General features: G+C 45.5%; 1 protein-coding gene across 1 annotated transcript; it reads left to right on the plus strand.

Moving 5' to 3' along the window:
• Positions 1 to 8016: 8016 nt before the first annotated feature.
• On the plus strand, positions 8017 to 62828 carry WNT9A (Wnt family member 9A; the record flags this gene model as incomplete). The annotated part of the gene is made up of 4 exons (XM_082306902.1): positions 8017 to 8111; positions 45399 to 45658; positions 49646 to 49908; positions 62355 to 62828. 4 exons carry the CDS (start codon positions 8017 to 8019, stop codon positions 62826 to 62828), a joined length of 1092 nt encoding a protein of 363 aa, XP_082163028.1.
• Between the last annotated feature and the right edge of the window lie 81351 nt (positions 62829 to 144179).

The following is a 144179-nucleotide window of genomic DNA, read 5'->3' on the forward strand; positions in this document are numbered from 1 at the left end:
GAATTTGCAGGGATCTAAAGAGGTTTCCGTGTACCTCTCTCCAAGGGGACAGCAGTGACTGCAGCCAGGGACCCAGAAACAGGGGCCAGCTGGACTCCAGAAATGCAGCCTCTACTCTCCACTCTCCCTTTTTTGTCTTTTTTCTCCTTTCCACTATCGTATATCTGCTTGTCCCTCTCAGGGACCATGCATGTCCTTCAGTTAACTGGTTTAATATATGTTCAAGGTCAAACACCCTTGCCTTGAGCATATCCCTGGTCATTGCCATCAGTCCCTAAGATACAGAGGCAAGGTGGGTGACCTTAAAGATAGAGGAATAGGTTACCCCAGGGCATCTGTCACCCTAAGGATGAGATAAACAAGAGGTCCTACAGGAGCAGAGCTAATGAGATCTCCTATAGATCTGCAGACGGCATCCCGACATCTACCCTTGCAGTAACCCTTGCTTCACCTTCAGCTCCCCTAATGCCTACCTCCGCACATGCAAAACCTCTGTTTCCTAATTTCCCTCCTCCGGTTGCTCCCTTACCACCTCCAGTATCTCCCCAGTCAGGCCGCAAGCAGCACGGCTGGGGACTGCTTCAGGGCTGTCACCATGTTAGTGGTGTTAATCAGCTCAAAGGAGCTGCTGAGCTCACACACGGGCCTCTCCCTCCACCGTGCACCAATTCAGGTCTCTCTCTTCTATCTGATTTTTCTGAGGAAGCAAACTGTCACCAAAAGCCCTCAAATAATGGCCGGTAAATCGCTGTGTTTTACAGCGTGGGCTCAGGCAGAACGTGAAAAGAGTCCCTGCTTGCTTGGCACTATTTCTTCAGACCTAAAAAATACCTCCTGCAGCTCTGTCTAACAAAAACACATTCATTCCTAGCATGCCTGATTGTCATAAAGACAATAAGGACCTTATTTTGCTCTGGGACTAATTGCATTAAAAATCACTCTGGCCCAGACTATAAAGTCCCCAATTCTCCATGAAATCACCAGGAGAAAGGTGTCCATGTAAAGGACAACCTGTCTGGGTTTACTCAGAGGGGCTATTTTGATAGTACTCATGTACTTAAGAAGAAAAACCTTTGCAAGAGCAGAGCACAACTCAGGAAAGATATGCAAGGGAGCAGGAGGCAAAATATCCATTTTTAGGTCATTTTAAAATAATTTTGCCAGCTCTTAGCAACATCAGTGAAGAGAGATGTCCTTTGCTGCCAGAGAGAAATGATTGGACGTTAAGAGAAACATTTACTGGGCTTTCCATCAGTGGGAGATATTTTACAACTTCAATTTTTTAACGACGGAGAGCAATTAAAAAGTAAAAAGTTTGAAAACATTTTGCTTCACACACACACATGTATAATATCAGCAAGCCCTGAGGTGTGGGGGACCCCTGATGGTGCTTTCCTGTGGTTCAGGCCCATCAAAGCCATTTGGGGAAGTCCCTCTGAGTCACCCTCCACTCTCCACCTCACTGCAAGGCCCCATTGCCTGAAGGGCAGCATCCCTGCCTGCCCCTGGGCATGATTTTCTCATGGGTTCACCTCATCGATGGATGCAGAGCTCTACAAAGGCACCATTCTTCACCACCACGGGGACCTTATAGTCCAGGAGTCCAGAAAGCCCCTCCTAAATGGGAGACACAACTGCTGCTGGAGCCTTTTGGTTGGACTGCCCCAATTTGGATCTGCAAGCCTATGCAGATGCTGGGTTATCACTGCCATTGCACATCACTCCAAAGACCAAGAGCAAATGTAACAGAGCATCAGCAGCCCCTGTGGGTCAAGGTCTGTGCAGTGTGCCTTGGGAGGTAGGAGTCCTTGCAAAGGACGCACAAGGGTGGACCAGCTGCAAGCGTCTCCACCTGCGTACGATGCTTGTATGCCTCCTGGGGAAAGTCTGTGCAGCCACCTTGACCTCACTTGATACAAATAGGTGATGAATGTGGTTCTTCCTTCAGCTTAACTTGCAAACTTAACTTGCAAGCTTAACTTCCCTCTTAAATTAAAGGGAAAGATGTGAGCGCTCCTAAAGATCACCCCTTGCTCTTGTTGCACCAGATATAATTCATGGAGGGGCCTTAGGAAAGCTGAAAAGTTTCCTCTCTCTTTTCTCTCAGTGGCGTAACAGGTGAGCAGAATGCCTACTGATCACTCTTAAAAAAAAATAAATAAAGGAACTGCTCCTGCCGTGGAGTGGGGGCTGGACTAGATGACCTCCTGAGGCCCCTTGTAAACATATTTTATGAGATTGCCTGATTATACCGAGAGCTGGCAATGCTCAGAAAGGATCTGCATGAGCCTGTTACCGTGGGCCAGGAGTAAGGTGCTTGCTAATGCTTAATAAGATTTAGCTGCTGTGTAACAGATGCCTACTGGGACCTGTTGGTTAAGTCTCTTTCAAAGTATTTTAATATGGGTCCTGTAATCAGTTAAGAGAGGGGATCTCTGATGGGAGTGAGGTTTAGGGAAACCTATGGCTCGTTGAGATTTGGTGCGAGGGGCCCTGCTAGGGGACAGTCCCATGGCAGTTTGGGGCCCTGGCCTGATTCTGATTCTGTTTCCACCACACTGCCTCATTTTGGGGTGCACTTACAGAGGAACAAGCAAAAAACTCAACACGTGTAGCCCAATGAGCTATGGCTTTGAGTCCAGCATGGTCCCCACAGATCTCAGGACAAAGCTGGTGGCCCCCCACCTTCTGCAGCTGGGGACACACACAGCTTGTAAGGCATCCCCATGTCCCTGCATCCAGCTTTGCCCTGGATGGAAAGGGGGGCTCCACGATGGAGAACTGCTTGCAGATCATCACGGAATGACAGGCTCTCATTCACTTTTTGCCTTCAATAACACTGAAGTAATGGACTGCAGCTGGCTTCAGTGCCTTTTCTTCATTTAGAAAGGTGAGGAGACACAGGGCAGGAGGGGACATGGGGGTGATCAGGACCATACTGCTCCTTATTTGCAGTGATTTGCACTATCCAGAGCCCTGGGGAAGCAGAGATGCTCTCAGCCTGGCTCTCAGCAGTCCAGCTGAAAGCAACAGGCATATTTTGACCACATCTCTACCCCTCAAAATCATTGACCCTGGTCAGAGGGCTGGGTGCTGGCAGGATGGAGGGAAGGGGTGGAGGTATAACACAACACCATGTTGCCTGAAGCTCAGAGCGGTCCCCGGGGTGACTCTAACTACATTCAAGCCTGATGGAAAAGAAGCGAGAATCTGGCTTTGAGCCCACGTGTGATCACTCGGAGGGAGGAAACACCCTGGAAGTCCACGTGACGGCGAAAAAAGAGTAACTGGAAATGCAGGCGGTGGCGGCAGGGTGGACTTGCACGGCGTGATCCCTGAGATGGTGGAATAAACGACGTCCCGTGGGCAGGCGGTGATCCCGGGTCTTGTCTGTTATTTCAGACTGTATCCGGAGGGTAGATAAATGCCAGGCCCACTTCTAATTAAGGAAACTGAGGAAGGGAAATGTGAGTGGCTCGTCTCGGAGGTGATTTGTCGGGAGGAAATGCAGCTGAAGGTTTCTCAGCTATCCCGGGCACAGCCTCGGATACCCAGCCCAGACCGAGCTTGGTGAGGTCCCCACCTCTTGTTGCCTTGCTTGAGTTACTCCGACATGGGAGCGAGTGCCAAGTATCTGGTGGGGAACCCATGCAGGACTGGAAGCGAGGGATGAATGAGATGACCTCATGGGTATTTTCCTTCCCTCTCGCACTGCTATGACTCAACCGCCCCACTGAGCTGGAGTTGCTGCCCTGGAGAGGTTGGGTTCATGCAGCAAGACCTCGGTGAGCTGGTCAAAGTCCTGGCCTCTCTAACGGGAGCTGCTTGGAGGGTAGACAGAACCCAGCTCCGTGCTGCAGAGAACAGCACCTGGAACAAAGCCATAGGGAGCGAAGGGGAGCCCCAAGCGAAACAGGCACTGGATTTCCTGCAAAAAACATAACAGGGATGGTGGTGAGGGCTCCTCTGGGGTGGGGAAGCCTCTGGAGCGATGCAAGCAGGCTGAGCCCCGGGAGCCGCTCAAGAGCTGAGTCATGGAGAAGGAAAACTTGAAGTCACCCTCCAGATCCTCCTGTGGTCTAACGTGCCCGGGAAGAGCCTGATGGGGCGGCCGCAGCAGCCTTGTGCGGTCTGAGGATGTCCCATTGACTATGATCGCTGGCTGTCAGGGGTCAGTGTCACCATGGGGCTGGGAGGCAGGGCTCGCCCCAGCAGCAGGCGCAGGATGCCAGGACCCTTTGCGGGTTGCCAGACCCGTCGCTGGGATCCTCGCAGGTCGCTCCCCCAGCCGCCTGGCACGCAGGAGCACGTTACAGAAGCACAACGGTGGGTTGGGGGTTAGGGGGAGGATGCAGGTTCTTCCGCTGATACCAAAGCAGAGGGAGGTCCAGTGGCAACTGCTCTGGGGCTACTTGCCCAGCATTAGCATTGCACCCGGGTGTCTTCTTTTGATCCTAAAGACGACAGTATGGTGCTGGCAACGGCACCATTCCCTGCTGCGGTTACGGCCCTTTGAAATTGTCACTTGAAACGCCAGACTCCTTGGCCACTTGGCTGCTTCGCTCTGGCTGTGGTGTGTCCCCTTCGTCCTGGATATAAAGCACCCTGCTGAAAAATGCCCGCTTAAGAAGCCAAGCAGCCGCCAGCATGTCCACGCTGCCCAGGACAGCTCAGCACTGCGCCTGTGTGGCACTGCCCTCTGCTGTCAGTGGCTATGGGGACACCGGCCAAGGCCACCACCGCTGAGTAGAAACACCCAGCTTTTGTGTCACCCTGAGGACAGCTGAAGGACCTGGAAAGTCACAAAGCTGCCCCAGGAGGATGCTGCACCCAGGACTGGTGCATGGTTCCCCGGGCACGACAAGCAGGATCCGCGGGCAGCAAAGCCCTGGAGGAGTCAGCGCTTGCTTGGGCTTCCCCTTTCCCCCAGCTGAAAGCAGAAGTGGTGACTATTTTTGGTGCTGTCTCACTTCGGAAAGAGTCGTGCATACCCTAGAGCATCACCCTAGCTATGGCACCTTGCTCTGGGCAGAGGAAATGAGTAACAGCGAGGGTCGCGCCGCCTTTCCATGACCCGGCCCCAGCTGCGTGCCCTGGAGCTCTGCCTCGGGGCTGCCCGGCATAACCGGAGTTTCCTTTCACGTGCTGGCCACGCCAGCTTCTTGGGGACGTGCATGAAGAATGACTCTTAAACTGTCTTTTCCAGCAGAGAAACACTCAGGCAAAGCCTCCCAATGATACACATATATAACCGTGCTTGTCCTCCTCTCCCTCCGCAGTCCTTTGTTGCCTTTTCTTAAGCTGGAAGAGCTTGGGTGGGAGGATAAGGACACCCAACATGACCCCAGAGCTGGTCCTCATCTCCCAAACTCTCCTTAATGAAAGGCCTCTAGATGGGGCTTTAAGGCAATATTGCTGCCGGCCTCTGCCGGGCTGGGATCGCCCGCAGAGCCCCAGGGCCGCTCACCTTCCAGCACCCGCGGGGGCACACTGGGTGGTGGCACGACGCCACTTCGCCCCGACCATCGGGATAAGGGAACTGAGATATTCCCAGACCCTGGTGAATCACACGGATTTGAGGAAGCCATTTGCTGGATTGGATCTGACACTCCCCCCCCCTCCCAGGAGGTTTCAGCCCCCAGCCCAAGGGGTGCTGAGGCTTGCGATGCGGAGCTGCAGTGGGAGCCCCCAAACCCCACGCACGGCCACGTGCTCGTGGATGTGCAAAGGTTTGCGTGATGCAAAGCTGGTGCTTTTCCACAAGTCTGTTTTGCAAAGGTTCAGTCAGGGACTGGGCTGGGCTGTTTTACACATTAAAAATTAAAGCAGCTTTCCTTCCCCCTCCATGCTTTTATTCTGAAAATAAGCAGAATCCAAATAGTTTGCACAGTGCTGGGAAGGCTGGAAATGCCCGAGTGCATGGCCAGCGGTGAGAATAAATTCACCGAGCTCCCAGTGCCGCTCAGGGCGCTATTCCAGGACAAAAGGTTCATCCCCATTAACCCATCCCTGCGTGGTTCCTGAATCAGTTTGTCCGCAAACTATCAGGGTCAGACAGACAGCCAAACCCCTCCATGGTTATCCGAGGGTCTCGCTGTCTGGTCACACCCCCAATTGTCACCTGCTGGGCACAGCTCTGCGGAGCTGAACACCTTAAACCCCTGGGGACAGTGGCTTTTGAGATGAGAGTCCAGTGCCAAGTACCTGCGCGTCCTCCTGTCTCTGTCCCCGCGGGGACACGGGGCAGTTCAGCAGCGTGACACACATGCACGCTCAGGAGGGAAACCTTTTTGTTCTTGGGTGGCAGCGGGTGTAGAAATTTGCTCGAGGATGACGGCGAGAGTGACGTCGACCGGACCTGGAACGACGCTGCCACCGAGCAGCGGCCCCGAGCGCTGACATTTGGGGCATTAACTACTTCCCAGCCGGGGTGCTCATCGTCCTGTCCATGCACCCGGGGTCTCTGGGCTTCCCTTCGCTGCACCAGCGATCCCTGGGGTGCATCGCTCTTGCACAGGGCTGGGACTGTGTGCACAGGAGTGTGGGATGCCTGTGCCTTTCCACGTCCAGCCTTTGCACCACTGATCAGCTCTTGCACGCACGATCAGCCCTTGCCCATCTTGCCTTTTCATGCCTGCTTAGCCCTTGAAATATCGAGCGGCATGTTTAACCCTTGGACAACTGTCCAGCCCTTGCACAACTGCCCAGTTCTTGCACGATGGATCAGTGCTTGCACCTGCAGCCCTTGCGTGACCTCCCAGCCGTTGCACGCTTAGCGTTAGCATGACTGATTGGCCCTTGCATGCCTGGTCCGTGCATAGCTGATCAACCCTTGCACGTCTGACCCCTGCATGCTCAGTGCTGGCACGGCAGTCCAGCCTTTGCACGCCTGACTCTTGCACAACTGCCCATCCCTCGCACATCCAGCCCTTGCACACCCGGTCCTTACGCAACTGCCTGACCCTTGCAGCCCTTGCATGACTGCCCTGCCCTTGCACATCTGTCCAGATGTTCCATATCCACCCCCTGCACATCTGGCCCTTGCGCAACTGCCCATCCCTTGCACACCTGGCCCTTGCACAACTGCCTGGCCCTTGCACATCTGTCCAGATGTGCCATAACCACCCCTTGCACACCTGGCCCTTGCACAACTGCCTGACCCTTGCACAGCTGTCCAGATGTGCCATAACCACCCCTTGCACACCTGGCCCTTGCATGATGGCCCATCCCTGGCACATTCAGTCTTTGCATGACTGCCTGTTCCTGTCGCATCCAGCCCTTGCACAACTGCCACGCCCTTGCACAGCTGTCCAGATGTGACATAGCCACCCCTGGCACACCTGGCCCTTGCACGGCTGCCCATCCCTGGCACGTCCAGCCCTTGCACGACTGCCACGCCCTTGCACAGCTGTCCAGATGTGCCATAGCCACCCCTGGCACACCTGGCCTTTGCACGGCTGCCCATCCCTGGCACGTCCAGCCCTTGCACGACTGCCACGCCCTTGCACAGCTGTCCAGATGTGCCATAGCCACCCCGGCACACCTGGCCCTTGCACGGCTGCCCATCCCTGGCACGTCCAGCCCTTGCACGACTGCCACGCCCTTGCACAGCTGTCCAGATGTGCCATAGCCACCCCGGCACACCTGGCCCTTGCACGGCTGCCCAGCCCTTGCACACCCAGCCCTTGCACACCCAGCCCTTCCCTTCCCGCCCGTGTCCCCCCCCCCCCATTGCACACCCCTCCCCGTCCCGTCCCGCCCCGCTCCCTCCTCCCCTCCGCGCCGCTCCCCCCCCGCCTCCCGCCGCCGCCGTTTCCCGCCTCCCGGGGGCGTGTCCCCGCCTCCCGCCCCGCCCCTCCGCCGCAGCCCCGCCCCGCCCCGCCGGCCCCGCCCCGGCCCCGCCCCGCCGCCGGCCGGGCGCTCGCCGCCGGCCGCGCTATAAGAAGCGGAGCGGGCGGCGGGGCCGCAGCGGGCGCGGCGGGGGAACGAGATGAGCAGCGCCGGCGCCGCTGCAAGATGCTGGATGGACACGTCCTGCTGGGATGGCTCTCCTCCTGCGCGCTCCTAGGGCTGCTCGCCTGCGCCCCGCGGCCCTCCGCCGCCTACTTCGGGTAGGTGCCCAGCGCGGAGGCGCCCGCACCCCCGCTCCTCTTTTTTTTTTTTTTTTTTCTTTAACTTTCATTTATTTTCTTTTTGCACTTTATCCGTCCCGCCCGAGGTGGGGATGCTGCTGTGCGCCTGCCGGCAGCCTCCTTCTCTCGGTGGGTGCGGGCATCCCTGCCGCCGGCGCTGACAGCCGGTACGGGGAGGGACGGCCCCGGGTCTCTCCCCCGTCCCTGCGCTCGGAGCCGGGCGACCCTCAATCCCCTCGCCGCGCTGCCCGGCGGGGCCGGGCTCGCCGGGAGCTGCAGGGTGCTGCCTGCCGGGAGCTGCAGTGCTTTTCCCAGGGGCCGCAGGCAGAAACTTTGCGGGCGAGGGAGCCCCTCGTCCTGCCCTTCCCCGACGGGGTGGGCAGCAGTGCCTGGGTGGCTCGGCTCCAGGTGCTGTAACCCCCACCAGCATGGGACAGCCCCAAAAACCTCTATTTCCCCCCCAGTTTAAGCGCATGCTTCAGCACCAGGTGCTGGCAAGCGGCTCCCGGCATCACCCCGGCGGCGTTGTTGCTTTTTTTGGGGGGAGGGTGCATGCTGCAGCACCAGCCCGGGACGCTGCAAAGCTTATTCCCGGCGGAGGTGCGGGTCCCCCCCCTCCCCGGGGCTTGAGGCGCGGAGCCACCGCATCCCGCCGCGCTCACCTGCGCGCGGGGCGGGGCGGCGGCCGGCAGGGGGCGCTACCGGCCCGGCCCGCGCCGCGCAGGTGGATCCCGCTCCCTCCCCGAGCCCCCCGTCCCCCCATCCCCCTTCATCCCCCTTCCTTGGGCCGGGAAGGAGCCAAATAATCCCCCCTCACCCCCTCTTTAAAGCCCTCCCGCAACCGCAGCCGCGTAGCGAGGCTTCATCCCGCAGCGCCGGATCCGCTGGCTCTCCCTCTGCGCAGCCCCCTCTTCGCTTTCTGGGCTGTCAACGGAGCTGCCTCTTGTCTGTCTTTTTAAAAATCTTGTCCCAAAATGGGGTCGGTTTGCGAGGGGGAGTGGGATGCGAGCACCTGATGAAGAGGTTTCGGTGTAAGTTTACTCAAGAGCGATGGTTCTTGCTTCTTTTCGGGATGTTGTGTTGTGGCCGCTGGTAGGAGCCACTGGACCGGCCCTGGAGAATGTTTTAGCAGATTTGAGGTTTTCCCCCGCCTCTTTCCAGTAAAACAAATCCTGGTGTTGAGGCTTGTCCATTGCTTGTGGTCTGGCAAAGTTTGCCAAACAGTGCTACTTACATCTTCTGTTTCCAACTCGAGAACCGTTTAACTTCCTGCTGCTGGGGCTGTTTTTGTGAGGAAACAGCCTGCCCTGTGTGCGTAGGGCTTTAGGAAAAGCCATCTTCTCCCCCAGCAGCACACAGAGGGCCGTACCGAGCCCGTTAGCTCGTGTGTCTGCCGAAGACCACCGGCACCGTGCAGTTGTAGTGTGCCTCAGGGACTGACAGGGCTCGTAAGGAGTTTGGCTGTAACTCTCCCGTTAATCCACGCGGTGCTGGTATCTGCTGTTGTGTAGCAGGTAACTCATTCCAGTCGCTTGCTTCTGGGATTTCTCTTCTGGCCTCGTGCGGCTGGTGTAGATTTTAACTTCAGTGTGAACACGTTGAGCCGAGGGAAGTGTGCTGCTAGGTCTGTCCTGGCTGCTTTGGGTTATTCTCTGTCTCAGTACGGCTGCTGTTTCTGATTTGAGACTCCCTCTCTGGGAGTAAGGAAGGGAGAGGAGATGCTGCCAGATGTGCACCCAGCCAGATGTGCGCTCCGGAGCTGTTGCGGTGTGCAGTGAAGTTTGCTTATGCAAAGCATCCCGCTCTCTGGCTAGAGCCCCGGCGAAGGAGCAGCATCTGCTGCTAATCTCCTCTTTGCTCTTCCAAGAGGCCTCAAGCAGAGATTGCACTTGCTGAGCTGCTGGGGATACGGGGGAATAGTCAGTGCCGAGGTCCAGGGTCCCTGCTAATCCCCAGCGATATGTGATCTAATAAGTGTGTGTGGAAGAGCTGAGCCCTCCTTGCTGCGGACTTCCATATATTGATACGGAAAGAAATCTTACCTGGTAAAAGCTGTGTGTTTCTGCAGAGCTCTCGGTGCTTCTGCAAGTGCCCTGCGAAGGCTGGTATTAGCCCTTCTTGCTATGCCTAGAAAGGCAGCCACGTGCATGAAGGAACTGCTCTAGGTGAGGAAGCACATCTATATTCTAATATAAATCTTCTCTAAAAACCTGGATGCATCACCCTTTGTTCAGGGGCTGAGCTGAAATGAAGGGAGCTCAGTTAATGCAACACCCTTTCTAGGCAGGGGCAGGGACACTCCTTCCCAGTCCAAGGCATCATCAAAGCCACCGTGACACCTTTTGGTGCTAACGCCGGGTGCTAACATCCCCGCCGGAGGTGGTGGTGGGCCACAGAGCGCGGCAGGCGGCTGTGTTAAACAGATGTCACGCTGGAGCTGCAGCTTAGCTGCTCCGTTCCGCAGCCTGGTGGGGGACAGGGACAGCTGTGGATGATCCCTTCCACCCCATCCCCAATGTCTTATTTCAGGGAAAGAATTCAGTGTCTCCAAATGCGTGGCCTGGCGGGGAATTAGTGCATGGGGACAGAAATCGGGCATGGTTACATGATAACAAGATTGTGTCAGCATGTAGTTATGTCTGTGCCTGCCCGCAGGGGCAGCTAGCGACTGGGAGGGGATGCTGGGGTGGGAAGGCCGGGGCTGGAGGCCGCTGCTCCTCTGTATGTCTGGCTCCGGTGTCTTAGAGGGCCGCACAAGCAGCCAAAAATGATAAATGCTCTCTGGAAGTGGAGCTTGGTGTATGTGAGATAAAGCGTTGGTGCAGATGGGGCCCTTGCTGCTGTCTTGCTCCATCCCCAAGCTGCCTGCTTAGGACATGTGCTGAAGGTAGGGAGGGACAGGCTTGTCCCTTGCCTAGGGTTACGCTGGCAGCCTCAGGGCTGCTCCCTGGGTGTTGCTGACCGCCCTGGTGCAGGAGAGAAGGTGTTGGCTTGACCTGGAGCTGGTACACAGCAAAGGCAGGACCTGAAGGATGCTGGTGTGCAGCTGTGAGCAGAGCTGAGTCCCTATAGGCACCTGCTCGGGAGGGGTGTGTTAGCCCTAATTACTGGAAAGCAGCTGGAAGAGGCTGGCTTCAGGGATGTGGTGATGCTACAGCTCCTAAGCCTTGTCCGATATGAGACTTCTTGATGCTAGAGGGGAAGAAGCATGCCTGCAAAACTGAGCAGGACCTGATGGCTTGTGGTAGGTTTAGAGCTGCCCATCAGGATACCCGATGATGAAGGGTGCATTGTAGGGTAGCAGCATGTATGGGAGACTGTTACTGGCTGAGTTGCTACCAAAGGGGGAAGCATTGCCTTGAGATAAGCGTCAGCTGAGACCGGCTTGTTGAGATGCCCTGGCTGTTGTAAAAGGGAGCCTGCTTTTATGTTCAGCCGTCTCCTCTGCAGCTGGGCTGTCTGAAAACTAATTTAATGCACTGTATTACAACTGGCTGATGGGGGTAGCTTGGAGCAGCCCCAGACTGCCGGGATCCCTGAGAAAGCATTGCATTTCAGATTCCTCCCCGCTCTGCTGTTCTTGTGCCTTACAAGCTTTGGGTGTGGGTACCTCCCCTCCCTCCCCTTCCCCTCTCAAATGGGGCTAGGGGGTGGTGAAAATGCCATAGCGGCATCTGGGGATTGCGTTGGGTCTTGCACTACTGGGTTTTGGAAGTGGCAGATGACAAGATTAGCCCTGCTGGGGTGACAGGGGGGCTGATTAACTTCAGCCCTGCTGTGCCCCGGGGCTAGCGGATGGCAAACTGGCCTGTAGGAGCTTGCTGCTTTCCTGAGCTGCCTGGTCTGTGGCTCTGAGGTTGCAACCTGCCCAGGCCATAAATCAAACCCCCTCTATTTCGTTCTGGGTGTTCTGATTTATAGTCTGACTCGGTTTTGATGCACCCCCTCCTTTTTTTCTTGCTGGAAGAAGTGTTGGTTTCTGTAGCTTGGCGTTTGCTCTGCTTTCCCCCAGCAGCAGCGGGAGCCGAGCAGCTCTGCCCCCTCTGCAAACACTTGTCAGGACAGTAGTAATGTTACAAGTGGCTCATGCTTACATAGTGTTTATATTGACAGATTGCAATGTTCTTCATAAATGTAACTGATCTGTACACTGCACGCAGGCAACAGGAACCCTTAAATGCTTGCGTGGGGGAGAGGGAGGGAGGGGAAGCATAGCTTGCCCTAATTTACCAACACATCGCCAGGGAGAGCAGGTTCCTTACTGCATGGTGGGGTTTTTTTGGTGTGGGAAGCGCAATATATTTTTATTCCCATTGGCAGGCGTAGAATAGGTACCCCGGTATGCTTTAGGTGCTGCTGGGGTAGAAATATTACATGCCCTGCAATTCAGGCTGTGATTCTGTTAAAATTACTTAGAAAAGATCTGAGTACTGGACTTGAAGGGGTGTTCAGGGGTTGTGACCACTGGGGGGGTGGGCTCTGAAGGGGGCTGAGAGTTAGCATGAGTTTCTGAACTCTGTTGCTGCGAGCGTGTGGCATCAGCTTGAATGTCATCTCCAAGAAAAGCAAGCCCACTGGTGCCTGCAGGCTTCGCTGCCTGTTTTTTCCAGCCTGCGGGATATGCTAGGTGCTAACGTGGCTGTTGCCTATCAAGAATTTCCGTACCTGTCACTTGATGGTAGTGTGGGGCCACACGCTCACGTTTGCAGCTTCGGCCGAAGGCGTGTGAACTTCTCGGGAAGCTGTTGTGTAGCCAGGCCACAGCATGTTGGCTTTCCAGACGCGCCGCTCGTCTCTGGCATGTGTGAGATGGAGCAGCTGGTTCTCAGCACAACCCAAAAAAACAAAACCTGGACTCGGGCGGTGAGGGAGGAATGCGGCACGCAGGCAAACACAGCTGGAGCGTAAGGAGGCAGCTCCTGGGGCTGGGAGGGCGGCTTTGCCATCCCACCCTGTGGCGTTCTGCTTTTTCTAGGTGGCGATGCTGGTTTTAAGGTGTTGGATTTCTGGTTTTCCTTGCAATAGGAAGGGTGTGCCTGGCTGGTTTTTTTTTCCTGCTCCTTTTAAGCTGGGTGAATTGTCACGTAGAGACTGATCTGTCTGGGTCCAGACTGGCTTCTCCCTCGAAGTTGGCCCCTCTGGGTCAATTAAAAGCAGCGTTTAACCTCCATTCCTTTATGAAGGGGGATCTCCGTGCCCAGAAGAAGCATTTGCTTTGTAGATGCTTGAAGGCGGCACTGGAAATGATGAAGTGCCATAAGGGTAGTGACAAACCCAGGAGCACTTGGAAAAATAACTGTGCACGCAGCTAAGGTCCAGCAGACCTGCATCTTCAGCCCTGGGGACCCAGATCTGTCCCAAACTATGTTGGGAGGTATCTGAAAGCTTCCTCCATCTGCAGCGTGCTCAGAGGATGGACCAAACTTTATTCAGACATGGATTAGTATGTCTTAGACTCATGGACTGGATTGACCATGGTGCTTGAGACTTGGGAACCAGTACCTCGTGCCTCAGTTTCCCTTACTTTGAAAGGCATTGGGGCCATCTTTCTCTGAATGCAACTTGTCAATGGACACAGGGGCTGCATACAATGCTCACCAAATACTGCATGTTTTATTGGCAGGGGTCACCAGCGCTACAGATGACTCCCTGTGGGGAGAAGATGGCTTGTTAGGAGAATATTAAGTGATCCTTGGCAAAGCAGGAGGAGGCCAGTGACTTTTAGTGTGACTGGTGATGCAGAACTAGAGACCGGGAATACATAGGACTCTGGTCTCCTGGTGAAAGGCCTGGTCAATGATTAACTTGCTTTCTGGAAGCTGTGAACAACAATAAAAGGGAGTCCAGCCCCACAACCCCAACACAAAAAGCCCATGAGTGTTTAATAATTAAAGGCCTTGTGCTTTATCGCAGGGTAATGAGAATCGCCTTAAGGCTTATTCAGTGGTAGGTAATTGAATTAGGCTGCGGGATTGGGAAGGGGGAGGGTGAAGTGGAAGGTCTGGAAGACTGCATGGAGAAGCTGATGTGATGCTTCTTAGTTTGAATCTTTCTGACCAGCCTGGGTTTTGTCAGTCTTTGCTGCTTTCTTCATTTTTCTGTCTGCTTAATCCACTGTGCTTACAGACTTGGTGTGATTGCCTCCCAGAGGAGATGTTCCTGTCCCAGGGATGCTCTGTTCCATTCCCTTCACTTAGGGAGATGCTGACAGTGTTTTTATTCCTGTTTTATTCCTTGGTGAAATGTTGATATTAAAGGCTCCTTGAGATTTTTTTGGTGGAAAAGCCAAGCCAGAAGACACTGCTGAACTAAGCTATCTGTATTCTTGGAGGAGTCTCTGGGAGGTCCCAGAGGAGGTACTGAACCAGTGAGCATCACCAGTGCTTCCACTGCATGAGGCAGTTTCTGATGTAGAGCTGACCAGAGCTGCACAGGGGTGGTGGGACCTAGGAAGCTCAGCTCACGAGAGCTGGAGGCCAAACTTGCCTGCCCCGTCTCCCTCTTATGTCTCTGTGCATAGCTGCTCTCTAAGAAGAGACACTTAGGTTGGATAGGGATTTTGAAGCTTTTTTGGAGACCGCTGAGGAGATGCTACATTGGAATATCCCCATGGGGGAGACTGTCTTGAACATGGTCTCCTAGGTCAGGCCACCAGAGGTGGAAGGACTTCAGCTGCCAGAGCTTCATATCGATCCTCTGTTCCAGTTACATGGAGCAATGTGGCAACTTCAGGGCTTGGGTTCTCTGATCGCTTGAGTTCTGTAGAGTACAAATGGGACAGCTCTTATCCTAATGTTTGCTGTCTGAGGCATTTGAGAGGAGAGGGCTCAATGCATTACAACTGTCTTGACCTGCTGTGTGTAAAGGCCCCCTCTGCCTAACCGTGCAGCTACAGCTACCTCCGGGAGGAAGCACTCTTGGGTGGGATAGCACTTGCTTAGTTCATACTAAAAGCCTATGTTAGACACAAACTTCTTTACCCTAAGTTCTCTGACTGTCCAGGTAGCAACCTGACAGCTTCCCAGTGCTTCTCTGAGGGTATGTGTTGAAGCAATCCAAGAAGTCTCATGTACCTGGCTTTCCAGACTGCAAACACGCTGGGCCTCTGGCTTCTGTCCATAACGAAGCAGCCTTTCTCTCTGCAGCCAAAAAAGCTCTCCAGTGGCTTGTAGCATGTTAATGCAATTGGTTTCTCAATCTGAGCAGCCGGCAAGCAGAGGGCCTGTTGCTTGCGCTGTTAAAGGCTGATGGGAGGCTACCGCTCCTCCTGCAGCATGCAGCTGCAGGGAGACTGGTGCTGCAGGTCCTGGACCAGCACATGGCAGGACAAGTAGGATATGTTTTCCTGACCTACTGGACCCAGAGCTGGGGAGCTACCTCAGGCCAAGTTGAGTAGGAGCTAGAAATTATGATGCTGGGTGGAAAGGGTTAACCCTTCAGAAGCTGGTTTTTTTTTTTTACATCTTGTTGCAAGTTTTTCTTCTGTTTTTAACTGTGCTTTTTAAGGTTCCTTCAGATCATGGCTGTAAGTGCTAATGAGTCTTATCTCTTGAGATACTGTCATAAAATACACTCATGAAGTTTATCAGCCCAGTAAGCTTTACATTTTATTGTAATGCATGTTTGCACTGTGCTAAGTGGAACAGGGAGTATTTTGACTACATGGATAAACATAGCAGTTATTTGGATTTGCTCTCGCTGATCGGAAAAAAAGTCAGAACAGATTTTTCTCTTAGCTGTTGCAGAGAACTTTCAAATGGATCAAGCAGCTCCTGCATGTGCTATGTGGTCTTCCAGTCTGCTTGTGACCTTAAATCATTCTTCTCTAAGGTGTGGGGAGTATTTTGTTAATTCAGTTGCTGAAGGATTTCTTTTGGGGAAAGGGGAAATGATAGGTTAAAAAAACTTGAACTCTTCCTTTGGAAAGAACACAGAGCAAAACAGCTCTTCTATACATCCACTGTAGAACATGCAAACTCAACAGTATCTGACATTAATGCTGAGTCTGTGCTGGCTGGGAAGGTAGCATGGAGTGTGCAGTTCATGTTGATGGGATGTCATGCTGTACGGGAGCTGGCATGAATTTTATGAGCATTTTCATTTGGCCTAGCTCATTAAAATAGCATTAATTGGATAGCCAGATGCTTATGCAGTTTGGGGAAACACTAGCTTGCTCTGACTTCGGCATTTGCTGTGCACTGGATGGACAAGTTTCACAATTGTAGCAAAAGTTTCCTTTCTTGGAAAAACTGTCCTGAGTCTTCCAGAGACTGAAGCAGCACAATTGGCCATTTACTGTGCATAGCAGGAGGTAGCTTTTTGTGCTGTGGAGCAACATGTGATTTCCCCTAGATGTAAATGAAGTACTGAGGTGCCCACAGAAATATCTGAGCTTTGCTTAAAAACCTGTCAAATGGCCCTGTCTGGCGAAGGCAGTCCTGGGAGGAATGGGCAGAAGTTTAGCCAGAACCTTGGTCTGCTGTTGAACTTCTCTGAAGTCAAATTGTAGAGCAGCCTCCCAAAGCAAGTAGGGTCAGGCAACTGTTTCTTTCAAGACCAAGTCCTTTTGGAAGAGGTCTGCTGATGAGCAGAAGAATCAGCTTCCATCTGTTCTTGGTCTACTTAATTTTTTCTCCATTGTTAGAGTCCAGCAAAATTAAGTTTCCTTTGAGATATGTGAGGCTGTGTCTAGAGTCTGACCTCTGGGTGATGCCTTCATGTGTAACATACAGGTAGGTGAGACAGGCTGCCGAGATGAATTACTTTGATGTGCAGAGCCCATGGCTTGACACTGGGTTTCCTGCTTCTGTATCTTAAGCACCTCTTTTTTCCCAAAAGGAGCTGGTCATGATTCTGCTCCAAAAGCATCAGTACGGCCAGGTGAGCATCTACTGAGGTAGGCTCACCCATGTCTTCAAGAATACCTGTCCTAACTTCGAGTCAGAGCAAGTTATTACCCTTTAAATTCCACCTCCACAAAGTGCCTTGTGTTCCCTGCTGTCATCAATCAGCTGTATGTGACAGCTTCCCCAGCCCTGCGTGTGGGAGTGTGCTGTGTGTTGCTACGGCGTGCGCAGGAGCACGCCGGTGCTAGCTGACCCCTCCGTAGGCTTGGCTGGAGGGGCCGTTGGTGGGGGGCTGCAGGATCACCAAGTGCTCGTGTTACAGAGGAGTGCCCATCTGCTGAGCTCTGGCATGCACAAGCCTGGCAGGTTGCTCTCATGACTTGCTTGCTGTGATCTTTGTAGGCTTCCTCACCTGATTGCTTAAAAGAAACTGCACAGAGGCATTGCTATGCCCTACTCCTCATGATTTGCCTACGGCTAATTCCCAGCATAGATCTTGCTGTGTGAACCCCTGCTGAGTTGGGTGCATTGGCTGGCTTTCACTATTATGGTGAGCTCAGACCTTTAGATATCCTCGTTGTAATGTCTTCTCTGTGGGTTGATTATTCTTTTTAAAGACTGGTGATCTCATGCTTGGTATTGCAACAAAACAAAGCCAGGCAGCCCTGGGGGGCATAACTGCACTTCTGTTAGAGATTGCAACTGAAGATTGTAGGTAAAGCTGGTTTTGCATGTTGAAGAGGACCTCTTGTGGGGCTTTCTAGCTCTGTCTTCGAGGATTACTGTTAGTAAGCACCTTGCTCTCTGAAGTTGTCAAGGTGAGGTGTTTGATCTTCTGGATGTTGAGGTCGTGCTGCTTGGCTATGCCTGAAGCTGAGCTTATAGGGGCTTCATTTTACCCTGATGACCAATACAATGCCTCACTTTGAATCAGTGCTACGATCTCTGGTAGCTGGCTGCTGGTAGGGTGTTTTGGTGGGGATTTACCCTCCTTAGCCTTAACACCGAAGTCCCTTGCTCTGCCTGCAGGAAGGGTAGCTGTCTTACCTGCGGGAGGTCTGCCAGATCCTTTCCCAGATGGCTTGCTTCCCCCAAGTCTTGCTTTGACTTTCAATGTCTCCTGATTCCCATGGAAAAAGCCAGCCTTGTCTCCTGTGGGTGCAGAGGCTTTTCTAAGGCAGTGCCTTTCAGCATTGGGGAGTGGGGGTGAGGGCACATCAGACAAAGCATTGCAAAATGCTCAGGCAAGCAAAGGAAATGTTTCCACCTGAGTTTAGCCTAGGAAGGCCACTGTGTATTTTGGTGTTTCTCAGCTTCTTTACATCCGACTGCTCCCTAGCCTCAAGCACAAGCATCCCAACCCACCCAGGTCCGAGGAGGCCTGGATACCTCCTTCAGTAGTCTCAAAGGACACTTCTAGCATCCCCCCCCTCAGGTATGGGAGCATCTGTACCCCAGTGACCTGGGGCATGTCACAGCACTACACACCCCTGCCTCTTGCTGTGGCACTGCTTGTAGAGCTGAGCTTCTCCACTGTATGGAGCCAACTTTGGTTTTGCTCAGATGAGAGTCATGATGTGAATGAATGAGCTATGACATGTGCTATGACATCAGTGTCTGGGAGCCATGTTCAGCTCAAGGTAGGGTTTTCACCTGGAAGCCAGGGTGGGACTGGGTACCTGGGAAACAGCTGAGTGTGATTGCACTTAGGATGAGGATCCAACCTGGGCAAATCCTTTTGGGCTGGCTCCATTGCTGCTGGTTACAGGATCTCCCCCAGAGCAATCAGTGACTTCAGTGGATCTTGCCCAGCTCAGTGACACAGAGTTCAGCTTACTGCTCTGCTGCAAGCCCTGCTGAGCTACAGCTCTCCAGGGCTGCCCATCTCCCCTGACAAGGAACCCTATCCTGGAGCCCAAACCCCACTGGGGACAGTTCACCAGAACTGATACGTTCTTTAAAAGAACTGACTTGTTTTGCTTGATCTTAACAAAATTCTTTTCTAGCCCTAATCCTCTTCTAGTGTAAGGTGAGATCTTGAAATACCTGGCAAACTTATAGCATAGCTCTCTTTCTGCATCTCTGGGCCTCTCTGTAATCAAAGGTGAGGGGGGTAGGGATGTTTTCAGCCCTTGCCAAAGATAAATCTCCTGCTGGGAGCTAGCAGGGAGCTATTTCCCAGTCTGTGGTTAGCAAGCTGATCTGACAGGCCAGAGGTGAAACAGCCACTTGAGCTGAATTACAGAGTCTAACCAAAGATCCAACACTTCCTTTGGCTCATTAGCACGGCTGTGTTGCATCCCTGGTGACTATTTCTATCTTCTGGCTTGTCCCATGTTGACTCTGGAAATCCAGAGGCTTAACATGAGTTTGAAGAGAGGACTGAAGCTGAAGAGCTGCTCTTGGGAGAGTGTGAACTGGACTAAAGGCTTTGAGCAGCCCTGCGGTCAGTGTTACATGGCTCTTCTTTGTTTTGCCTGAGTGAAGCCATAATCTCCATGCTGGTTTTTGTAGCTGATGAAAATGTGTTTCTAGGCAGACACCTGTCTCTGCAAAGTGCAGGGCAGATGCTGGACCAAAAGACAGCATTTAGAGGGGAGTAGGACCAGGCACAATCCTAATTTGTCTCCTGAGGTTGCGGAGGGATCAACAGCCACGCGGAAACAAATCTCATTTGATGTAGTGGAGATGCCTTAAATCTAACTACAGTTTGTCTCTGGGGAGCTTGCGGTCCCAGTCTTCCCCAGTGCATGGACTGGGTTCCCTGTGGGCTGTCCCAGACACTGCCTTGCAGGAGGTACCAGGGTAAGAGAAGGGCATCCTCCCTCAGCACGGCATCCCTTGAGACGCTTGCTTGGGCTGCTGCAAGGCCCATGGAAAATCTGAGAGCTGGAGCTGGCACTGGGAGGGGGGAGGTGAGCTTGAAGGCTTGGCCTTTTCTGACTCACTGGAGTTTGGGACTGCACCAGGCTCGATGACCCTGTTACGTGGTGACACCGGCCATATTTTTACCATGTCCCCTAGCAGCTGGCTGGGGTTGGATGCTATCCCTTGCAGCCTGTGCTGTAGGCAGGAGGGCAGCTCGTGGTGTGGAGGTGGGTGGTGACCCCATCTGCTCCCAGAGGCTGACTGCTCCAGCACCGAGTGTGGTATGAGGCTGGGGAGCCGCTCTCGGGGATGCTGTACTTCAGTTGCTGTTGGACAGATCAGCAGCACGGGGTCAGAGGCAGGGGCAGTTGGGTAGCCTTGTTCAAACAGATGCTCTTGCCTGCTTGCGTGGGGCTGTTTACTCTGTTACCAGAGCTCTTTGGAGCACTCCTCTCAAGAGCTTTCAATTGAAGTGACTCCAGAGCTGGTGTCTGATCTGTCTGGATGTGTTCAGAGGCTGGGGTAAGTTTTACCTTGTTGCTACATAGAGGTGAAGGGAGCAGAGAGATTGCCAGGCATCTGCATGGCTTTGGGCACATCCATTAACCTCAGGGTACTTCAGCTTGTAACACAGGGCTGTTTTCAGGGGGAGCAGGCTGTGAGCTGAGTCAGGGACTTGGTGCACATCCCTTGACTCTTCTCAGGACCCCCGAGGGCTGTTAATTATAGACCAGGTCTGAAAGTGTCTTCTATAGGTGCCTGATGAAGCAGAGCCCTCTGGGATTGGAGTTACCGCTCCTGTTGCAAAAATAAAGGGGGTTCAAAGACAAATGTATGGGGGAATCTACTGATGGCTTAGTGAGCTCTGAAATGCTAATAAGCAGGAAACCCTTAGCTTCAGCCTGTGAGGTCTGGATTCAAAACAAGCCGTGTAGCTGAGCCTTCATTTTAGGGGTGCAGAGTTGCACCCACTATCCTTTTCCAGAGCCTTGCTGGGAGATGCACGGCTGGATTTTCAGTGCAGCTGCTGCCCTTGCATAAAGCCCTAGCCACGCATTGCTCTTGCTACTGTCAGCTGCCTGAGCGCCTCTGTTTATGTATCTAAAACTTGAAGGCTGGAGAAGGAAGAAATCTGACCAGTGCAATGGAAACCTTCAATTCCCTGCGGTCCCAGGAGGAGAAGAGCAGCTTCAGGCCGGAGCTAGGAATGAACTTCATTTGTACACTGCCTCGCCTCTCCAGGAGGATCAGCCAGGAAAAATATCAACAGTTCCATTAAAAAGTCTGCTGGTTTGCTAAAGTAGTGGAATAAACATACCTGTAGGCCTAACGGCCTGAACCGCACAGGAAACATTAACTAGAATGAACACACGCAGACTTGCTCCCTCTCCCCCTGTATATCTACCAGATAAAAAACACTGCGCGTCCATGGTAATGTGTAAATCAAACAGCAGCTGGGGGGATTATTCTTAGCTGGGGAAGAACTGGCTTGGATCAAACAGAGGGGCTCGGTGCTTTCCTAGAAAGGCAAAACCTGTGCTGAGCCTGCTCTGTGCTGCTGCCTGGTCTGGGGGGGACCTGCAGTGGAAACTGGGCCAGGATGGGGTTTGGGGAGGTTGTTAGCCCTCTCTCTGATTTTTTTTTTTTCCTTGCCTCTCCTTAGCTTCCCTTTCCCTGTTTCTGTGGGAAGTGTGTGGGGCTGAACTGTTTTTGCTCTAACCAGTTGAGTCCAGTTGAAAAGCTAGTGTGAAACCCAGTGGGAAGTGGGTAATGCCCTGGGAGCTGGCAGAAGAGTGGGGTGGATGTGAGAATTAAATGGGGAAACCAACCACCCCCAGCCATTACTGTATGGTGGAGGTGGTCCCTCCAGTCCTCCACTGAGCCCAAAATACATCTCCTGGCATCTCTGGGACAGGGGGAGTGGAGACCTGTGAACTTGTATTACACATTTCAGTGAGGGGATGTGAGCTTCAAGCATGGCTTGAATGAGAGATGCTGCCAGCACTTTTTGGACCAGTAACCTGGTCCCTGAGCTGCCCATAAAAACAGCTTCCCCCTTGGCCATACCCAGCATATATGGTATGTACAGAAAATACATGTGGAAAATGCCTTCAGTTGCAACCAGATGGCACCTGTCAAGCACGAGTAGACATTTCTATTAGTGTTCTTATTTGAGTGTCTTGGACCACTCCCAGCCTCCGGATAGCAAAATAGCCCTGCTGTAGCTGTCCTCCCAGAGCAGCCCCAGAGGCAGATTGATGTGATTATTGCATGCTAGGGACAGTCCCTGTGCTCCCAGGCCTCATCTGCACAGCCACTTAGCACAACTAATCTGAACTGACTTTTAAAGTGGATTAGTTCAATTACTCTTAACTAGCCCCGGTGGTAACACTCTCCTTTGGGAATTAAAGATCCTTAATTCACTTTAACATACTTGCTTTCAATGCAAATCAGGCTAAACTGAATTAAGGGTACTTTAGAGCCTTGTGTGGAGGCACTCCTTCAAAATTGATGTGGTTTAACCACCCCACTTTGCATTCCTGTGCTGAATTCATTCCAGTTAGCATTGCTGAAGTGTCCCCTTACAGATGACTAATATAGGCAGCCTCTCAGATATAAAGCTGCAAACACATTACCTAGGCTAATGTGTGAACCAGCTCCTGTGAAGAGCTCCTGCATCTGCTGATTCAGTGCTTAAAATTACCCAGCCGGGGTGTTTTAGAGGTGTTTGCTCTCTTGTTTTTTCACTTTTTTTTTTTCCTTTTCCACTTCTTGCTTTTTTAATTCTTCAAACCAAGCTCTTTGCTTTTTCACTTAAAAATGCAGGGCAGTGAGTCACACACCATTTTTTCTCTGCTGTCCTTAACTCACTGGATAAAATGGGAGCACTTCACCAGTGCACTCACCCTCTTAGCTCAGTAATTTAACTCTCCAGCTGAAGATGAGCTGTGGTTGTGAAAGAGATTGGCCACTGTTTCCCTGAAGCTGGAGTGAAAACACAGTCATTACATCTGTGATGCCCTGGGCAAGTGGGCAGGATAATTCATGCTTTGGAGAGAGTTGGGCAGGCCAGGGGTTTTCTTCTGTGTTTTAAGTGTCAGATGATGTGTTTTTTGAAGAGGGGAATCCTTCCAGCACCAAGTGTGGGGAAGATCCATGAGCAGGGGGGGAAAATTATCGCAACATTTTTTTTTTTTCCTTCATATAGACCCTAAACATTTTGGCTCTGCTTTCCGAAGGGGTGAGGAGGTAGTACTGACCCCTCTGCAGATGAGGCTCTCCATCCCCTTGCCTGTATCCCTGCAGACCATAACTGTTTCAATACCATCCTGGCCCCTTGGGCTTCACCTGAGACCCCTGTTTTGCTGCTCTGGGCTTAAATTTAATCCCTGCTGAGTGGCTGCCAGCAGACTGGGGAGGGGATGGCTATTTGGCACAGCTTTGCCATCTTTCACAGGAGTGGTGGCTGAGGAAAGGAAGGGTTAAACCCGATGACCGAAACGAGTGTCGACATTGCTCTTGGTACTGCTTCTTCAGCCTGCCAGAGTGAAGGTTTATTTTGCTAATAGCCCTCTAACTTCACTCTCCAGTCTTTGTGTCTCCCCCTGCTTATGATATTTCAGCTCCTCTTAGTTTAGCATCACTGAAGAAATGGGTGAGCAGTTTGGGTGGTCACAGGAGCAGCTGGCAGCTATATGAGTGGGGGTTTTTTGAGGGGGGGAAACAAACTTTTAGTTTCTTTAGCTTGGGTTTTTCATGGCTCACATGAAAAGTCCCCTGTGCCCTGCAGGCTGTGGAGAAGGGAACAGGCATTGCACACAAACGGGACAGGGATGCCGCTGCCCTGCTGTGCAGGGGTTGTGAGACCGCTCTGTGCTTTGATGCTGCAGCTCTGAAATCCCTCAAAGGCCCCACTGTGCTGCTGTGCAAAGCCTGCATCCCGCTTGCGGCCATGGAGATGGTGGAGGAGAGGCATGCCCAAAGCTGCCAGCGGTCCCTTTCTCGCCAGGCATTTGGAGATGTTCCGGATCTGTTGGGTTTTATTTCAGGGAGCAGAAGTGGAAGGACATAGCAGCCCACCACAGCTGGATTATAAAATGGATCTGGAAAGGCCCCTATTTGCAAGTGTCTGAACAACGGCTGGCAGACACTTTCCCACACTAGCCCTTCAAATGCTCCATGAAAGATGCTCTGCTGTGAGCCTGGCCACTTTCATCAGTGCTTTGCTTCCTAGTAATAAAGGTTTTCCTCTAACAGGTGCTGGAAATTTCGCTGGCTGAACCATTAGCCCTCTTTATCTTATTTTCTTACCACTAAGGAACTCCTCCTTCCCTCTCTGTAGCAGCTTGTGCATGGCTGAAGAACATCACTGTGTTGTTCTTCAGCCCCTGGCCTTCTTCAGGCTTGGTTATGAGGTGGGCACAAACAACGACGACATGGATGTTTGCTGACATAGTTATGCATTGAATCTGGTTTCTCTGAAGTTTCCTGGAGCAGTAATGTAAATCAGTGACCAGGTCCTGGGAGGGTTTTTTCTCTTGCTCAAAGAATACCCTTGAAAAGGAATACTCGGAGTATTCTCTACCAGTATGGGGAAAAAACCAGTCCTGGGAGTTTATTGTATCCTTAGGTTTTTAATTACCTGAGCCAAGACCTCCGTCTCTCTAGGTTTTGGTGGCAAGCCCTAATGAGTTTAGCACCATGAGGTGTTGGTGTTTTCCTCCTTTAAGACATAAGGCCATTAACCTCATCTTTAGCATCTCTTAAGATTTTCTGGGGGCTATTGCTCTAAGCAGACCTGAAAAGAATGAGTACTGAGCACACATCACTTCTTGTATAAGCAGCAAACTTACAACTTCACTCCTGAGAAAACACCAAGATCTTACAGAAAGGAGATGTTTCACCTAGGTGCAAATTTTTACTTGGGGATGATGCTGTCTTTCAACCTCAGGACCTATGAAAAGGTGCATTAATACATCCTGCCAAGCTGTGACATCTGCAAAACCTCCTCCTCTCCTGGGGATGCCTGGGCAAGCCTGGGGGACCTTTCCAGGATAGCTCCTTGAAGGCCTCTCTGTTGAGGCCATGCTTGTATGAAGTAGGCTTTTCAGTAGAAGACAACAAATAGGGTTGCAGGTGCTGGGAGAAAAGGTACCCCAATAGAAAAAAAGAGGCCAGCTCCCCTGAGGAATTGCCATCCCTCTGTGCAGCCAGTTGGAGGTGGGGATCTGCTTTAGCTAATTATTCTCCTGCCTCTGTCGTGGGGGTGTCACCCTTACCCAAAGCCTGTGGCCAAAAGACATCAGACTTCAGTGGCTGAAGGCAGCTGGCATTTGATTGAGTTTGTAACTGTCATCTAAAGGAGGGAGGCTAACAAGCTGCCTTTGTGAAGTGGGAATTGCTCACATGAAAGAGCAACCCAGAGCGTAGCTTTCCAAGCCTTGGGGCTTCCCAGGGTGGGGTGGTGGCAGGGAGCTCCAGGGCTACTCTTGTAACTAGTCAGGAGTGCTGGGAACCTAAATGCAAGACCTGCAAGCTGCATTTTGGGCCCAAAGGAAATGTTTCCGCTTGAGATGTGACTTCTTCCATTGTGCATTGCTATGACCATTGGGCAGAATGGTAAAGGAGCTGCTGGAGTGGCCCTTCAAATGGGTTTTTGGTAGGTGAAAGAAACCTGGCAACATCTGAACTGAATTCTCCTTCCTGTGAGCTTGCAGTCTGAGAGATGCTGGCGGGTCGCATTCATGGGGTCTGTGGGGTTTCCTTGCTTTGTTTTCAGGCTGCATAAATTGACCCCTTTCTACTCCTGCAACCTGTCCATAGGGTTGGAAAGTATCTGCTGTAGGTGATGCCTGACGTCCATCTACAAAAATGAACTAAGCAGTGTCAAAATTGGATTAATGGATCAAGTTAGATATTGGTGTAAGGCTTTTATGGCTTTTTGTGATTTCAGGTTGGTAAGTACAAACCTCAGAAGTTGAATTGCTGCTGTAATCAAGTGATGACTAGGAGGAGGGCTGGGTGGAGGAGCTGAACAGAACTAAATCTGGAGTAGTATCTAGGCTGCCACCAAGTCCTGTCTCTGTGGCTATGAGGACTGGTTTACAGGATACCCAAAGGATAGATTTCTTTGCAGACTAAGCTCTTGTCCGGTTAGATGATGAGGCCAACAGCCTCTCCGATACTTATAAATGTACCTTTAACAGAGCAATGGTGTTCTCTTAAAATCACTGAAAACTCTTGAAATCAATAAAAATCCCTGTTGTGGGTTTTTTATATGTCCTGCTCAATGGGTTCAGACTGGAACTATTTCTTGATCTCTTGCTGCCCTGTTTTCAGCAGCCTCTGGACACCCTGTGGACCATTGCATTTAGACGCCTGTATAATTTGGTAAGGATTTGTCCTTTTTAATGGCTTCTTTCCCACTTCACTTTTTAAAGCTGCTCTAATTCCATATTGCCCTAATTGTGATATGCAAATTTTAAAAGGAAAATCACAGCCAGTGTACTTTAAGATTCTTATGGGCAAGCAGCCCCATGCTTAACGTGATAAATTTGGACAGCTTTTCTCACTAAGGAAAATAAAAAGCCTTCCAAATCAAGATAATTATGTAAGCAAATCCAGTGAATGTGCTCTAAAATTAAACCAGCCTCATAAGCTCTGGGGCCTTCAGTGTGAAACCAATGAAGACTATTTTGGGGAGACTGTAAAGACTTGCCCAGGGGGTGTCCAGTGGTGTCCCGAAATTCTCTCCCTCCATTGATCAACTCGCCCATTTGATGTGACCGAACGTGTAGGAACATAAAACTGTCAGGGATTCTCCTTGCCCAGGACCAATTCCCCAACATCCTAAATGAGCCACAATAAATGTTTAGCCCAGAAACTTCACAGAATCACTGGATGACTTGTCCCCTACCCTCATGCAACTCCCGCCATGCAGCATCCTACTCAAAGGCATGACTCTGTAGGACAGTTATAGCTTGGTGTGGCTTTGCTGTGGTGGAGCAAAGTGTTGTATCATCATCTGTGACCAAAGATGTCTGGTGTGAGCTTCCTAAGCCTGGAGTTTGCAGGCTGTGTTACACGTACTCTGCAAATGATAGTTATTCTAGGTGGCAAACTGAGTTACAAAGGCTTTTACTTGTCGTCTTGCCATAAACCCCTGTCTTCCTTGCTCCATGTGCACTATGAGGATCCCTCTTGTCTTACTGCTGTGTCTTCATCCTCCCTTCTGTTTTGTTACCTAAACTATTCTCCACTTTGCAGTCAAATAAAGCGTGTTTTTCTGTGGTACGTGGCCAAAGCTGCTTTGGAGACCTCTGTTCCCATGCTGTGAGCTTATCCTCCAGAGATTTGAGTGTCTCCATGAGGTTTCCCCGTGGGGACTCCGGTGCCAAACTCCCTACCAGTTTAGGATGGGAGAAGGGAAGACCCTTCTCTCTGCATGCTGTCGTTAGCGCAGTATCTCTAGCCACAGCAGGATTTAATTGACCTCCTTCTTAACCTTTGTGCTGAGACAGCTTTGGGCTGTTGATAGGTTGGGGTGATCTTATGGGGTTCATGGCACTTCTCCTGGCTGAAGCCAGATATAAACACCTGGAAAGTCTTAGCAGGGAGCACCTCTCACATTATGCTCTTAGTTCTCCTTATGGCCAATAGATCTGTCAACTCAGCCGCACAAGGTATTTCCATCTGGGGAAAAATCTCCCCTAATTTTGTTTTACTCTTTTATTTGCAGACTGACGACAGGTTTCTAGCAAACATACAAAGCATTTGTTAGCGTTGCTATCCTTTCCCTCTGCCTGAGTCGTTCTTTCTTTCTTGGCCCTTGGTCCTCCTGAGCTCTTGCAGCCAGGAGACACTGAAATCAAAAATGTGCAAAATACAAGATGGATAAACATCTTAATCTCATGGATACTTCAATCTAAATGTTTTCTGAGGCCCTCCTTTGAGAAGGATTAGCCGGTAACAGTGTCTGAAAGGTCGTAGCCTTGCTTTGACTTGCTCTGCTGCTCAAGATGCTAAACGTGTGTGAAAGCTTCAGCAAAAGGCCTGAGATGCCATCACTGTTCTCTAAGGCTCCAGGGAGCATCTGCGTATCCTCTTGGGCTTTGGATATTCATCTTGGAGCTCTGCCTGCCTGTATTAGCCATTGTGATAGCGTTGCCTAGAGCGCCCAAATGTGACATGTATCAACTGGCATTTTGGCTGCACTAAGTGTAAGATTTTTCCAGTGTAGGTTTATATCTGTTTTTTTTTTCTCTCAAGTGTGTGCATATTACTGTTATGATTTATTTTCAGGCTGTAACTTGGGTTTTATCACTTGAAATACTTTGGAAACTTGGAGAGCTTTTTTAATTAGTTGCAAGCCCTCTTTAACTTGGAGGAAAATTCCAGTGTGAAGAATGCTTTTGATTCATAAAGAAATTAAGTTACAGAGCTCCGGTAGAAAGTTTTCCTCTCATCTTTGCATTATTTGGGCCTAACTTTCCTCCCTGAAGCTGCCATTTGCTTTGATAAAGTTGACGTTGTTTCTTGACAGCTCCAGAATAGATCAGAAATGTCAAGACTATCAACATGGATATCCTTCGCCGGAAAGCTGGGTTGGAAATCATGAGCATGGGAAACCAGTCTTGAGTACTTAAACTCTTTGACAAAAGGTGGAAGAAATGAATTGGTATAAGCTTATACAAATAGTGGTTTTGATGATAAGTAATAGCAATAGTTGTGTGCTAGGATGAGTTATTCTTGCTCCCCTCTGTCCTGAGACCTGTTGGTCAGCCTGTAACAAAAAAAAAAAAAAAGGGGAATGGCTCCTGGTTGTTCCTTTGCTATAAAATAAAATGTCTTTCCCTCATTTTATTTTCACTATTGCTTATTGCTCCAGCTGCATATGCAAGTTATATGCTGTTGGGGCACTTTCAACCACTGCTATTTTGGGGCTGGAGAGGGGTAAACTAGAGGGATTCCTTTCCCCACCACCGAGAAAACAAATGTCACTCTGGGGATTGTGGTGGAGAGAAAGCTGGCAAAGCAAGTGAGATCCTGCCACTCGTGTTCCTGTGGTTCAGCTTGCAGAATTGCAAGCGTAACCCATGCTTGCAGGGTTTCAAGGAAGTGAGGTGTGAGACTTGTGGGTTAGTGTCCCTTGGGGATGCAGGTCAGGGGATGCTGGATGCCTCCGTAACCTCAGGGAGGGCTGAAGGAGCCGGGGAGGTCGGTGGAAGGCTTGGCAGAAGGCACGTGCTCTTGCAGGGATGAGAGACCAAGGCTGGGGGTGGGACAGTTTTCTTGACACGGGGCCAACTGGAAAATCTCAAGTGCAGACGAAGAAAGGGGAAGGGGAATGCGATACTGTCTACCAGGGAAGGACGTAAAATCTAAGAGGAGGTAGCCAAGTTTTGTCGCAGTGCTATAGGGTTTCACCTGCTGCTTCAGCAACGCTATTTTGCAGTGATTTGCTTAAAGCGCTGGGAATTCTAGTTCAGGTTTGTAGAAGAGGCCAAAGAGATCTCCTCTTGGCTTATGTATCTGATTAAACCTAAACCTTCCTTGAATGTCCTGAGTATTTCCCTTTGAATTGCATTTATACCCCTCCTTTCAAATATGCTTTGCCACAGGATTCAAGGGAAAACATAACTCCTGCTAAATTGGAGTGCAAGCGGGGTACAGTTGGTGGTTCGGTCAGCTTTTAACTTCTTTTGCCCTGACTTTTGTCTTCTGCATGTTATTTAGCATTGAGTGGACAGCTCTGGTCCTGCTTCTCATGTATGGTGAGAAAATCTGGCAATTCATAGGCAAGTTGTTTCTTTTCTTGGAAACATAGGCATCTCTTGCTCCAGTATCACTGGTTATAGTTTTTGATATTTCACTATATAGCTGAGCACCTTTCTGACACGTGGAGATTAAGTTAGGTCTTTCTGATTTTTCTTTTTTAGCCTATTGGCTCTAGTTCTGATAGGTTCCATGTAGTTGTGCCCTGTATCATCCTGGGAATGACTCAGTCTCCAGACCCACTGAAAGAGGTGGGAAGTGGGAATTGTAAAGCAAGCCCACGTGCATTTTGAAGACAGATGGAAACTTCATTTCAGGCTGGAGCTGCTCTGGTTATGAGTAGCTCTAATGAGCATCTGTTGATGGAGTAGTCCAGGGAGGGGGTTCTCAGTGTTCTTTATCACTGATCATGTTAGGATACGAAGGGCTAAACTGAAAAGGAAGATACAGGTTGTTCGTGAAGACTTACAGCAAAGCTTACAGAATATGTCCAATGTGTTTTTTAATTTTTCTTTGCCTGTTTGTAGTATTTCCATGTCAGACAAATTCCACCTGCACGAAAGGATTGTCACAAATAGATTTACTATCTGATTGCTTATATATGCCACAGGATTTCCCAGCTGTATATACCCCCCAGGTATAGGCTGGAGTCCCTGGAATTTGCTTGGCCCTTGTAGTGCTGCACGCAGTTTCTGGCAAACGCGTGTGAAAACAGCATAACTACTGAAGTGCACCTGCAAGTGAATCCAGAAGCAGTGTGATTTAATGCCACACCTAAACCATCTGGAGGTACCTTTTAATACACAATTACTGCTAACGTAAGGCTTCACAGTTTAATTTGGGAAACTTCAGAAGCGAGCTGCATGAGTAACCTAAATCATCTCCTTTGTGCATGCACACTGCAATGGAATTTTTTTTTCGTGATTGCATGCAAGTTTTGTTCTGTAAAATCCTTGCCTCATTCAGTGAATGGGCAATTACTAAATGTTTCTTTGTCTCTCATTAACCGCATGGCCCCAAGGCTTCTCTAGAACATGTTATCCAGGTTGTGTACTCGATGGAAAACACATTTGGTTCCTCATGGGTGTTTTTAAGGTACTGTCTGAGACAGCTCAAAGAGAAAGCTACCAAGAGTCCACTTATCTACCGCATCCCTTCTGATGCTGAAAGTCAGCTTTCTTTTTATTACTTCTGAATACTCAGAATTATTATAGGTCATCCCATGTTTAGTTGTCATCACTAGGGAAACCTGAAGATGCAATACCTGGAAAATGAGGCATGCTAATAACTTGTGAACAACTGTAAAAGCTGTTTGACTGAATTTGCCTTCTGTTGTGGCCCTGCTAGAATGGATTTTACTTCTCCAACATGATACTCATAAGATCATAGTTTGCTCTTGCCATGGTCCTCTGCCTCCTTTCCATCTAGTTGTCCTGAGGGAATGAAGACAAGATGGGAGTTTGGAAAAGAATATCTATGTCATGCAGTGCTCCTTTGCAGAATGTGGTCGCATAACCTTTTTAGATAAAATTGATTTCCTAATGCATACACATAATTGTGCTGATATTTCCTGACCCTTGAGTGGCTGAATTGCAAGTCATTTGTATATAACAATTCTGTTCTTTTCACTTCTTCTGCTTCTAGTTCTCAAAGGAGTTCACAAGGAATAATTTAGATACAAAACTCTCAAATCTCTGTCTCTGTTTCACCTATGGACTCTAAAGCATTCTGAATTCTAGAGGAGCTCAGGGATATAAATCATAATTATTTCAAATGAGATGTCAGCTAAATGCCTTTGTGAATCTGGGAAAAACTGATCATCCAGCCCTGGACTGGGAGATGGATCGTGTATTTTCAGACCACACAAACAATTTGCTCTGTAAGACAGAGTATCAACCTGGGTCATTCTTCTAGAGCTGAGTGCAGAAAGTGCACTGGTTGGATTTTGTTCTTCCCTGTTGCTTTTTCCCGAATGTGTAGATTAATGGGACATCTCTCAGTTGGAACTTCTGACCTTGCTATAGTTTCTCACAGTCAGCTGAAACCTTGTGCTGTTCATTCAGCTATAACTTGATAATCTTTCTAAAGGAAAAGATTCAAATTTTGCACTGTAGATTTGTTGAGGAGGGTGGACCCAGTGACACTTCTGGGGTCTAAGGAGCGAAACTATTAAGACAAAGGGAAATGGGAAGTATTTTCCTTTTTCTTCAAGTTCTTTGGGGCTGTATGCTGCATTAGATACATGGACACCATCTTCCCCTTCAGTCCTTGGAAATGGCCATTATATGACATTGAAATGGCATACTCAATGTTACACCATGGCATTTTTATATATCTCTTAATGCTATTCAGTAGTTGGAGATAACCCATCATGTAGTATGTACCCACAGAGCTCATAGCTTACCTCCAAGGCATTTTTGGGTAACCAATAATTTAAGGACTGTCTTTGTGCTCTGCTTGTTTTGCTGGCTGTTGGTGGGTGGTTTAGAAAATGAGAACTTGCACAAATTGGTTGATGGTGCCTTGGATGATGTTTGCATGCTGGGATGACTCTAAGCCTGTGGATCCTCTTCTCATGAGACAGTTTTTCCTCAAGACGGTTTCTACCATGTTTTCTTGCACGTTTTACTTAGAATTGAAAATATTTCTCCCTTTAGATGTCTGCAGGCACTGGGAAAGAGTGGTGTAGGGATTGGCATAGGAATAACCAGGAGCTCTGCGTTTGTTGCGACTTCCTTGTCAAGCATGAGCAAATTGAAAATCAAACGGCTTCCTCACATGGTTTGCTACTTCTGAGGTCATATTTTACAGGCAGTGGTTGTAACTCGAGGCCTGCTCTGAGCTTCTTGGAATCGAGGTGAAACAGTCCCAGCTTCATAAAGTGTATGTCTCATGGAGCTGGGGAACCATCCTCTGCTAAATGAATATGGATACAACTGTGGCATCCCACAATGCTGCATCTTTACGTCCAGTCCTAAAGTGAGGCTCTATCCCCGCCAAAGTAACTTGAAATCTGTCAAAATGTTGTGAAGAACAGCTTTCACATTTGGTGAGGATTGGGCTGGCGAGGTGCAGTGTGACATAATATGCCTTTGCCCTCTGTAATCTTTTACCCCTTCCAACATCCAGGCACACAAGAGCTGATTCAATTCTTAATCTTGGTGTAACGAAACCACCTCGTGGTTTCTGTATTTCGGTTGATCTAAATTGGGATGGCAGGAGTTCTTGAATCCAACAGCTTTAGGCTATTTTAGGTGGTGAAAATCTGCCATTGGCACTATGGAAGGCATTTATAAGTAACAAGCTAATTATGTAAAATGCATACTGTCCACTTGTTAAGATCTTCTTAAAGTTTCGTAATCTAATCAGAATTTGCTATGTATAACACTTGGCTTGTTGTCCTCCCCCCTGCCTTTTTAATGCAACTTAGCGGGGTGGATGGATGATCAATACAGGAAGGAAATGCTTTCCTTAATACTGGTTGGTTGGTTGTGCCCCACATGCCTTTTTAATACAATGCATAAAGGATTTTTTTTTAATTACTGAGCACAAATGCATCGCTTTGAAAATGGGTGATACGTAGTCCTGTCTGCTAAGCAGCACTGGGAGTAAACCTTTGGGTCTCCCTAGGCTATAGTACTTTGGTTAATGTGACTCTTTGTTGGTATAAATGCTACACAGTATCATAAAAAAGATGTATATGCTGAGGTCGCCAAGTATTCTGAGGGTGTTCACCTGAAGTGTTGGCAAAGGTAGGTCTTGCTGAGGTCCTTGCTGATACTCTGTAGTCCAGTCACCTTCAAAAGGTAAGTGAAGGTTCTGCCAGCAGCACAGGTCTGTTAAAGACATCGTGGCTATCGATATAAATGTATTTATCACCTGTAATTAACCACTGTTACAGCATCTGCTTCCCTTCCACAAAACTATGCATGGACTCAATCCTTTGAGGAAGGGTTGCACCATTCCTATAATGGTGTGGGACCTGGGCCTTTCTTGATGGCGGTGAATGGACATTGGGACATTGAGGGCAGATGCTCACATTGTTCTTTCCCCTCTTGCTGGGATAAATTGTGGTGTGAAGGAGTGGTGGTTTGGGGTGCTGGGGGAGATCAAGGGAAAGAGAGCAGTGTTCAATGGATGGCAGTGAAGGAAGGACCATGCAGTGCCCTTGCATCTGGAGCAGAAGACAGTAAGGTTTGTGATGTTGGTTGGTTTCATGGGAACCTGTTCTAGGATACATCAGTGAGAACGTCATTGCCTGCACTGGTGACTTATCCTTATCTGATGAGTTTGAAACCTTCGCCAGAGCTTGTTTGCTTAGCTGGAGATCTGACCATTGAAATTTCATTTGAGGCTTGTAAAACCTCAGGACTGCAAAGCTTCTTCAGAAAGACATTCATGAGGCACCTTTTGTCATGCGATGACCTTTATGCAAGAGCCTTTGAGTATCCTTCTGTTGAGTTTTGTAAGGAACCAGCCTCGATGTTCACAGTTCATTCTCTTGGGGCTCAGATATGAGGATAAACTGGTACCATCCCATCACCATAATCTGTCTCTCATGCATCCTGCTCTCTAGTGCCCAGAAAGTTTGTTTTTTCACCTGTTTAGTTTTTAAACCTGCCACGAGGATAATATGACATTAGAGTGGAAAAGCTATCGCTGTTGTGCAGGGGAGGAATTGCAGAGCCGTAAACTGCTCCCAAAATAGATCAGATGATGTGTCAAACCGGCCAGCCATCTAAATACTCCACAAGCTGACCTCCATGCGATATAAAATAGGGGCTGGGTAAAATGTTTTGAGGGGAGGGGGAGGTAAAAGCCCCTTTCTGCCTGAATCTGCACACTTGTTTCTAGAATTTGTCATTTGTCCAGAAGTTGATCGGGAATCAGTCTCTGCTTCCAACTGGGACCTCCAGGTCCTGAATATAAAAGCTCGGGCTGGGGAAGGAGGAGGAAGCTGATTCTCCTGTTGTTTTTCTGTCCCAATGAACTCGAGGAGCTCTTCGCATTCGCTGTGCTTCCCTCAAGGCTTCTATTTCAACCCCTCCAGCTTCTGAGATTTGTGTCGTCTGGAGAGTAACCTTTATTTTCTCTTTAGCTGCTGTGCTACTTGAGTGTGTGTGTGCATAGAGATATCTCCAGGCAGCGAGGGAAGCTGCTGCGTTGGCTACAAGGAGTTTCTTCCCTGGCTGCCAATCTCTGTGGTCTGGGCAAGGGCAGCTATGTAACTGCAGCATCTGCCGAGAACAGACCGGGCAGTGTTCGGGAGGGACAGCACGATTTATCCGACAGGCGGGCTGCTGGAGGGGGGAAAGGAAGAGGCCAAGTCCTGCTGTATGATGTGTGCTGCGGAGCTGTTAAATTTGGGAGATAAAGGCTGAACAAAAGGGCTGGCTGAGGTGTTAGGGAGACAAACGGGCGATTCATTACAAAGTCAGATGCGTTCCCTGGCAGGGGCGGGTGGGAGAGACTGACACTAACACATGGCTGGCCGTGCTGCCGCTGGAGCCGTGCGAGGCATGCCCACGTCCCGGCGCACTGAGGGCTGCCGTGGGTGGGAGGCTGGCTCGGACGTGGCAGGATTGCTGCTGGGACCGCGGAGGTGGGGGTGCCGAAAGCGAGCGCGGCAGCAATAGCCTCTCCGAGGAAAGAGCAGGGTGCTCTGGCTGTATGAATCCATCAACCCGGTGTTGCAAAGTGTTAGTGCGTGGTGTGTGCTTGACACCACCGGGTCAGTTCTTGCTGTCATCCAAAGGGTTGGAGAGCGCAGGTGGGTTAAATGCTGCAGCCAAAACAAGGTCCTGCAGGTCATCTTACAGGCGCCTGTCTTGGTGCTGAGAACATAACTGCCATACCGGGTCGAACTAAAAGTCTCTTGAGCCAGGTGAGGCACTTGGGGAAGCCAAGGAGAAGTGGGACAAGTGATGTATCTCCTGGTGTGTCCTGCTCACTTCTGGCAGTCAGTGGTTTAAAGGCTTCTTGAGCCAGAGGCTGTGTTCAAGCCCTCGTGTTTCATCACCCACCTGGGTGAACCTTCCTTTCCTGAATTTGTCTAATCCCTTTTGGAATCTGTTCGTATTTCTGGGCTTCACAACATCTAGCGGCAATGAGCCTTGCAGTTTAATGATGCACTGTTTGGAAAAAAGGCTCCATTCTTGGAGTGTCCAGCACTTCATTTTTTTTAATGGTGCTCCTGGCCTGAGTCAGCAGGTCTGATCCTTGCATCGCCCCGAGGAAAGTGTTCCCTGTGAAGCCCCCAGCCTTGGGCAGATCTGCAGGGCCTGGTTAGGCTTCGTGTCAGTAGTTTGAGCCATAGAGAGCCAGAAGGACAGACGGGAGGTATTTTGGGAACTGGAACTGCCCTTGTGAAGGAGTGCCCTTACCCCACGCGTGATGCTTTCCGATGCTGCCTTTGTAAACCTGATGGAATAAATATAAAGCATCAGCAGTGCAAAAAGCACAACAAACACACACCTGTGGGGGTTTTTGGTCCTCTCTGCTTAGACTTCAAATGCTAAATATCCTTTGCTATGTGCAACTATCCCCAAAGAAGGGAAGCTACTGAGAAAGACCACGAGGTTTTGCTTTTTTTGATTTCCTTTGCTTGGAACAGAAAACCAAAACTATTGCTGCAGGTTTATATCGCAGAGAACTTTCTGGCTTTTAGGAATTTGGGCTTTATGGTAGGAGCAGATGTAACAGTTTGCACAGGGCTCAACAGTTTCAAAAAAATTGTGCCATTGAGCACTTGGCCTGTTTCCTTTGGTCTGCTGTCTTTAAAATCTGGTGTAAATTCTTTTGCTGTATTCCATTGTGTGATCCATTATATCTGTGGTCTTCTCCTGGTCCTCGACCACGCCAGAAATAATTCAAAAGTAAGGCAGAGGGAGGGATGGCTGTGTATATTTTCTGTAAGTGTGATCTAGAAATGTCTCTTGTTTTCTATGTCATGGAGAGCTCTCAGGCCCAATTCTAGATTAAAATGAATTACTCTAACTCAATGTCAGGGATGGAGCTGAGTTGTTTTTTACTGTGGCAGGGATCTGAGATCCTGGGATGGCAGGATTTTCATCAGTGTAAAAAAAAACAATTCCTCCCCCTCCCCCCCAAAAAAACCCAAACCCTAAAAAACCCTACAAAAAAACCTAACCCACAAAAAACAAAGAAAAACAAACAAGCAAAAAAAACCCCAAACCAAAACAAAACCAACCCTGAAAAAAAACAGAAAAACAAAAACCCCCCAACAATCAAACAAGCCCCCCTACCTTACGGTAGTTTTGTCTTCCTGCTGTAAGGAGGTGTTACTATAGGGCATAAATGTTGTGCATGTGCGTATCTCTTACCAATTTATTATGGAAAATATTCTGAAAACTGCTCTTTCCTCTCTCCACACCACAGGGAGCTAAACAGGTTAAAACAAGCTTTTTATTTTTTCTCTGAGCTTATTTCTTCATCTTCTTCCATCGCATTGCTCCCCACTTACTGCTTCCCTGCACCAAAACTCACAGCGTTGCCTACGGTCTAGCGGGACCCACGCCAAAAGAAATGATGTTAAATTAAAATAAATAAATAAAAATAAGCAGTGGCTGGGATAAGGAGCAACAGTGGATCGCAGGGTGGGGGGCCGGGAGCTGTCCAGGTGGGAAGGGGGGTGCCGGCGGGGGGGTAATTCCTGGCACAGGCTGCCAAGGGCAAAGCTAATGCCGTCTTAATTCGGGAGCGAAAGCCCCTGTTGCTGCCTGGCCCGTGCATTCCACTGGCACCGCGGTTCACCGGCTGGTTTTAAGTTGGGTTGAAAATCCTTTGTAAATCTTGCTGATTGCTGTTTCATTCTTGAGAGGATGAAGGGGAGAGGAAACAACTTTCTCCTCCTCTTCTCCCCCTCCTCGCCTCCTTTCTCCACCTCTGCTCGCTAATGGGCAAAATGGGTTGTTCTAGTGGAATTAGGTTGCAGGCAGCTCTTGGGGCCAAGCTACCTGGGACCTCCCAGCCAAGGGCAGCTCATAGTCATTGAGTTGTAAAAACTGAACACCACCTCCTCAGAAACCCAGCAGTGTTTTCTAAAGGTGGTTTGGTGCTGGGAACTGTTCAGCACAAGCCACGGGAATTGCAAGGGAGTATTGCAAATGCTTGTAGAGCTTGTCCTGATATTTGCCCTCTCCTTGCATCATTTCCATGCTGGTGAATCTTAATGCTGCAACTCAGATATTTGCCTAAAATAAAAATGTCTTTTTCTCGGGAGGACTGGAAACTTCCTGAACAAGGTTTGTTGTAAGGAGAGGGGGGGAAAGGAGGAGAAGTAGTTCAGCCTTGTGGTTCAGGCACACCACCAAGGGCTGGAAGACCCAAGCTTGGTTGGTTTCTCTGTGATTGCTTGTGCCCTCCTCAGTGGGGGAAGGGAGGCAGAAGGGAAGGCAGCGCTTCCTTACTTCAATGGAGTGCTATTAGCTGTAATTCATAACCTGTGCAAGTCTTCTGCCTTGCATGGGTGGGAAATACTGCAGCAGCCTGAAGTATTTGCTTGTGGTGCTTCTGGTTGCCACAGTGCAAAAATAGCTGTTCCTCATGGCACCTTGGTCCCATAGGTCCTATGCAGGAATGCACCGTAACGAGAACATCTCCAGCCCTCCACGTCTGAACTGAGTCACGTATTCCCTGCTCATTCACTGAAGTATTTTTCCTTCGGTTGCTAAATTTTGCCCTCATATACTATGTGCCAAACTCTTTTTTTGGTAAGTTGTACAGGAGAAGTTGAGGGCATGTTTTGGCAGGAAATTGCATGGAAGCTTATTTATACATGCAGCAACCATCCTGGATCTGGGAGGCAACCATCTGTGTCTTGCCCCATTCACAGAAAAATCCCTTCTGAACTGATGTGACAACTCCTTTGTAAGGGTGTTGTGGTCTAGCTCTCTTCTCAGTGCAGGACAGCTGGCCTGGGGGGGATTTTGCTTGCTTGGGCTGCTGCGTTCAGCAGGCTGGGAGAAGTCCTCTGACTTCTGTGTGAACTTCAGCTAAGGCTAAAATGGGAAACTTGGATATAAATTATCTGTGTGGTAACACCTCGGCCTGAAAAGAGCTTGATGATTTGGGATCAGAGTGGCTGCTGTGAGTGTTAGAAGCTTTCAGGAGAGTGGTATGGGAAAGGGAAGAGCTGGAGATTTGCACCAGCAAATTCTTTCTTCCGGAAGCAGCTGTTTCTCTTTTTTCTGGATGCTGGAAGTGACTCTTGATAGGACTCGAGAGCCTGGCAGATATGTGCAGCAGGATCTTTACATGCCCACTCCTCCATTCTCTTGCCCAAGATGCTCAGATGAGAATAGAGCTCAGAAGAAACCACTGTGTTTCTATCCAGGCAGAGGAGTAATTGAAGAAAATTTAAATGACTGAAGCCTACAAGTGTCTACACCTTTTTGTCTCCAAGAAAAAAAAAAAGAAAAAATCTGTTTGAGTGTACTTCATCAGGAGTCTGATGGAGGCTGACACTTCCTTCCCTGGTAAGTGGGATCTATTGGGTTGGAAATTCCCCCGTGCTGTAGCGTTTCTCCTCTTTATCCTCTTAATTCCCACCCCTCAGAAACAGAACGAAGGACTTGAAGGCATTTCCCTCTGTGAAACACATGCTGTACATTGGAGCATGAGCGTAGGGTATGGCTGCTTTCCACCTGCATGCGGTGAGGTTGCAAGGCCCTGTTGCCCATACCACGTGTTGGTGGAAATGTGTAATGTTGTAGTCGTCTCCGTGGTGGGGGCTGTTACTCGTTTTTTTGCAAGTAGAAGCCGCAACTGAGATTTGAGCACTATTGACTAATGAGGAAGACCACGTTTGAGGGGTGGTCACCTAAAGAAAAGCTCTGGGTGTGTGTACCATGCTATTGAGAGGAAGATAAGGATCAAAATAGCAGTTAGGACATACTTGTGATGAGAATAGCTATATTAATCACCTGAGTTTCCAAATGTGTTTTTGCTTTGTTTAATGGTTTTCAACAGCAAGAGACCATTGCTTATGGAGAATGACATGGAGAGCAAAAAGGAGAGGGGAGCACAAAGCAGAGAGTTGGCTGGGAGTGACCGTGAAGGAAAAGAACTAGCATGTGCGTAAGGGTCATTGTCTGTGGATGATGACAACGGGAGGAAGCCTTGCAAAGTGCCAGGATAGACAGAGTTTTAGTAAAGCTGTTTTTGATTTCTAGGTGGAGTGTAGGCTGTTTAGCTCTGCCCTGTAAAGGCCTGGATGGTCTACATTTCCTCAGGCTGGGAGAAACACTTTTCCTCCTGTCACCTTCTTTGATCCCCACAATGTCACAGTGCCACGCCAGAGGAGATCAGTGGAAAAATTACGTCGAGGAAGGGTTGAGCTAGAAGTGAATCCCTCTGACAGAGCAATCTTCATGAAAGGACTTAACACTTGCTGAGACGGCAAGATATATTGGAAGCTAAGAAATCCTTGCTGAGGTTTGGAGAATACCTTGTGTTATTTTTTTTTTTTTGTAAGGACTTAAGGAGATATAGGGTTTTTTTTGCATGTGTATACATTAGCCAAAGTAGGAAACCTTTGGCTTTGTAGCTGAGAGAATGGCAGAGAATTTTGAAAGTAGCATGTGTGGCTTTGGATTTTGTGGTCTAAGCAAGGCAGCAATAGACATGAATACCTGAATGCTGGGGTGAGCAATGCGTCTTGGAGCAAAAATACTTAGTTCTGACTTTGAGGGGTAGAAAGAAAATAGAGAATTAATTATTTAGTAGCAAAGGGAAGAAAGCCTTCTCTGATCCCAAATGATTTGGGTGTCTGCCAATGCTTCTGACAGCTCTGGGAAGAGCAGAACTGAGGTTGCTGAGCGCTCTTCAGATGATTCCCTCCAAAGGACATTGAGTTAGTGTGAGCACAATGGTGGCACTTGTACCTGTGAACACTTAAACTAAACAACATGGTGCAGAATGAAATACTTGATTCTTCAATGGCCAGCTCTTGCTCCAAATATCAAGTCTTCATCACTCACCATAGAATTCAGAATTTTCTTGGACTTTTGGCTTGTTATACTTCAAACAGTAATTAGTCTTTGTGGGATGGGGGGACCATGGTAAATCAATTTAGGGAAGTTTCTTCACAGTGTGGGATTGTGATAGTGGGAGAGAGAGCAACTGAAGGTTGTTGGATGCAAAAAATAATAATATGGTCCTGGTGCCAAGCATAACTAGGTCTGCTTCCTTGAGTTGTGGAGTCGTTAATTTAGGTATTGCAGTGAAGAAGGTTAGTGTTCAAGTTGTCAACTTTTCAGACGCTTTCTTTAATTATTAAAAGAAAGGAAAGAAGTGGTGGAAAGAGAAGAAAAAGAGTTGGAAGAGTAGTAATACTGCAGGGAAGACATTCATGTAAAAAGTGAAAATAGAATCAATTCGGTCGTTGTACAGGTGTACCAAAGATAAATCTTCTGACAGATAAGGAAGCGCTGAGATAGGAATGCAATATTTCAGCAGGCCTGTCATTCCAGGCGGGTATAGCAGAGACGTTTCCTTGCAAGAAAGAAGCTCACCTTGGCTCCCATCTCTGGCAGCACTTGCAAAGGAAGGTCTTGAGCATATCAAAACCAAGAGTGCAATCACAGGTCTATGCAGGCCTCTTACTTCTGTCTTGTCCCACTCAAATTCTCATTGGGAAAATCCCCAGTTAAACACAGGAAAATACAGGGACATTGGTGAAAGAGTGAGCTGACAAGGCAATAAAAACTCTTGACTTCCAAGATGAGCAGAAACCAGGACCCATCTTGAATTGCCTCTCTGTAAGGGCAATAATTCCACGGTGCTGCTGATCAAAGTTGGCTACGCAGCTATCGGTGTGAGTTGTGCTGTGGCAGCGGCTGTGTTTGGGATCTCTCCCAAGCCGGGGTGATTGGAGTCTGAACTCCAGGAGAGCAAAGCAATTAGCAATGTTTGACATGAAGTTCACAACCAAGGCAGCTGAATGCTGCCAGTAGCATATGTGCAAATGGGATAGGTCTTGCTATTTACAGCTGGTGATGATAAACCACCTCGTTTCCTGGCTTCAAACTAGTGACAGGTTGAACTGGAAGAAGAATAGTGCAAATGATGTTGCAAAGGTTCCTCTCATGTAAGTAGGTATGGCACTGAGCAACCAGGTCCTTCCTGACAGTGCAAGTGTGCCACTCAGAGCAGAAGTCAGGCAAGGCACACAGAAGATTAGGTCAAAGTCTGAAGCAGAGAAACAGTCTCTTGACTTTTGTAGATTCATGTTACTTTCATAGAGGCCAGAGTTAATTTCCAGAGAGTTAAAGCTTCCTGGGCTGTGTGCAATGACCTGTTTGGTCTCTCTCCAGGTTCCTAGTGGACAAACACACCTCATCTAACGCTCAGCCCCCTCTCATCAAAATAATACAATTGCACAGAGTGCTGGCTGGCAGTTTAATCATAACAGTTGTGGATCAGGTGTGTATAAAATAAAATAAAAAACACCCCCTCTTCCCGAAAAATTTCCTTGGAAGGAACAGCTCGGTCTTTGTGAGGAGCTGAGAAAGCATCCGACTCGGACACCGTTGCCTTACGGGACCTCACTCAGCCTAGGTTGCATAAAAGGGCTTTATAGGATTATAAAGGTTCCATGCAGCGGCAGCTCCAAGGCAGCATTTCAGGTGGGGGCACTGGCTCTCCCTGGCTCTGCCTGTGCTTGTTTATTATTGATGCCATGCTCTGAAAAGTGCCACCTCACCCTTCTTCCCAGGGCTGCTGGAACGTGTGTGCAGAGCTAAGGCTGCTGCATTGGTCCCCTGCTGCCGAAATGGGCACAGGTCCAGCGCTGGGGAGGGAAAACGTATGTGTGCATGCACGTGTGCTGCTTTTGCTCATGGAGGTCTTCACCTGGAAGAGCTTCATTGCTTGTTGGCTAGGAAAAGCCCCTTTCCCCTAAATTTACTCCTTCTCTTGTTCTGGAGGTGCTTTCCTAATTCGCTTGCTTCACTCTGATTCAGACCAGTTTGAAAGCCAGTGAAATTAGTCCAAGCAATAAGCCAGGCAGGGATGGATGTGTCTCCATTCGGCGTGCGCATTGCATGACTTGTTTTTCACCATTTTGGATTATCGTGTCCCCTTTTCTCTAATGGGTGAGGACAGGGCAGAGCTGAGTCGGGAAACAGGAGGTGGAAAAAGGTGTTTTTCTGCCTTCCCTATAAGAACATCAAGTTGCTGTCTCGTCTTTGGGTTGTTTTTTTGGGAAGGGGTGAAGCGGGTGTCTGCATGCCGGCCCAGCTTTCTCAGCTTGCCGTGGCTGTTACCCATGTGTCGCAGATATTGGGACTGGTGAACTTCTACCTAAGCCTTTTGTACAGAGCAGTGAAAGTGGCCATTGCTGACAATGGGTCCATTTAATGCTTCAATTTTCTGTTGTTTCCCAGGACTCTCCATCCACTAGTTCTAAGTGGCTGTGGGAAGCCTGTCCTCTGGCTTTGTGCAGCACCATGAATCCTATTTTCTACATTCTCCCTTTCCCTGGCTCTTTATTGTGTTTTTATTTAGGTGACTCTTACTGGGACCCACTTTAGAGATAATGCAATTGGGCTGTGCTATCAGCAGCTACGCTTTGAAGTAGCTCAAATCCAAGCACCTAAGGGGGAGGGAGGTGGGGAAACGGTTCAAAATCAGCAATTGCTTTGCAGAAACCTTGGCTGTAGGATCAATTCCTGTATCCCTCCTCGCTGCGATAGCCATCTGCTACATGATACTTGGAGCTTATGTTTTCCAGAACACTTAGCTGAATAGTACTGGCTCAGTCGGAAAGGTAAACTGGGGAGGGGGAGCTGTAGAAAATGCTTTTATGCCTCCCTCTCTCTCCTTTGCCAGATGAGTATCTCTTGCACCAACTGTGAAATCTTGCAGGAATGAACCTTCATAGCAGAAGTATTGATGATGACCAGGAATGAATGTCCTGGAGATTTTCCTTACTGTTGTGAAGCTCAGACCAAACCACCTTTCTCATGAACCAGCCTGCTCAGCGCTTTGGTTAATGAGGCACCAGGGCTGGGTGATGTCCCATCTCCTTGGGGAGCAGTCAAGCCGAAGTCCACGCTCTGTCCCACTACAGACAGAGCAAAAATGTAAGGGTTAACATTTGTCAGTGCTTCAGATGGAGCTTGCTGTTTGGCCTTTTGGTTGTTTTTATCATTTTGGGGGAGCAGAATTTGGAGAAAAACTATTTTTTTTGAAACTTACACTGGTTACACTAACTTTCCATGTTTCCCAGAAGTCATGCTGACTTGATTTTTACTATTGCAGGTTTTCTTCTTGAAACACTGGTACTTTTAAAGATAACTGAAGGAGAACATTTCCCTGCCTGTATCTGATCTAAAAAAAGAAATCCAACAAAAAAAACCTGAACCCAGCAATTTTTTTCCTCATCTCGTTAAATCATCGGTAATGACTGGATCTGTATGGGATGTTGCTGGCTGAGGCTTAGGTCAGGATTTTGTGCCTGTTGTGCAAGGAGGTTTGGGAGTTAAAGCATCCTAGTTGCTTGCCCTCTGGGACTGTGCTCTTGGCACAATGCACCCCAATTATTAGAGAGAAATCCTCATTAAAAAAAAAGAAACAATAAACCCCTGCTCCTGTAGGACAGGTGGGGCTTTAATGGGGGGTTTCCAGGATCCATCTGCATTCAGCAAAGGGGGTGAGCATGTGCTCCCCTTCCATGCCCTCCCATTTACCCCAGTGGGCCTGCACTGATGGGGATGTCTGAGCCTGTGACCCATCCTCGCCTGTGCAGGATTGCAATGTTACAGCATGTTTTCAATTCTGGCTTTAAGCAATTCTTCCTTTTTGCCTGGGGAAATGTCTTCAGGTCCCTCAAAACCCTACATAGTGATTCCCATTGACTGCGTGGACTGGCACCTGGCCGGAAAAGGGCAGAGCCAGGAGAGTGGGGTGCAGGCAGCCTGGCCAGCAAAACCACTCATGAGCCCAGCAGATGTTCCTGCAGCCTCTCTGCTCTCCGGGGCTGATGCCAGCCTGGTCCTTTTCCAGCAGCTCGTCACTTGACACCGGGAACACTACGCTGGCTTCTTTTGTTGCACATTGTACGAGTCAAGGACCTTGTGCTCGGAGAAGGCAGGGGAGGGGACACGTATTTCTTCAGGTCATTTTTTAGGTTTTGAGCTTGTTCTCCCTTGTAAAAGCTTTTGGCATTATCGCCTGAAAAGTGTATCCTGCTGTCAAGCCTCAGGCTGTGGCTTGCTAGGTTTTATGTAAGGATCTCTTCTGCAGCGGGCAGGGTGGCTGTATGTGCTTTCTTGGTGTGTCTCTTGGGGTCTGGTGGGACGAATCACCCTCTATCCCTTCCCAAGCTGGTTCTGGCTCTGCTTGATGTGCTAAAATGACTTTTTTTTTGTTTATGCACAGGAGAACGACTGTAGTGCTCTTGTGTTTTTGCTAGTTTCCCAAGTTCATGCAGTTAGGTACCTTCAATTATTTCTTTCCTGGTTCAGTTCTCAACGCAGTCCTGTGGTGGAGATTGCCAAGGTCTTATGTCCAAACAAGCTCCGTGAGAGCTGGTAGAGAGCATAAATCCAAATATTGCTTCTTACCCTTCTCTTCTTGCTCCCACGTTGCACACACATTGCAGAGAGCGCTTTGCTGTAAGATCACTCCTTGCCCATGCATCGGCAAGTCCACATAGGTGCTCAGCCAGGGAGAGCCCGATCCCGCCACATCCCCCATTTCTACCATGGGCTGTATTTCTCTGTCCTCACCAGTGTGCCCCTCTGTTCCTCTGCAGGCTGACGGGGAACGAACCCCTGACCATCCTCCCTCTGACCTCAGAAATGGAGGAAGCTGCCGTCAAAGCCCACTACAAAGTCTGTGACCGCCTGAAGCTGGAGAAGAAGCAGCGCAGGATGTGCCGGCGGGACCCCGGCGTGGCCGAGACCCTGATGGAGGCGATCAGCATGAGCGCGCTGGAGTGCCAGTACCAGTTTCGCTTTGAGCGCTGGAACTGCACCCTTGAGGGTCGCTACCGGGCCAGCTTGCTAAAGAGAGGTGAGTGGAGTTGGGGGTCTTGGTCAGGGATGCTGGCACCCCCTGCACCCATCGGCTTCCCTGGCATTTTGCAGAGTGGTCATCTTGGCGCATCCTTTGCCAGCAGTGGGTCACCACCTCCCCAAAGGTCCAAAAAGAGCTCATAGAAGGTAAAGACAAAGCCAGGCTCAGCTCATCCATGAAAGCACACAGCAGGCAAAGGATGTGCTATATGGCAGTAATTTATGTGCTTGTACTAATGAAGCAACCCCTGTCCGCCTACTGTTGCTGGCCATGGCTCCTCTCCTTGGAGGTCTGGAGATGTTTGTGCATGTGTCCGCAGTGAGTAGCTGTGATTGCTCCTCATTTCTGCTGGAAGTTGAGCTGTTGCTGGAGGGGAAGGTGTTGAAGTTCCCAGAGCTGTTCCCTCTTTTTTTATTTTTTTTGTTTTCCTATTTATTATGTCAGCTTTTCAGGAAAGAAATTGAGAAAATGCCTTGTTAAGGGAAATAAGGCAAAATGGACTTTTCTGTGCTGTCCTGTGATTGGGGGCAAGGGGAGCCCTATCATAGTGCAGGGCAAAACCTGCAAAGTGTGTCCTGTTACTGCCCTACCCAGGGAAAATCTCCCTGGATGTGACAGGTGGGTAATTCCCACACCCCTTCCCAGCAGCTTGGGTGGAGATGACCAGAAGCTGAGAAGGGAGTATTCAAGGAGCAGGTAGTATTTTTATCTCCTTCCTTTGTGCTACCTCATATAGTCCAGTTTCCTGCACCCTCTTAGTACAGTCCAGTTATTTCTGGACTGAGGCTAAGGATGCAGCAGGACCATTTTACAGATAGCTTGCATGGGTCTCGAGGGCTTTAATGACTTCCAGAAAGTCCCACACTCAGCGATGGAGCTCGACCTAGAAACCCAGGGTCCGATGTGCTCAAAGATAAGAGCAGAGGTTTGCAAGGTGCACTGACTCGCTAATTAGTGAGAAGAAGTAATCCAGAAGCGCTGGGCCTTAACTAATGCACTGTCACTGACTGCAGTGGAAACAAGGAAAGTCCTTATGAAACCCAAGAGGTCCAGCAAGAGCTGCAAGACATTTAAAAATATCCCTGCATGCCAGAGGAGTCCCTGGATTAGTGGCGCCTTGGGAAAGCCAAGCACTTTCTCATGCTGACACCTGGAGGCCACAGCTTGTTCCTTCAGATGAGCCTGCCCCCACGGGCAGCCCTTGGCAAGGGGGGTTTCAAAGCAGCCTGAAGTTGAGCTGCCTTCAAACACCACCGAGAAACCCTCTGCCCTTGTCAGGACCCCATGTAATAAATGGTAGCTCTGAGGGTTGCAAGGCTCTGCCTGCTGTCTCATTCTTCCATGTTTTATGCCCCTGCAACATCTCTGCTCTCCACCGACGCTGTAAATCCTTCAGACGTTGTTCCTGCGGCATAACACACTGCCCTGTAAATCTTTCCCCTCCTCTCCAGGAGCTGCTGGTTCCTGGTTCAGCATTGCAGCAAGTGATACCCCAGGGCAAAGGGGCACATGTATCACCCACTAAGAGACAGCTATTCAAATACATAATTGTGGGCTTGCTTCTCCTCCAGGACCGTTGCAGCTTTTTAAGGAGAGGAAAAAAAAAGGGGGGGGGCAAAAACCCCTACATTTTGCTTAAGAAAAGTTTCTCCCTCCATTTTTACACTTGGTCACCAGAACAGCCTGGCTGCTGGTTTGCAACTTGGGCTGATGCAGCCTGTTTCTTAAAATAAGGGGGGATTGTTTAAGGGACTTGTTATCCTCTTTGGATACTCGCAAACAATTTTGGAAATGGCTGAAACTGGATAGCCGTTGATGGCAGGCTGTCGATGCACTGGGGGTTAGAATGCCTGCATTGATTTAAAGCTCATTATCTTGTTACAACGTATCTTGGTGCAATCAAATAGTGCGTGGCGGAGATGGCTTTAAATCTGGCCAGAGCCAAATGTCACATGGACTTGCTTGGAAGCTGCCTGAGCTGCCTGTGGGGGAGATGATACCCGTGCTGATGGGCACAGGGAATCTGTGAGGCTTTCAGTGATGCAGAATGGGAGGAATAGAGCTGAAGCTGATGGGGAGATTGATGGAGGGGGAGAATCTGGCAAGCGAACCATTCCTCCTGGCTTTCTGTCAAACCTGGTACGCACTGTGGTTGCATGGCATTGACTTTCTGCTGAGATTTCACAACTCTGAATTCAGTGCTTTAAACCAGGAGGCCTTCAAGCAGGTTGCAGATCTGGGCTGTCTACTAAACTGGACCACATCCAGGCTGTTCATTGCCAATTGCAGCATCGCAGACTCTCAGAGGAGAGTTTGCTTGCCCTCTTCCATCGAGGACCTTCTGTTAGCACACTGGTACCTCTCCATTTCTAGCACAAGTAGTAGTGGTGGCAAGAGGCCAATTCTACAACCCAGGAGCACGGAGGCTTGGGAGCATCTCTTTCTAACAGTGGCATCCTGCTGACAGGCACGTGGGCAGCCTGACCTAGGGTGTAACCTAGAAAAAGCTGATCTAGCCTACACAAGATGAAAGCTGCTTAGAAGGCACTTTCTACCCAGAGGAGTTTGGTGGTCTGCACACCTATGAGTTTTTGTGGTGTGACTTAAGCATTCTCCCACCACTCCCAACAAGAGCGTTTGCAACACTGAAGATATTTCTGGGGTGCCAGAAGACATGGTCTAACTTCAGGGAGAAAACAAAGATGGGAAACATCCCAAGTTTGGTTTCTCAACCCTGACCACTCTTTACGGTGTCCTCAGCAAGTGTGGAGCTGAGCCTCTTTTATTTTAACCTTCCTTCCAGTGAGGGAAGTGTTCCTGCTCTTCTTTTCCAAGTGAGCAGTAGAACGGTCAGACAATTCCCACCACAGTCTGGTTTGAGTCAGCCCCCTTGGGAGGACCAAACCTCAGTCTCCTGGACTGGATTTTCATCAGTCTGCTGCTGAAGTTCAGCATCGTGCACCTGGGAGTGCTCTGGGAAGGCAGGCTCTGGGGATGGGCCAGGGTAGCGCCCCATGAGCTTGCTTGGACTACCCTGAAGCTCCCAAGGAACAGTTCCAAAAATGACCTGGCAGTGTCTCTGCATGTCCTTGGTTGACACACCAGCTTACAGATATATCCACTACTGTCACCATCCACTTGTGTTATTTTTGAGTGGGGGATTTCTTGAGTCGAGTCCAAAGCTGTTCTGGAATTGCATCTCAAATATGCAGTCGTTTATGGCTTCCATAGCCGGAGAATGAGGAGCTATAAATACTGGCATGTTTGCTTTTTATTTCTGGCTTTTATCATTTGGATCAACATCATGGGTCTCTCTGGGCCTCAGTTTACCTATTGGGGGGAGCAGATGCTGTCGCATCCCTGCAGGTGAGCATGGAGGTGTAAAAAAGGGTTGTGTGTAAAAGGTTTGAGGTGTAAACTGCTTTTTGAGGCATCTGAGTGAGGTGCTGCGTTGGGTGACAGGCTGGCTGCCGTGTGCTTCCCAGTCCTCGGGTGCCTTCTGTCGACAATGTTGTTGCACTGGCTTAGGACCCAGTGATTTTTTTTTTTTCAGGGGGAGAGGGAAAACCAAGGAGCGCTCATGGTTTCTGTCCCAACCATCAGTCAGGAAGTCTATGCTGGGTTCCTGGTATTTGGTGTCCCCTTGGTAGCAGTATTGCTGTACCATGGTGATGGTACGTCCATGGCCTGTCTAACTCTTCCTCACCTCTTTCTGTTTTCAGGGAGAGACTGTCTGCAGAGTGACAGCCACAGAGCTGGCCAGATTTCATTTGCATTCTTGAATCCTGGCTTGTGCCACCTCTGTCCATCATTCCTTGCTCTCCAATGTGTCCTCTCCACCATCAGTGATGTGCGTAGAGCTTGCCATGCTTTGACGTTGCTCAAACTCTTCTCACAATGGGTTTTGTCTCTATTTTCTCTTTTTTTTTAAAAAAAATCCCTGCTCTAGCTGCAATTAAAGCCACCTCTTCCTCTCTCCTGCAGGTTTTAAGGAGACAGCCTTCTTGTACGCTATCTCCTCCGCAGGGCTGACACATGCCATGGCCAAGGCGTGCAGCGCGGGGCGGATGGAGCGTTGCACCTGCGACGAGGCCCCTGACCTGGAGAACCGTGAGGCTTGGCAGTGGGGTGGCTGCGGTGACAACCTGAAATACAGCAACAAGTTCGTCAAGGAGTTCCTGGGAAGGAAGCCCAACAAGGACCTGCGAGCAAGGGTGGACTTCCACAATAACCTTGTGGGCATGAAGGTGCGTTGCAGACTGCTCGGGGTGGGGGTTCAAGACGTTGTGGGGTTTGTGAAGGCAATAAGGTACTGCACTTGAGTGTGGAAACAGGAGTGTTGGATGCAAAACACATGGAGTGATCCTTCTGCTGGAGGAGTGGAGTCTCAATTATGGGCCTATGCCCTGTTTTTGTCACTGTGCTTCAAGAGTTGGGCAAAACCATTAGAGGGAAACCAGAGGGAAAGAATCGGGACTGTCCAGGTCTAGAAAACATGAGCTGGGGGGAAAGATTGCTGGTTTTCCACAGGGAGGAGAGGGCCCTCTCTTTTCCACTGCAAAGGGATGGAAAGGCAGGTTCTCCAGGCTTACATGAAGCAGGACAGGGAGGAGGGGATTTATGCTGCTGCAAGACAGGTTGAGGGATGCTTTTCCTGCAGTATTCAGTAGAGCATGGACAGTGTAGTATCTCTATAGCCAGGTTTCTTTAAAGCTGGCCAGACAAACACCTGGCAGGGAACCAGGGTGGAGATATTTCTCTCTGACCTCAGTCCTAAAAGTCCCTTCAGCCTTATTTTCTGGCAGCCTTCCACTCTGTCTAGAGCTGCTGCATTTGCAGCTAACAGTGCTTGGGTGTGTAGTCCCTTCTTTTTTTTCTTCTTTTCTTGCCCTTATCCTCTCAGCTGGAAGGCTTTCTGCTCTTTACCCCGTGTTCCTCCCCTGAGGCTTTACCCTCCTGCCTGGGGGCCTCCCTGCAGGACTGATGTAAAGGACAAAGTGTCTGCAATTGCTGGGTCATTCCAGCAAGAGAGGGGAAAGGAAGGGGCTTTCCATCTTCTCCCATAATCTGCTTGGCTGTACCTAGCCTAGAGTTGCTTGAACACGAAAATCCCTCAGATTGGCCAGCACAGGTGCCTAGGATCAGTGTTTCATTGCACCAACCTCGAAGGGGGACATACTGTAAGGTTATAAATAGCCTTCGAGCCTTGTTATTGTCAGTGTGATTGGATGGAGGGTTGGGGCTGGGATGGGGGACCTGGGTCTCTAGTTTCCCAGGCAAATGCAGCCCAGCCAGTTGTGCATTCTAGGAATCACCACCCCAGCTCAGTTGTTCCTGTGCGTATGCACAAAATGTCATTCCTCGCGACAGAGTTGGGGCATCAGAGAATGCCACCAGTGAGTATTGGCCAGCAAAAAGTTTCCCCCTCTCCTCACCACCAGATGCTCCTAGACAGTGCTGAGATCAGGATTAGAAATATCCTGGATTTAGCTGGTGTCTGGCTTTGTCTGACAGCTTTTCTGCCTCTGGATTAAAAGGCTCAGTGCCCCTGAACTCCTGTTGCAGCTCTTTGGTGTGTGAAACAGGCTCTGCAGGGTGATGAAATTTGTTTTAATCCTTGTGGTCGGTTGTTCCCAAGGGCCTGTCCCAACTCTTTGGAGTCAGCTGTGTGGCAGATGGGACTAAAAATGGAGAAGGTCGTCCATGGAGGCTGTGATTTCATGCTGGAGATTGCTGTGAGATGTCCCTGCTCTCTTCCCTTTCCAGAGTCATATAATACAATCTTGTCAAAACCTACAAGGCTGTGGCTTTAGGTGCCATTGACATGTTCTTGTAACTCCATGAATATCTCCTCTCCAGCAGTGGTAGGGCTAAAAAACTTTCCCAAGGGACTTGACCTAACTCCCAGTGCTCTCCACCCCAGTAGCTGCAGTCAGGATGCCCATATGGCTGAGACTCAGTCTTGGATTTAGGTTAGGTGTCCTTATTTGTCATCTCTGCTCTACACTGTCTATGTGACTTTGAGCTAAACAAACTGAAACTCCAAGGATGAGCTGGAGGGAGTGAATCTCCCCTTTCTGCCTGCACTTTCTTGTCCTGATGCCACTGTGAGTTAGTTCCCAGGGGATGGGGAGATGTCAGGGACTCTCTTGCATCCTCTGCCTCCACTTTACTTGGCACGGTCAGGCTCTGGTCATTGGCAGTGATTTCTAAGCACTAGCGTAATATCTGCAGCTAAACAGCTGAGTAACAGTTGTGACGGTTGTCCAGACACTGAGAGCCCTCATGGCAATCCAAGTCAAAGACCTCTGCTGCAGGTCAGTGATCCAGTGGGTGGACAAAAATAGGAACACGCCGTGTCTGTCGAGTTGGTATTGCTGTCTGACAGCTTTCCTTGCCTATTTGCAGCAGCAGTTGAAATGGCTTCTTTGTTTATGCTCCTAGAATAATTGTGCCTTAGTCTGGTTGAAAGACAAGCCAAGCAGCCCACCGGATTCACATCATCACCATGAAGCCAGGCGGAGAACAAGTGAACTACATGTTGAGAAGGAAGCTTTTAGGAGGATGGTGGTTCATGATCAGGAGAACATTTATCTATATAGTCAGGATATGTGGACCTAAACCATTGGCGCAATACAGTGTCATTAAGAAGACGATGAGAGATGTTCAAGTTGGAGATGAGGACGCAAGCTGGCTTTGTAATTGCAAGGTCAAAACTTGCAAAGCTTGCTTAAGGCTTCAAATTATTGAAACTGATTTGAAGTCCGAGTGTTGAAATTCTTGGTGTGGTTGATGGATTGTCTCTGACATTGCTTACACCTGGGTGTAGATTAATATCAGGTTCAATCTGCTTCTTTCCTCCTGGTCCCGCTGTCAGTGCAGTGTTGGTGGAGGATGAGTTGCTCAGCAGGCAGTACTAGGTTCCCTTGCTGAATCTGTTGATATTTTCCTTGATTAAGGTAGTGGGTTAAATATGAAACTCAGCATGTTTCCTCTACCTGTGTTTCTCCAAAGAAGCTGCCCATCAACTAGCTGCTGCCTTACAGACTTTCCAACTGTTGACTAGCAAGAGATGCTAACCTAGTGGCTACGACAGTCTGAAATGACTTTGAACTAACCTAGTTTGGTTATTTGGGCAATAATTCATAGGTATTTGATTTGATGTGAATCAAACGCAATATAGGAGTGAAGATAGCCTTGATTTGTTCCATTTTGGAACTGAACAATTTTGAACTGGAGCACTCACTAAGATACTCTTCTGGCCTCTAATGTCTTGTATGTCCACGTGGGTTCCAAAAAGATGATGATTATGGCCATTTTGAGCAGGAGCTGAGATGCAAACTAAGTGCCTTTCGCAAGGTTATGCAGCAAGCCGATAAGGGAGCAGGAGACTGAAGCCACATCTCCTGAATTCTTGCTCGGCACCCGCTGTGTTTTTCCTCTCACCAAACCACAGATTTTATGTCTATTAGTGAAGCCATACATGCATGAACCGAAATCTTTGCTGCTATACTACAGACTGCTTTGGACTGGGCTGGGAATGGATGAAGGCTTTCTTTTCTAGTACTTTGTTTTTCTATGGGAGCCTGCGTTGGTATACTTACAGTGCATGTGTGCATTCGCTGAGGGAGTGGAGGAATATCTATCAAAGATATAGCACAAGCTTGGTGGTCTCTCACTGATTCTTAACAACATATAATCCTTCCCATCTAATTACTCCCAACCATGGCAAAATGGATAAATAGTCCCTTGAGACCCAGCAAAAAAAGGACCTGTGCTTAATTGACTGATTTGGCAACCAACCCTATACCCTTCTGGTCAACACAGCAGTTTCTCCATGGTGTCACGCTAGTAAATAATCTACGTATTTCTGCGAGGGTGACATTATCCTATCCCGCCTAGTTTTAGTGTCTCTTGGTAGAAGTTCTCATATAATTATTATTTTACTTCTGTTTTTTCCAACCTTGATGGACCGACTGTAATTTTGCCGCCACCAATGAAATAATCACTGAACATGTTGTGCCCATGATGGCTCACAAAGTTATATGATATGACCTCAATCGCTAATGAAAGGGCAAGCTTGTCTAGTGTGAGGATGAGGTAATTAGACCAGGACTTCTCCAGCCTTCTCTTTATTGAAAAGTAAGAGCTCTGAATAGACCACTTATTAAAAAAGCAATTTCCCTCCCTTTGCCAAATCTACTCTCGCTCATTCAGCTATTCTTTCAGAGGGGACTTGGGTGGAGAGGGTGTGTGTTGGGGGGAGATGTGTGTATGTGTCAAGGGGATGGGGGTTGGTGGTGGTGAGAGAAGTCAACTGTATTAAAGCTTCGTTGCCAGCAATGAAGTTTCTTGGTTATATTAAATGAAGCACAGGCAGCCTTGCTAAAGCTCTCTTCTTCTCTATATCCTCCCCCCTTCTTTCCCCCTTGTACACACAAGTGCAGCCCTCTTTTGTAACCCATTAATGAAAAGTCGGAATATTAGAGCACTCAATTAGTTCCACTGGGCTTGAGTAAGTGATGTTTTAATTAAATTTGCCCAGTTTCTCAGCAAAGTATCATTAAACATGACTTTCCAACTCCCTCTCTGGAGCGTTGCTAAGTTTCTTAATCCCAGGAGCGCTGACCTCTTCCAGAGGTATGTCTGGTCAAGCATGTCTTACAGATCCAAGGGGCACTATTAAAGGGGCCTGCTGTTACCCAAGAAAAAAAAAAATAATTGTCATGTTCTCATTCCCTTTTCCCTTTATCCTTCCAGAAGAAGGGACACAAGCAAGCCTTTGCCTTCAGGACCCTGAAGCCAGGGGTATAACCACAGTCTCCTTGAGAGCCAGGAGTGTTTAGTGCAAAACTATGGAGAAATGAAGAACAAGAAAATTCCTCCCCCCCCGCCCCCGGAAGGTCTCTCTTTAGACAATATCCCTCTTTGAAACTGGTTCCCTTCATCAGGCTTCCTTAATTGCTTTCACACAATATCAACCCATATGTTTTGGTCTGTGCAGACGATATGCACGTTTCTGAAGGATCCTTGTCACCCTTGTTGCTGTAGGGTTCAAGTCCAGACCCATCCTGAGACACATTATGCCTACATTTCTGAAGCCATATGGGATGCTCTGGAGAGGATAGTGGGTGGTGCATGGACTTTTCCTTGCTGTTGACTTGCTTGTTTTGGAAGTCCATGCAAGGAATGGCTTTTCCCCTTTGGCAGTGCTGGCAGGGATCTATCTCAAAGGCTGAGCGTGCCTCCTGCGCTAGAGACGGACTCTCCATATCAGGTAGATGTTTGCCCAGCTATCATCTGTCTGAGGAACTTCACGAGCTATCACATAACATGTTATCAGAGCATACCGCCATCTTCATTTCTGTATCTCCATTTTACAGAGGGGAAATTGAGACCCAGAAAGATTAAGTGACTTACTAAAGGTCACACACAGGCGTAGCAAAGCAGAGACTTGCACCCTGTCTCCTGTTGCAGAGACAGTGTTTACAAGCGCTGCCCATCCTGTCTCATAGAGTTCCTACTAGCAAACATGATTCCAGTCAAACTCCAGAGTTTGTTGAACAGGCAAGCTTAAATGCTAATCCCTCTGTTTTTCTGCACCCTCAAAAAGTGTAAAAACTGCTCTTTTTGATGAGACAAATCAATGAGCTGACTAATACAGCTGGTGCATGGAAAAAAGAGATATGATGCATCCTTTAGGCAGGTTCTTTAGGGGGTGAATCTGCAGTGTGAAATCTAGCATCACACTTTTACCGAGGTACAAATCAAACCTAGCAAATAGCAGCCTCTCAGACTAGGTCTTGAGTTTGTATGTACCGATCACTTTGCAGGGCCACCACTAGTATTAATTGCTCCAGGTTATGATGGGTAGGAATGCATAAGCATGCTCGCTGGATTTCCCCCTCCTTCTTTCAGGCTGAGATTGGCTCAGCCAAAGTCTTCCTGAGGCCTGGAAACCAACACTCTAGAAAAAAATTGCTTGCTGTGTCCCATTAATTGAAGTTGGTTGTATATATGGAGCTTTCGTAACATGTGAAGCACACTAGGAATACTGAAGGAGAAAAAAATACTTTTAATGTTCTCAATTTAAAGTAGGGTTATGTTATTCTATGTTTAAGTGTTTGTATTTTAATGCATATTTCACTAAAATATGAGTGTTCATATTTTTAAAGAAGGAAGGGTAGCGGAAAGGGAAAACTGCTCTAAAAAAAAAAAAGAGTTTGAGAACAGGCTCAAAAGAATGGCTTTTTTAACAAGATAGAAGGAAAAAGTGAAGGGAACACAAAAGAAAAAACTTCTAACAATCTGTGAAACTTTTATAATTCAACCAGTGGCAATGGCCAGTGTTAAGGAACAAGTCTGGTCTTCTAGTCGTTTGGGCACTGTGGAGAAGTGGGGACCATGGCTGCTGTCCAAACAAACAGTAATACTTGAGCTGAGAGAATAACTAAGCCTCTTTAAATATGTATGTAGAGGATGGAAGAGATTTGATTTATAAAGAAGCATCCCAAAGCCCTTTCTGAAGTAAGACAAGACGAGGGCAGGCTTTTTCCTGGATGAGCTGACTCTAAGGAGGTTCATCTGCTCCCTCCTCTCCCCCAAACCATAGCGAATGGTTTGAAGCCTTGGAGCCGCAGACCAGCCATGACGACAGCGGAGCTATAACCCAGGAATTCCCACGGCTGCGCGTCCGCTTCGGACTGCTGCTGCCCAGACAAGAGTTGTCTGAAAACCACCGCCAGAGCCCCGTGACCCAGCTGGGAATGAATGGGAATCTGTCCTCAGCGTTTCAGCTAAAACACTGAGAAATTGTGTGTTGCAGCATGTCTGAGACTGATCATTACGGGGGCACTTAGTCTGAGCTTCGTAGCAAACCATTGTTGTGAGGAAGGATTACATGTTGCATAGCAATGCTCTGCTGTGATCCCTTTTCCCTATGGCTCTTGTAAAGCCATTTGGGCAGGCGGTCCTGCAGTGCTATCTAATTTCCTCTAAGCAGCAAGCACCAATAAAGACGGTCAGTCTTGCTCTATCATAATTATTGTCCTCCTTGTGCCTTTGTCAGTATTTGGTATTCTCACAACAAGATCAATAAGAGTTTGTGTTCCTACGTCAAACTAATTTCCTCAAAGAGCTTTATTTTCCTCCCAAACTGCTCTCCTATTTGTGAGACTACAAGACCAGGTGTTTGTTCAGAGAAGGGTAGGAGGACATCATTTCAATGTATGATGCTATCCCTGATCCACTGATTGTTTTTGTTCAACTTTGCTTTCATGGTAGAAGCTCTCTGCAGCATATGACACAATAAGGATTCAAATGCACACTTGCGTTGTTACTCCTGCTTTACTATGACTCTAATGTGTGGTAGCTATGGTGTTCAGCCCATGGGGAGCATGAAATATTTTGTGCTTTGGATTTAAGTGAATACATTTTGCTTCACATCTGTGACAAGATAGAAGCATGCATGTGGTGACTTACCATGGTGTAGATGAAATAGGATTATTAAATAAGTGGTGAGGCTGTCTGTGTTCAAGAGAAGTTCAAGTCTATGTAGGATGGAGGCAGATCAGGCTCTGAACTGTGATGCGCTTTGAAAAGAAAACAGGAGCTACCTATGGCCCTTGAAATGATAAGCTGGTGTTAAAGTCTTATTCTGCCTCGTGTGCCCTAGACTTTTTTGGTAATAAAAGCTAAGTTTTTCTGTCCTGGAAGTCCCTCCGCTTTTGAAAGCACGATCTAGACGTTTACCTATTTGTCCCAGGGCCCAGCCAGGCAAGGTTTCTCCAGCACTGCTCCAAGCAACCTGCTGACTTGGATAAGTCTTGCTCTGCTTCCTGGAGGAATGAGGTGGATTTAAGTGTCTCTGACAGGAGCCTGCAACAAGAGGGGGAAGGTCTTTGTTGAAGCCGGGGAATGAGACGGGAAACAGAAGGGCTTTGCCAAGATTCATTTTGGCTCGTGGGTGGTTAGGGGCCCGTAGGCAGCAGTTCTCCATCACGCATCGCCTTGAGTAGCTGCATCGTGACTGACAGCAGCAGGGGAGGTTGGCTGGGGAAGAAATTTTTCTAGGATTTTTACTATAGCTGCCTCATAACATTCTTGAGCCCTTCCCGGCCCTTCAAGGAGAAGGTTTATGGGGTGGTTGGGATGCACCACACTTGCATAGTGGCCATATGAAAATCCACATGCTGGATTTCATGAACTGGTGCATTCACAAGAACACAGACAATGGAAAGCTTTTATGCTTTGGTTTACCAGTACATGCTATCTAAGCTGTCCTAGCCACTGGTTAACAAGGAAATAAAAGTGGATCAGGAAGAAAACAGACTGGGATTCATTAGGGGCTTTGTTCGTCACTGTTTAAACACAGACAAGGAGAATAGGACTCTTCTACCTAAATATACACATTAGTACCCTTTGAGAGGCCTTTATTCTCCTGGAGGGGCAGCAATATTTTACAGTACATCAAATAATACTAGATGCTGATATTTAGGCACCTGAATTCATGTCAGAGGGTGGGATTCTGCTCAGAGTTTAAGATATCTAAACTGAGGTGCCTCTGTGTGAGCTGGGTCCTTAGGCTCCTCTTAGTGAGTGGAGATGTGGTCAGCACAGTTGGTGGAGCCTGGAGAGCTGTTCAGCTGGGTGTGTGCTGGTGTCTGCTTCGCTGTAGGATCCCTTGCCTGCTTTGGCTCCACTCAGTCAGATGGGAGTTTAGAGGTGTTTCTCAGATGTAGGTATTTAAACTCAAACGTCTGCGTCTGTGAGGTCAACCCTGGCTGGATGGTGTGATTCAGGTGCCTAAACCTACATGCCTGTTCCTGACAGAATGTTTGCTGTCAGTCCATCAGGATCTGGATTTCCAACGTGCGTTGTGCCTTACCTACCAGCCCCATGTGGATGCCTTGGATATACTGCACCTGCAAGGTCAGCTCTCCCACTGAGCTCTGGAGAGGTGCCTCCTGATGAGAACAGCCCTGTGTCCAGGTTCCCTTCCTGCATTTCATGACTATGCCTTGTTCAACCAGCTCTAAATCCAGCCAAGCCTGTGCACGGGAGCGTGTCTACCAGCTGAGCCAATTCCTGTTGGTTTCTTGCTTTCCCATCTCCTGTACAATGGTGGTCGTCTCCTTTTCCAGGTGGAGCAGATGTGAATGGGTTGGGGGAAGTCGAAGGGGTGAGAAAAGCCTGAACTGATGAATGACTGCAGTGTGTAGCCCTTCTGCAAGTATCTCAGCAATTTTGCCCAGTTTGCTGATGGTCTGGGCGTGAAATCAGGTATAGGAGCTTTGTTTCACATGAACTCAGCTCTCACTTCTGGACAACCAGTGAAATGTGACATTACATGAGGGACAGTATGGGTGAGGGTGGTTTTTTTTCTCGGTGTTGAAATGTGTTCTGTACGCTCTTGTCTAACATTGTGGGATTTCTTGCAGAGTTGGCTAGACACTTTGGCATGCAAAGCGTAACAGCCCCTAACCAAGCCGGCCCAGCTGAGTACTAAAAGCAGTAACACATCTCTCTCTGTAACCCGTCACTTGTTTGAATGCTACTGTGTATTATTGGATTGCATTTGAAAAGGTCTTGGCTGTCACAGGAATGAAGTGTGACCATTGGCCAGGCTTTGCTGAAGGCCGTATTATGCATAGTGTCTTTCTAAAAATGTCTCTGTAATATCAGGATTGGGCCAGACCCCAATTCTGAGTCCATGACCTATTGCACATTTGCACATGGTGCTCAGCAGGACTCATGCAGCCAAATAATTAAGAACCGGATGGTCAGAAAATGGACGGGAGCCAGTCCTCTGCTGTCATGAGGCCATAAAGTTGGCAGATGCCATGATGGGCAGAGGGGGGAGGGTTTTTTTTCTTTTTTTCAGATACGGTAGATGCCCAAAGGAAGGGCACTTTCAGTAGTACCTTGACAGGAGGCAGCTCTATAAAACAGGCTCTGTTCTAACTTGCTATTTTAAGGGGTGGTTATACGTTACCCATTTAAAGTCAAAATGTAACCTATTTTTGGGGAAGGGGGGGGAAGGGAGAACTAGAACTATAAATATCTGTTTATAATCTGTGGACAAAATGCAGGTTATCTGTGACTGTCCAAATAACGCGTCTGCTCTCATGTTGCCCACGGAGGATTCCCAAGCGTAAACCTATCTCTGGAGAAGGTGGGGGAGAACATTCAGATGGCATTTATGAGGAGATGGGTATGCTTTTGTGCCACGAAGCATCTTTATTGCAGTCTGATTTGAAAAGGAGAGGATCCTTTGTTTAGTATCAGTCAGTTTATGGGTATGGGGTCCTTTACAGCACTTGGGGGGCTCTTACCACCTTTGTCTCTCTCCAAGATGAATAACCATTGACTTTCTCATTGCTTTCTTCTCTTCCCAATACTGCTTCTCCTTCCCATGCTGCTTTTTCTGTTGAAAATAACCTTCTCTTTCTGTTCACTCCATCTCATATGTGAACACTGTGGTTCCGCTGGCTCTGCTCTTCCGTCTGTATTTATGCTTTGTGGTGGTCTGAAGAGACTTGTTCCCAGGCAGATCTGGACACCTCCCTATATGGAGATTGACTTTCTTTTGCCTTGGGAATAAATTAAACATATACATTTACTTTCTGATATCTTGAACAAGTTATTTCCCTCCTTTAGGAATCTGTGAGATGAACCTAATTTCTCATTTAAAAACCCGCTGCAAGTGTTTGACTATTAAAATAAATAAACTAATTAAGAAAGGATTTGAAACCAAACCTTGCCATTGATAGTTGCAGTCAAGAGGCATAAGCAGGCACAAAGTTTAATGTGAGAGTCCTTATGTGGAGGGGACATAATCCACTTCAGTTTCCAAAGGTTTAAATGTCTTCCCTTTCTTTTCTACCTTGAGTTTGAAGACCTTGGTCATAAATGCTCTGCCTTTTTTGTGGAGAGAATAAAATATACATTTCCATCCTACTTGAGAACACCCTATAGAAGGTTCTGCCAAAACATTACAGAACTTATGCTAGCCTGGGATTTGAACTTACAATGCGTTCCTTCCTGGATGGTGGCTTGCGTAGACAACATTTGGGCGCAGCAGCCCCTGAATGCCTGTGCGCTGCCATTTCCCTTTATCCCCTCACCAGAATCCCTACACGGTGTTTAGCTAAGTGGCTTTTCCACCCCTAGGTTAGGCTTTTTATAAACACTTGTGACCTTGCTTGATGTCTTGCCTGGTCAAATCTCAAGATCCACTCACCCTGAGGTGCTGCTGAAGCATCAAGGCAGCAGTTGGGGTTCCTCATCCTGACGTGGGGCAGCTCCTGCTTGCTCATGATGGGGCAGATGGTGCAGCCTTTAGTGCAGGGTGTCTGTTCCCATGGCCAGAACTGGAAATTTAAAGTCCCCTTATCTCCCTGCAGAGTGACTGCCCCACATCCTTCCTCTGGTTGAAAATTGAAGGCTGCTCTACAGCCACCAGCCATGTTGTAGTCCCCAGGGGTCACTGCCTGATGAGCTGAGGGCTGAACCCACTGGGATGGACACTTCTCACTGCAGCATCAACCCAGATTTCATGTTTTTCCCCTTGAAACCCTCTGTGTGAGAAGCCAGATTCCCCTTCCAAGCTGCCTACAGCTGGTGCCACAGGCAGAGTAAATCCTGGGGGCTGCATTAAAGCACCTGGAATTACTGAACCCTTCACACAGGGGTCTGTTTTCCATTTGTTCACATCTTAATTTTTCAGAGAAAGAGAGGGCACAGAGGAGACTGAGGCAGCCTTGGGCTTTACCCTGCATCAAAATGTGCTTCATTAAACATGCATTTGGCCAGCAAGCAATGGCGCTCTTCGTTTTTAAGAGCACGTGCAGGCTTCTTCGTTGCTAGCAGAAAAAAATTGGTAGGTCCTTTTGGACATACTGCCACGCTCCAGAATAGGATCCTGAACACAGGTTGGAAAGGCAGAAGCTACTTGGATGCTTTTGGAGCTGATGGTTTTGGTGGTGACAATTCAGGCTGTTCTCAAGGACTTTATATATCATTTCAGCTACGTGAAGGGTTTTTCCTTAATCACAAAGTGAACTGGGTGGGATGCTATACCCAGTCACTACTGGTGGAAACAGCACAGCTTAACTGTGTTTCCACTGAGCCTGTGCTGCTAATTGGGAGCTGTGTGAGTTTAAGGTGGTATCCTGTGTGTGGTGATGTGGAGAAGGTTCCTACTGTCCATGCTCATGTTCTGGAGCATGTGCCACCCCACCTGTGTGTTCGTGTGTGTTACAGCAGCGCTCTCCCTCTTCTATTTGCTAAACTAACTCCTTCCACTTTTGTTACATCTTATCTCCTTGTTCTTATTAAAATAGATGAATAGGTGTTAAAATATGTATTAATCTCTTAGTTGCATCACAGCCTCAGAACTCTGTCCACGTAGATGAGTGCCAGCACCAGACAGCCTTTGTACACCTTACTAGTATCGTTAACTAGCCAATAAAGCAATATTCTGGCAGGTGAATGTCATATTCCTGGAAACTGAGACCCTTCTAAAACAAGTATTTCCTGTAGTGTGTATTTTCTGTCCTCTTCCAACAGACAGGTTTTGTATTGTCATCAACTTTGTGTTCCAGGAGTGTCTTCTAGCAAATGGTTTTTTTGCTCTGTGTCTTGATTTCTTTCCCCATAACTGATTTTCTTTTGGGACCATGTGTGTCTGCAGGTCATTAAAGCTGGAGTGGAGACAACCTGTAAATGCCACGGTGTATCTGGATCCTGTACTGTCCGAACGTGCTGGAGGCAGCTCTCTCCATTCCATGAAATAGGGAAGCAGCTGAAGCAAAAGTACGAGACATCGCTCAAAGTGGGCAGCACTACCAATGAGGCCACAGGGGAAGGAGACATCTCCCCACCCAAGAAGTCCATCCCTGGTCACAGTGATCAAATCCCAAGGACTACGGATCTTGTCTACATTGACGATTCCCCGAGCTTCTGTATGATGAGTAGATACTCACCTGGGACTTCGGGAAGGAAATGTTACAAAGACAAGAACTGTGACAGCATCTGCTGCGGGCGAGGGCACAATACGCAGAGCCGGGTGGTCACCCGTCCGTGCCAGTGCCAGGTCCGTTGGTGCTGCTATGTGGAATGCAAGCAATGCACCCAGAGAGAAGAGGTTTACACCTGCAAAGACTGATGCATCTTCTGCTTGATGGCAACCCCTGGTGACGGGCGATGGCGATCTATGAGAACTACATATGGAGACAAACAGGGTTTGATTGACCTTCTGGGATCTGAAAGCTATGTTGAGACATAAGCACTTTGTAGGGTACAGGTGACCCAGCTGTGTTGCTGTTTTGTTTTTGTTTTGTTTTGTTTTCCTGTAGACTGAATTTTAATGAGGTCCAACCATGTGGAAATAAGTGCCTGTCACACTGGGGTTAGACACCAGCTGACCTTCACCTTAGTCGTCCACGCAGTTTGACGGATCATTCATCCTTGGAACATCCTGATCGTTTCACCAGTCCTCCATGAACTCCTGGGCTAATATATTCTCTTTGGCATAAATAACCTATACTACTTTATTCCTGAAGCTTACCTAACTGCTTAGAGAGCTAAGCAGATATGAAAGAAAGATCTTTCCGCTTTGAATGCAATGGTACGGGAAGCAGTCATTTATTTCCCTTTCTAAAACTGGAGAGAGGCGTGCAGGGTAAGCAGGAACAGCCCTGATGGTTCCTCTAGTGGAGTTTCTGCACATCGAGCAAACACGGCTCTGACAAAGAGACCCACTGGGAGGCTAAGCTTTTAAACGACAGCTCCGTATCCACATGCTTTGATCACCAAATACAGCTCAAAAAATGTTGGGTCCACCATGTTGCAGACAGAAATATATCCAAGAAAGAGGTTGGGAAGACAGTAGAAAACCAGACGTGCCTGTCCTCTTCAGTCCAATCACGTGTTCTTTTTTAAAACAATGTCTTCAAATACAGTTTCTTTAGCACTATCGCTGTCTTTTTTTTTTTTTTTTTTTTAAAAAACCACTAGATACTTTTGTTTTATTTTCACTTTGTGCATGATTTATTTTTCTCTCCTCTTCCCGCCTCTTGTTGATCAAATTCACCCTGTGGTAACTGCTTCAGAAATCTGAACTGGAACTTTTTAGTCTTATGCCAGCTTTTGGACGTCTGTTTCTGAGTAGGACAAGAGAAATTCCAGTGCATCTTGGAACGCAGTGCTGTCTTGCATTGTATAGCAGCCGTTTTGGACTGGATCAGACCTCTGGAGGAGTTGACTTTTCTTGTACTAGGTCATCATTCCATTTACTCTAAACCATGGCAGTGGTACATGACACAAGCTGTATGTAAACCCTATGACCTTAAGGTTTTTGTTTTTTTTTTTTAACCACTAGATCGAGAACTGTATTTTAAAAATACAACTGCTAAATGGTAACCAACTATTGGATTTGGAAAAACCAATCGATGAAGAGACAAACTATCAAGTGGCCAGAGACGCCAGGAATTGACTGCAGTGGTAGATCGCTCTGACGCTGTGAAAGATGACAACCTTCAGCATTTTGTTTTTCCTTTGAAGAGGATACTTACAATCCAGGACTTGATGCAGCAATATCCTTCAGTCATATAAAAGCGGATTTCAAGCAGCCAGTGAATGCCTCAACGAAGCTTTCTAAGGAAACACTGGAGAGCGGAGGGCATTTTATTTTATTTTTGGTAGCAATTTTTGATTGGTCCAGTAGTAGCAGTTTCCACCAGTTTTATATGAGATCTGGTTCTCGAAAGAGGAAAGCTGGCTGGATTTTTTCAAGCAGTAGTAGATGTTAGTCAAGCAAAAACAGAGCAAAAACAGTTTTCCAAGAAGGACCATTATTTTTCAAGGTGTTTTTTTCTTAATTTTTTTCTTTTTAAAAAATTTTTTTCCCCAAATAGTAGCCACTAATATTTAAGCTGTTCATGTGCATCTACTGGGAGAAGAAAAGATTTTTTTTTTTTTTTTTTTACTTGTTAACGAAGACCTGCAGTCCAGCCTGGCTCGTTGGCATCAAATCTTGAGGTGGGGGCATGGGGAGGGACAGGATGTTGCTGTTAATAGCGCAATGGTCCTGCAAAGTGAAGCGTACTGTCTCTTTTTTGATGTTTGCTTATTTGCTGTACAATTCTGGAGGTTGGGGTAGTGCTGGAAAAGGAGGAATCCACACATGGTGTTTGTCCCTTCCACCACGGCAAATGCGCGTTGGTGCGTTCGACGCAGAAAGTTTGCAGGAAGGTCTCGCGGCTTCTGGGAGATGCACCGCTTTGAAAGTCACCCACAAGCAGTTTATCTAATGGTTTAAAAAATAAACTGACTAGAAACCTATTATTCAGTGTGTGCGTGTGTGTATATATATACACACACGCTGACACGTAAATATATATATAAATATTGAACGAACATTTATTTATTGTAAAGCCCTTCAGAAGGACCTTCTTATGGTTTCAATGTGGTATTATGTTAAATTCTCTTTCTCCCTCTCTCTCTCTCTCTCTCACACATATGTGCAAACTCACTGTTACATTTTTGTGTGTGTGCTAGAATAGCTCTTCCCCTCCAAAGTAAGGCCGGATCCAAACCTGCTCAAAACATGAGGATTTTTGGGTCTGAATTACTATTTCTGGCCCCATTCTTTTAAAAAAAATATTTGTTCTTAACTAAAGAATGGGCTGCAATTTATGTGCATTATTATTATTATTAATTATTATTATTATTATTATTGTTATATTTAAACCATGGGCCTCATTTTCCTTCTTTTCACTGGTGTCTCTGTCTCCGTTGACCTCGCTGGAGTAACTCCACATTGCACTGGTGTGAGAGGAGAATGAGTCCCTAGATGCAGAAGAGAGGGCAGTGTTGGCATCGATATTGCAGAGAAAATGCCTGGGTCGGATGGGATAGGGTAGCTCGGTGTGTTTGGCACTGGCGGGGAGAGAGAGATGGGTGGGCAATAAGGCAGACTGTCAAAGCTTGACTAGAAGAAAGAGGCAAAGAGTGAATGAACTACTGAGTGAAAGAGCTCTTCTGTGTATTATAACTTACGCACTGAAGCCTGGATGCTTTCTGTAAGTATTTAAAAAAAAAAAAAAAAAAAAAAGAAAAAAAAGAAAAAACACAAAAAACAAATTGTATTTATGTTAATGTGGATATATTACTTGCCTGTTATATATTGTAAATAGCAAGGTTTATTCTCCTGTGGTTAAAAAAAAATTATAAATAACTAAATAGTAGCGAGGCACATGTGTTAAATGTATAGGTAGTGTATAAAATATACTAACACTCTGAAATCAGGAGAACTTGTCTTCTTGGCCTTTTGACCGAGGGTGGTAAAACATATGTGGGTTATTTTTCTTCTTCACCCCACCATGTTGTGTGTGTTTTGGGTGGGGGGATGTTTAGTTCCAGTGTTTTCCGATGTTTGCCTTATCTTTGAAGAAAGAATGGGGGCAAAAGCCTCATTTTGGAAAAATCCAGTGGAGCTTGAGTGGGATGAAACGAGTAGAAAAGATGTCAACCCCTCTCAAAAACCCCCTCAAGTGCTTGACCTGGGTTTTCTGCTGGTGATGGATGTGTGTTGGAATCGAATTAACCCATGGAGCAGGAGCTTCTGCTTGTGCTACTCCATACACGAGTTCAGAAAACCCTAGATAAGAGACCCTGAAGTCCTCTATAAAGCATTGGGTAGTGTCCTGTAAAACCCTTTTTGTTCCAGCTGTGTGAAACTGGATTTTTCCGGAGAGGCTAATTCTACCACCACACCATTGGATCTCCAGTGCAATTCAATGAAATTGCTCATTTTTGTAAAACTACTACAAGAGTGGATTTGGGTCCCTGAATCTTTCATGGTGTCATTTCATATATATATAAAAAAAAAAAAAGGTGCAAAGCAACTTTTCCCTTTTACCCCCAGAGAAACAGGTTTTTGCAACAGATGTAATTGGAGAAGGATGGATGGGTGTAGGGGAGGTCTCTGATTTCTGATCCCCTTTCACCCCCTGTCCCCCCAAAAGTGTCAAAGTGTTGGTTCTCCTAAGCTGATCCAGCAAGATTTGCGAGATCAGTTTTGGGGTGGGGGGGTGCAACCATTATTTATATAACTTTTTTATTAATTTTTTAAAAGAGAAGTTAGCTGATGGAAGAATATTTTTATTGAATAGTGCATTTAGTTATGTCAGAAATATAAAAAAATATATATAATATTTTTGTAAACAAGGCAAACTGAAGATGTTTGCTGTTTTATATTAGAATTTTCTATTAAAAGAAATAAAAACCCACACAAATAATTGTTGCACCCGTCATCTGTTTTTTAACAAGCTTCTATTCTGTGTGACTGACTCATATATGCCGGATGCGGAGACATGCAAAACAAGTCCTAAACATTACGTTCTCATTGTCTTCCAGCTCTCAAAAGACTCCAGTTGGTGAAACGAGCAGTGTTTTTAATCCAAAGGGCTTTTTTTTTTTTCTTTTTTTGATTCTTGACACTAAAAATGACTTATGAAGAATCAGTAGCTTGTAATTAAAATACGAAAACCTGCCTCAAAACCTGAAGCTTACCCTTTTCAGTTGTGCATCCTGGTCTTGAGATGGCTCTGGATGGAGGAAATCTGAAACCTATTTAGAATAACTAGATATTTGCCATTGATCTCAGTTGGCCTGGGAAGAATGACTCTTAAAAAGGTGGTTGGGGAAAAAAAAAAATAATCTGAGTACATGGGAAGGTTAAATGAAGAGGACCAAATTCCAAGCTTGATCTAACACAAGCAATTTTTATCTATTTGAATGAGGCAGTGTAAAACTGGGGAGCTGGGAAGTTGGTCTGCTGTGGTTCAGGAAGCCTGTCGGTCACCTTTGGAAGCAGGGGATGAGTTATGGACCATCTGTTTTCAAAAGAGCTTTTGGGATTGCTGGTCTGGAGACTTGAGCAGGGGCGAAATAACTTCTGAGGATTTTTTTGTGGTCGGCCAGCTCGTACACATCTGCCTTCCTTCAGCCCAGGTCTTGAATTTCTTTGTTAATAGTTTTTCAGCTGCCCTATTTTAGCCAACACATGAGGAGAAATTAGGTTGGTTTGGCTGTAGTAGGGTTGGATGAGAACCCAGATGAAGGGCCAGATTTCTCAAGGGTACTTTCATGGAGTAGATGCTGCTTAAGGTAATTTTCTGGTGGATTATAGTGCCTGTGAAAAATTCCTCAGTTGATGTTGCAGTAAAATTAGGTCTGTTCGGTACTCGATAAAACAGGTGCAGCAAAGCTCTTCATTCCTGGTTTATTCAGCTCTGTGCACATCTGTCGGGTTGAGTCTGGCTTCCATGGTCAGCTCGTCCTGGCTTTCGGTTTTCAGGATGCTAACTAGGTGATGACTTTTGGAGAGCAACATTTTCCTGCAAAAGAAATAGTGCCTTTTATGACCATTATTGTCTGTGTAACTTGAAGGAGGCTCAGTATGGCACAGGATCAGGCCTGTAGAGATCTGGTCATTGCTAAATCAGTCAAGCTTAGGGCCGTGGATATTACCATTGAATAGCTTTTAAACCTATTTTTCACTGATGAACATTGGATTTGACCAAGCTATTTACACGTTCCAGGAAAAAGAATATTTCTGAACAAAAAAAAAAGGGGAATCTTTAGTATTTGTGGGCGGGGAGGAAAAGCAAATGGATACTGCAAGCGCAGTTTAGCTCTGGCATCATGGTAGGCTTCCTGCGACTACATTTCTTCAGGGGCAGGGAGTGAGTAGGATGTAAGTTACGACCATAAACGATTCAGACACATAAAATTCAGCAGTCTATCGGGGACACATCTGAATAACGCATTTTTCTCAGTTGTTGCTGAATGTTTTCAGAAATGGGCAAAACCCTTCTCAGCAGCAATAGGGCAAGGTGACCCAAAGGGTCAGGAAATTCCTTCCTCGCCCAGTCCTCCCTTTCATCACAGGGTTGCTGAGGAAAGTTGGTAGAGATGCTGACACACTTGGGGTAGTGGGGCATTTGCAATGGGCCTGGAATCATTCCCCCTTAGATAAGGAGCCTGCAGTCTGCAATCAGTGTAGCCACCTCTAGAAGGTGTTTTGGCCCATGTGGAGGTGCCAGTTTCTCCCCACTGGCAATAGAAGGGGATAAAGACATAGACAGCCAGGTTAATAGAGGTGGGGATGAATTCAGGACTACTCAAGGTATGTGTGGATAACCCTGCCAGCTCCCCTTGGGCATGGACCCATCTGAAAGAGCAATCACCAAACTAGCACAGGAATTTTCCCTCATTACACCCCGCCCCAGTCTCTAACAATGCCCTCTGAGGCCTGAATGTAAAGTCTAGGATTTGTTTTGCACCCTTGGGATGGCATTTCCTTTTAAAGGGAGGTGGGAATACTAACATGAAGGATTAATATTTTTCTTTTGTTTTTTTGGTTTTTTTTTTTTTTTTTTTTTTTCCAATGTCTTATGGGAGCCTAAGTTATTTTTCTCTACCTCATATGTACAGCTTGTAGGTATAAATCTGATTCTGAGTGACTGTTGAGAATGTATTTAAGTTATTTAACATCTTTGTATAACAAAAAAAGCCAGAACAAATGAAACAATAAATGTATTTTAAATTATACTTGAAGTGTGCTCCTCTTTCTTCGCATCTGTTGAAAAAAAGGTCTACGTTCAGTGGTTGCAGGAGCCCCTGTGCCTCCCTCAGCACTACTCCTGACCTCTGGTCCTGGAGCCAGCCTGTACCTGTGGCTAATATAAGCCTCAAAAGGCTGTTAAGCCTGGTAGGGTGGCAAGTGTGTTGCCTAGATGAGTAGGATGGTGTATTTGCAGCCTGAGGTTGCATTATGCTTTGGGAGAGGTGAAATGATCCCCATTAATTGGTTGGGTAGTGGAGATCCTCATCTATTTGGTCCCATTGCAGTCTTCCCCACTTTGAAAGCCCCACACTTTGAGGTGAAGGGATGCTCACAACCTTCATGGGAGAAAATGTTATCCTTTTCTCTCTGCAGTAATTATGCCTTCAGAAGGCAGAATCAACAGCTCAGGAAACAGGCCCTTAACAAGCCCATCCTTGGCATCAATAAACTCTTACCAAACGAACTCTGAGATCTGTCCACCTTAGGTCCTTGAGCTGGCCCTCCGATCACAGCCAATGTAGTGCTTCAGAAGTTTAAATGTCGTTGTCCTCCTAGTATTACTGGGAGCTGAAGAAATGCCTCTATGCCAATTTTGCACGATGATGGAGTGACCTGTCTACAGCAAGGCCGAAAACCCCAGATTCCTGCTCTCCTCCTCAGATCTTCTGCTTTCCCAGTGAAACAGCTTGCAATGTATTCATTGACTGTTACAGAGTGCTCTAGTTTGGGATGGTTGCTGTGCCAGTATTTTGAGCAATACAATGTTAAACAACCTCAGGAGGTTGAGGGACTCCACCAGCTTTTCATGGGATTGCATTAGTCATCATACTTTGCTGGAGAAGTCATGATACCTTGGCAGAATGTCACTGTCATGAAGTGATTGCAAAGTTACTCCGATCAAGTATCTGGCAGGAGGTCAGAACAAGGGGGATGTGGCCAAATTTAGTCTGGCTGAATGACAATAATTAAAAAAATTGGCATTGGACCAGGCTACATATTGTCTTGCCTGATCAAATGTCTTTTTCTTCACAATGGCCCCCTGGAGCTATTTAGTACCTACAATTCATTTCAGCTGAGCTTTAAATAACCAGAGCCTGTTGCTGTTCATCTCACAACCTACTAATGACTTGAACATGGATGATTTGGGTTTGCAAAGCCTCTGAGGAAAAACATGGTGCCCCCATACGTGGGTGCATGCAATGAGATGCTGCTTCTCTGGACCACAGCTGTGGGATGGTTCACAGATGCTGCTTTTTCATATCGATGAGGAGAAAGCTAAGAAATCAACCAGCAGCCACCTGAGGTCCAACTGCTCAAGATGTTTAAAACAAACAAAAAACCCAACCCAAACCTAGCCCTGGAGTAGACAAAACTTGTGGTTGAAAAGATCTTATTGAGACAGCAGATGGTGGGCTATTAATTAGGAGACTATTTAGGCTATTGGGCTACTGTCTGTTGAGGCAGGCAACCAGGCACAGGCATCCTTGTCATCTCCCTCAATGGTCAAGTAGTCACATTACCATAAAGCACCTTCATGAGGCGGGGTAAGAAAAAACACATACCAATAATGGTAGTTCAGCTGGCAAGAGGTAACTTCCTACCCTGCAGTAACTTAATGGCTTTCATGCATGTGTCCAGGTACTCCTTCCGAATGGTTTGGCATCCTGTCGGGGCAGCTAAGAGTGGTCCAGATGATTCAAACAAGCAGACAGCCAACCTAAGTTGCTTGGCAGGCTGACTGGGCATGTAACAGAAAAACTGAGCTTGGAAAGAGCTTTAGCTACAGCTGTCCTTTCAGTGTACCCAACAGACTTCTGTACATCCCAAATTAGACTATTAAACAAGGGCTACTATGTTCTTGGTGGTGTGCTGGAGGACTTTGAAAACCCTGGCTTGTGTCTCCAAAGTGCTTCACAAAGTTAGAGGTGGTTATCTATTTCTCTCCTTCCCACGCATGAAAAATTCTTGCACTTATTTTACTTTCCAATCTCATCTTCCACTGTGGTGCAGCAATCACATCCAGGCCTTTAACCAACCCTTTAAGAGATGGCTTTACATAGAATCAGCACTGTCCATCACCAAACAGAGACAATGGTATCTTTATCCAGTATCATACTGACGTTAGTATCGTATCGCGCTGTTGCACTTCTCACAGCTTATTATCTGCAGCATCCACCCAAGGAAATGTTTAGTAAATCAGTGAGAACCCTGCACAACCAAGGCACCTTCCACTTTTGTTTTGCTTTGCCTCTTGTTGTGATGAGAATGATCAGCACCAGGCTCCGAGGAACCAGGCAGATACTTTGGCTGATGTTTGGTCCAGGTGGTTTTAAGCAAGAAGAGTGGATGATTGGAGATGATGGGATTGGAGATGGGGGATCCATGGAGGTCTACCTCCCGTCAAACCCTGCAGCATACCTCCCTGCCTTCTTCAGCTTCCTATCTGACCTTGCGTTACACTTCCTGGCAGTTGGGTAATGAGAAATCACAGGCTTGAAACCTCACAGCCAGCCTCCGCCAGACCCTTAAAGAGCTGCTAATGTGAGTCGTAAAGCCGCAGTAGCCTAGGATGTAACAGCGTTTTGACAGCTGTTCCCACAGAGGAAGTGGGTGAAGCTAGAATGTGTATTGTAAGAATTTGGGATTAAAAAAAAATTTAAAAAATGAGTATCAAATGAGAGACTTCACCTCCAGAAAAATAAAATGGGTTTCCTTCCCCCTTTTCTCCCATTGCTTTCCTTAGGGCCACTGCTAGGTCTTTGCAAGAAGGTGGTTTCAGCCCGCATCTGTGGATGTGCTGAGCAGGAGGGGAGCATGAGAACTGAAGTAAAACCCAATAAACAATAGAGATGCTTAAGCTTAGAAAGAAGTAAGGACTTGCCTGAACCTCAGATGTATAGGTCATCCTTCAGCTTCTAGCTACACATCTGAGGGATGTGTTTTGTGTGGAACTGTGTGTGTAATCCAGCTAGGAAACTAAACTAATGACTGAGCACAGAAGAAGGTAGAAGAGCATGTGCCTTTGTGAGCAAAAAAACAGAATGAGGAGGAAGAGAGAGAGAGAAAAAATAATAACGGGAAAATTTTATACAGAACTTCCTCTTACATAGGCATGAAAGATGAAAATCTGACTGTTACTTGGACAAAAATAAAATTAATCACCATGAGATGCGAGAGTCTGGTCTCAGATATTGATTCATCTTCATCATTAACATAGCTTGAGCTGTGTAGGTGCTTTTGAATATCTCGTTGGAGAGGTCCTAAATGAGTTACTTAAGAGACAGATGCTATGCCTACTCTCTTTCAGTCTAAATAGAAGTACAGACACAGAGTCAGAGAGATGAAAGAGGACTAGAAAGGAGATGTGAATTGGCCAAACACATGGCTTGGTCATTTTGAGAACCAGGCCTAGAACCAGGTGGTTATAAATGCCCTCAACACTATTGGAGATGTGAGGGTACTACTGGTGGCCAGGAAAAATACAAAAATCATGCTACACTTCAGTGTTCATATCCTGCCTTTCTGCAATGGGAAGCAGACGGGATAGCAGCATGATTTGTGTGTTTTCCTATGGATTTGCTTCAAGCCTGGCTCTCCAGGCTTATGCTAGAAACTGTCCCCTCCACTTCTGCCAATTACCAGTCTTGCACTGGGACTCGAAGCTGGCTGGAGATGATGCTAAACATATGACTCCCTTGTGTGCTGTTGGCTACAGTACTGGTGGGCTGTAGCCAGGCTAATAAAGGGTATAGCTGCTGTCAACTGCAAAATGGAGCATTTCCCTCAGAACCTGGGACATAAAGATAGTGAGAGGAGATGCTGCCAGTTGCTTGGAAAAAAGGAGGAGCCATTTCACTGCCTACGTCCTCTCCCAGGTCATCTCTGCTCCTACTTCCAAGAGTCACAGTGTCAATATAGGGAGTGGGTTAGGCTTTCTGGCTGCATCTCCACTAGTTAATTAAACATAGCTCTTATGCTGATGCCACCTGGCATAAAACAGCCCACATCCAACCTGTTAAATACTCTTGCCTTCCAGAACAAGGTGGCTCTATGCAAAATGTCTCCTGGGAATGGCCCTTGGCCCATGCTAACTCTTGAACCATGCCCAGGAATTGCTTGGGAGTGTGCTTTTACCTGAGCCAAAAGCACGCTGGGGATTTTCTAATATTTTAACAATATATTCAAGCAAGTTCCAGTGCCCAGGAATGTTCCTTGCCACTCTTTAAGTCTGCTAAAATAGATGTAGAAATTCAAGTGCTCTACAAATAATCCTCATACACTAAGCCCAGAGTATTTGTTGGTCAGTTCTCTCATTCTGCTCGTGGGGAAACAACATCTCAGGGAAGGCTGGCCTTCCCAGTTGACAAGGACTAAAGCAAGAAACAAGTCCATCACAGCTGCTCCAGCACATCAGCCTCCAGATACCCCTGAACTGATTTCTGTAGCATAACTATAACTGGACCTCACACAACTCATCACTTTTTGGATAAGACGTGGCCAGGCCTTAAAAAAGACCTCATGCAAAAAGATGACCAAAGCAGAGGTAATCCATTTGTGTGCTTATCACTATTGGTAGGCCCTGCGTAGCCTTCTGCTGCTTCTTCAACAGGCTCAAGGACTGAACAGCCACAGCTTCCTTTAATTATTTAACGAGGTACCTATATAAGGAATGTAGGCAGTGCAATCTCTACCTGTAGTTAACAGAGAGGTAATCACACCTAGAGAATAGCAGAGAGGGTAAGTGGTACCTCTCATGTGCTTCTTTCTGTGTTGACTATGTATACCTTGGGTTATTTGTATGTGTGTATGTGTCTGTGCTTGTACTCGTATATTTACATTTGCATATCCTATAAATTTAATGGCTGGCAGGATTCACTGCAGGAATGCCAAACCCAGGGACTGATATAAGAACTTCTGGAGTGAATAGAAATACGCTAATGGGCTCTGATCAGAGTGTGAAATCCCACATCCATAACATAAATGATGTTAGAATATTAGAATATCAGTTATAAATGTTATAGCCAGAGCCTGTGTTTCAATCCATTCTCCACCTCTCCTTTGATGATGAACTACCCATACAAAGTCTCTGATAGCAGCCCCTGTTTGCTAAGTGCACTCTGGCCAATAACTCCTGCCTTAAAGAGCTTGATATTGCGTCAGGTAAGGCAAAGGGGGAAGAGTTTCAGAGCTCTGGTTGTCCAGGGCCTTGCCCGCATCTCTAGGCTGTGTTTCCTTTCTTCTACCACCTCCAGCTCCTACTGGCTTTAATCAGAATTTAGACTTAGCATCAGAATAACACTTCTGTCCTGGCTACACTTTCATTTATGGCCTTCTCAGCTTCCCCAGGCAGCGTTATTTTCCAAGGTGCTAATTGCAAGGGCACTTATCATAAATTATCACTCATTTCTCCCCCTCACTTGCACGGAAGAATCCCTCAAGGGATTATGCTTATTAAAGCAGGACCAGGCTCTCTGTGAGCAATGTCCCAGGAGAACTGGGCAGCCTGCTGGGAGGACTGAGGGAATAAAGAGAAAATAAAGGTGGTTGGGCACTGAGGTGTAAATGGGAGGGATCTCCAGTGCTAGGGAATCCCCCAATATCTGCTGCAGAATTCTACCAGCTAACCCTACCTGATGATTCAGACGGAAGGACAAAGGATTCTGTGTGTCTGAGATTTCACTACTTTTTGTAAGGATTAAAGAGGGAAAAAATGGGCTTAGTTACTTCTACCAAGGTAGCACTTAAATTGAAGTCTTGGACACAGCTTAAAAAAAAAAGCATAAAGAAGACATTTGAGGTATTAGTGGGTGGCCTTTACCTGATTTTGTGTCTTGGCTAATTTATAGACTAGTAAATTATCCCAAGCATCAAGGCTGGTCTGCTATCATGTTTTCCACGAGCAACCTCTCCCTTATTCTTCTGTTTATTGTCTCCTGAGGTAAGGAAACCTCAACAAAACCCAAATTTTCCCTTCTCCAGGTGTGAATGACCTCACTTGTGCCTGTTAGCCTTTCTTTATTCCTTGTGACAAGTCACTGGCATATGAACCCAGCTCAGAAGCACAGGCTGGCTGTACAAGGACACAGTGAGGAGGGGGTATATTTATAACTGAGTTTTATTTCTGAATTGCATTGGCTATTAACTTTGAATTTGCTTTCTTTTAAAAAACTTACTGCTACTAGCTGATAGCTGGAGGAAAGAAAAAGAAGCCATTCTTAGGTTTTTTGGATGCTCTGGGCAGCCTATCTCAAAGCCCTGGGCTGATTATGATCTTGCCCAAACCATGCTTGGTTGACTCTACCATGATTCCCTCTCCCTGCTGGGCTGGCTCATCTCAGTTGCTACAACTATAATGGCACTGAAATGTTATTAGTCATCTACCATCAAGAGAAATTACTTTACAGAGAGTCAAATAATTTGTTTTCTAATTTCCAGGTCACAGCAAAGTGTGCGTGGAGGCTGCATACAGCACGTAACAGCAGACATGATGGATTTGGCATGAAGGTGCTTGTCCTAAATTGCTTCTCCTTCATGGGTCTCCACATTAGAGGTGTTGGAAATCTTCAATCAAGCAATCCTGTGGACTCCCGTGGGTGTCTCATGCTGTTGATTCCCTCAAGGATAGTTAGTGGTGTTTCTGAGTGAAATGGAAATGACTGTAAATACTGGGTAAGTGAAAGGAAAGATGGCAAATGCCTGTTTTGTGCAGATCTGGTTGGTTTCATGCAGGGAACTCAGCTGTTTTTTTTTTTATTGTGGCAGTAAATTGCGCTGTGAATTGAAAGTGCTGCTGTGGAGTGACCTGCAGTGTGAGGGCTTTGCTGTGGAGCAGCTGGTGGTACCAAGCAAGCTTTGTGTTACCTGATGGAGGCAAGGTTTTCACTTTCAGTCACGGCTAGAAACTACAAAGGTGGGGAGAAAAGGCACACATGAAGTTTTCTGAACCTTTGGGCAAGATTTGGTGACAGAAAATGAGCTCGAATGGGTTATTTCAACAGCTTAAACAGGCCGTTGGTGCTAGTGACTACAGCTGATGATTGGATAAAGTTTTGTTTTGTTTGTTTTTTTTAATCTGTGCAAAAAGCAATTTTTTGTCGGAAAACTGAAAAAGGATAATTTTTTAAATTAGAAAATGCAACTGTGATGCCTTATGAAAATCAAAGTTCAATTTCTTCTATTCCCACTCTCCTCTACAGACTGGCCTCCTGGTCACACCAGACTCCCCTGATGCACAGCATGTCCCCCCAGGGGCACTGTGGGGGATGAATTGGCTGGGGAGCTTGGTCTGCATCTCAGAGCAGGGACAGGGAGGCATTGGATCTATAACTCTCATAAACTAGCGCGGGGGAAAAAATATATTTTCAGTGCATGGAAGTACAAAGGAAGGGATGGCAGGGAGGAAATTTGATGAAAATAGCAGTATTTTCCATGGAAATCAGAGCATATTTGAACTGAATTGAAACCAAATTCTCCACTGAAAGCAAGTATTTATGGGAATATTTTACCCATGGTTATCTGCAGATAAGAGGATTCTCGGAGAAGATCATTATAATACTGAAGTCTCCTGATTCCACCTCTTGGCTCCTGTTGCCAAGATCAGCCTAAGGCCAACCTTACCCACACCGCCTCAGTTTTACACCTCGCTCACCTGATATCACTTGACATATGGGATGTGCTAGACCACTCTCAGAGAATGAAGGTTGTTTACATGTGAATCCATATTTCAGTTTTATTTTGGGATTCTTTATTGTCGAATCCTGATAGAAATCCATTCTATCAGATTTTACTCATTTAAAATTCAAAACAAGCAGCTGTGTGAAAAACCTTCTAATTGAAGTATTCAAGAGTTATAGAACTGAAGATATGTTCCATATTTTAGGAATTATTTATTTTTAATCAGATATTTAATTGGCTTAAAAAGTGTCATCTTTTTTTTTTTTTTTTCCTGTTCTTTTCTACCCAAATAAACATTTTGGAATATTCTTGCTTTTCACAGGGCTCTCAGTTCACTGTTTAAAAGTATCTGTCTGGTACATTTGTTGTAGGAGTCACTAATGGAAGGAAACAGATGCTGTGATATCCAGTTAGTCCTAAAAATCTGAGTCGGTAACAAATGCAAACTTTTTATTAAATCCTCCCCCCTAAATGCTCTGTCAAGCCTGCCTCCCACCTGAGCTGTAATTCAACTAGAGCTTATGGGAATTATTAAAACCACTGTCAAAGTTGCTTTGGAATTAATGAGCAATTACTGACTTCACCTTGGTTATTTCCAAACATATTGTCTGATTCTGGAGTTAGGGGAGACAGTGTGGCTCTCGTCCTTCCTTTTTTGGGTTGGAAATGCCCTCTATGCTGTCTTCTGCCCCAGAAGACAGCCAAATGCGGATTTCGTGTTGCAGCCTCGGTGCTTTGCTGCTGTTCGCATCGGCACCTCTCCCTTCCCAAAGGGATCTGCCCGAGTGGGTGGAGGACACCAAGCCACAGCAAACTGCCCTGTAGATCCTGATGGGTGGAGGTTAGATTGGGACATCTGCTTTGCTGGTCTCCATACGGCTTTAGCTTAATATATACTTGGGCGGTTTATGGAATAAGTAGGATTCCAGTGGGATGCAGCCTTTTTGGAAGCGTTGGCAGGATGACTTTTCCTCCACATTTTTCCCCTTCCCCCTGCGTTATGCTGTATTGTCTCTGTATAGCTTCATTAGTGTTTCTGAACCCAGCATTAGCCCTCTATAGCTCCTATAACTTCCTACCAAGCCTTCACTTCTCACACCCTGATGTTTCTCATACCAGTGACCTCAGCTCCTGGCATGTACAAGCCAGGCCTGTTATTTGTAAGCTTAGGGAAAGATCCCCAAAGGATACTCGCAGCCTTCCCGAGAGTATTTTCAGCAACATAAATAACAGTACTTGTAATGAGCTTTATGTTAGAAGTCAAAATATTATGTGCCTGCGTCTGTAGCATCTTAATTAGCTCTGAGCCAGGTCCAGGACTTGTTGCTAGTTCATGATTTTTGATAATTTTTAATGTTTAGAAATTAGATATTTAATATTTAGGAAAAAATGGAGACTTTTCCATTATTCTTTTTTCTCTCTGTTTTCTCAGGAAATACAGTTTGTTATATGTTTTAAAATATCAAATTTCTAGCATTCAAAAAAGAGCTGTAGTTAAATCCTGCTTTTAGGGGAAGGATGCTCTGCACTTGGTCTGGAACTACTGGGCTTTTCTTTGCTTTCTTCTTTCTTTCTTCTTGGTTTCTTTCTTTCTCTTTTTTGTTCTCTTTTTCTTTCCTTCTCTCAGAAGGTAAGAGCAAAAACCACACCAGACAACGATGTTGCTGTTGCTGGAGAAATTTGTGGTAAGGCCTGGCCCAAGCTGTATTTTGGACCAGGAGGTGACCAAATCCTGGTGCTATCTTGATCAAGATTTGTTAACTGACTCACTCAAAGGGTCAAGGCTTTGAAGAGTCCTGGACTAATATAGTGCTATATCGGGATGTCTATATCTGTATCTTATCCTTTTACAACTCCTTACGTTTGACATTATGGTCATGTCAAATATACTGATGGAGCTGAAGGTGACTTCACCAGCATGAGGTAGTGGTGCAACTTCCACTCCTTCATGTGAGAAGGAAAGCAGGACAGGTGAGACACTTCAGGTCATCTCAAAGGACATGAGATGCTTATGTCTGGGCAATTGAGTTCAGCCTTGGACCTCCTACATGCCAAGCTAGAAGGTATCACTGCTCTAACCACACTCAGAGAAAACTCTTCATGGTCTTTCATGATCTTTGAAAGTCGGGAGTGATTCAGCCCCAAGGCAAATAGTGCAAAGAGCTGTCAGCTCTGCCTGGCTGCCGGCCCAAGGCTCCCTGTGCTTTCTTGTGAAGTGCCTTCTTCCCAGCTCTGATTTCCCCACCATACCATACTCACCACACAAGCGTGCAGGAGACAAGGTCTACTTACCTATGCAGTGAAGGGCTGTTCCCACCTCACGAAAGGAGGCAAGCCAATGCCATACAGAATATGGGGCACTCAGGCAAAATGGCAGCAGCAGAAACTGAGTCCCTGTCCCCTTGGAGCCCAGGCCGGTGCCCACAGCCATAGCCCAAACGTCCTTTTTGCCACCAGGTGGAGCTGGGAGAGAGCTCCTTGGAATGGGCCAGCTGACAACATCCTGGGATGATTGCACAATCCCTGTGGCTAACCGAAAACAGGAATTTTTGTTTGGTTGTTTCCTCTGCCCCCCCCAGCCCAGGAAATTCATGTCTTTCGTACTGAGAAATTTACTCCTGAAAATCAAAGAAGGGGGAATCGGGTGTGGTTTTGTTTTCAAAGAACAAAATCCTGCTGAGATGTAAATCTGGCCACTGCAACTAGACCTTGGCCTGGCTGACCGTTGGCTGGGAGGAACAGCTAAGGCAATGCTGTTGTTGCTGTTTATTCTGTGCACAATTACTAGGTTGGCTCCTTGCTCCTGCTTGTGGTCACCTTGTAGCTTGGGACTGCCCACCCAGGCTTGCTGGGAACAAGGCTGGGTTCAAGCTTGTCTGATGGAGCTTCTACCCTCATCCCTCAGTAGTTGCTCGGGTGACGGCTGCAGCGTTGCTGACCGCTTCTTTTATTTCAGCCCTGAGCTGAAGTGTATGGAAACGCTCCGCTGACCCACTTCTCCCATCTATAAGAGGCTCTTAACCACAGTAGACACTGAGGCAGCTTCTCCCACTTAACAGCCTATAGGAGCCACTTAAAGTACCCTGCCGTGCCTCTCCTTTCTCTAGGCTGTACATTTTTCCCTCCACCCCCACTGCAGTGCTAGTGTCCAGTCTGATAGTCACACACAGGTCCAATTTACATGAATAAAATGAGAAATGGCCATGCTCTGCTGGCCTCATTCACTGTTATGAGCTGCTGCTTTGTGACTTTCACCCTGGTGTTGAGGAATCTTAATGAGACTTAACACTAATATGCATTATCAACAGCGGAAATCTATTGCACGAGGTTTGCCAGGTCTCCACAGATGAAGTCAGCTCATATCTGTCTGCCCCAGCAATATGCTGGGGAGGTCAGATGGTAATGGGCTCTGAGCTGAAAGCCATTTGAACACGTGAGCATAATGCTGTATCTATCTGTGCTAATATCTACTGCCTCTGAACAGGGCTCATCCCATGACAGTCACATCTGCTGTAACATGACTATTTGGGGCCCAGAAAGACTCAGTTCACCTGCAGCAGGTCAGAGGATGGGTCTATTGCTTGTATGTACTGTTAGGGGTTCAGTGGATGGATGAGGGCAAGCAGCTCAGCAGGCTGGGCTACCGTTTGGAGCCAGGATTGTGGTGCTGTGGTCAAGGCTATTCATGGTCAGGAGCTGGAGAAATTGAGGGTGAAACCAAACTAAGGTTCAGGGCAGGAGGATGGCTCTCGTGTTAAACTAAAACACAGGAAATAAGGGAAGGAGATAATAAAGGGGAAGGCAAAGGAAAAGTGTGGCCCTGGGACAGACCAAAGGTCAGAAAATACATTACACAAGGTCAGGACCAGGAAATGGAGCAAGTGTGGCTAAGGCAAGGTCACATATTGGAGATCATTCGAAGAGCCACTCTACTCTTATGCACGTTCTGCCCAGGCAAACCTCCGTTCCTGTCTGGTTAAAGAAGTGGCAGGTTCAGCAGCTGATGGAGACAGTTGCATGGATCTGGTCTGTACAGGTCCTGGATAATGTGGTGCCCTGTTCTCAGAGGGGGGAGACCCCACCCTGACCAAATGCCATTTGTCTGGCACCCAGGGTCCAACCGCCCACCTGCTAATCATCTGCTGCTCTTGTTTTCACTCTGGACTCAATATAAAATAACAGCGTAGGTGATTTCTTGTCTGGGCTGGTTCCTGTGTGATCTTTGCTCCAGCAGCAGGCAGAGCCTCTGCTCTTTTAGCGTGGAATGAGACAAGTCATTTGATGGCTTGTTTTTATTTTTTTAAACTGGACTGACCCTGAGATCTCTTGACTTCACCTCATACTACACAGTTCCCCTCCCTGTTTTTTTTTTATTATTTTTATTCCAGTGGGATTTGCTTTCCTTCTGTTATATTTTTTAGTGCTGTTGAACTTTAGTACTCCGTTCACAGGCTCTCATTTGCTTCCTTTCAGCTCACAGATGCTCTTAGTGCAAAGAGATGAAAAAGGAGACCTCTAAGGTGGAGCTGGGCTCTAGAAAATGGCTGTTGGGGCTTCCCTAGGCTTTGTCTCTGGGATGCAGACCACCAGTTTTCCTGTTTCACACGTTATGGTCATATCTTGTGGCCACAGCCAAAGGTCCAAATTTTGCAGTAATAAAAATGCTCAACTGTGATTTCAACTAAACTGCGTTTGGGGGACTCTCTCCTCTGATTGCATGTAAGGATGGTACTTCCTTCGCCAAAAATAACCAGCATATTTCACGTGAGCTGGCAGACAGGCTCTGCTTCACATTTGCAGTGTAGTGCAATGGCCTGACCCCCCATTTTTTGGTGCTCACACATCAGGCAGGGCTGATCACCTTCACCCATACCCAGTGCTGGCAGTGCCTGGCGTGATTGCTCCTGGAGCAGAAGTTGAGCTGTAAGCAGAGGCTGGTCCCTCAGAGGAGCCTCTCTAGATGGGACCTTCTCACCCTGAAGCCTCGTCTCAGGCCCCTTCCCATTAACACGTCTCCTCTATTTGCCAATGCCCAACAGGTCCATGATGGGTGCATTGTAAGGAGGAGAAGCGAAAGGTCTCTTCTCACCACCTTCTGCACCTCCCCATCACCAGTACAAATGACCCTCGCTGGTCAGCTGACGCTGGGCAGAGGAGAGAAACCTTTTCTCCCAGAGTGTCCACCCACTCAGTTTTATGTACGCCCAACCAGTGTGTTTCTACCCTGTATTTTTTTTGTTTCACCCAGCGGTGCCATTCCTTCCTCAGGCTGGTTTATTTCTTTTCCATATGCTCGGCATCCTTCACAGGGCTGCTGGAAAGGCTTTGCAAGCTAGCATGGAGGTAGCATAGGTAATAAAATACATGTTACCGAATGCTATGCAAACAAGTGAGGTCACTGTGTTTAGTAAATCTGTTTTTCCCCCGACTGAGGATAAAACCTTGTTCTCTCAGAATGCTGGAAAGTCTAACGCCTTCCTTTTTTTCCTCTCCTTCTTCTTTATTCATTTTTAATTCCCTCTGTTGGTTGCCCTTGTGAGTATCCCATCTATTTATCCAATGCTTATTATTGTTGTTAGGTAACTGGCAAAGATCAGCATCTTGGTGAGCAGTCTCCCAGCCTACAATACTGCCTTTTTCTCAGCCCCAGCAAAGAAGCTGAGGACCACTAATACCAGCCTTATTTTTGTTGGCGCTTTCCAGAGCTGGAGCCACCCAGTCTTTCCTTGCAAAGTGCTTCTTAATCAATACTAAACAGCTGACAGTGCAAGCAGCTTCCCTCTGCAAACAATTATTAATCAATGTCGGGGGGCTTTGGTGGCGAAGGGGATGCAATAAGCCTTTAGGATGGGAGTGAATGGGAGGTTGCACGAATTGGGTTTTGGCAGAGGGGATATGTGTTTATGTCAGGTATATGCTTACACGATCTCGAGAGCAGAGGGATGAACGCTGCCCTGTGTTGGTACCCAGGACCTGATGTCACTTGTGCCAGTGTGGAATGGGAAAGATTTCTTCTGGTTTTTTGGGGAGGTTTTTTTGGTGTGTTTTTTGTTTGGTTGGTTGGTTTGGTCTGTTTTCTTTCATTTTGTTTTGCTGGATTTTTTTCCTTTCTCCAGTATTTGACAATTCACATCAAGCCTAGACTTAATTTTAAGTTTTGGAGTAGCTCAAGTTGTGTATTGACACTTTGTCTAATTTAAGGAACATTTAGGTTCTTAACTGGATAAACATGGTTAGAAAACAAAGGCTTACAAGAGTTAAAATTCAGAGAAAATAAGAAGAATTGGCTCTACCTGAAGACTGTTTGAATTTAGCCTTAGATCCTGAACCGCTTCTGAATGCACTGATTAAAATATTTAAATTCCTTCAATTTAAAAGGAATTCTTCAATTGCACTATAATCATTTTCTGTGAAATGCATCTTCTGGGAAAGGAATAGTTGGGCAGTTTAAATTCTTGGAGAGCAGAAGCAAAAAGCACTCTTTCTGACCTTGATATTGCAAAGACCTGTCTGAGAGCCAATGGGAAATATTCTGAAGGAAAGTTTTCCTGTTGGAAAAAGCCAATTTGATAAAACTGAAATGGTTTGCAAATGTTAATCCTGATGAACTTTCATTAAAAAAAAATTTTGGTTTTCAGTTTCAGAGAATGTGTTTTCATTTCCATTTTTTATTTTAGGTGCTGTAGCATATTGGTTTTATAAAAGCAATAAACCTCGAACTTGGTCCAAAAATTTGTCTTTATTGAGAGGAACACTTTTATCAACTGCAAGTGTCCTTTATTCTCAGAATTGTGTTTAGTAGGAAATTTTGAAAATATTTTGCTTTCCTTTGGATCCAGACTGGAAAGATATTTGAAAGCATGGGATTTACCACAGAATGGAAAATTTGATTTGTCTCCAGCTATGGTGCTTGCAGGTAACAGGCACTTTATGGTGTTCTTTAAAAAGGATATGGGAATAGATTGTGGAATAGACTTTCCAGGAACATGGTAGAACCCCCTGTTGCTTGAGGAATGCTAAAGCTGATTTGACAAAGCCCTGGAGAACATGTTCTTGAGGGCAATTTGGTATTGGCAGGCAAGTGGATGGGTTGACTTAAGACATTCTTTATGCTTCCATGAAGGGAGGACAAAATGTTTATTTTGGTTTCAGGGTTTAATAGGTTTGGAGATTTTTCAAGCTACTGGAGGCTTCAAAATTAAAGTATTCAGCCCAGAGAATTCTCCATATTTTTTTTTTTTTTTCTTTTCAGGAGGACCAAGAGCAATCTGAGCAGTAACAAAACTACAGTTACCTGCGCAAAACCTTTCTCATGTTACACTTTGGGCCACAAAGCACTTTTCCACCTGAAGGATGAGCTTTTATAGGGGAATGTTTTCTCCCCTCCATAACCGCACCATTGAATCCCCTTCAACCGTCAGTGAAATTGACATGGGAAAAGTTTAATCAGGGAGAAATAAAATTCCTCAAATGAATATTAATTCATCAGTTGTTTTCTACAGTAGGGATAACGTCTCATGGCTTCCTCTTCTTCGTTTCCGTTGGCTGTTGACATTTCCCTGGGGCTTTGCAAGCAGCCGTGTTTTCTTCAGAATGTGAAGGCTTTCTTGCCTTTCAGTTTTCCAACTGCATGTCAGGAAGCCAAAGTCCTTGGAAATGTCGACTCAAAAGGGAAACAGGTGATGTGAACTCGACATGAGTAAGGCTGGAGGATGGCTGCAGAAGTATGCCGTTCCAAGAGCTTTATATATAGATGTTGATCTGCTGGAGCATGAAATGACCCTGCTGGTCTATTTTTTTTCTTTTTTTTTTTTTTCCCCCTCTTTTTTTTTTCCCCCCTTCCTTTCCTGACTCTTTTAATTGTGAGTGTGCTTTTCACTGTCCAGTGGGTTGTGTGTTTTGGATGAGGAGGCACCTCCTGCTCTCTCACGTGATAGGATTCAAGGACGGGTCCACCAAGAGCATTAGGAGAGCAGATAAAACCTCGGGAAATCTCTGAATCCAAGTGTGAGTCATCAGAAGAGATGATTTGAAAGGACAGCTGTACTAACATTGACTAAGATGCCTATTAAAAATATTGGCAGTCAAAGAAGGATCACTCAGTATTTGATCATCCATTTTGGAAATTAGCAAAACAATCCACAGAGATTCTGAATAATATTTTCATGTCAAGATAAGGACTTTTCATTTGTGGGTGTTTTTTGCATTTTATGATTTCCTCCCAGTTTTACTCAGGAAATCGTAGAAACAGAAAATACTCCTTTGGTGGGACTGATATTTGAAACAAAACCAGAAGCCTAGAGTATGTTTTGCAAGCCTAATTATGATTTCCCCCCATGATCCATTATTCTTTTTATTAACCTGTGGCAAACTGCCTGAGGGTTCTGGGAAATGAGCAGTTAACTCTGTGTCCTCTGGCGCTCAGTTTGTGGGTGTTTTACTGCCTGGATAATGCATGGGGCTTTTGGGGCAGTTGTAGCTTTTGTGGGAAAATCTTCAGTGAAGAAGACCCCTTTCCCATGGTATCTAACAGACACTGCAAGATATGCTCTGTCTCTGCGAAGCCCCGTGTTCAGGTGTGGTTTCAGGACCACTTCACAAGGTTTATGCCTGCACATGATGGTCCTAGGCCTACATGTATTTTAGCTATCAGGAATGGCTTGCTAAGTCCAGTAAGGTGTCCATTCATTCAGAGCATTAGTACAGCTAAGGTGAGGGGCAATGTTGAACCTCAAACCCTTGAAAACAGAAGGAACTGGCTGTTTTTTTGTGTTCATTCCAGGGTGGGATGAGCCTGGTGCCTCCCATGCCCAAAGACAGGTAGAGAGTTAGGATGACTTTGGTGAGGAAGGACCCGCAGCCAGATGCCTGGGACCAGGGTGAGCTTCAAGCAAGGGATTTCCCTTGAGTTTCTTTCCAGGGAATCGCAGCCTTCAGCTTCTGTCAGTTGATCCTTTCTACTGTCCCCCTTAACGCGTCACCCTTGCCAGAGCAGGATGCAGCAGCGTAGGAGCTTTGCTGGGTGTCTGCTCACTCCAGAGATGTGAGGGTATTAGGACTGGATTCAGTGTGGAGACCTCTTGGGACCTCTTGGGACCTATAGATGTAGCATCTCTATATTGGCCCACATTTCCCCACCTGTCTGCTGGTTCAGGGCTTGTTGGATGCAAGGGTTGCCTTTGCTGTTTGTGTGAATACAAATGATCTTTTTGATGCGAACAAAATAATTTTTAATGGGGAAATCATCTTTAACTGAGGGGATAAAAAAGTGTATTTCCCTTTTTTTGCCAGAGCAGAGAGGGGCAAAACCTCTTTTGCTTTTGTAAAGACCTAGTCCCAACATTTCTTTAACTGAATGAATTAAAAAGAGAGCGTGTGAATTTTTACTATGACTCTACAGCCTATTCTTTTCATCAAAACAAGCAAGCAAATGAAAGTTTAAGAAGGAAGGTACTTAGACGTGTCATTTTATCACAGCTAGATTTGCTTATGCTTTGTCAGTGATGCTACAGTAGCTCTGCTTTCTGATGTAAAAATACCCTATACGGACGGAGCTCTGCTCATTGCACAGAAAACTCAGCAGAAACAGGACCAGAGACACAACCTTTGTTCCAGTTCTGTGCCATGAAGACCTGACCTGCATGTTTGTGTGAGCTTATGTGTAAATGAAAGCGTGAATACAAATAATATGAGCAAGAAACAATTTTTCTTTCAAGTACCATAGATGTGCTACTTTTTTGTGAGCTTTCATGTATTTTTTTACTCTGCATCAAGACAAAGTTAAGCTCTCTGAGTCATAGAATCATAGAATTGTTTAGATTGGAAAAGAGCTTTAAGATCATCAAGTCCAACTGTTGGCTCTAAGTGCTTGTCACAAAATAAAAGACACATGCAGGAGGCCCATGGTGGAACATCCAAAGGCCTGGTACATTTAAGAGTGACCAAAGATATATTGAACTTTGAATTTAGACCTCCCGTGTCCAAGATGAGGTGCAGCCCCACACATGACAGATGCTGGAGGGAGGGTGACGGTCTGATGGTGCTCATGCCATGACAGCTAAGCCTTTGCTTTTTGCTTCATCTTCGCAGGTTATCTTCCAAACAGGTCCTCAGTGATTGTATGTGATTGCTGTAACTTAATGGTCCTGATGTTGTCCGCCCTGTTTCAGAGGAAAGGAGCAAGGGACAGGAGATCAGCATCCTTTCATTCCCCTTGCCTGTGCTAATTCTTAGAGAAAGTCACTCTTTCTCCAGAGATGCTTTACATTGCTCTGGCTCAAGCCAGGCTTTCAAAACCTCTCTTCAACCATATGTCCCTTGCAAAAGCAGGGGATCTTTCTGCCTTTCCAGCCTTTGAGGAAAATGGGAAGAGCTGAATGACTGGTGAAGGAAACCATCAAAAGAGAAACACAATTTCATTCTTTCCCCAAGGTACGTGCTCTTTCCAAAAGTCATCCTCCTGCCTGCCACCATAGTACCAGATGACATTCAGATCTGTGCTACTTTCTAATGAAAATCTATTTTCCCATAGTGCTCATGTTGACAATCTGCCAGCAAAGGTTATTAGATACCATCCATAAAGCCTGTGGCACATTGACCTGTTCTGAGGGAATCAAGTGAAAGCCTATCCTCTCCCCAGCCAGAGCCCACCCAGTGAGAAGCAGGCTGGTGCGTTGACTAAACTCAGATTATTCTGTCCAGAAAACTACGCTTTTAATGGATTAAACATCTCTGTGTTTTATGGTTGCCTTCTTAAGAGAGAGAGTCATTACAAGAAGAAAACGTTGAACCAGTGTATATTTTCATCTTTTGATTCAGAGTAATTTTTCTTTCCTCCCTCCTCCCTGCCTTCCTCCTCTTCTGCTTTTCTGCATATAGAGAAGTAAATTTTGTCTCCGTGATATTTCTTTGGCTGAACATGATTCAGCACCGCAGGCGCTCTAAATCAAGGTAATCAAAATAATCATGTTCTTTTAATCCATCCACTGGTCCCAACCCTGTGTACTACATATATATTTTTTTCCTAAGGTTTGGCTCTGACATCACTGAAATACTTCAGCAAAATATCAGGACTAATGTCGGGAATAAACCAGCATTGTTAGTTCCTCCTTTCATCCAAAGCCAAACACCTGCAGCTCTCCACAGGCCTCAAAGAAGGCCTCGCTGCCTAGAAATGCCCAAACAGGACTCCTTCTCCAATGCTATGCTGCTGCAAGAAATGGATTCATTAAGGGGAAAAGCTCAAGTCATAGATTCCAGGAGAATTGCAAAGAGGAAAAAGTAAAACCCACAATAAAAAACAAAGAGGAGGGCCAGATCCTCAGCTGATGTCAATTAGGAGAGCTCTGTCAATGTCGAAAGCTGTCCTGATTTACTCCAGCTGAAGATTTGGCCCGGGATCTTCAATCTGAGGCTCCCAGTGGCTATGCAAGGATGTGGTGGCAGCACTGCTTTTTCTCATGAAGACCTAGAAATGGGCTCTTGGGTTAATTTTCTCCATGTTCACTGAACTCAGCTGATCTGCACCAAGGTCTGCTCAGTAGAAAGCAATGTGCTCACTCTCCCTCTGCCAGCCCACCCAGGCTGCTATATGTTGCTTCCATGGGTGGGGATAGTGATGGTGCAATGAATTTGCCCCTTGAGAGGCTGCGAGACTGATAAGGAGTATGGGAACTCCACGAGGAAGGCGGGTAATATCAGATATCTGAGACTTTGGTGAGGCCAAAGCAAAATTTGTTTGTGCTCTAAATCTGCTGTTTGCTGTCTGAGTAGCTTTCTCCTATTGCTTCCACCGCTCTGTGTCAACTAAATCTCCTGGAAAACAAAAATTTTCGGCTCGGGTACAATATTTAATACCATACTCATGCACTATGATCTTTAAAAGACTGAGGTATCTCTACGTGGTGCCAGACTGGATTATGGGGAGACTAGCTGGAACTTAGTGCAAGACTCTGCACCATACTCCACTGCTCAGTCTAAATGTTCCCTAGCTTTGGAGCTTCTTATGTAGGAAAAAAACCCCGGCTGACCTCCATATGACCACTACAGGTGGTTACCACTGCTAAGAGTGGAGGCTTTGGTGCCTAAATCTTGATATCCAGGAAATTATGCATATAGATGCATCTAAAAATACATGCAGCTTTTTAAAATTTTGTGCCTGCTCTTCCTGCATATGTGTACCTTGAGAATATGAGGTCTGGGAATCAGCAAGAACAGTTAAATTTTACACCCAGTCTCTGTATGCTGGTATCAGGGAGACTACATCAGTTCCTCATTTGAAATGTTGGCTTTGGGAAATCACTAAAAGTTCCTGGGAAGTAACCAGCTTGAAGTTTCAAGGAATCTCACTGAGAGGCTCTGACTAACAGAAAAAAACAAAGGCTGAAACTCCTTTTCCAGCTAACCATTTATTTTCCCAGAGAAGTTCCTTATTAATTTTTATGGTGCACAAATGCCAGAAAACCAGACACCATTAATTAGTGACTGGTTTTGGTCTTCATACTCAACTCAGTTCAGCCCAAGTCAAACTGGGATTTTTTCTTCTCTTTTTTTTAAGGTTTAGAGAAAAATACATACGTGGATAGATTGATTTTGTTGTTTCTTTAATTTTCCTGAACAAGTCTGGTCCCAATTTAAATTAGTGCAATTTTTTTTATTCCTATCACTGAGACCCTCTATCATGAGATGTTGTTCTTCACCTCTACTCCATGAGTTCTGTTAGTAGCTGACACATGCCATAGTGCTTTATGGATAGATACAGAATCTTGAAGACTGAAGTCCATTTGTTTTAGATCTTGACTCAACATGTATTGACCCAACAGATGCTCTTCCACTGATTTCAATGGGTGTCTTTAGGGTGGTAGGCAAGAACCATTTTGCGAAGTGCCTTGCTGAGATGATAGACACAAGGCTGGATGTGCAGTGCCTCTCCGCCAGCTCTTCTACTCCAAAAGCAGGAGAAGAAAAGCAGGAGACAACAGATCCGCAGCAGATCCCTGCCCCATGTCTGCACAGAAGGCTCCAGCAGCAGTAAGCATTTTGGCTGCCAGAGTGGCACCAACAATATGTTCCTCCTCTGATATAGGGGTCCTTGGACTTGACTTTCATCCCTCATGCCTCACAGGGACTGTTAGCCAGAGGATGGATTTGGATGGGCCCCTCTGTTTTGAGCCAGGTTTATCATGGAAGGCAGAGGTTCTCTTGACCTTAATCATCTGGTGTTTGAAGAAGGCATGTGCGACAGACATGGTGACTGTCAAGGACTAATCTGCAGTTTATCTCTTTGCTGTCAGTTGCTGACAGGTTTCTTCCTCATGTGGAGTTTGTTTTAAGGCTTATATAGTAGGTCCATCCTTTAAAAAAGCAGATAAATGCACCAAGAATCCGATCTATGAAATTCTTGAACCCGAGAGGATTTGAGTGTAATGAGTTATTGTCCATTGGGACTGGTAAAGGATGATATTTTGTTGAGTACTGCATCTGCCAGTAAATCACACAGAAGTCTAACTTTTAATCTTTTTGTGTGTTGAAAGCATGCCTTAGGTATTGTGTTAACCCTTTTCTTGTCAAACTCTATTGCAGCACTGTCTGTAGAACTGGACCGTAGCTAGTTGGAGAGCACAGCAGCCATATAAAGTTAGGGCTTCCAGAGGCCCACAAGAGGTGCAGAAAGGGCATTCAATGAGATGTCAGTGCCTAAAGCGCTTAGGCCCCAAGAAAAAAAGTCGAGCCTAAATATCTAAGCCCAGTTTGGTTTCAAAGCCTTGGAGATTGGACCTACAGGCAGCATTACACAATGGGGGTATGGCTGTATAATACACCATCAACCCAACCCAATAATATGCTTCTGACTCCATAAGTCTTGGGTTTGTGTCTGGGTCTTACTGCAAGTCCAGCATTTCTGTTCCAATTCCCACAAAGTCAGGAAAATAAACCTGCCTTACAAGGTGTTTTTCTGTATCCTCTACTGTCAGGTTTGGTGATAGTTTAGATTGGTTACATCTAATGTTGGTTTTAGGTGTAAAATTCATTAAAATCTCTTCATTCACTGGGAAAAGATTTGCTTCATTTATGGAGGGGGTATTAATGGTATGTAACTGGTCCCAGCTGAGAGAAGAGCCCATTATGCTAGTCACCGTGCATATGGTGGCTAATGACTGACAATAGCCAATTTACAAATTTACCTCCCAAATAATCAATTCCTCCTTTTTTTGATGACATGAATGACCTCCTTGGTAGACCCTCTCTACCTATATTATCTAGAGGAGTGTGTATAGTTAGCTTGAAGAGGTGGGTAAGGCTAGGGCTGAAAGTTGCAGACTTCTTCACCCACAAAAGGGGGAGGTGGGAAGGAGGTAGGGTGGCAAATTTTCCGCTTCACTGTCCTGTGGTTTCTTTCATCTGCAGTTCTCAGCATCCCACCTCATTCTCACTCCCAGATGCTGTGCAATAGTCATCAACCAATGTTGATCAATCCATCCAGGTAGGTTTGTTTGCTTTTTTTCACCACTTTCTGCTTAATGAAATAGTTATTAAATAGATGAGCCAATTCCAGAAGCCAATGTAAATCAGAGCACAGAAACACAGTGGACTGAAAGCGTTTTGCCTACAGGCACTGCCAACTCTTTTGAATGAGAAGACAAAGTGAAAATTGGAGATCTGTGTGTTTAGACCACAGAGCTGGGAAAATGGAGTTGACTGAATGTATGTTGGTGAGAAATGGTGTGAAAATTACATGTCTTCCAGACTCAAGCACAGCTGTAGAGCACCCAAGGGTACGCGCTGCTCTGGGTTTCTGCTATTCTTGGCTCTCTTAGTACCTCTTAAGTGGCAGATGACATCTTGAAAGTCTCCATACGTGACATGATCCGTGTGCTCTGTAAAAACTCCATGCAGGATTAACATGCTGTTTGCTTAGGAGAAAATCTTGAGGTCTTGGAGAGGCTGAAACTCAGTGTCATTCAGGGGAATTCGCTCACAGAAGTTGCCCGAGTGGAGCACGCAGGAATTTCAGAGCCTTGGGAATGGCTTGTGCGTGTACAGCTTGACCTTATGTACATAGTACGCGTGATATTATACACAGCAGATGAGCAGATTGTGCAAGGAATGCCGTACGCACTTTTAGTGGGTTGGTTATTACAGGGGGATAAGAGGAGTAAATGGTCTCTCTGGGAACAGCCTGCCTTGCTTTTCTGTTATACGCCAGTGATGAATAGTACATGTGTGGGCACGGAGATCTCTAAAGAGGCTGGTTTATAGCCCAGCGACTTTACCAGTAATACCTCACTCTTTTTTCGATGTTTGCCTGAAATCTCTGTTGACATTACAGTTTAACTGAAGGCAGACTGGCTTGTGGCTTAGGAGATCTAGGTGCAAATCCCAAGTGGGTTTCTGGACAAGCCACTTTAACCTCCCCATGCCTTGGCTTTCCTCTCAGAAGTGAAATGTTTTTGTTTTAAACAAAACACCCCCCCCCCAATGTTTTTTTCACTCTAGATTTTATATTTTAGATGGAAAATTTCTAAAAGTATTTCCCCACCCCGGTTCCAGTTGGAAAACATTTTTTTTTGTGGAAAACACAACTTTTCCCATAAATTGTTCTGAACTCTACCAAAGGAAAGTGCAATATAAGATCTATTATTCTTGTGGTGCGTTTGGGGTCAGGATGCATTCATTGGTCACGTAGCCTTACCCTGTGTGCTCTCCTGGAACGGGAGTGCTGATGGGAGAGAAACCCTCAAGGACATGGTTTTGGGTTTTTTTGGTCTATTTGTTTTTTAAACATTTCTAACCTCTTCTTAAATGCAGGCTTCTGCTCCTTTTTTCAACTGTTTCCAAAGGGAGGCATCCCAAATCTGTTCCTCAAGACTTTTTTTTCTATCTGGAAGTACCACACACAGCTCTTATTACCCTCCTTTACCTCTCCCCCTCCCCACTCTTCATCCTCTCCCCCGGATCCCTCCCAAACACTTGGGTTTGGCTCATTCCTGAAGCCAGTTTGGTTTTCCTTCAAGAAGCCTTTCCGCAGCTCTTGTTGCAAACCACACATTAGCAAGGCAACGAACTTCTCCAGCCCACTTTGCTCCTTGCTAGCTGTTGTGAATCCAGGAAAAAAACAACTGTCCTCAAGAATAACAAACATGCTTTCCCTGTCTGAAGACCTAGGTGAAAAAGTAGGATGTTCACATCCTGAACCACAAAGTCATCAAGTCAACATCCCTGAAGTCTGTAGCATGACGGTGATTTGCAAGGAGCTGTGCAACTGAGCGCCACAACGCTGAACTCTTTTACCTACCCTTTGGTGGATTCACTGTCTGGTTTGGAGCAGAACCCATGACCTGGATGGGAACGTTTAGTCTAAAAGGGAACCTGGAGTCTAATTGTCCTTTGGTTTTGGCTATGCTAGAAGCAAAGCCCTGGTGTGTGTCTTGCAGAAAAGGAGCAAACCCAAAGCTAGTCAAAGCTGATTTGCTTTGGTTTATTTTGTTTAATTTGCATGTACCTAAACCAAGAGAAAAATGGTTTAAAAGTGGGGTGTTTGAGCAGAGAAGCAAGAATGTGATCAAGGAATGTGAATAGAGAGCAATTTTCCAGCAGCTGGCGGTGATCGTTCAGGATGTGTTTGTACCCAGCTCTCAGATCTCAGGCCAGGACCTCTGCTTTTCTCACTTGCTATCAGACTTGATGGGGAGTTGGGACTCTAAGCAAGATGCAAGGAGCTTTCTTGAGACTACAGTAATGAAATCTAATTATTAGTTAGATGTCTTGGTTTATAGATGGGTATGTATCAGTGCATTCATCTGCAGAGAGGCAGACTGGAAGGCACGCAAAATGTGTGGGATCTGACTTTGGCTTTGAAGAGAATTCTGTAGTTTAAAAAACACTGTAAACTTTACCAAGAAGCTAATCCCCTTCCTTACCCTCTCTCCTCCAGATTGCTTGAATAACATGAATCATTCCACCCTGTAAGTGTCAGAGAAGGAAATTTTCATCTTAAAGCATTAATTCTTTTTCTGGGACAAAATGTTATCAAAATCAATTTATTCCCATGTGATATTTCCATCTCTTTTCCTGAAAAAGAATATTCCAGAGTAAAACCTCCCAGAAGCTCAACAGCTATCTAGATCCTAATAAATTTTTGGCAGTTCCTTGCTTTGTCACTGCTGCTGGTTAAAAAGCACTGATAAAACCAACCAAACCATTGTCAGACAGTGTTGTAGTACCCCACTCTGCACCACTGGAAAAGACTGTGCTGGAGCCATCACTGAGTCAAGCTCAGGTTCTTTTTTGGTACACAGCAAAACCTTGAGATGTTCTTCAGGTCACAGCTGTCAATGTTGACTTTCAAATGCAGGTATTCTCAAACGCTGACCCTCCTTTCTTCTCTCCTATTCCTCTTGTGGCTGATGTTTTATTGTTTACTCAGGGTTGCCTGTTTCTCCTTCCTGTGCCAAAATCCCTCTTTTTCCCACTTAATTGTGTGCATGCATAGCAATACCCTGAAGTAAGACTTATATTGTCTAATGATGTTATGGCTCAGACATGTATGGTCTCATGAAATCAGGCTCTAACATCCGTACAATGTACAAGGAGTGAAATATTTCAGCAGGGAGATTGGGGGACAGAGCTGGCTTGTCCTAGACACTGTCACCCTTTGAGATGGACTGGTGGGTTGAGCCTGCTGGCAAGGTAACACGGACAGAGGGAGAGCTTTACCTGTCTTGCGGTGTTATCAGTCATCCCACGCTTCATCCAGAGGGGAGGGCTGCTGAGAGCCGTTGTGAAGCCCTATTGCTCCCTCCCTCCATGCTGTGGGACTTTCCCATCCCACCACACAACCATATTGCTGTCCGCTGCGTTCCCAGGTCCTCCCTGGCTCTGGTGGGGGCAGCTATTGCCCTGACCCCACCACCTGGGCAATAAATGCTTGGCAACAGTCATGAGCAGATAACTTTTGGGAGGGCATGGGGAGTTGTGTGAAGCCAAGGAGAGGAGGTGAAATTATCATTTCAATATATCACCCCAGAGCCCTTCTGCTCTTTGGAAATGTCCGTACATCCCCAGAAAAATCCACCCAAATCTATTTTGCTTCCATTTTTTCCTGTCTCTTTACCTTCTTTGCAATGACCTCTGTTTCCTTTGGAGTGGATGCATTTTGCACAATGAGTGATATTTTATTTTCTACCCATCCTTTCCTCATTTTTCAGCCTGCCCTGGAATGCAGGATTAGACGTTGTAATGCGGCATTAGGAGCCATAAAGGTTAATATCCTGTCTTCCAAAGTCACTTTTAGGCTCACAGGCTTTGTTAATGAAAGAACCCCATACCCCTCCTCTGCTTCCCCCTCCTCCCCCCAAAAAAGGATTTAGGAAACAGGTCAGGGTCTTGTCTTGTCAAGGGTGAGAAAGGGGGAGGGAAATAATAATGATAAATAAATTAAATAAAGACCAAGCCCTGTCCTGCCATACATAAGAGTCAGGAGCCTTTTTGCATTTGAGACACCCAGCAATTACTAGCTAATCCATTTGGCAAATGCAAGATGGTGCATAGATCAATTCTTCCCAGCCCAGTTGTTTTGTGTGGGGAATGTTTGCTGACTGAATTAAGGGACAAGCAAAGAAAATACCCTCCTTGTTTCCCTCAAGGCAGCAGAGTAGCTGGACAAAGCCGCTGGCTCCTTGGGCTGTAGCCTTGGGAGATGGAGGCTGCTGAGCCTCTGGATGTCTGGGAAGGCTGGAGGAGTAACGGTGCTTTTGGGGAAAATTCCTGTCTGCACTTTGGCCCTGCATTGGCCCCCTCTGTGTTGGGGGCAACTAATCCTCTGCCATTGCACCCATGATTGGCCACAGTTCAAGGCAGGCTTAAGCAGAAGGCAGGGAGAGGAAGGAGATCGTGGTGTAAAAGAGGAGGGTGGGAAAGCCTGTGATGCCACACTGTTGAAGCCACCTCTCACGGTAACTCAGGGACTTGATTCTGGAGCACTCTGGACTGGCAAGGACAGGCCTTGGCATGGGGAGGTGAGTCCAAGCCGGTGAGGTTCATTTTCTTGTTCCCTGGGGGTCCTGGGAAGGCTAAGGCTCTCCAGAGCACCTAGGAGGGATGTGCGGTCTCATGCTTCCCTGCTGCTGGTGCAGCTTATTGCACTCAAGGGTGGGATGGATGATTCCTTAGCGCTGCTCTGCTCATTCATCCTCACCTCTGAAAGGCAGCCATCTCTTAGGACTGAGGACTACAGTTGCACGTGCCCTTTGGAAAGAAGCATGCTTCATACCCCTGGCTGAGCCGCATGTGAAAATGAAGCAGGTTGAATTTGGAGTTAGCATGCTGGTCTGAATCATAGGAAATACAGGTCCAAGTTCAGCTTTTTCCTTAAAGTCCATAGAAGTCACACAGAAGCTTTCAGTGTGTTTTTGTGTCATACCTGTAAAATCAAGAAATTATATATTTCTTTGTCTAAGGAGCTGGTCAGCTGAACCATGCAGGAAGCCAAAGAGCTGCGCAGGCCAGAAGGTGGGAAGGAGAGCTGGCTATGGAATAAAAATTCTGTTTCATGATAAATCTCAGAAATTGATCATTGACTCTGGTTTTCTCATCCAATCTGTTTTCCCAAGCACCAACCTACAGCTAACTTCATGGGAAGCTTTTTCAGGCTCTTATGGGAAATTTTACCCTGAATGTAACAGACTCTTAGGCAGTATCTGCTTGGAAACCAAATAATTTTTTTTTGCAATGAAATGACATTTTCCCATTAAAAACAAATAATCAAGCAGCCCTTTGAAACCAAGAGGTGCCCCACCAACAAATGCCCGAACAGCCCTATCTGAGTGGCAAACAGGAGAAAGCATTTACATGTTACCTACCTATTTTGTTAATTGCCACTGAATTTGAGCAGGATTGACAGGTCTACTGGGAAGTTTTGATTCTGCCAGGTCAGAAATTTTTTAAGGGAAAACCTCCAATAAATTATAATATCTCCAAAGCAGAATAATAGTTCAGTCTGCTCTAGTTATTTCATGAGTAGTTTCATAGAATAAGAACGGTCCTTACTCCTGCTCTGGACTAGATAGCCCTCATGCCTATTTTGTTATTTGAATTCCTATAATATTCTTAGAAAGACATGTTTAAGTGATCCACATCTCTCTGAATATGTTCAGTAAAGTGTGAGAATGAGTAATTGTAGGTGTTTGGAAAAGCCTTAAACTGATATTTCAGGCTTTTTCCTTGTTTCTTTTGTTGGTTACAGTATTTTAACATGGAGAATATTTCCTGAGATAATCAGTAACCTCAGCACTGATTTCTAGAGCTGTGTGATAGATAAATCAGTAGATAGATAAATCAGTGTACTTAAAAGTGCCCAAGATGTTAGCACCATGTCCCACAGACTCCCATCTATCACTGCCCTGGGTTTTTGTGGAATATGTACATGCATTTCTCCAAAAGAAATGTCCACAGTCACACTTAGTTACACGACTCCTGTCCCAGCAGGCACCAGGACAGTTAGTTTTACACTAAAGCTGGATTGAGTTGGAATATTTGAGAAGTTCTTTTTCATTCTCAGATTTCTACAATCCTCATCAGGACTAGTCCTCATCAGGAATCTGCTGGAGTCTCCGCTCTGGGTATTAAAAATAACTTAGCACCCAGCTCCGCAGCTTCAGTAAGCTGCAGCGATCTGGCGGGAGTGACAGCATTTCTCCTACCCAGCCATGGGAAGTGCCATAAAAAAGTAGGGAGAGTTTGAAATGAAAATCCACGATTGATGGTGCTCGCGAGGGCCATATACCTAGAATTACTCTAGTGTTCATAAACTTAGGACATTCCACTCAACAGCTCAGAGGAAAGGTGTCCCTTTGACACCTTGGCTGTCCTCCAGCTTAAACTCCAGAAAGACCTCACACAGGGCCACAAAGAAGCTAAATGAACATGAAATAACCTGAGCCTGAGGCCATGGCATGTCAAAACCCGAAGGAATGACGGAATGGTTATTAGTCTGGGAGAATTATCGTTTCCATGAATGTTGCGTACAGTGTACATTTGTGAGTTTGATGCTATTCGTAATGTGAGATTATAGTCCTGTATTGATGGCTTGGAGACCTTAAACCCTCTGATTATCCACAGGACTAATAGACCATAGCGACAGCAAAGGAGCTCTCCTCCATCCTCCTCCACTGTGGCTGATTCAGTCCTGCTGCAGCGGGACCTGAACTGCAGGCAAAAAACCATGTTGTTTTTCTTAGTTTGCTCTACCATTGCTTGTCCACTTGGATTCCCTGGCAAGGGCACTAGTCAAATCCTGTCAGGGTTACTAATTGGGCTACTAGTAACTAAAAGGTTACTGCTTATCTACAGAGAGCAGAAGTTTTCCCCCATATACTTCATCTATCGAGGTCCTGGATTTGACCTGATGTGGGTTATTGACTGGTTTTCTCCTTGGGAATTTACTAGCTTATTTGACGGGCTACTGAAGACACGTACAAATAGTTTCAGCTGTGATGGATGAAGGTAAGTCCTGTAAAAGGAAGAAGACAGAAGACACCCTGTTTTGTCTTTGAAACAAATTTTGCAGTGGTTTTTTTTTCTGAACATGGTTCATGTGTTTTTAGGGGACATTTGTGAATCTGGAACTGATTCCCATAAAACTGCAGCATACAGGAATTGTGTAGGAATGTAAAGGTGAGAGGGTATATTGAATGTGTTAGGGAGTTACCAGCACTGGGAGATCTCAGGAAAGCATGACTTTGTGCAGCACATCCTGGTGATGATGGATATGCTTTGCCTGGGATGATTTTAGGCATGGAATGTCTGTATTTGAAGAGAAAGGGTATGGAAAGATCCCGAATGGAGATGGAAAGGAGGGTCAAAATGAAATGTCCAAGAATGTGAGCAGAAATGGCTCATCAGACACAGCTTCCATCAAGGGCCTCTTCTGCTTCTACATTCTCCAGATCAGCTCCAAACTCCATATATCTTTGCTATTACTGCAGTTCCTAAATGCAGCTGAGTACATCAGTGCACAGAGCACAAAGCAATCGAATGAAGTGATTTACAGGGTTCTCTGATCGCTTTACGTGGAACTTACCACAGGCCTAGCGGTTTCATTGTGGATAATGGAAAGAGTGAGATGAAACCTTTGCTTTCATCCTGATTGGTCCCACGCTTCCCATAAAACATGGAATTTAAGAACTGATTCTCAAGAACCAGCTCTAAGTCTAGTCTTAGGCCTTCTTTTGGATTTGCCATTTTGCTCCTTTGTTATATTTTTGTTCCAGCCCACTAGACAAACAGAAAGGATTGCCTTTGGGGTTTTTTGCACAGCTCCAGAGACCTGGTTACTACCTTGGATAAATTGGTTTGATCACACACAGTGTCAGTGAGCTGGGGACCCAGCTGGGGATTCGAGGGTTGGATCTGGTCACCAGGACAGTTCCCTCTAACCTGCTCCATTTGCTTTGGAGAGATGGCTGTGAAGGCAATGCATGGAGTCCAGCAGCTAAATACAGCCTATCATTTGTCTGGATTATAATTGGCCAGAAACTAAAGGTCAGCATTTGCTGTTATCCCATCTGTAGAGCTTCTGAGAAAGGGTCCCAATATTGACATCCAATCCCTACCACCTAAGAAGTTGGATCCACTTGTCTTATGGAAAATGTAATGTAAAATACCCCTCTCCTATTTCTTCTAGATGGCTAGTTTGAGAGCAGTCTATTTTGGCTGCGGTGGTCAAAGGCTCTAGTGTGCTAGCGGTGAGTGACATGAAATGAATTTGTGGTCTCAGCCCATTTCTCAGTACACTCAGGGGCTGCGTCATCCTTTACAGCTGGCACGAATTGTCAGGGTATTCAGCAGAGAAGCCAAACCCTGCTCTGTGTAGGGGGTTAATTAACGGTCTTTACAAAGGAAGATGCAGTGGTTGGGAAGTGGGAAGAGGTACGATGCTCTGACCCTGATTAAGTGTGGGTTTGTGGATAAAGCCATCTCCATTTCTGAACCTCTAGAAAAACCAAAGCAAACCGAGTAAAACAAAGCAAAGAGGAGCCATGGGGAAAGTCACTGCTTTAAAATTTAAAATAATCTCTGTAAGAGAAATTTGTAGAATGCAGAATTTACCATTAGAGTCTGAAAATGCTTCCCAAGATAAGGCAGTCACTAACCCAGAACCAGCAGAAACTGAATTTCTGCTTGTCTGTCAGCCCTCAGCTCAACCTGTGTGCTATATCCATGGATGCCCATGGACATTCAGTACTTGAAGTCTTAGGTGAAGCTCAGTGAAGTCAATGAGCAGTTCTCCAGATACATCAAAGGCCATGGAGGTAGAAAGCTATCTATGGCCTAGGCTCCCCAGGCAAGAAGAGCTCCTTTGGTGTGTGCTCCATGAAGCTCTAAGGGGACTTGAGCGTCAACACAAAGAATGGAAAGAGATGTTTACTGTCTTGTGGTGTCTTTTTTATACCTACATCAATGCCTAAGTACTTTTCCTTTACCCTTTTCCCATCCCCACTTACAGGTCAACCCAGACACATGACAGTTTTGTCGCAACACCTGCTTTTGAAAAAAAATGCTCCAAAATGCTCATGTCACCCAGGAGCTGAAGGCTGATCTGGTGTAAGAGTCATGGGCTGAATTAAACACTGGTACTGGGAGGATGGAGCGGGGAGCTACCCACCTGGAAGTCATGCTAAGAGACAGCCAGCAGCTCCTGCTTCCTTTCTTGACTCTTCTACTGACCTTCCACGCTAAGGATGGGGTTGTTGTAGAGGTGGAACATGGCTGTTCAAGCCTAATTTTGGTTCTCAGCCCAGCCAGGAGTGAGTCTTTTGTCATCAGCAAGATTTGCCCTAAATTTACCCCCAAGACAGCTGAGAATAGATTTTAGCCCCTGGTTCTTTGGATGGGTGATGTGGTTAACAGCTGATATGCTCAGGCCATTCCCAGATTGTGGCTGGTTATTAGGGCAACCACAAGACTTATATGACCTGTCTGTATTGCATGCATCTTGGAGGGCTTTGTACTCCTCAACCTACTGCCTTGTAAAGGCAGAACACCTTTTCTTTGGCCCAGATTTTCCCAGGGGCTCTTCCAATGATGAAATTAGAAGAAGTAAATGTTAGTAATATTCCTGCTCATCCATTTAGCATTTGATTTATAATGAAGCTGAAGGATTTTAGCGCACTGGAGAGATTTTTAGCTTCTCAGACTGGCACAACACCCTTCTGATAAATCAGTTGTCTTGCCTCAGTTTCCCTAAAATGAAAAAAATACGCATGTGCTGTCATCCTTGTTTTGTAATATTGTCCATGACTTTAAAGGTCTTTGCTTCATTGTCCTTAGCAGCTTGCATGATGTGGCAGAGGGCACAAAGTGTTAAGTCCCTCAGCAGTACACCAACTCTCCACACTCCATGGTGACAAACATATCTAGGAAGTTGGGCAAGAGCACTAAAATGCCAGCAATTTAACTGACTCCTGTCCTGTCATTTCAGATTTCAGGAATTATTGGTCTGCTGTTAAACACTTCTATGATAAGCCTGCTCCACTGGGTGCCAAAGGCTTCCAGCCAGTGATTTCCAGTGGAAGGGAAGGAGACAGTTTGACTAGGAAGATCAAAATCAAACCTGGGATTCAGTCCAATATAGAATCATATCTATTTTGAGAATTTGATTTCTAGTTTTAATTAAGGAAATCTTTGGATCATCAAACAGCCCTGTGGCTTTGTAGCAAGTACAGGAGGCTCTCGATTCATGGGTTGGAGACCTGACCCCCTCCTCTGTGGCATGATGGTGGAATGGGGATTCTTTCAGAGAGGAGTCATCTGCATGTCCTGGGGGAGCTGGTTTTGTGGGCTGGCTCTGACCACCAGTGATTGACTGGAGGGAGAAGGGTTTCTGGGATGGTGTTGGGAGGGAGAGGTTGACAAGCCTGTTGTGACTGCATGGGGAAAGGGAAGTGATTTGTCAGAGCTTTAGTAGAAGGGACAGTTGACAGGGATCCTTTGTGCGGTTAAATACCAGCCAGGCTTTGCCTCAAAGGGGGAGGTATTCCGCTTGGGAGGGAACCCAACAGCATTAGTAATGTTGTATGACAGTATACACAAATCATCCGCTTCTGGTATGAATGGTCCTGAAACCCTTGACAGCAAGTCGCTGCTGTATTTGGAAACGGTCTTACTCATGCCTCCGGGATGCAAATGATACAACTCCTGGCTCCCCCATCACCCCGTATCCTTACGTTTCATGGGGCCAGAGGCCAGGGCTGTGCTGTGCCACTGCCATGTGGGGATGGTCTAAGTGACAAGCAGCGTGCGGACCGGCTGAGGATATGATGCGAGGGCAATAGCATGTGGAAGCACTGCTGATGGAGGGAGGCTGAAGCTCTGCGGCCGTGCTGCTGTGCCTGTGCCAGCTGTGGCTGGGGTGGATGCATGGGGCAGTCAGCTGTTGCTTTGCTTGGGAACACACTCTCCTCTCCCTCCAGATGTTCCTGCTCACCGGCACGGGCAAACCCAGCCCTTATCCTCCAAATGGATCAATATTCCCTGACTCCAGTACTCAGTTCCCAGGGCCCCTTTGCCAGGGTGGCAATTGGGAAATTAGCTGGGTGGATGTTTTGTTTAATAATTAAGATATATATGTATAATAACATGATCAGATCTCAAATAATGAGCTCAGATTTTTTCCCCCTTATTCCTGCTTTCCAGGGAATGCTGGCAGGTTTGGCTCTCTGCATCATACCACAAAAATCTCACTCCTCCAGAAGAGGGCTAATACACGAAGGAGCTTTCTACCAGGCTGATGTATCACACATGCTTTATATATCAGCCTGAATTTCTTTAGTCCAGACAAAAGGATCAAAGACATAGGGAGGGGCAGAGGTTTTGGGGAGCTTTAATTCTTGTAGACATGGAAAGCAGGGCAGCATATCATGGCTAGAAAGGCTCAGACGTAGCCAAACGTAAGAAATAGTATTTATGAGCTGTGCTTAGAAATTGCCTCTGAAGCTTGTAGAGCAGCTGGTGTCCCTTTCAGCTCACATTCGTACAACTGAAACACATACAGCACAGGCAGGAGCAGGAAATACAAATTATGGACAAAGAGTTGGTAGATGCAGGACCAGGAAATACGTGTTGTGTGGTCCAGCTTGCCTTTTTATAGATTTATGTCATATTATCTACATGAAGCTAAGGCAGGTATTAATCCCAAGACAGAAATGCTGCTAGGGACGGGAGTAAATTTAAATGTCTTCAGCTAAACTGTTCCACAAAAGGATACTATTATAGGCTCTGCCAAAGGTGTCCACCTTTCAACAGGTGAACTTCTGAGATCCTGCCATTCTTCTCCAGCTCTGAGGGTGTTCTACAGTCACACTCTCGACTTGGAGAAGTTACCTCTGAAGGATTGTCAGTGGTATATATTTAACAGCAGTAGAAAGAAAGATGTCTGGAGGAGTTACCCAATAGTAGTCATTTAAAATTTATTGCAAATCCCAAATATTTGAGTTTTTCTTCCAAACATGATTTATAAGGGTTTCTATGCTTATTAAATGCTTCTTAAGAAACTGCATGGTGCCTTGTCTTTGAATTTTTACTAGAAATCATTAACACCCACTCACTATTGTTTCACATACCAAGCTCTGGATTTTAAGCAAGTTTAATATATTCAGGAGAGTGTAGGAAAAACAGACCTGCAGCCTGCTGTCAGCTAAGCTGGTGGCAAATAGTGACTATCCTATTGACACACATACCCAGTCTTCTGCCTGGCCGCTCAGAAAACCAGAGAAACATCTTTTTAGGGTGAGGTATGGTGTGAGGATGAAAGACTCAGCAATGTACAAGGTTGCCGCCAAACTAGCAATGATGTGACAATGTCAACAGGATTTGGAACAAGACACTTTATTTCCTTTCAATGTGGTTGATTGTAGTGTCCCTCCTACCCACAAAGTGGCCAGTAGGTTTTTAGACTGGAGTCAAAATACCTTTGCATACCTTTGCATGGCAAAAGGCTGTATTACGTGGCTGCACTAGCTCACCCCTGTGTTAGCTCGGGCCCCTGTGGATTGTTCTTTCGTGGCTGGAATAGGCACCCCCACCTCCAAAACTGCCAGCAAAATCAATCATGATGGATGCTCCAAAAGTGGAAAGCCTGAGCTAAGTCATAGCCAGCCTTAAGGGGGGACCTGTCCTGCCGTACGTTGAATGGTACAGAAGGACAAACTGCAGAAGGTCACAAGGCTGCTTGGGGGTGTATAGTGGCCTTTGGTCTCAGGATCTACTCATTCCCTGGCCCTAAGAGCAATAGTCTCTTTCCACGCCAAATGGCCACATTCCCCCTTGCTAGGTCACTCTTGATCTAGACAGGATAAGAGGGGTCAGCATGTGTCTGGAAAAGTCCTGGGGATCTCTTGACCTTTGGGTTCTTGATTTTTGGGCTGTAGGAACAGCTGCTGGCTTCTGCTGCAGAACTGCCTCCTCCTCCCCCAACCCCTCGCACAACAGATATAAATACATATAGCTTTCACGTGTGCCAGCTTTTACTGGGGACACGAGGCTCGCTGGAGCCCAGATGAGACTTGCCAAGTCCAAGAAGACAAAGTCAGACTTGTGTTAGCAGTGTGGAAAGAGGGGTGGGAGGTCCTGCTCCGCCTCATCCCCATCAGCCCAACATAGGTTTTACTGTTCCTTGATGACATATTTTCATTACAGGAATAGCTGGAGAGCGCGGCACACATTTTTATTCGCTCTGCCACTGCCTGGGTTGGCAGGAGATGTTGCTAAGCAGTCATTGTGAGTGTTTGTATACACTCGGCACCAGGTTACCATAAAGATTTGGGAAAGACCCATCCTGAAGGTGACGTTCTCACCGCCATGAGGTGACTCCCTGAGCAGTTTTCCACGGGTGCAGGGAAATCGTCACTCTTTGCAAATATTGATCTGATTTTTTTTAAACAGTGCCAAAAGTTTTGCTGTTCTTATCACCTCCCATATAATGGAAAGCTGATATGATGTCAGCAGGGATATGATGTGAACAGGGATAGTGGCAGCCCTGCTTGGAGTAAAAGAGGGAAGGAGCTGCGCTATCAAGTGCTACATCATCATCACACAAATTCATTTATGGCATCACCCAGGGACAGGGAGTGTGCATGGAGTAACTTTATCCCTACCATTTGTCTGGAAATTGGGAGTGGATGCAAACATAGCACCTCTCTTGGGTGCTTTCAGGATGGGAGAAACCAAGCACCCCCTGCTCCTCCAAATCTGACCCAACTGTTGCTTTATAGGGGTGTCTCACCAGATTATGAATATCATAACACCACTGCCTTTAGAGGCTTACTGAGGTCAGAACCGGGAGGTGGGAAGGGATTCTTAAAACAGAGGCTCCTGGACCCATGACAGGACTGAGTGTGAGAGCAGTTCAAGGGAAGTCTTAACCAGCGGGAGGCCAGAACAACAGTCCTGGTGCTGTATCCTGATCTTGCTTCAGTGGATTTACAGCTGGTTCCTTTCCTGGAATGAAAAGATTAGAATCGCTAGAGCTGCGTGTGCGTCTTCCAGCGAGGAGAACTAGGTATGCAGCAGCTGTAAAAATAAAGGGCCCTCTCAGGCCGTCGTAGTAAAAAGGTTTGGAAACTGTTGAAAGTGGGGTGGGGTGGGAAAATCCTCAAATTTCCTACTTTTTTTTTTTTTTTATTCCAAATTTCAGCATGTCAGTTTTGAACTTGATTTAAAAGAAAAGAAAGAAATTTACATGAAATTGGGGGGGAGTCTTAAGATAAAAAAAAAGGTTTCAAAACTTCCTTGAAATCTCAAAAAAATTCTAATTAGTTTTGTCTCATTTGTCCCGTTACTACGTTTCCCAAGAGCGCTACTGATAGAGAGAGATTGGAGAGCCCGGCTGCAAGAAATCAAGGATACAAAACCTGACGAGAGGAATTTCAGAACAACTTGACAAGATTAGACTGTGTGCTTAGTTATGTGGTTAGTTCAGCTTATCTTCATGCTTTGGGATGTCAGCTGAAGACCTACAGGAATCGAGAAGGGGGCATGCAGGTACATATCTGCAGGTGAAGAGAGTTTTGCCTGGGACACTGAACTTGTGATTTCCACTGAAGTATCAATTTCTGAAGGAAACAGAGTAGAAGGGAAAACAAATAAGAAAAATAGTGGCCTGAGGCTGGCAAAAGATTGTATTAAGAACTGGAAAAGTGAAACTTCATCTGTTTCTTCTGATAAACCTTTATGTAAAATGGATTGAACAGAATAGCAAATGGCCATTCTGCAATTCAATGCATAGAATCATAGAATATCCGGAGTTGGAAGGGACCCACAAGGATCATCGGGTCCAACTCCTGTTCCTGCATAGGACAACCCCAAAAATCATACTATACTCTGAGGGCATTGTCCAATTGCTTCTTGAAGGTTGTCAGGCATGTTGCTGCAAAAACTTCTTATTCTCTTCACTAGCCTAGAGACCTCATGAAAGCTGAAGTTTAACACAATGCTTGGGTGAAATTAGAGTGGGAAAACTCTTTTTTGCTCTCTCTTTGCTCTGACCTTACCTGGAGTGTGGGACCTGTTCAGAGGACCTTTCATCTCACAGTACTGGCATTGGTGAGAGATGACACTAGGAGCTATGAGACCTCTTTTTCATAGAATCGTAGAATAGTTTGGGTTGAAAGGGACCTTTAAAGGTCATGTAGTCCAACCCCCCTGCAATGAGCAGGGACAAATTCCACTAGACCGTGTTGCTCAGAGCCCCATCCAACCTGACCTTGGATGTTTCCAGGGATGGGGCATCTACCACCTCTCTGGGCAACCTGTTCCAGTGTTTTACCATCCTCACTGTAAAAAATTTCTCCTTATATCCAGTCTGACTCTACCCTCTTTTAGTTTAAAACCATTACCCTTTGTCCTGTCATTTTTCTTTCCCTCCTACCTGGGTCTGGACAACTGGTAAGGCAGCACTGCCACAGACTTTCTTCCTAGCCCTGAACTGGCTGCAGATATCCTCTTCTGGCACTGTCATGAGCAGGACCAGGAGAAGCACTATCTCGGGAGATTCACAGCCCATGGTGCAGATAGCGTTAGCTCCAGAGAATGGGACAGTGCCTTGTAGCACTGCCAAGCAATGCAGGTTTGCTCAGGATAACCACACCACTAAGTTCCTGTGATAGTGTCAGTCATTAATTGGGGTGGCTGATTTGTCTAGTGGAAGAAGGCTTGACATTACTGGACAGGAGAGCTCTCCACCTAACTGCAAAAGCTTAAATCTCAGACTCTGAGCTCTCGCATCTGTGTCTGATACCAAAACCAGTGGAACTACAGGGAAAATAGGGTGGACTGAAGATGGCTGCTTCCTAAAGACCATTTTATTATGGAAATATACCTCCTGCCTATCAGTAAGTTAACTCTGTTAATGTCTTTACTCACTGAACTGAAATTGTTAATTGCAAACTTACTGCATCATTTCTTCTAATTTCACACCCTTGGTCTTCACGTACCTTTTGTTTACCTCTAGCCATGCCTCTTAGCTCGGGTGGCTGTGGTCTGTCCTTCCAGAAAGGTGCTTTTCAGTTCTGAGCCTAGCGAAGCTTCACGCAGGCAGGAGAGCATCGCAGCATGTTGCACATTCGATTCCTCTCATCTTTGTTCTATTTGTTTTCTGGACATGGAGACTGCTCTCCCAGCTCAGACTACGCATCCAGAACCTGTTCTGGATCTTGAGCAGTGTCAAGTGCCATCTGCTACAGAAAAAAGCACAAAAACCTCCTAATGAACAATTATGGAAAGCTGCCCTTGGAAAGTTTCTTCCTGACTTGCATTAGCAAGAAATCCACTTATTCTGAGAGTTTCCATGCCCTCTCAAAAGTACATGTTAAAATTCCTTATTACTATTGTTACAATGTCATTATTGATCAACATATATTTTAAGTACGTAAGGACAACACCAGGATTTGCAGAATTATTTGTTGTGTAAAGATTTTTCCCCCCTTAATAACTTTTCACAGCCCCTCATAGAATTTGTTGAGCAACCCCTGAGATTAGAGGCTGTTTTGGACTTGGTCCTAGAAAACAAGCCAAGTATGATAAATAAAATAAAACATCTGGAGGTCTAGTCATCAGAATATCATCAGATATCCACTGATTCTGAGGGAATGTTATGTATGAAAGGTAATAATCTGAAGTATTGGGCTTTTCATAAAACATAACTCTCTGAAAGAATGTAGAATGAGACAAAAAATAATGTTGATCTGAGTTGATTGTCTAGAAAATTTACTATGGAAAATCATGAGGTCTGTAATGAATAGTTGGATCGCTTTAACAAGCGTCTGTGCCAATAAAATCTAAACATATATTTAAAAAACAAAGATAACAGAAGTCAATCTTGCTAAGCAGAGATGCAAGGAACAATGCGAAGGATAAACACTGTTGAAAGGGGAAAAAAAGGCAAATAAGGTTCTAATTAGTGGGAGGGACTGAATAGATTACACAAAGAAGATAAAAGCAAGGAAACCTAATTGGAAACACAGCAATGTAGTATCAAACAATCCAAAGTATGTTATCTACTACAAATGGGTTTTCAGCTCTTTCCACAGGCAAATGGTGAGTAAAAAGGTTGATGCTCTTGAAGTTAGGAGACAGGAAGCAGAGAGAAGAAAAGATATTAGTCACAACTAAAATGCCCACCTCCCAAACTGAGTAACAGGCACGTGCAACCCTTCCCCCATGGTGAAGACTGCAGTTTCACTCCCAGCCCTCATGGAAATACATGAGCACGGACCGATGTTAAATGTTCAAGGAGTTCATCAAAGACCTGCTGTTTCTTCATGTCTTTCAGTGTTGGTGGAAATAGAAACCTAAGCTCAGCCTGACCACTGCTACCATATCATCTCTCTGTGGTGGCCTGTGTAGAAAGAGTATTTGAATTTGGCCGACCCACTGAAGATATCAACTGTAGACTTTGTAGTGTGGAAGCAGGAAGCATCGATGGGTCCTCTCACGCCCTGGCCAGAAAATGGTGTGGTAAGTGCTTCTTACAGGGTTAAAGTGGTTGGAGAAAGACCTTATGTTCAATTAGGCATGGTGTCTATGAAGAGACACCTAATCAAGGGCTTTGATGCTCCTTTTGGGAGTCAATTCTAAATCCAGATTGTGAGGAAGGATGGACAACTAAAGGAGCAGCAAATCACTCTCCTGAGTTTATGGTGCCTGTGTCTATCTTATGTGCTGCAGCTGGGGGCTGCAATATGGCCATTTGTTCTCTATGATGTGCAGGCATCCTTACTAAAAAAATCTAGCAATCCTCAGTGCCATGTGGAATTGCCCTCTTTGGTGTCTGTGTTGCCAGCCTCAGAATTAAACGCACAAGAAAAGTGGCCCATTTTTTCCCCAAACTCTTTGTATTTAAAGACAAAGGAAGAGAATAGAGCTAGGAAAACACTCTGGGGTGAATAACCTATTGGCTGCCTTTCATCACTTTCTTTCATCATAACCAATCATGGGTTATGATTTTCTTGAATTGATGCTCCAGCTTTGACTCTCAGTACATTGAGAGTGAACACTTGTTGTGAGAGGTTGGTTATACGGGCTTCAGCAGTCCCTGTGGGTGAGCCGCTTTGGTTGGGTGCCTGAGTCACACAGCAGAGGTTTCTGTGCTTTGAAGTGACATGCACAGCTTTTGAACATTGCCTTGTAGAAGGAAGATCACTTTTGCAAATGGCTTTCTGCACCATTGGCTCAGATGCCGGGCATTGCTCGGCAAATTCACCCCTTACAGAGACGGCAAGCATGCCTCGCTGCAATTGCATAGATTTGGCTGCTCCCTTTCCAACCAGCAGACTACCAGACAGTGCCAACTCCTCTAGAATTTAAAGCACAGGCATATTTGTGGTCATTTCTACTTCTTATTTTGTAGGGTACTTAGCAGTACTTGGAACATCTTGGCCTCATAGATTTCTGGCAGAAGACTGTAGTGCTGCGATCCCTTCTATGAACAAAGCATCTGCCTGTCTATGTATTTATCTATATATCCACCTATCAATCTATTCTATCTGTCAATCTATTCTATCTCTACTCTAAGCAAGCTCAGTTATGCCTGGAGTGCGAAATCTGCCTTTCCTTCTCAGGGATCAGCACGCAAAGACCCATCCCCTCTCTCCAAAGCAGCTGCCCTGGTTTTCCAGATTTTGCTGTTTATTTTAGTAAACTAGACCACAGGACCATCTTTGCTGTGAGTCCCCTTCAACCTGCCGCCATAGACAGCTTATTTTGCTTCTGGATAGAAGCTGCCTTGCATTTTTGAGCTTTTAAAAAGGAAAATATAGTTAAAAAAAATGAACTTGGCCTTTTCCTCTGCTGTGATATTCCTAGCAAAAGTGTCACAAATGCTTTTCGCTCCTTCCCCGCCTCTTCCTTTTTTTTCTAAATCTTGATGAGTGAACAGATGTAAAAAGAGGACAGTTTTAGCCTTCTCTAGTGACTAGTGTTTTTAAGGGTCAGTGCATAATTAAAACTTGCCAGCACTGTTCACAGTACCTTTGGTGTTGTAAAGAGATCAAGCATCTCTGATTAACAATGTGCAAAGAAAGTTTCACAGCCTTGACTGCTTGCCCTGTGAGCCTGACGGCACTAAGTGACCTGACCACTCAAGTACTGACCAACACAGCAACAAGCCAACGGTGAAATATCTCTCTAAATAAGGACAGAAAGATGGCTTCAGAAAAAGAGTGCTGTCTCATCTTAGCATGTGGTAAAATTTTGAGGTTATTGCTGGTGGCCAAATATAAAAAGCAGGTCTGCCATATGTTTTCTTGACAAATTTTAAACAGGGGACCGTGCTGTGGTTGAGGTTTGCATCTCAGATATGGAGTGATAGAGTAGGAGAAAAATTTGGCACAGCAGCCAAAGGTCAGGAATGGCGGTGCAGACACAAGCGGAAAGTTTTGAGGCAGGACAAAGGTTATGAAGTTAGCAACGGGATCAGACAGCCGCAGTAGCAAGACTGAAATGCTGCGATTGGAGTGACTCATCCACGCACAGTTGTTCCTCGCAGGAACTGGGATGGGGTTTGTCCCCTCGGTGTTCAGTCTTACCAAGCTGAGCTTTGCTGGATTACTGATGGGAGCTTGCTTGGTTTGTCAGGCTCCCTGCCAAATCACTGCATGTGTGAGCCTCGTTCTCCTGTGGTGATGGTCTCCCTTTCTTCCCCACTTCCAAGACAACCTTTCCCCTGAAAGCCATACCATATCATAGGCAAATTCAGGTCAGAGGTGACTGCAGGTCACCTTGTCCAACCTCTTGCTCAAAGCAGGGGCAGAGATGAGGACAACCCATTGCTAGTGAGAAGTTGGGTGAGATGAGCTCTCACCTTAAGCTCAGTGCTGGAGAAAGAGCAATGAACCTTCTTTAGCAGCTGACATGAAGGACAGACTTTCTTGAATCAAGTGGCATGGCATTTTCCTTTTCATCCCCAATGCTGTGATGAATGATGACATTAATCTGGCAGGATTCCTGTTCTGGCCAGCAGACCCTTTCATCCACTGAAAAAGACACTGATTTCAAAATGATCCAAAGTTGTGAAGAACAGCCCTTGTTTCCCTGCTTTCAGGGGTTCATCTGAATTGGCTATCATTCCCCATTTATAGAGAACGAAATAAAAAGATGGACTTCTGCAAGCAGAATGAAAGATCTAGAACAAAGAGTTAGCACTGAAGACAACGCTGCTTAAGCCTGGCTGCTATAGAAAGGATTTTCAAGGTCCCCACTGCCACTGCAATATTTTTTATGGCTTGTAACCTTCCAGTACACCATCTGAAGCACGGCAATGCCAATATCCTCATTTTCCAAGTGGAAACTGAGGGTAGTATAAAGGAAAGAGTGGGATTCATTTCAGTCAATATTAGCAATCTAAAACACGATATCTTGTCTAAGCTGGGCATTTCAACTCTTTCTGGAGTAGCTGAAGCTAAATATGCATATTTAGAGGGCAAATTAACTGATTTCATAGGAACCTGTCTTAGATGAATCCTTGTCAGACTTTGTCAGAGAATCATTCTGATGTTTAGAAATGAAATTGAAGAGGGATGATGCAAACTGAGCTAAATACATCATTTCCAAACATTGCCTTTGACTTGAAATACCTGTTTTGCTTGGAATTCCTATTTCAATATTAAAGAATTAATGCATTCAGTAATAATAACAACAACTACATAAGCATCCAAATTAGTTTATTGTTTTATTAGTCCTTGGACACTCTAGATTCTGATATAACCTCATTTTCCAATGAAAAACTTCCAAGGCTGTGATTTCTGTTCACTGCTCTTCATCACAGGCTTCTTGCTGGGGGCAGAAGAGACTACAGAACTGTTTACTAGGCTTGGTGTGATGGGTGCCCTTAATGACTCCTGCTCAGTGATTTTTCTAACTTCCTTAACTCAGCTTGATGTCCTGACCTGGTTGTACCAGATCTACAAAGCTGCCACATCTTCAGGATGACTTTGCAGACAGCTCCTCTAGGGATTTCTCTGAAGCGAATTATCAGCTGTTTTCTGTCTGATCTAGCTTTTTTGTTATTATTATTCTTCTTTTTTTTCTTTCCTCTGCTTTTGTTTAGATCCAGAAAAATCAATAAATATCCCAGCAAAAAGCATTCCTGGAAGGTTAGGGTGCACGGAGCCACATTAGCCATTAAAAGTGTCTGCAGGGCACAGTTCCCAGTCAGTAGACGTGGGGGTGGGATTTCTCTCATTTTAATATCAGATGTCTGCAAATTATTTAAGTCTGTGCTAGTCACTCAATTCTCTCTTTATAGTGAAGGCAGCCTCCAGACCCCCACTCACTCCCTGGCCTCCAGGTTCAATTTCATTAAAGGCCTCTATAATCCTGTTTAAAAGAAAAAAGCAAAACAAACAAACAAAAAAACCCAAACCTCAAAATGAGTCCTCCTTTGCAGCAGGACAGGTAGAATTTGAAGACTGCCAGACAGTACTTTCTCTGAGTCTCTCAGGGATTTTGTAAATCTATTTTACGTCCAGCTACTCCCTCCTCTCATAGGTTTTTCTCACCAGAGACTCTCTTAACCCCAATCCATTGCAGCTGACTTAAACCCCTGCAAGTCAAATAAAAAGCAGTTAAATTTTCAGCAAAGTAGGGGCAGTTCCGGTTTCATTCAAAATGTAAAACCAGGTGCTTTAAATGCACTTTGTAAGAGAGGGTTAAGTTACAATAATAAACTTACTTGCACTGGCACTAGCTCACGTAGAAGGAGAAAAAGAAAAATTATGCTCATCCAATTCTATACAGCTTGGCAGGAGATGGGAAAAGCAGAGCAGAGTTTCTAGGAAAGCTCAAGGAAAGTCACTGCTTAGAAAGCTGATCTGGTGAATTTTGCTTTTTTAATATTTTTTTCCTGGATTCTCACAAAACCACACAAGCCAGGAGGGATTTACTTCAGTGTCTGCCACAGTGCACGGTAATGAATACTGGTCCAAAAAGAAGCTTTTTACAGATGATGTTATATGTGCTGAGCATTTCTGTGGCCCTGTTCAATTAGATGAGAAAGAAAACCCTGAAGTGCAGAGTACCAAACATGCTTTTCTAAAGCCTCATCCATGTAAAAAGCCAGACTGCAGTTCATGCATATCTCTGTCTATACTGGTAGTTAAACATATATTTAAGTTATGATGACCTTAAAATGATAATTAAGCCTCTACATATCCTTATAAAGTTAGTCAGTTGGACAAGAACAGTTCTGCTTGATTTGGAGGTGTGAGACCCATCCTGTTCCCCTTTGCCTCTTGGGCTCTTCTCGTCTTGCAATATGTCTGGACCTTCTCCAGGTGCGCATGGTCAAGGACCTGGTTATCCAGAAGCACTCATCCAGTTCTCTGCTCCTGCTTGTCAAAGGGTTTGGATGAACACTAGTAAAGAGGACTAGGATCCTGGTGGGATTTTGCTCCACTTCCCTCAGTGCTGGCTGATTAGGCTGTGACTTTTCCTCTGGTATAGGCATCTACAAACTGTGGTCCTCTGGAATAGGTGACAGCAAAGGGGACAAGGATTTCTTGAGCTTTTTTCCTTCATGACCCCAAGAGGAAAATGGAAGCTCATGGAGAATTCATTTGTGGATATTTGATGTTTAGAAATAAGTACAACACGAATAAAAAAGTAAATGCTGATGTTCAAAATTAAAGATTGCTTTACAGAAAAGTAAGATGTGATTGGTGTTTTAGGGATATGCAAAATTCTCAGCAAATTAGTTCAGTAACAACGTACAAAGAAAGCTTTGGGGAGACTCTAGATGAAACCTCGTCGTGAGCACAGGTTCAGGGCTTTAGGAGCACTGCAGTGGAATGGAGACTTTCTCTCACTGTCTCGTCACTAATGTAAAATGCCAGGATAGTATTACTACTAACATATAATTTGTATTAGATAAGCGTGTATATCTACTGCTAAAATAACATTCTTTTTTTTTTTTTATATAAGAGAAAGTATATACTTCTTTGCTGCTTTGAACAAGCTGCCTTTCTGATCTCTGCCAGGGAAATACTCACTTAATATTTTCCTTAAAAATGTATTTGCTGGCAATTATTTATTTAGTTTAGTTTAAATTTTTTCTTTTATTTTATTTAGCAGTTTCATCTGACATTTCCTACTACCATATCTAAGGAAAATCTAAGCATGTGCATCTATTATTTTCATTCATGTTCTGATTGCTTTCTTGCATTATTTTCAATGATATTTTACACTATTTAATACACAAAAGCCTACTAAATTAGTTAAGATTAACTGATACATCTGCAGTCTTCTCAGACAAGTTTGGCAGTGAGCTAAATCCATAATCTACTCCAAAGAACTCTAAGAACAAAATTCAGGATATATTCTTGTCATTCAAAAAGGATGGTCCAGCTCACCATGTGATGGAGCCCTCTGACGGGTCCTGCTTTCAAACTGGTTAATGGATGGGAACTCTGTGGCAAACTGTGGCTCTGAGCAGCCATCAGTCTAAACAGTCCAGGAGATACTCTAATCTACATGAAAAAAAAAAAAAAAAGGCTGTATTGGGCAGGGTTTGGGGAAGAAGAAAAGCAGCACATCTTGAGTTCTGCAGCCAAGAGAACATGACTGTACACAACTGTAGTCCCTCTACTGAGAAACTTGTGGTTTAAGTACTTGTCTAACACAAGCTACACTGGCAGCAGCAGAGGCAAGCTCCCAAATCTGTCCAAAGGGGCTTTGCAGTGTTCCCACAAATAAGAGAGAGACATCTCCTTTGTTTTGACACATGGGAGAGGGGGAAACGACTGTGTCACAGAAGTTTCACAGATTGAAATAGAGATGATTATTTGGCCAAAACACCACTCCAGCAAACACTTTTTCCTGGGGACTGGGGGCAGAGGATTGTGAAGGGTTTAGTACATTGTCCTGCTGTTGGATGAACTGTGGTAACTTGACCACAAGTCCACTGTAATGCAAAGTACTAATTTGCTTAAGCCATCTTCAGAGCCCATTTACATGGATCTCACTATGCTGTAGAAAGGACACACAGTTCCCTAAAAATAGACATCTAGTGCTATTCGAGGCTCTTCGGAGTCTAAGACATCCACATGGGGCTGGTGGATACCAGACAGGTCTGGCAGAAGACTCATGGTCTTCCACAAGCTGGAGACCAGCTGGAATATCCTAGAGCATCTCAGATGGCATTGGATGCCTATGTTCAGGCAAATTAGTAATGGCCCTTAATCACCATGGCCAGCTTGGAGGAAGGAGGAATGACTCTCCATTTGAAAAGTCTGAAAGCTTTCAAATTGCTCCAGCATACACTTATGAGGGTCTGACCATGCCCTCAGTCCCACTGCTATCCCAGCTGGGAAGACGAAGCAGTAATCATAGTATTTACTTGCTTGCATATTCCACGTAATAAAAAAAAAAAAAACAGTTAAGACCACATGGGTACAACTAGAATGGGGAAATCCAAAGACTGTATGATGCTTTTGTCCCAGTCTTTACCTGGAGAGTTTTTTATGCATCCCTCACTCTGAAAGACAAGTAATTATGAGGCAATCTCAGGCTTGTTTTGAAAAGAAAATAAAGTAATAATCTTCAGAAGTGCAGAAGAAACCTTAAAAAGTCAAAACAGAAACATTTCCAGTACGAGAAGGCAAATAAAAAGAGCCTACATTTATTTTTGTAAAAGTCTGATGAAGTTTAAGTCGATAATATGCCTGGGATGGGAGGGGGGAAGGCAGGGAGAGGGCTGACTCATGTTTTTTGAATGTTTGGGGTTAGCACCAGTGTGTTTGGCAAATTCTTGTGTGTACTTAATATGTGTGAAGGAAATTATAATTGGTCCATAGATGATTTGTTAACTAAAAATAGGGCTAAAGCTGTAAAAATATTTGTAACATAAAATTTCACCAACTCTTCATCATTCTTTAGTACTTTTCTCAAAACACATTGCTAACTATGGGGTCTCTAAACACCTCTCCATGGTAATTTATTTGAGGGCTGATGGCAAAGTTGAAGATGCATTTCAGCACGTTGAGCGAGATCTGCAAAGGCAGTTAAACCAGATGAGGACCTACCAAGCTAATGGAGCAACTCCTTCTCAATCACAACATTGAATTGCCTCACTGACTTCACTGCCTTTACCCTCCCTGTGCCCCTTGTTGCGTTAGAAACTTTCTCTGGTCCTGTATTTGTAAGTGAAGGAGCAGCAGCTGAGGTTTGACTTCCTGGCTGTCTGAGTAGTCTCTCCTTAGTGGCTGAAAATGTCCCCAAAGCAAGGAATTCATCTCAGGATTTGCTAACCACCTTATTACCTTTCTAGCCCTAATTTTGTGTGTTGTCTCCATATTTTGAATATCTTCCTGCCGGTTAGGTTGTCTTGGCCACTTCTTCTTCTGAGACAATAGCAAAAAACCTACTAGGACACCCGTTTTTCATGTACCCCAAACAGGAATGTTCCCAGATGTCTTCGGCAAACTTGCCATGAGAGAGGAATCCCAAGTGAGTCACCCTTTTGTGGTCCCACTCATTACATGGCACATCACCTCATTTTCTTGGGTACATGCAGGGAAAGTCTCAGTCTGAACCTGGAACTGATTGAAAGTCCAGTTGAAATTGGTGGAAATAATCCTCTCTTGACCTTCATGAGCTTTGGCTGGTATCCAGACTCATGATGTTCACACCTCCTTAATGCAACCTCCGGCACTTGAGTCATGTAAAGCTGGGTCGGGGAAAATGTCAGGTAATGCAGCGTAAGCAGCCACCCCAGAGGAGACGAGCTGGTCGGCTTTTCCCAGCTCTGCCGTGGTTCAGTGCAGAGTTTATGAAGTGCTCGTTCTCCGAGTGCATCCAAACTGAGCCATGGCTTTTGCTGTGCCTGCGACCGGAGACAGCAGAACATGAGCTGCCACCAACACCTCGCCGTTGACCTCAGCCTTGCTTGCCTCTCTCTCCTCTCCACAAGCTCTGCCCCCTCCCATTCACCCCCCTCTTCTTCCTTTCCCCAGCCCCATGACAGCACCGTGGCTGGCTCCAAAAATCTGTCAGCCGGAGTTCCTACTCCCTGAAATTATAGACGATGGTTTGTGAAATGGTGGAGGCCTGCTCAGTGTTATCTCCCTGTCACTCCTCATTTGCCCTTTTTTAATAGGTGGATGAACTTGAACAAATCCCACAAATTCCTCTGCTTTCCTCTTTTTGTCTTCCCATCTCATCTCTCATTTACCTCCCAACACACCCCCTTCTTCCCCTCTCAGCCCAAGTCAAAAAGCAAGAGTAAAACCAATGTCCTTTCCCCAGGCTGTTAACCAGTCGTATAAGCTTAAGCCTTGTTGCAACAGCATGCAACTAGAAATTAGAAACTATATGTGCACACACACATATGCAAATGCCCATGCACGTGTGTGAAAGCACTGCCTTCACATCAAGGTTTGCATCTCGTTGCAGAAGAGGTGAAGAGCTTGGGAGGAAATCTGTCTGGGAATGGGAATGAACTGCAAGCGTTCAGTTCATTTAATTTTTTATTTCAATCTCCACCCCGGCTCTCTGCATTCAGTTATGTATTTTTCCCTTAGGGAGCAGAGTGCTGCTGCTCACAGGCACTAGATTGAATTACAGGTCACATCTCTGCTTGGTGTGAAATCAACAGTTACATGGGTCCATATGAGCTAACAAGCTAACTTTCACTTATTTGGGTAATTATGTGTCTGTTCCCTTCTCTTCTTACCAGGGGATGCCTAGCATGGTGTTGTTTGAATAGACGTAGGTGACTGATGTCAAAAAAGAGATGAACAATTTGGAGGAGAGTTGGGATCATAGTTGCCACGTGCTAGTGGCCCTGTGGAGGGCTTATGATAGCAGTGTGGGGACAGCATGGGAAGCCAGTGTCCAGCAGTGATGGACAGTATGTCTGAGTCAAAGCTTTCTTGAACTCAGATATCTCAGTAAGCAGCAAAGTCTGTTTTAGATGGATCCAGTGGATTCTTTGTTATGACCCTCAGGTTACATTTATGCTTATACTCTAGCATAGGGACAAGTTGTGATGGAATAACTTCTGCATATACTGGTAAACACTCTTACCCTTCAAAATTGCTTGGCTGCATGGAAACTACTTCCTGGAAATGTTTCCTTTCCATGCTAAATCCTAAACAGCACCTAACAGTTAGTTGCAAGTTTGCTGGTTCATCTGGGCTAAAATTGTCCCGTGGGCAGTGTTAATAAATGAGTTGTATGGACAACCAACTCCCAGCCTCCAAAGACAGTCCTGTAACTCTTTATTTTCCTGCTAGTGGAAGCCTGAGATACTAGGAAGCAAAGGTAAATCTTTGTGTAAATGGTAGCTCTCTCAGTTAAAGTTGTGACTTCTTAAAATTCAGCGCTAATTAAACAGACTTGGAGATACAGGTTTTAGACTGAAAATAAATGGACAGTTTATTAGATAAAAAATGTCAGCTGGGACTTTCTCACATTGTGGTCTTACATTTGACCCATTTTTTCGGGAAACAAGGTCACCGTTAGCTACCTTCTGTGCATTTGACCTCGATAAGATTTTGTCTTTTTCTTTAGGAAAGCAACATCACTCAGTCACCAGTTTCAATGTCAGCATCGGCATCGTTGGAGGCAGGACCTCAGTGGTCTGTGCTTCTCTGTATAATGGCTAGGCAAAGCTGGACTTGTTTTGACATATCCCTGTGATTAGAGCCAAAAAGACAAGTTTCACCGAAGGTGACCAGAGTTGTTGCTCACTTTTCCTGCTGGAGGAGCTTTGCCTCCCAGTCTGAGAGCTGGATTCACCCGGATCTTGGCTATTCTCCTGGGTTGTTGGGCTGGTAGTGGAGTCTGGTCAACTTTAAAATAAATATCGCACTGGCTCTCTGGAAATGGTCCCTGGAGGGAGACCCTGATTATCTCTTGTTGTAGACCACTGTGAATCAAGGGCTCCCACCCATCTGAGGGTCTTAGGAGACAAGCTATTGTCAGCTGCGCTATTGAAATGAAGGAGGCATGCCTTTCTCTGGAAACAAAACATACAGCAAACACCCTGGATATTTTTTTCTTTCTTTCCAATTTTGTGAGTGTTTGAGTGCCGGATTTGTGCCAATTCTGCACACAGCACAGCAGAAAAAACAAAACAAAAACCCTAAGGAACTCAGCCCAGTGGAGCAGTCTGGGCTTCAGTAGCTGCTGCAGCAGCAGGTGGGCAAAGTTAACTGGGCTTGGCCGTCTTCAGCTGTTTTGAACATTTGCTGGTGGAAGGAGATGATCAGAGGTCATGTCTGTGTTACAGGGGAGCACCGTTTCCAGTTTGGGATATTAGTCATTAATTAAGAGCAGGTGTTAGTTGTCTAGACAACTATAAGGGCTGGCCAGAAAAAAAGTGGGTTTTCAGGTGATTATTGGCAAAAGGTTGGGAATTAACCACTTAATGATCTTCATTTTATTTTGTTTTAGTTTACAGTGTTTAACCATGGAATGCCACTTTTTTCCCAGTGAGTCAATAGATAATTTTATAAATCTAGAGTGTTACCTTCAGGATTCACCCTGATTCTCCATCATGAAATGCAGATCAGACCTGTATCTGGTAGGATTTCACTCCATTTGAACCTTCAAACAGAAACATTGCATCTCAGACCGATCTTGTCTGCCTAGTTATGAGTTTTTACGGGAAGGAAACAGCTGGCATTGATGGGTTTAGAATGAGGCCAGTGAACCCTTGCTCACTCTCCCATGCAGAGCTGCACAAAAATATCGTTAATAGCCACAGGCAGTTGAGAAATGAGCATCACCTAATCCTATGATGCTTGGATATTGGTTCGTCTACCTGCTAAATCTTCATCCTCTTGGAGCTGTAACACCTTGTAAGTCCTCACACCCTCTCAGCTGTGATGTGTGTCTTTGCGTACGTGAAGTATTTTGTGAAAGTATGGTTATATGTGGATAGGTGCATGGACGTATGTCTGTATGTACCCATATTTTTCCCTGTATTATTCTAAGCTAGCTATTATTGGAGAGGAAGAGACTACATGGCCTGCTGTTTTGGCCATTATGTGCTAATTTCTATGTTCCTCCATTTTACTTTGTTGAATCTGTTTGCTTACATGGTACTTGAAGACAAATTTGTTTGGAATCTGTAAGATGCACGTTCCAATAGGTTACATTAATAATACTGCTCTGGATTAATCTCATTTTAGATTCAGTTTCCCCTTAGTGGTATTTGTATGCTGTCTTCATATCCTCCTTAAATGGCTTCATAAGGGACATACAAATCCCTCGGCATTAAAGGTGGTTTATAAGTACAGTAGTTGGTTCTGGCTTTCTGCTGTCTTGACTCATGCAGAGCTCCCATCCCATCAAGTGATTTCACCACTTTCCATACATGGAGGAAGGGGGAAATTCAGGCCATGAAGTTTCTCCTTCTCAGCCAGCAAGAGATTGTTGTCATCAGGAATCTGAGCTCATTGGATGTATGTGATGGAGGGCATCAGAAAATCCATTTGATACTCATTGTAGAATTTATAAGGGGTTAATAACTCATCTTGGTAGAAATCAAATCTTATACCATGTTTTGGAAGCACTGGCTGAGTCTGAAATTGACTGTTTAATGACCCTGGTTTGGATTTGTGTCTTCTAATCTTAGATGTTTGAAAGACAGGTGCCTCAGCCTAGCCTGATCACAGCAGGATGCCTTTGTACTGCCTCACTAGAAGACACTTCCCAGTGTACAACAGTACATATAAGACCTACTAGCAAAGACTCAAGGCTATAATAATAATGTGATTGTGAGAGCAAGAGAGAGCGCCGATATCCCGTGATTCTTTACTAGAACCAACCTGGACTCTCCATGGAAAGGGTTAAGGCTTCTGACTCAGGTGCTTTCTCAGTGGAAAAGGTCATTAGTTTGGGCATTCTGGCAGTCTCGGAGCTCTTGAAACCTTTGAGGTACAAATCTCTGTGTAGTGGGAGAGCATCTTTGAGCTACATCACTCAGCGCTTGCCCTGGGCTCAGGCTCTACAACTATGGCAGTTGTAGGAGACGTGATGCTGGGGAAAACAGATATCTGAGCTGGGCAGGTACGGTTGTCCCTTAGTCATTTTCCTATTTCTTTTTTCTGCTACACCATATGTTAACACCATGTAAGTGCATATCATTTTCCCTGCATCTTTAGACACCTCTCAACCACATGGAAGCTGCGAAAAAATAAATAAATAGTTTTCTTAATCAAGAACAAGAATTATTTCAGTTCTTTCAGAATAAATGTGAAGTTTTCTTCTGTAATTAAGGATCATACTTGACTTGCACGTGTTTTTTTCCAGAAGGACTTAAGCATATGCATAACATGAAGCACATTCTTAGATTCTTTGCTGAACAATGGCTTTGATCTCAATTATTTTTTTGCTTCCCCTCATCCTCTCTCATCCCTTTTCTCATCTGCTACTTCTAATCTAAGCTTGCCTTGTATAAATAAATCCTAAATTGACGTCATTTGTCTGTGGTATGGAACACTGTTTATGTTGAATCACGTTTGCTGTTTTGTTAGCATGGAAAGCAACCTGAATGGTCCAGGTGCAGAAGCCCAAAGCTTAGTGGCTTGAAACGAACATGTGGATTGATCCGGTCAAATTCTTAAATTCTTACATTAATTAACTGTACTTCTTAACTGTTCCTTTATTTTTTTTTTTTTTTTATCCCCTCACCCCACGCTCCTTTGTTAAATGAAAACATTTTCTTGATTCATGCAGTATAGATTTGCTTTTGGGCTGACACAGAACTGAAGTGGGTTTTGCTTGGCAAAGCAAGGTATTGCAAAGGTTGCTGAAAACAGTTTGTGATCTCTATGTGATTTTTTATTCTTTTTTATTTCTTGCCCTTGCAGGTGAAATCAACATAGATCTATAAATGAGGTGTGTCTAATTTAAACTACTGACTACTTTATCGGTGACAAATTTCCTGTAACTATTTCCTGAAGATATTTGTTTTCTTTTCCCCACTTATGCTGAGAGTTGGGACATTATTTTTCTATAGAAAGGCCATTTAAAAAGTCTGCTTCCAGCTGAAACAGCTCTAGTCTTTGCTAAAATATATATTTGTTTAAATTACTTCTACAGAAAAAAATAACAAAAATAACCCCTGAAAAGTATAAGTCCTTGATCAGAAATTGGTTGTTTAGGCTTCATTAACAGCTTTGCCACAAATTTCCCCTGTAACTTGGACATGTTATGTTACTTCTTTACCTTATTTATGAATTGGTGGAAAATGTGAAAAACAGTCACCTTGTCTTATCTCTCAACACTGGCTATTCTGCATAGCAGATTTAGTACAGACTTTATAATAGCTATCTGTAGTTGAATGTCACTGAAGGGTCCCTTTACAATGCCAGAATACTGTACACATTTTTATGTGTGTATATATATATATATAAGAATCAAGCCTTTAATCTGTTGATGCCTTGATCTGTAATGACCATGATAATACTTGCTTTGTCTCTAAGCTCTTTGATGCAGGGTGGTTTCTGGCTCCATTGCTGTGGGAGTCCCTTGCTGAGTGAGGACCTTGTTCTTTGTTGGACCTACTACAACATTCCCTATTTCCTAAAACACAGCATGTGTCTAAACTCTGACTGGTATTGTGAAACCATGTACTTGCCTGTAAGGTAGGGCTAGAACAACTCCTGAACCATTCGGTGTCCAAAAATGAATGGGTCCCTCTTAGAAACTGGCTATTCAATGTTATATATTATTGACACAGTTTCGGGTTTTGCCCCTGGCTAATTTTCTGAAAATTAGTCCTGCTCAAGCCCTGATCTGAGAACAGAACAATCGCTTTCCTTTTTGACTTCTCTGTGACACTCATATTTCACAACAGCAACATGGTTGCTTTCAACCTTTTTGCATGTGTGAACATATGGAAAATTTCCAAAGCTGGAGCATGCCCTGAGCAGAAAATTTAGCTATGTTAACTTGCATCTTTTTTGTGCACATGAATCAGAAGCAGAAACCCCATTTGACTTCGCTCTCTTGACCACATTCACTCTCTACAACTACCTGAAAGGAGGCTGTAGCGAGGTGGGGGTCGGTCTCTTCTCCCTAGTAACAAGCGATAGGACGAGAGGAAATGGCCTCAAGTTGTGCCAGGGCAGATTTAGATTAGATATTAGGAAAAATTTCTTCACGGAGAGAGTGGTTAGGCATTGGAACAGCCTGCCCAGGGAGGTGGTGCAACCACAGTCCCTGGAAGTGTCCAAAAAATGTGTGGATGTGGTGCTTAGGGACATGATGTAGAGGTGGACCAGGCAGTTAGGTTCATGGTTGGACTTGATGAGCTCAGAGGTCCTTTCCAACCTTAATGATTCTGTAATTCTATGCCTTTCTAGAGAATTCACATGCATGTTTGGGAAAGAGGAAGAAGAATCCCCAGTAAGGAAACGAAGGGCTGGTTCTTTAGCAGGTGTCACTACAGACCATTACAAAATAATAGTAAACATATAATAATACAAATTCTGCACTCACCTCTCTTGTAGATTAGACTAACAGGGTTGGATTAATCTCTTCTCACTTTATACATCTATAGAGTAGACTGCTTCAGCCGAGCTACTCTCTCAGCTCCAAAATCATACTCCAGGCTTCATCAGCTCCCCTGCCTGCACTCAAATCCTGCTGCCATCAAATCCCGAGGGTATTCAGATAACATAGTGACATACCCTAATCTTAGGGTATACCCTAATCTTAATTACAGATACTTATACAAGGGAAGATAGTGATTGTACAGAAGGTACCACAGTGACCGGATCCTTGGAATTAGCTGGGTGCTAATAGTAATAATGACAGTAACGTGGTGCTGCTGAAGTGAATGTGAATTGGCCAATCACAGATGGAAAAATCACTAGCTTACTTTTAAACCTTTTCCTGTATTTTTTCCCTTCCACCTAAATATCAGAATATGAAATAATAATTAAATTATATCACAACAATGAAAAGAAAAGCAGCTAAGTACAAATTATTTTTTTGTTTCCTGTATTTCTTGCTGCTGAAATTAGGATGCCATTTGGGGAGAGAAAAGAGGGAAGGAGATAATTTTTTCTGAGTTTTCACCAATTTAAAATAATTTTTTTTGAAGTAGTTGGGACCATGCAACACAGCTGAAAGTGAGGAAGATGCTAAACATCGCTTCGCTATGCAGATGATAGAGATTTGGCCTGTGGACATGGGTAAATCCCAGTAGCCTAATGCAAAGCCTGAATAATTATATGCTAAAGCGTACCTGAAAACTATTGGGCCACAGACAAATTCATGTGTCCATGGCTTAGTGACACAAGGGAAAACAGTCTTGTCTACTGCCCCAGATTTCTACCTCCTTGTGATTTACCTTCCTCACTGAGATGTTATCAAGCCAGCTCTAACTCCTCCCAGATTTCCAGATTTCTGTTGACGGCGGTCCCTTTTCCGCTGGTGCTTAGCAGCTTTGCTAGGGAGTGTCTCAATAGGACCGTCTCTGTGCCGTAAGCTGATCCAGCCATCAGGGAGGAGGTTTTAGCCTGCCTGAAGAATTTGGAGAAAGGGTTTCTAAACTTCTCGATGCATAAGACATGTGAGCATATGGCCATAAATCCTATAAGCTTGGGCACTTAGTGGTGATACAATAGCACTTGGTGGACTCCTCTGTATAATGCTGCTGTAATGTAAGGTGGATGCAGCATGGAGAGACTGGAGCCTCAGGGTCGGATCTATGGGCTTTGCCGTCTTAGGCAATGTGGCAAATGTCCACTGTACACACGGACAGCTCCAGCATGCAGCAATACCTCTGGGCAACTGCTTGTTGAAGCCCCCGACACAGAGACATAACGCTCTGCATCGTCTGCCAGGAGGAGTTGCTGGGAGAGGAGGCTCGATGTCCTCGCAGCAGAGCTGAGAGCTTCCCCCTTGCCTCCTCCTCTTGTCCCCTGGCTGAGGACGGAGAGCATCTGTTCAGTCTTCTTGTTCCTTCCCTTCTCCCCTGAAGCATGACTCATATTAAGGCTCCGGTTTTTCTGTTGGATGCTGTGTATACTCCATGAGCATCAGGGCTCCGAAACGCCAGCCCTTGTGCCAAAACAAGATATTATAAAGGATTTTTCTGATTTGCTTCTATCTGATTACAAGTTGATTGTGGAGTTTCCTACTGGGGCTTACTGAGTAGTGCCACCCCCTTCCTCCCCTCTCATATGTCCCAGGGATGAAGGGGCTAATCCTTTACATTAACCAGCCCATTAGCTATTGTGCCTGTAAAAACACCCAGCCTGTCACAATTACTTCTGGCTCTGTTCCCTCCTGCCCATCAACTTGATCGAAGATAATGTGTAATGGGATAGCACAGCGCTGCATGCTGTTGACACTAGGAAGAAAGATCCCAGGGCTGAAGTGCCACTCAGGTTACAGATGAGCTGGAAAATCCACCCACTCATGAGAGTGGTGACAGCTTTGTATACAAACTCTTGCTGCCTGCGATACCGAGATTGCAGAGGCTGAAAGTCTGCAAGTGCTTGACAGACAGGACTTTGATGAGAGCCAACAGGGAGAGGGGCTGGGTGGATGTTGCTGGAGGTCAGCTGGGTCATCTCTTTTTAAACCTTGATGCTGTAGCATAAGTGGAATAAGTTATCGGCTTAAGATAAATCAAACGAGGATATCTGCTTACCACGCAGCTCATCCTTTTTGTCCATCAGCACAAAGGGCAGATCGAGGAGCTGAACGCACAGCTCCATTTTTGCGGCTGTAGGTTGCTCTTGCATGCTTGTGCACGTCAGGCTGTGGTTGGATGAATTCCTGCAAACCATGACTGAGATGCCTGGCAGCCTGCTGCAGTAGCTACGGCATTGAAACCAAGGCATCGGGCATCAGCAGAGTCACACCCAGCAGCCCTGCCTTGTCCTCTTGGTTCTGACATGGGCATTACGTACTCCACTGCTTTGTCTCATATCAGTAGTTTTATAAATGCTTCAAGGCAGGACCTGAATATTGACTTTTTTTTTTTTTTAATTCGCCCCCAAAAAAGTGTGGGTTTTTTTTTTTTTTTGGTTTGTTTTTTTTCATGGGAAAAGGTTAAAATGTCAGCTTCCAACCTGGGGTGGCTCAGCCCAAAGCAGAACATTTCAGTATTATCAGCTGGCACAAAGACATCTGTTTCAAATAATTTTTGACAGCATATTGAACTGTGTTTCTATCTCAGCTTGAAATTGGCCTGCCCATTGGGCCGTTCCCTTTCTCTAGAAAGCAACATGCTTTCCTCCATCTGAAAACCAGGTAAAATAATGGTGAAAAAATGGGTGACTCACTGAGACATGAACTTGGCTCAGAGGAGAAAAAGAGGGACTAGGATTTTCAGAATATAACACCAACAAAGGAGCAGTTTAATTTTCACTTGATCTAAAAACAGCCATTGCAGCCACATTTGATAAACTGAAATGCAATATTGAAGAAATCCTGCAGTTCACTTACCGCTAACATTTATTTACCAGCTGGCACAGCAAGACTTCATTATTGGCTGGGACTTTCCATGAAAGTGTAGCAGTAATATAAAATAAAGGCTTCTGAAGTACTCTGGGTTGAACTTGGTTTCCTAGGAGGGATGCAATATGCTGGGACTAGATGCAGTTTTTGGAACAGAAGCTAACATAGAAAGATTATCCATATTGGGATGGAAAAAGTTGACCAAAACTGTCTACATGTTTTCATACATAGCCCTTCATAGCTGATGTGGCATAAGGCAGCTCCTCTTACTAAGAGAACGGAGTAACAGAAAATTGTTTGTCACTGGGTTTCTGGGGACTCTGCACCAGCCATGAAGGTTTATTTCCATGATTTGGGCATTTCCATTCCTTTTTGGGGTCCCCAAAACCTTTGAGACATCTTTCATAATGCAGCAATCCTCTTGAACTCAAAGTATTCTGAGATTAAAGGGAATTCTGCAAACTAGTAGTCACAATACCAGCACGGATGATGTTAATAGTTTCATTATGAATTAATAGTCATAACAGTAATTGTTGGGCTGAGGCAGGATGAAAAGTAGGGTTCAGCAAGACAAAGTGAGTTTATGATGCCATGAATGTTGCTTGACCTCAGAGGGATGACTCTGTCAGAATCTCCCGTTTCCAGGGTCAACTTAGGAAGTAAAACTCAGAGCACATTTGAAAGAACAGCTCATGGGTTACTTGTCATGGTCAATAATTCCTCACTCAACAAAGGCAGGTTCAAATGGCTGAGACTGTGGAGTCTAAACCAGATTCCTTCCTGTATGCCTAAACAAGGTGAACACCCAACAGATTTCAGCTGATATCTTTTCTGCACAACTTTCCCTGTTCACAGTGTCAGGCATATTCTGGATGAAAATCCTCAGGAGACTTTCCAAACAAGGCAGCAAAAGCAATGAGAAACCATAATAACCCAGCAGAGGCAAGAAACTCTCTAGATAAAAAGAATATCTAGGAAAAATAAAATTATACAGACTCTGCTTATTTTAAGCACTTTTGGAGGCCTCTAGGAAATGACACTGGGTTACAATCTATTCAGTTAAAATATCCAGACTTGACTTAAAGGGTATGGGGACTGTTGTGACTCTAGATGTGGGAGATGGGGGTAGAATTTGTGTTGAGATCTAAGCTTCTCCAAAGTTCAGAAATGGCTTTGTGCAATGTCTACCCCCATTGATAATTATGTTAAATCCTTTTTAAATGATGCATACACAAATAAAAGGGACTGACGGTAGATGTATCATTAGCTAAAACAAGATGTCTCTGTTTAGTTGCTCCTAACTTTATGTCAAGAGCAGGAGCAGTGTTTTCTTGCTCCAGCCCCATCACCCGTGAACAGCTAATGGTTTGTGATATGATGCCAAACACTTCTTTTCGACAGTTTGGATGCAAACCAACTGCTCAAGTGAAGTATACTTTAGAACCCAAGCACAAACTTGCTGATCCTGCTTCACCCTCAAAGAAAGGTTTGCCTTGGAACTTGTCTGTTATTTGCCTTTCCAGTTTTAGTTTTTCCTCAGCTCTTTGTGTCCAATCTAATAAAAAACACTGCCTCTCCCTGCAATCTTTTCTGATTGCACTGTTGCAGCAAGATTGTCTTTCCACAAAAGCGATGAAACATCTGGAAGCTGGTCAGCAACCGTTGCAAGTGAGATGCACATGGCTGATTTCAACACCTTGCTTCCCTCGATAATGGGTGGTGAGGAGAATTAAGCTCCTAGAATGAACTTCCTAATGCCAGAATTGCAGGTGATGAGATACCTACCCTTATCAGACGGAATTAATAAAGGGAGGGATGTTGGGAGGTCATCGGAGCTGTTTTAGGGCTATAACTAGTGAAAAAGACAGGTCGTAAAATATTTTCCTGCTCTTAGTAGCTTTCTGGGAGATTTTTGCAAAGGGTATATTTTATTTTAGACACCAGAACCCTTGACCAGAGACCACTAACCACTAGATTATACAACCAGACTTCCCTCTCCTGCCTGTTCTTCAAGCCCCAAGAATCTTGCAAGCTTGATGCAACATTAGCAGGAGGGAAGATGTGCGTTGACTTCCAGACTACAGCTTAACTTTTAGGGTGCTTTTCTAGCTTGTGCAGATGTTAGTCCACAAGTTTGACATTAGTCATGGAAGCTTGTTGACCACTACAGTGGTCTTTCTTTGAAAATATCTTGATCCAAGTTGGCTCCTACCTGGGGAGGTACCTCTGGGGAGATAAGTGCTGATATCTCTCTTTTCTTGCCTTAAGGAAGAAAATAGGTGCTGATCAGTCTGTTAATATTTGCTGTTATCACTTGCAATTTATAATTCAATGAACTAAGGACACCAGGCAGTATGTGCATAGGTAATAACACCAATTTAGCTTCAAAGATCTCAGTGTGCAAGGTTAGGAGAAGGAAGAGTGTGTGTGTGTATGTGTGATGGGGGGGATGGATTTGGAAAAATGAAATAACACAGAAAGCAGCAGCTTTGCATTACAAGCCCTTCAGCTTGGAGTCTCCAGAAACACGGAGCCTTTTGCTTTTTAGCTGTCGGAATTTTACTTTATCATTGTTCATTTCTATTTCTTTAATAAGGAATCCTGAGTTGAACTCCTTGCATGCTTACTGCACTCTGCCTTTGGCTGGCTTACCCAGGCTTTCCCTTGCAAACCCTGGAGTGAATCATTTAATCCCCTGGACCGGAGTTAGAGAAACTCTGGAGCAGCTCGTTCATTCACTGGCGAGGCTGCACTTCTACGCTGTGGTGGCTGGGACAGCCTACGCGTGTTCCTGGACTCAGTAAGCTATCCATTTCACCGGCTGGTTCGAGCCGCGTGCTCCCTGCATTCCTTTGGTCACAGGGGCGTAGGAAACGATCTTACTGCTCAACTTATATAATGAAATGCCCTGGCAAAGCTAGCCATGATTTTGTCATTAAACTTCGATGCCTCCTCTCTCGGCCCTCCCCTCCTCCCCTTTTCTGCCTTGAGTCTACACTTGTAAAACCAGCAATGAGTTTACCACAGAAATCATTAGTCCAGCGAGGCAGGGAGGTCTGTATGCATATGTTGCTGACATGGGCTTTCATCAGTGTGTTTGCATGGCTTTGCTAGCCTGGACTTTCCCCTCAAGGGCTTGGGACTGAGTGGTGGTGGATGCAGGCGAGGACTTGGCCTGACAAAATGTAGGGCTTGGTGGTTCCAGTAACCACTGGCTCCAAGCGAAGACAGAAAGCCAGCGGGGGAGGCATCAGAGTGAGGAAGGAATTTCCACCACAGCATGATGTTGGCTTTATGATTCAATACAATCAACACGTGGGGTTTTTCTCTTTCTTCTTCTTCCTTTTTTCTGCCTCAGAAGAAAATGGAGGTGGTCACACTACAATGGAGAGCAAGATCACTCCGCAGAGCCAAGGGCAAACTGCGACCAAGCTCCAGCCTGCCACAGCAGGAAAAGCAGCAGATCAGAGACTTATAGCATGCCTGCAGCCGGGCTCGGGATTGCTCAAAAAATGCATCCCACTTGTACAGTAGAGCCAACAAAACCATGGGCTTAAGGAACAGGTAGGCTCCCTCTTCTCCAAAGCCAAGGTGCTGGTGGTGGCTGCATATAGAAAAGTTATGGAGAAGCTGTAGCCTCACCCATTACTTTAATTGTCCATACTTACTCCAGAGTATGTAGAGTTTTGGGGTAGTTTACACCATCTAGAACATTACCTCATGGTATGTTGACTTTAAAGAACAATCAGGTTTACTTTTCTACCAGTGTATTCACTTGTGGCTGGAAGTTTTCTGAAGAGGTTGTTTCTGTGTTGAAAATAAGATTTTTAATTTTAAATATTTTTTTTCTCAAATAAAACTTTCAGAAAAAAAAAATGTGTCTGTTAGCAGGTTGCATTTTGCAAACATATGTGTGTGTCTGTGCATATGCAAATGTAGCATTTTGTAGGATGGAAACATTCTGTCTTAATCTTATCAGAAAAGAGAATTACCAATTTTCATGTCGCTGTGACTTTTCATTTTGAAATTGCATTATATGCTGTAATAGCCGTTATAATTTCTGAAATCATTATAATAGGCTATATCTATTTCATACATGTGGAAGTTTTTGATTTTAACCCAAATTGTTGTGTCCTCTTCCCTCAAAGAGTCATTGACAGATTATTTCGATCTTGTTAACAGTAATGTTCTTTTTGAATATTTTGAACTATTTCAAAAAGAAAAGTTCATATTTTTATGCAGCCTTAGAAACATCTCAGATGCAGACAAGATATATGCCACTTTTCTGCTTATGGTGACCATCAAAACCTCATTAACAGTTGGGTGCAAATTACTCCACATGGTCTAAGACTGTGCACTTTTGCCACGTGTGCACAATAAAAGCTTTATTTGAATACTGCTGATGTTGAACCTATGAGCTATGAGGTCTTTCTAACTCTCAGCAGCACGAAGTAGTAGAGTCAATGGCCAGCAATTGCTCCATTCTACAGAAAAAATAAGCAATAGGAAGTAAACTTTTACTTAATGGTAGAACATTACCAGAGCTGTAGGATCTACTGAGTAAGGTCACAGGGTATGGAGAACGAGCAGAGTCACGCAAGGTTGTGGCATATAGAAATCCTGGTCTAGTTAAGGGACCAGAAGCAAGGTGATTATCTAAATGTGGCTTTCTGCCATAGTGGACTTCTTCTGCATTGTGTCATGAGGACGTCTCCCAGTTTCCATCCTGAAGAACAGCGGAATAAAGACTCAGGGTCAATGAGGGACTGTGAGAATGAAGAACCTGAAAAACTAAATGCCACTTGATCACGTCTGAATACCATTTTATGCCTTCTGGGACATGCCATCCTGTGGAAAAAAGGCTCAGTGTCTGATGATTCTGGAATGCTGTATTGTGTATTTTAAGGAAGAGAAATTACCATGGATGTCAGGAGTGTGGCTCTGCAAGAGGAGATGTCTGGTGGACATAGCTGAATGGTAGAAAGGGCATAAGGAATATGGTGGGAAGGGAACAAAAGACTTCTCCGTGCATGAGGATGCTTGAAGGGATGTGAAGATCATCTATAATGTAGATGTGCATGTCTCAGCAAGACACACCAAGGTCTTTACTAATGACCAGAGAACTAGTCAATGCAACAAGTAGCATCTAGAGTGCAATTCGTCTCCAAAACCAGGTCACATGAATCATGGTCCGAAAGAACCTTTTTCTCTCCAAGACTGTAAAAACAGTTGAGGGAGACTAATTCAGATGGAGATATAAACACTGAAAGTGATGGGAGGCAAGCTCTTAGTCTCATATTTCTCCTGGATAAAACAGAAAGATAATTAAGTAGCAGACAGACACAGGAGTAAGTAATGTGGAATAAGCCAGAGCAGAGGTGGCTTTTGGGAGAGATGGAAAGGTAAGGGAGATAAGAAATCAGGACACATGAACAGTGATGTTGATTGACCTCTAGATGGAACAGAATTGAAACAGTCATGTGTATTCCAGCTTCAGCAGTTGCTGAAAAGTAATTTTAGCCAAAATGCAATTTTAGCTGAAATACTGAAAATTCACAGAGCTCTTTACAGTGCTGATAAAGACTAAAGAGGACAGTGAATCTGAGACTTGAGTCTGTCATGCATTTGAAACCGTCTCACTGGTATGATTCAAGCCAGTACCTGTAACTTCTCTGATGTGAGGCTGAACTCACCCTCCTTAAGGTTCTCCGAGGAGAGGTTAGACATCCCTTATGATCTTCTGAGACACTGCAGAAAATAAACCGTTTATCTTGGCCAGCAGATGCAGGAAAACAACTCTTAATATCGCTGATGAACGATGGTTACTCCTTTCATTGACAGTTTCTGTTTGAGACACAAATACAGGGTTTTTGCAAGCAAATAAAATCCCATCCAACGTCCCTTACTACTTGTGGCACATTACTACTCATGAGAAGAGACTTTGACCATAAAAGCTTCCATAAAAAGCGACATTATGGGGCAGATTAGTGACTGGTATAAATTGAAATCTCCAGAGAGATGCTGATTCACTCAAAACTGAGGATATATCCTTCTATTTTCTGCTTGGAAAATCAGACAAACGATGATGTACGTGAAGGCCCAGCCCTGTCTGGAAATGCCATCTGGTAAAGGTACGGTGGTGCACATGGCCATAGTTCAGTGGGTAATCACAAACCACACAGTGATTACCAAAGGGAAAAAGGTGGCCTTCCCTTTGCAAGGATCTTCTGTTGAGTTTTGAAACTGCTGCTTTCTCGTGTGCCTTGAGAGGAAAATGACTGTGAAAGAAAACATTCATGTGTACGTCTGTCTGTCAGTCTTTTCAGGTAAACAAGGATCTCCCGGTTTTTCATCTGTAGCTCATTTCCAAGTAATTTAACAGTAGCCAAGCCTGTTTGTGGAAACTGTGCTTGTTTTTCTACCACTTCTCCCCAGAAGCACTCACAAATCCTGATTTCCTAAACTGCCGCGGCCGTGATCCTGGATTAAAGCATTGCTAAGCCTCCCATTCGTATCAGCACCTGACTGGGAGCCCAGGCAGCCAGAAAGCTTTCTTCTGGCTGCAGATCTGAGCACACGACGGGTACAGGCTCAGCAATGAGGGGGTCCTCCTAGCATCCCCTTTCCTACCCCCTGACCACCGTTGGTAGAGGATTTGCCTCCTTTCCTTCTAACAGCAATGTACAGGGTTGCACCGTCCTGCTGTGAGCTATCCCGTAAACAACAACAAAATGAGCTTATAACTTTAAGCCTCCAAATGAAATAAGAAGCTAATTTGCCCCATTGCAGTGCTTGCCATCTGTAAGAATTAGTCCCAGGGGGAAATGAATAGAGCCATTATTCCTACCGTGCTCTTGGCTGTGTAATTCCTACAGTGGTGAAACAGTAGACAGCGAGAGGAAAAACATAATACTTGTGTGACCAACCTGCCATTGGCTAAATGAGGTTGTGTGTATCTTGTTCGTGAAATGAAGAGTCGGGCAGACAGCTTAAGGGGTGACAGACTTTAATGTCCAAAATGCTTCTTAGGCACCAAGTAATTAAAGCACTGTGTGGAATGGGTAACAGAGCTAGGAGGCAAGTTAAAGGTTCATTTATTGATGTCTGAGGCTTGTGAATGACTCTGCTGCAAACCATGGAAAATATCGGCCTCTGACTGCAATTATATTTATGCTCCCTCAGAAAATCTCTCGCTCCCTTTCTATGTCTCCTGTGTTCTCCTTTTGTTAGAGATGATGTTAAAAGTGAAGCATGACGGCCCGTTAACCCTCGCTGGTTGATCCGAGCAGCGTTGCTCTTGCCAGGGAAGGCTGGATTCTCCCCTGGTGGAAACTGGCTTGATTCCCGTTTTATACTACGTGAGGATGTGGCCTCTAATTTTTCAGCTGAGCCGAGCCCAAGTCATGAAGTAAAAGATTCATAAAGTAAGATTTTCCAGTCTTAAGTAAATGTTACTTTATCTGAGAGGAATGAACAAGAGTGAGCACAAGCACAAGGAGCAGGAGATCGATGTGTGAGACTCCTCTCCAGGGTGAAAAATGGTCCCAGGAAGAAAATGGATGCTCTCTCTGAGCACAACCAAGCAAACACTGCCTCCCGGAAAGGTAAATGTTATGGCTGAGGGAGCATCTAGGAACTCAGCTGTAATCAAAACTTACTATCCAAACAAATAGAAATGCCTTTATATCTTATTTCTAAGTCAAGGAGTGAGGCACAGTTAGCACAACTCATTACATGTGTTAAAGACCTTCCCAATATCATACAAGAAGTCCCAGTTCAGGGACTTTGCTCCCAAACCACTTGGTTTTCTCTCCCCCATTTACTTCAATGCTTTTCGCACTTTGCCAATGAAGAAATAAGTGAGTCTACTCATTACAGGACCTTCCTGATTTGGATTAGGTGCACCAGTTCTGCATTCACAACAGAGAATCATTGAGCCTGGAGGAAAAAAAAAAAAAGCATCATGGGAATGTCACCCTTTTAGCTGAGAGAAAGGTTTCTGTAGTAGGAGTGAGGGAGTCAAATTTGAGGGCCAAGTGATTCTGCATGATAATCAGCTTTTCTTGTGCAGTCCAGCACCGCTCAGTGCAGGCACTGGTTCCTGCCAACTTTTTGCTGCTGACACGATTTTCATCGTTTAATGATTTTTTTCTGTCTAGAGGCACCCTGTTGCTGTTCAAAGACAATAACATCTCCATCGATGCTGCTGACCTGTCCTACTACTACGGTTTGTCCCTTTCCTTTTCTGTTCTGTTTGGCTTTATAATGTATGCTGGGCTATAACTGGAACTGTCCCTCTCTCCTCCCTTCCCATCACCCTAAATCAAAGCCTTTCAGCATCATGTGTTTATCATGATCTTTCTTTCCCAATACAAACCTTGAACCTCTGTGCATCACACCCTTGGTATTTGCTGTGACGTTGGCCTTTTTTCCTTTTAATTTAAACAAAAAGCACTGGGAGTATCAAATCATCTCAGCCACCTTGAGGATCTGAGCAAGAAGATGCAGCAGAGATTATGTGTCCTTAAATAAATTGCTTCACCCCACGATGTCTCATTTCATTCACCTCCCTTTCTCCTAGTTTATCTTCTTGTATTGTCTTTGGAAGCTCCTCATCTTGAAGACTTTGTTTTGTTAGTAGTTTTTTTGTTTGTTTGTTTTTTTCCAATTGGGACATCATTTTATACAGGACCTCTCAGTACTTCTATAATACAAATTGCAATACACCTGAGGGACTGCAAAAGATAGGAAAAGTATGTCTGAATGAGGGCATGCCAGCTACCAAGCCCACGATGGCTTTCTGGTGGAGAAAGCAGACTGAGCCTTAGTATGTCCTGAATCTACAGTGGAGTTTGACTCTAATTTTGAGACCTAGCACCTTAGACTCTGAATTAAAGAGGAGCCCAGAATTTGCACTGAGAATGTGGAATAGGAGCATCAGCAGGAAATCAGCAACCCTTGCTGTGTTTTACTGAGCTGAGGCACATTTTGATGTTTTCTTTTTAACCTGTGGTGAGAAAGAGGATTTGAATCACGGTGGAAATGGATCTGCAGTGTTATGGCTTCTCAGAAAAGGGCCTTGTAGCATAGGGTCCAAATCACCCGCCTACCCAAATCTTTTCCTGCTCTAAAGATCAGCAGAAGAAATACCTTTGACGCAGAAAAGGCTTCTCGGGCATGGTAGACAGGTTCAATAGGCTTTGCAAGTTCAACAGCTGCTCTCACATCACTTGGATCTTAGTGTCCAAGAGGCGAGGTGGTGGTGTTCTGCATGAATGGTCTGGTAGAGGAGAGAGCAGATTTAACATCTCCTCCAAGACCAGCAACTCTAACAGCTTTAGCTCCTTAAAAAGGGAGCCTTAGCCAAATTAATTGCTTATCACATTGGGAGCTGGTAAGGGGTGTTTGGGGGGTGCAAGTGTATACTGGATGTCTGAAGAAAGAAAAAGTATTGTGTTACTGACTGAAGAAAAGCACTTTGCAGCCAATTTGCACAGTTTGAGCTCGTTGCCATGGTGTTCCTGCAGGAGTGGGAGTAGATAGGAACTTGCTGTGGGATTTGCAAGTGCTGAAGCCCTGAGGTCTCTTTCTCCATCCACCCCACAAACTCATCCAGCTATTAATTGTGCAGGAGAAGCTTACCAGATCCACTAATGGTGAGCCAATAGTTTACTGGGAAGGGACCAAGACAAAGCATGGATTTTATAAAAGGCAACACCAGTCATATTGATTCCATGCTTGCAGGCAAAACCACATGGATGTACATATGCACACGCAGTGGAAAAACGGAGGCTGGATTGCTCTGAGCTGCCATTACGTTAACAAGATGGCTACCCGCAAGCCTGTGACCCAAAGTCATATGTTCCTACTGGGAATATCATAGCACAGAATATTACGTCAGCCCCACACAGTTCTCTAAGAACAGCACTGCCTTTCCGCTCAGCGCTATATATTCCTCCCTTTCGTCTCTTGGAGAATTACCAGAACCGCTAGTTCTAGGCATGGAAATCTGCCGCCAGATCCTAAAGCCAGCTAACACATCCCACAGAACACTTGTGTTCAGATGGGTGGACAACATCATAGGTCAAGGAAGTCTGTCTTGTATTGCGGCCTCTGTGCCAACCTGGCATGGTGACGGTGACCTTCTCAGGTCCCTGGACTAAGTCCACAGTAATGAGATGAAAAGGAGGTCAAGGCAATTGAAAGCTAGGTGTGGAGAAAGCTTCTTGCAAGAGAGAAGTTCAATGAAAATGGCACAAATGTCCCCAGAGATGTGGTGCAGGCAGGGCTGTATTGCCTGCATTATTTAAAAATAGACTGGCCACAGGATGCAGAATCATAAGGTTGATGGTGTCAGAGAAAGAGAACCTCATACCAGCCCTTTGGAGAGATGAGATCTGTTCATATTGAAGAAGGCCTTACCCTGATCCATACGATGTTCCCAGGTGGATGGTGTGGGTCTATCCAGCCCATGCGTGTCTCAGGATCAGTCTCCTGGGCTATATTGCTGCTGAGTCATAACATATTTTTCTGTCTCAGACCTGTCTTTGACAAGCCCCTGCCAAACGCAGGCTTGTGATCCAGTAAACAGAGATTCAAAATGTGTGCTAAAATGCTTTGCTGAATCAAGACCTGGATCTTTTTTACTCAACATCCACATGCTGTTTGCAGTTGCCATGAGGTCTAGATGCAGACATTGCGAACCCATGTTTGTAACTCTGATGCTCTTGACATCACCCTGACTACTTGCCCTGAGGACTGAAGCCAGGGGACAATGGAAAAGGTGTCCACTTCCACCCCTCAGGAGAAAGTTTTCCTTTCCATGGTAGACATCTGTATCCCGTACATGAAGAATGGATTATATTCAGACCACCTATTAAGGTGCTTAAATGGACGAAGACGCCCCAGATGGTATTTCATTACATGGTAGTGATGAATAATTCAGACCACCCACTCTCAAGGTTTCTAGATGCTGCCCCTGGGTCTATGGAATGAAGCGGTCAAGACAAAAGAATTACGCTCCACGAGTAGGTGGTCGAAAGACAGTCTCATCTTCTCTCCATTCACTGGGAAAGGAGCCAGCCTCTGGTAGCCCTGGCTGCTGGGTAGTTTTGGTTCTCATCACACTTTTCATTACCAGATTAGGAGCTCGTATCTATGAAGGGCACCACAGTGAGCTGAACGAGTATTGTCCTTGGGGGAAGCTTCTCTGCCACCTCTGAGTTTCTCCCTCAGACTTCTGAGGGTGATGAAGCTTGTCAGCCAGCACAGACAGAAAATCAGCCATTAGACCCCCTGTGATTAGGGCCACTCATTATTTTAATTTTCGTTTTGCAGTGAGACAAGTTGGCAGCCTTGCACTGTGCTTGGCACTACAGAATACTTTAATAATCACCTAATAAAACTTTTATCATAGAATCATAGAGTCATAGACTAACAGGTTGGAAGGGACCTCGAGGATCATCTGGTCCAACCTTTCTAGCACAATCTAGACGAGATGGCCCAGCACCATGTCCAGCTGAGTCTTAAACATGCTAAGCATAGCGGAGTCAACCACTTCCCTGGGGAGATTATTCCAGTGATTGACTGTGCTCATTGTGACAAATTTACCTCTCGTGTCCAATCGAAATCTCCCTGGGAGTAACTTGTACCCGCTACCCCTTGTCCTCACCATGGGACTCCTTGTAAAAAGGGAGTCTCCATCTTCTTTGTAGCTCCCCTTTAAGTACTGGTACATGGTGATGAGATCACCTTGAAGCCTCCTTTTCTCAAGGCTGAACAAGCCCAGCTCTCTCAGCCTATCCTCATGCAGCAGGCTGCCCAGACCCTTGATCATCTTGGTGGCCGTTCTCTGGACCCCCTCCAGCCTGGCCACATCTTTTTTGTCTAACGGGGACCAGAACTGCACACAGTATTCCAGGTGTGGCCTGACAAGCGCTGAGTAGAGGGGGATAATGACTTCTTTATCTCTGCTGGTGATGCCCTTTTTGATGCAACCCAGCCTCCTATTGGCCTTCTTGGCCGCAGCAGCACACCGTTCACTCATGTTGAGCTTCCTGTCCACCAGGACCCCCAGGTCCCTTTCCACGGAGCTGCTCTCTACCCAGGTGGACCCCAGTCTGAGCTGCACTGCTGGATTATGTTTTCCCAGGTGCAAGACCTTACACTGATCTTTGTTAAACTTCATAAGGTTCTTGTTAGCCCACTCTTCCAGCCTATCCAGATCTTCCTGCAGGGTAGCTCTCTCTTCCAGAGTGTCTACTTCCCCACTGAATTTGGTGTCATCTGCAAACTTCTTCGGTCTACAGTTGATCCCGTCATCCAGATCACTTATGAAGATATTGAATAGCGTTGGGCCCAATATCGATCCCTGGGGGACACCACTTGTGATGGGTTGCCAGTTTGAAAAAGAGCCATTTACCACCACCTGTTGGGTGCGGCCCATCAGCCAATTCCTCACCCACTGCACAGACCACTTGTCCAGGCCATAATGCATCAGTTTCTCCAGGAGGAGGATCTGGCTTCCCACATCCCCTCCCTTTCCCAGATCCCTGCCCTTCCCTGCACTCTCTATGTATACAGGGTCTTGCATAACACACATCACTGCTATAGCAACCTTCTCACTTGCTGCTGCTGCAGGTATTCGGGTATTTGCAGATATCATAATATTTTCCCTCTTTTTAACACAATTGCAGCCAAAGCTACTATTTGTGGTCTGTCTTCATGAGTTTCCCCCCATTCTGTGGGGTTCCTGGTTGTGTCCAAGGGTAAAGGAGAATCTGGATGTAGATTTTATGTTTGTTTGGTCTATAGCACTATGGAGTAGTTCAGTACGAGTGGTCCTTATACTGAGATGGCTCAAGCTGTCTTGATAATCTTGACTGCTCCTGGTGGTGATGCTCTAATGAAATCTTGAACTTCACAGTCTTCTTCCAAGGAAGGCATGGAAATAAGATATCAGGCAACAGATGTTAAAGAGTGCCTAGCAAAATAAATCACTCTCCTCCAATAGGATTCTGGATCTTTTTTGTAAACATTTTTCATCTACTAGAGTTCTGATTGCAACTAGCGTAGATTCTGACCTTGAACAAAAATCACAAATTTGTAGCCTGGAATGCAGATCAACAACAGCATGGGCTGACCGAAGTCACAAAGTGACTGCAATCATGTCTTGTACGGACTAAAGTGGATGTATTCACCAGATTACATGCATCATGTCCTAAGAAGACTTTTTTTCCTGTTGAATCTAAGAAGAGCTGAGGGTTACAAGCTCAGGCAGCTTTCTACACTGTAGACATCTATATTTATGTGACTTGAATCCCATTGAACACAGTTCAAATCCTGAAATACCAGTGTGGATGTTGCAACAAATGTGTGGTTCGAATACAGCAATTGAGTTTGATAGCATTACTCATGTGCTGAAAGCAGAGCAAGCATGCAAGGTTTTTGCTGGCCACGGAGCTCTCTTGATGCTGTATCTCCTCCCTGGCAAAGTGAAGTCAGTAAGATGCATATTGTGTGGAGCATTTTATTTACCAAAGACATTGCTGAGTGGTGGAAAAAAAGTTAAAAATAACTTTGACCAGGCCATTTGGGTTGAAAACTCTCAACATTGTGCAAAGTGTACCAAGTCTTCAACAAACAGGCAGTCAGAAGGACATGGATTTGACCCATTTTTCAGAAGAACAACTCCAGCTGTTCCCAGCTCTGGAATAATTTTTGACTGAAAAAAAGTTCATTGCCGATTGATGGAATTGCACCATTTTTGGTGAATAGTGGGATTTCACTAAGAGGAATCTTATCCAACCTCTGCCCTCCGCTGACCTTGCTTGGTTTGTGAAATTGGAGAGGATCTCAGACCTAGGTGGCCCAGCATGTGTTCAAGTGCACTTGAGGAGTGCCAGCAGGCAGATAAGATGGGTAAATGTCTAATAAGGCAAAATTTCCTGCTCTGTTATTGTTAAAAACATATCTATAGGATCCTTTTCTTTAAGAGGTCATTTTGATTTGTTTCCCATGTGCTTTTTTAAAAGTCAGTGTTTGGCATCTGATACCTTGTGCAATGTATAATCCCTATGGTCCAAAGAGATTTAGAGCGCCAGGAAATCCAGAATCTTGGCATGAATATGGGGCCAGCTCCCATAACACATGGCTGCATGACTTTTCTCTGTTTGTGGTATCTTTGTGACACCGTGGTACGTGGTGTACTCAGAAATCAGCTGTGTGGTTTGCCTCAGAGACCCTGCGAGAGAATCCTCCCCCCACCCCCCCACCCCGTCTAGTGCAACTTGTAGGAGCCCCAAACAAAGAAGGCTTGTTCTTTCAAAAGAAATAAATGATGACTGGAAAGAATAAAACACAGAACATTGCCCCCCTGAGGGGAGGGGAAGAGAGGTGGTGGCCAAAGGAGTGATTGATTGACCGCAACCCTTTGACACCTAAATGCATTCTCTACAGTGGTATGTGTGTGCATTGACGCACCGTGCAGAGAGACAGGCAGCCCTGGAGGGTCAGCCCCGTGCAGATTGTGGATCCACAGATAAATTGCATTTATTATGCAACTTCACTTATATGAGCTCACTAATCCATCTTCTCTAGACTGACAAGCCCTCTTACCTCTCAGCCTTTGAGCAGTACATTGGCTGGGGAAATATCTAAGTTACTACTCTTTCCTCTCAGCTTTCCCAGATAAAGCCCTCTCCACCTTTTCCTCCCCAGAGTGACCTGAAGCTCAGGATGGGATCCACAGTCTTTGCACAAATGATATCCATGTGTGAGTAAGAGCTGCACCACACAGGTAGCACTGAGCAGGATTACTTTTGTTTTAAGGAATACAGACATAGTGCCTACATTTAAATTGTTTAAATTAACATCTCCTTTGGGGGTGGGATAAAATATTGCAATTACTTGAGCAAATGCTATCTCCTGTTCTAAAGCAGTAATAAATTCAACTGCCAATATTCAGTGATCTGGTAGGACCAGACAATGGAAAATGGGCTTTGGACAGGTGGCAGAACTTCTGATTCCCAGCAGCTGAGGCTCTGATCCCTGGAAGTTTCTAGTGAATACTAACTGTGAAGGAATCGACCTCAGAAGAGCCCAGTCACTGTGGATCCCACTGTGAGTCCCCACATATACTCCTTGATGGACCTGGAACACCTCCAAATGCTAAATGGCATCATCCTGCGGTCCATTTGCACACACACACTCATTTGCACCAGCATTTCACAAAAACAACACAAAAACAACACAAAAACTTCACTAGCTTTGATCTGTGTTTGAGGTATTCTTTTTCTTCTTACTTTAAAAATATTATTAACTTCTACATGTTCTCCCTGCCCCTTCTTCTTTCATGAGAATTACAAAGCTAGAATCCCTGACTGGAGGGACTTTATTTTCCCAGTGGAATAATAGCAATAACAAAAAAAAATTCCCGAATTATGAATTATGTCCTTCTTCTAGAAAACTTTCTTGTAACCATGGCATATGAAGAACACTCAAAGGAACAATGCGATTGAAAAAAAATGGTGCACATGGAGAATTCTCAGTTTAACGGTTCTCTGAGTAATATGCTCATCAGAAATTCTCACAGGTAAATTTTCTCACTCTCTATACATCTCTAACCAGAATTAGAGAGAGGAGGCTTTCATAGAAGGCCTGGCATTAAATAAAGGTGAGACTGGCCACTGCCAATCCTAACAAGAAACTGGTAAGTGATAAGAAAGCAATCAATGAATGATAAACAGTTATTCTTCACTAGTCAGTTAAAACTGGCAACTTGGGCAGAAATGTGAGTCTAAAAGCTTTGCTATTTTGGGAGAGTTAAGAAGTTATTGTAGAATGATGAAAACTATTTTTGCTTAAGCTAGAAAATGGTCAAAAACCAGTATTTCTGGAAATGTTCATCTCGATATGTGGATGACATTTAAAATTAAACACAACCTCAATTTCTGTTGGGAGTTGGATCCTAAATGTGGGATTCGTCTCATCTGACTTAACTATTCATCTTAACTAGTCAACCAAGGTTCATTTGATAGTCTATGGGATGGGAGATAAATCTCTAAAGGGTGTTTCCTCCTTTCTGGAGGTGCCTGTTTCTTTCCACAGATTAAGAAGAAAGCCAAAAGTGACTAGCTAATACTTAAATGTCCCATCTAGATTACATGGTTAATATCCAAAGTGACTTTCACTGGAAATGACGGGGCAATAGTCTTTCTTTATGCAAAAATGGGAGAGAAACTGGTGAGTAGAAAATTCAGGGTCTGGGATGCAATTAAAAGTAATCAAGATATTGTAGCAAAGCAAGTTATTGTTTGTACCAACAGTATTCAGGTTTCTAGGCTCTGCTGCTGAAGAAGAATTGGTGATTTATGTTAATATGTGTTACTTCTTAGCTGAGGTAGCAAAAGAATGTGTGTATAGGCATGTCTCAGTTCAGCTGCTCACACATAAGTACTTCATGTCAGTTAAGATGCCCTGAAGTGTCTTAGACACAGGATTACGGGGAGACCTGCGGCTTCTGGAGTGACAATTAGAGGTTGGTTTGGATAACGTGCAACATCCAAAACAACGCTAAATGCCTGCATGCTGGCAACTGAATCCGATTGCTGCAGTGAGGTGTGCAAGGTACAGCGAGGCATGGATGTTTGCAGCGCTTTTTTTTGTCATATTGCCAGGGGCATCCTGTGTCATGTAATGAGATATGGAGAGGCCTCACGCTGGAGAAGCTACTTGGGCATACCAATCAAAGGAGGCAGGAAAAGCATTTAATTAAGCTGGTGAATTAAAAATGAGGTCCCTGACAAAGTCTTATGTTAGGGGGACCACCTCTTCTACTATCAATTTTCTTGTGTCATGTTTGCTTTCAAATAGGACAAAATAAAGCAGTAAGGTAAAGTGAGGAGTAATCACCAGAACAAAGGGAAGGAAGTCTTTTATGAATGAGCATCTTCTATTTTAGCAAGGATCCAAAATTACTCCCTTTCTATGAACACCACCTGCTCCAAACTCTTACCTGCCTTAATTCTGTAAGGCTGCCATAAAAATGACTCTTTAGCAAGCCCCTTGTTCCTTATTACAGGTTTTCCCCCTGATTTTTCACATTGTATTTTAATTAGAAGTGCACCTGTGGTCAGAGACCACCCAATTGCAAGCCCCATTTTGCAAGGATTAAAGTGAGCCCTCAGAGAGGGCGTACAGTGCACCCTTAAGAACCAAATGTAATTACAAGCCCTC

Source organism: Platalea leucorodia (genome assembly GCF_965183815.1).
Source record: "Platalea leucorodia genome assembly, chromosome: 1".
NCBI lineage: Eukaryota > Metazoa > Chordata > Aves > Pelecaniformes > Threskiornithidae > Platalea > Platalea leucorodia.